The sequence below is a fragment of the Pyrus communis genome, chromosome 14 (genome assembly GCF_041283825.1).
Source record: "Pyrus communis isolate YQ-2024b chromosome 14, ASM4128382v1, whole genome shotgun sequence".
NCBI classification, from domain to species: domain Eukaryota; kingdom Viridiplantae; phylum Streptophyta; class Magnoliopsida; order Rosales; family Rosaceae; genus Pyrus; species Pyrus communis.
This window is the reverse complement of record NC_142578.1, coordinates 19,666,125-19,788,929: the sequence shown is the minus strand read 5'-3', so window position 1 is coordinate 19,788,929 and position 122,805 is coordinate 19,666,125. Positions and strand designations below refer to the sequence as shown.

General features: G+C 37.6%; 7 protein-coding genes, 1 long non-coding RNA gene and 1 pseudogene across 11 annotated transcripts; 5 read left to right on the top strand and 4 right to left on the bottom strand.

Annotated features, from left to right (window-relative positions):
- The first annotated feature begins 16,490 nt into the window (after positions 1 to 16,490).
- Positions 16,491 to 18,231, top strand: LOC137713157 (zeatin O-glucosyltransferase-like). The gene has a single exon (XM_068452421.2). It carries the CDS (start codon positions 16,650 to 16,652, stop codon positions 18,054 to 18,056), a length of 1,407 nt encoding a protein of 468 aa, XP_068308522.2. The 5' UTR covers positions 16,491 to 16,649; the 3' UTR covers positions 18,057 to 18,231.
- Positions 18,232 to 23,149: 4,918 nt separating this feature from the next.
- LOC148691354 (uncharacterized) lies at positions 23,150 to 24,163 on the bottom strand. The gene is made up of 3 exons (XM_088683994.1): positions 23,474 to 24,163; positions 23,239 to 23,328; positions 23,150 to 23,164 (listed from the first exon to the last, which is right to left on the bottom strand). The coding sequence occupies exons 1-3, from the start codon at positions 24,161 to 24,163 to the stop codon at positions 23,150 to 23,152; spliced, it is 795 nt and encodes a 264-aa protein (XP_088540120.1).
- Positions 24,164 to 26,940: 2,777 nt separating this feature from the next.
- Positions 26,941 to 29,719, bottom strand: LOC137713804 (tRNA-splicing endonuclease subunit SEN54). Of its 4 annotated transcripts, none has more exons than XM_088684505.1 (6): positions 29,467 to 29,617; positions 29,146 to 29,202; positions 28,739 to 28,852; positions 28,531 to 28,662; positions 27,566 to 27,967; positions 26,941 to 27,393 (listed from the first exon to the last, which is right to left on the bottom strand). In XM_088684505.1, exons 2-6 carry the CDS (start codon positions 29,154 to 29,156, stop codon positions 27,255 to 27,257), a joined length of 798 nt encoding a protein of 265 aa, XP_088540631.1. In that variant the 5' UTR covers positions 29,157 to 29,202; positions 29,467 to 29,617; the 3' UTR covers positions 26,941 to 27,254. The 4 variants fall into 4 exon arrangements, with proteins under 4 accessions (XP_088540631.1, XP_088540633.1, XP_068309262.2 ...); XM_088684507.1 differs by having other exon boundaries at positions 27,566 to 27,916; XM_068453161.2 differs by lacking the exon at positions 29,146 to 29,202 and having other exon boundaries at positions 29,467 to 29,719.
- Positions 29,720 to 30,830: 1,111 nt separating this feature from the next.
- On the bottom strand, positions 30,831 to 40,358 carry LOC137713547 (nuclear pore complex protein NUP93A). Its single transcript, XM_068452858.2, has 15 exons — positions 40,218 to 40,358; positions 38,774 to 38,865; positions 38,514 to 38,580; positions 37,925 to 37,984; positions 36,927 to 37,016; positions 36,287 to 36,556; positions 35,865 to 35,960; positions 35,609 to 35,743; positions 35,268 to 35,321; positions 35,076 to 35,159; positions 34,259 to 34,345; positions 33,286 to 34,188; positions 32,651 to 32,832; positions 31,528 to 31,819; positions 30,831 to 31,273 (listed from the first exon to the last, which is right to left on the bottom strand). The coding sequence occupies exons 1-15, from the start codon at positions 40,317 to 40,319 to the stop codon at positions 31,196 to 31,198; spliced, it is 2,592 nt and encodes an 863-aa protein (XP_068308959.2). The 5' UTR covers positions 40,320 to 40,358; the 3' UTR covers positions 30,831 to 31,195.
- Positions 40,359 to 40,518: 160 nt separating this feature from the next.
- On the top strand, positions 40,519 to 43,366 carry LOC137713548 (Mitochondrial glycoprotein family protein). The gene is made up of 3 exons (XM_068452859.2): positions 40,519 to 40,656; positions 40,978 to 41,324; positions 42,993 to 43,366. Exons 1-3 carry the CDS (start codon positions 40,543 to 40,545, stop codon positions 43,177 to 43,179), a joined length of 648 nt encoding a protein of 215 aa, XP_068308960.2. The 5' UTR covers positions 40,519 to 40,542; the 3' UTR covers positions 43,180 to 43,366.
- A 718-nt stretch (positions 43,367 to 44,084) lies between these two features.
- Positions 44,085 to 46,618, top strand: LOC148691353 (uncharacterized). Its single transcript, XR_015955961.1, has 4 exons — positions 44,085 to 44,781; positions 44,965 to 45,172; positions 45,251 to 45,318; positions 45,996 to 46,618. It is a non-coding gene; the product is annotated as an uncharacterized LOC148691353 (long non-coding RNA).
- Positions 46,619 to 64,543: 17,925 nt separating this feature from the next.
- Positions 64,544 to 71,975, top strand: LOC137712734 (putative calcium-transporting ATPase 11, plasma membrane-type). Its single transcript, XM_068451880.2, has 7 exons — positions 64,544 to 64,971; positions 67,693 to 67,747; positions 67,849 to 69,806; positions 69,894 to 70,052; positions 70,443 to 70,614; positions 70,710 to 71,008; positions 71,331 to 71,975. The coding sequence occupies exons 1-7, from the start codon at positions 64,801 to 64,803 to the stop codon at positions 71,634 to 71,636; spliced, it is 3,120 nt and encodes a 1,039-aa protein (XP_068307981.2). The 5' UTR covers positions 64,544 to 64,800; the 3' UTR covers positions 71,637 to 71,975.
- Positions 71,976 to 79,724: 7,749 nt separating this feature from the next.
- On the top strand, positions 79,725 to 102,569 carry LOC137712152 (putative calcium-transporting ATPase 11, plasma membrane-type; annotated as a pseudogene).
- A 12,117-nt stretch (positions 102,570 to 114,686) lies between these two features.
- On the bottom strand, positions 114,687 to 117,984 carry LOC137713678 (UDP-URONIC ACID TRANSPORTER 1). Its single transcript, XM_068453009.2, has 4 exons — positions 117,329 to 117,984; positions 116,559 to 116,662; positions 115,848 to 116,076; positions 114,687 to 115,150 (listed from the first exon to the last, which is right to left on the bottom strand). Exons 1-4 carry the CDS (start codon positions 117,770 to 117,772, stop codon positions 115,004 to 115,006), a joined length of 924 nt encoding a protein of 307 aa, XP_068309110.1. The 5' UTR covers positions 117,773 to 117,984; the 3' UTR covers positions 114,687 to 115,003.
- Between the last annotated feature and the right edge of the window lie 4,821 nt (positions 117,985 to 122,805).

Here is a 122,805-nt window from a genome sequence, read left to right as displayed (position 1 = left end):
TAAAAAACCATTTAAAAACATAATTGCACGACACATAACAATTTTTGGTCGCGTAAGCTAGGCCTAGCAATTCCTGACACAACCCAATAACCCGACATGACAAGCAAAATATTAATTTTATAATTTTATAACCCCAAAATAAATTGCTATAATAATTATATATATTAATTTAACAAGTTTATACCCCTAAAAACTATAAAAATTATATATATATATTAAATTAAATTTAAAAAATGGTCACCATTGGATCGGCTTGAATATACATAGCATTCAACTTATTAAGTGTTATACGTACAAAATAAATAAATTTAAATCTACTAAACTAATGGATACCACAAAATCTTATGTTATACTTAATGAAAGTATAAATAAACTCTAAGTGTTAGTGAATCTATATTTTTGATAGGATACGCATTGTACGAAACTAATTTCAATGATCCAACCGTCAAAACTTGTTTGTATATGGTTTGAGATCACATACGCCAAAAATCGCAGAAAACAATCATTCAGAGATCAAGTAACGGTACAAAACTTTTCGACGATTAGAAACGAAAAATCACGATTTAACGGTTATTTTAACTTCGATTTTGATGATTTTTTTATAGCTACACTCCTTGACCCTATATGAATACAATGATTGAATTCGATCTTCAATTTCAACTATTTACACTAGTGGATAACACAAAATCTTATGTTATACTTAATAAAAGTATAAATAGACGCTAAGTGTTAGTGAATCTATCTTTTTGATGGGATACACATCGTATGAAACTAATTTCAATGATCCAACCGTCAAACTTGTTTGTATATGGTTTGAGATCGCATAGCCAAAAATCGCAGAAAACAAACATTCAAAGATCAAGTAATGCTACAAAACTTTTCGACGGTTAGAAATGAAAAATCACGATTTAACAGTTATTTTAAATTTACGCGTGAATATTGCACGACAAATACATATATTTCGTCGAGCAAGTGTCTGAAATTTCAATTAAGGCTTTTTTTTTGGGGAAAATTTTAAAAAACTTGCGTGACGATTGTTGATGCGAGAATTTTACGCACACAAATTAAACCCTCTTTTCGTCAAATTGTAGTATATGTATAAGTAGGGATCGTTCTAGACCGGGGATTAGGAGGAATTGTTAATCACTTGGATTTGACTCAAAAACATAAAAACAAAGTTAAAAACGTTCACAAAGACTCAAAGGACTCAAAACAACACAAACACGCTCAAATCTGCCTAAAAACCACTTTCTGGGCAGATTTGAGCACAAACACAAATTTGGACGAATTTGTGTAACAAAATGACTCAAGAACGTAAAAACACAATATAAAACACTAAACTAACTCTAAGAATGTAAAACTAAATGCTTGAAACACTAAAACAAACCAAAAGACTCAAACATCACCCAAAACACTCAAAACTGCCTTAAAATCACTTTCTGGGCAGTTTTGAGCACTTTGGTGAATTTGGACGAAATTGGGAAATAAAATGAATCAAAACACTCATAAACACAAACTAAGATACTTTCTAACTAAATTGGACAATAAAGTAAAGGGGGAATTAGATCTGACGAAATTAAATAAAATACACATATTGTAATTAAAACAGATTGTAAAGATGAATTTGATGAAAATATGGATGGAATTGAAATGAATGAATGATAGAATGGCTAAGGGGTTCATCTCCATACATGTTATACTTGCATAATAAAATGATTTCCAATTGCATTTCAATAAACTATGATACTCAACACCCCAAGTTAACCGTGATGCACTAATTAACCTTCAAATCTTCCTAACGTTATTGAATTGGATGATGCATGCGACAATTCAAAACATTCCCCACAAGTCCTCAACATGAATGCATAGAAGAGGTACAAGCAAGAATCATTACGCTCTATGAAAATTATAAGTGTTGACGAGGCATTCGTTACTATGGATTGCATGAAACTTATGCCAAGAATTCATTTAACGCGATTGTTTATAAGCAACCTCCACTACTTGTGAATATAAGTTCATAACGATTAGGTGAAACTCACTTATATTCTAGCGTCATATTCATGCATGAAAATTAAGTGTGCACTCTCAATGAACATACATAAATAAGTTATCAATCAAACAGTTAAACGAATTGAATCCACAACTTATGAAACGCAATTAGAAGTATTCAAATCAAAATGCAAGCATAAACATATATTTGAATCACCCCCTAACCAAGGGGGGTTTAGTTCCTCATGGTACAAAACAAAGAGAATCAAAGAAACACCTAAACATTCCAACAACTCAAACTTGAATTGTATGAACGTTTAGGCCCTCTTATCATCCATTCCTCATTCGTACAAAACAAAGAGCATTGAAATTAAACATTGAAATCAAAGAAACACCTAAACATTCCAACAACTCAAACTTGAATTGTATGAACGTTTAGGCACTCTTCTCTTCCTCTTCGTTGTGGCACAAGGTCTAAGGTGAGTTTGATGGTGTGAATGGTTTGGGGAGTGGTGTTTGGATTAATAGGGAAGGCACGGCACAAGGGTGGTTTGATGTCTACATTTCTGCAATGGATGAGTTTATGGAAGAGTGTTTGGAATGGATGAATTTCTGGCACAAAGGCCTTATTTCTGTGGTGAATGGATTGTGTATGAATGAGTGTGAATGAATGAGTATTTATAGGTGAAATGGGGGGAACATGACAGCTAGGTTGCATGTGCACATGTTGGTTGAATGATTATGAGTGCATGTGGCTGAAATAGCATGTGGAATGGCTGGAAATGCAAGGAGAAGGCATGTGCACGGTTTTGGGAGAGAATGGGAGTGCAAGTGGCTGAAATGTTAGAGGAACAAGTGCATGTGGCTGCATTGTGGTGCAATGATGGAGGAACAATCTGAAAATGCAAGGTATGGCTGGAATGATTGTGTTTGTTTGAATGTGCATGTGATTAAATTAAAGGATGCAAAGTAAATAAATAATGAATGCATGTGTTGAATTATGAAGATGCATGTGCAATGAAGTGGAATGACAATCTGAAATGGGATAGGTACCCACGGCAATGATGATTTCTGGTGGTGTTTTGGGTGCATGTGGAATGAATGATTTATTGGTGAGTGGATGCATGTGTTGATTAAAGGGGGAATGCAAAGGAAAAGCTAGAAATGCATGTGGAGTGGCTGCAAGGTGAATGAATAATGAAATGGGAAAGCATGTGCAAGGTTTTGGTGTGAATGATTGAATGTGCATGTGGCTGCAATGGAGGAGGAATCCTTCAATTTCGTCCATCCTCTTGGCTCCAAGCATATGATATCCATTCCAATCTCTAATTTGCTCCAAAAGGCTCCAAAAGGCATCCTTTTGCATACTTTGCCCTTAGAACCTGAAAACACACAAAAGAAGCATAAAGGACTAAAATAACTAAAGAAACATAACGTAAATGCACGAGAACAAGCCATTTAAGTCGCATGAATATGCTCCTATCAGATACCCCCACACTTATCTTTTGCTAGTCCTCGAGCAAAACAAAACAACAAAAGAACACGAAACTAGACAAAACGAACAAAACACAACCTACACCTTCCAACAATCGTCTCACGGATTTCCAATGCACATGACAAGTTAAAAATCATTAGTCCCATAGATTTTTGTCATCTTCACACTTAAGTACATTCTTACTCATAGTCACCGCATATTATTTCACAATTAAGCATTTAAAACTATGTTTTGAATGTAGTAACATGCCTTAGAGAATTTGCTCAAATCCTTACAAGATATGCACTCGTTTTTCACACAGATTTTCTGACTACACACCCTACACTAGGTATATGTGAGAAGATTGATGTAAACATGTAGACGAACACTCACATATGTTATAACAAGGAAAGCATTTTCTGGAATTATTAACATGTATAATAACATGAATATGATCTCATGAATGGAATGCTACTACTTAGAATGAGAACCAGTGATTCCATAAGCTCATATCAATTCCAAACTCCACATATTGAACACATAACGATCAAGATAGAAGCATAAGGGTTGAAACGGGGCTAAAGGTGTTTGGCTAACAAAGAAAGGATAGGGAAAACAAACGTTCTTTAAGCAATAGTGAGCAAAGTATTGAATTAGGCACTTAGAATTCCCTTTAGAACGCAGAAGTTAACTTTGAACACCCAAGGGGAAGTCACACAAAACTTAGGGCCATATTCAAACTTTTTGGGCCCTTTCTTCAACAATCACACTTGTGAGTCCATTCTCACTTATTTTCACTCTTTTTCTTTCTTTTCTTCTTCTTTTTCTCACATTTTTTTTTTCTTTTTTTTTTCCGTGCCTCCTTTAAGACTTAGGCACATACATACACACAAAAATCTCTTCCCCCACACTTATTTTCTGCAACATATTAATCAAAAGGAATTCATTTAAGTCATGCTCACTATACTTCAAGAACAAGGGTATAGGAAAGTCCTACTCTAGGCTAGGTAAGGGGTGATGTGGTTAGCAAAGAAAATAGGCTAAACGAGGCTCAACGAGGTTAAAACTAATATATACGAAATATGGGAAGTAAGGCTATTTGGCTATGGTGGCAACTACACAACTTCATCTTGATATATGTTATGCAACTCAATGTCATGCTTTGAATGAAACGGATATAAGTTCTAGCATTTAGTTCTATCATGATACAATTGCATTCTAAGTAGCAACCAAGCAAGAAATAATGAGATCATGCAACAACTTTAGAAAACAAAGAATCACAGAAAATAACTCTCCAAAGAAAGTAATGGCTCGAGTCTCACAGGGATATAGCGTTTGTTTGAGTTCCTTCCTTCAAGCATGTTACAAAAACGAATTTTTCTTTTATGATTGCATGTGAAGTCATACATTATAACCATATCCAAGCATATACCAAGAGTAAATCAAACTTTTCTCTATGTTTATAACTCTTTTTAACCGTCATGCAATTACAAACCAAATCCTTATCATTGTGTTGGAAGGTACCCTAAGACACAAACACACAAAAACGACTCAAAAACACTCTTTTTAGGCTTTTTAAAACATGTTTTTCAAATTTTTATGTGATTTTCGGAGTTATAAAAACAAAACATACTAAAACACTCTAAAACAACTTAAAAACACCTTAAAACAGCAAGGAACAACATTTGAAGTTATGGGTGATAAAATCCCACGAATTTGCATTAACAACATTAGTTACCCCCCCCACACTTAAATCAAACATTGTCCTCAATGTTTTAAGCATAGATTCACACAAAACATAAGTAAACACACAAAAAGCACTTAAACATACTAAACATGGCAGAATGTAATTAACAAAGAGAAGAGTTTAGGGACGCAAATCTGGTTATGGAGTGTAAATTCCCTCTTCTCCTTGGTAATTGCATTGAGGCTTTGATCATAGTGACTCCACAGGCTTACTCTTGAACTGGGCTGCATGATTCTTTTGGTCTCCTCCACTTGTTGATTTTCCTTTGTGCTACTGGGCTGGAGGATTCTTTTGGTCTTCCCCGAAGGTCTGAGCTTACCCCTTTGGTCTGTTTCTTTGTTCAATCTTTCCAATTCGTATTGAAAAGGGTTGGAGGATAACTCAGCCTAAGTTTGTCTCCACATGCTTCAATGTATCATTTTCACTTGCCTTACTCGCTCCCCTTTGCAGAAGTGGTCCCTTCTCTGGAAGTGTATCAACCGTTGAAGATGACTACTCGAGAGCAACGCTAGGTAAGCAATCAGGAATAGATTCCAGGCAGTTGGCTCCAGATCGGAAGACTGACTCCAAGTGCCAGCTGATTGCTTCTTTTACTTTGCCATGCGAGTAAGAACAAGGACAAAGAAAAAGACAGGGAAAGAGCATGATATGAGATACTTTTGCTTTTGACCTTGATGATATGAGATACCTTTGCTTTTGAAGAAGCGGTGAATGAATCAGCATACTTCAATCCGCCGTTTCCTCCTGGGTCATCTGTACTCCAGGCATCTGGTATCATCTTTGGGGAAGAAGAAAGAATTGAGTATTTTGAAAGGCTTTGCTGGGAGTGCGCCCTCAGAGGTGAGAGAGAGTTGGGCATGGTTCTTCAGGTTTGCCTTGCCATAAAAGACGAAGGTCGACATATATAGAGATAATATCAAATGGTGGTACTATTCTTTTACCCTTGTCGACAAATGTCTCTTCGATATCAGAACAACGCCTCTTCGATTTCTGAGCAGGCGCCCCTTCGATTTCTGAACGACGCCCCTTTGCTTTCTGAACGACACGTGGTAGTGCGGATGCGGCTCCTTTTGACAAAGCTGCACGCGTTTTCTGAAAAGCAGAGAAAGCGTCGCCGAACTTTGCGCTTGTCGGCTAAAGACGTGTAGTTGCGATGATGGCCTCCACGTGTTTTCAGCTTTGTCAGAAATCTTTTGACAAAGTTGGACGCGTTTTCTGAAAAGCCGAGAAAGCGTCGCCTAAATTTCGCCGGAAATTCCGGCTTTTTGAATCGGAGGACGCGTCGCCTTGGCTTCTTATAGAGGTATCGATCACCGCCAACAAACACACTCTGAAGACTTCCCATTCTTGAAAATCGACTCCGGCCCTTTGAAATTTAACTCCATCCCTTCTCTTTGAACACTTTTGAAAAATGGCAAACTCATCGAACCTTAGCTTGGAATTGAGCCTTAGCAGTGATACGGGCGCGCCGCGTCAAGGTAACGTATGGCGCCCTTCTTTCTTATCTTCTAACGGTCTTCTTACAGGTGAAGACTCCGTGATGCAGGACGCCACAACAGCTACAATAGTAGCTAGGAACCTCCTCACTCCAAAAGATAGTAGGCTGCTGTCAGGACGGTCCGATGAGTTGGTCGTTCAAGAGTCCCTCGCACTTAGTGTTCAGTGTGCGAGTTCTGTGTCCAACATGGGCCAACGCCTGCTTGCCCGCTCCCGTCAGGTGGAATCATTGATGGCAGAAGTGGAAAGTCTTAAGCAAGAGATCCAGCAGCTTAAGTACGAGAATAGAAGTTTGCATGTGCTTGCAAACAACTATTCGACGGGCATGAAGAGGAAGCTTGATGAGCTGCAAGAGTCTGAAGGTCGGATTCACAGTGACCGTCAAAGGTTTTCGTCTTTCCTCCAGAGGCACCTTTTTCCTGGCTCATCCAGCGTTTGGCCAAGTATTGAGGCCTGGAATGCTCTAGCTCCGATGCCTCCCGCTCCGATGCCTTCCGCTCCAATGCCTTCCGCTCCGATGTCTTCCGCTTCGATGCCTTCCGCTTCGACACCTCGTAGTGGGGCTTCACGTAAACAACCTTTGTGAAGCTCCACCTTTCTCCATGTTTAGTATCTTTTTTTTTTTTTTTTTCTTTTTTTTTTTTTATGAACATGCTTTGTTTTATTCAACGCATTGGGTTGCCTCCCAAGTAGCGCTTTCTTTTACGTCTTGCAGCCGGACGAAGAACCCAATCACTCCAGGATATGTTCACAAATCGGATGAGAACTCCGAGTCATGAACTAGTACCTAAAACAAGAAACAAAACAAAATTAAGAATCTGGAAAAATAAAAACAAACAAAAATAAAACAATCCAAGGGATTAGCAAATTTTCTAATCCCCGGCAACGGCGCCAAAATTTGATGCGAGAATTTTACGCACACAAATTAAACCCTCTTTTCGTCAAATTGTAGTATATGTATAAGTAGGGATCGTTCAAGACCGGGGATTAGGAGGGATTGTTAATCACTTGGATTTGACTCAAAAACATAAAAACAAAGTTAAAAACGTTCACAAAGACTCAAAGGACTCAAAACAACACAAACACGCTCAAATCTGCCTAAAAACCACTTTCTGGGCAGATTTGAGCACAAACACAAATTTGGACGAATTTGTGTAACAAAATGACTCAAGAACGTAAAAACACAATATAAAACACTAAACTAACTCAAAGAATGTAAAACTAAATGCTTGAAACACTAAAACAAACCAAAAGACTCAAACATCACCCAAAACACTCAAAACTGCCTTAAAATCACTTTCTGGGCAGTTTTGAGCACTTTGGTGAATTTGGACGAAATTGGGAAATAAAATGAATCAAAACACTCATAAACACAAACTAAGATACTTTCTAACTAAATTGGACAATAAAGTAAAGGGGGAATTAGATCTGACGAAATTAAATAAAATACACATATTGTAATTAAAACAGATTGTAAAGATGAATTTGATGAAAATATGGATGGAATTGAAATGAATGAATGATAGAATGGCTAAGGGGTTCATCTCCATACATGTTATACTTGCATAATAAAATGATTTCCAATTGCATTTCAATAAACTATGATACTCAACACCCCAAGTTAACCGTGATGCACTAATTAACCTTCAAATCTTCCTAACGTTATTGAATTGGATGATGCATGCGACAATTCAAAACATTCCCCACAAGTCCTCAACATGAATGCATAGAAGAGGTACAAGCAAGAATCATTACGCTCTATGAAAATTATAAGTGTTGACGAGGCATTCGTTACTATGGATTGCATGAAACTTATGCCAAGAATTCATTTAACGCGATTGTTTATAAGCAACCTCCACTACTTGTGAATATAAGTTCATAACGATTAGGTGAAACTCACTTATATTCTAGCGTCGTATTCATGCATGAAAATTAAGTGTGCACTCTCAATGAACATACATAAATAAGTTATCAATCAAACAGTTAAACGAATTGAATCCACAACTTATGAAACGCAATTAGAAGTATTCAAATCAAAATGCAAGCATAAACATATATTTGAATCACCCCCTAACCAAGGGGGGTTTAGTTCCTCATGGTACAAAACAAAGAGAATCAAAGAAACACCTAAACATTCCAACAACTCAAACTTGAATTGTATGAACGTTTAGGCCCTCTTATCATCCATTCCTCATTCGTACAAAACAAAGAGCATTGAAATTAAACATTGAAATCAAAGAAACACCTAAACATTCCAACAACTCAAACTTGAATTGTATGAACGTTTAGGCACTCTTCTCTTCCTCTTCGTTGTGGCACAGGGTCTAAGGTGAGTTTGATGGTGTGAATGGTTTGGGGAGTGGTGTTTGGATTAATAGGGAAGGCACGGCACAAGGGTGGTTTGATGTCTACATTTCTGCAATGGATGAGTTTATGGAAGAGTGTTTGGAATGGATGAATTTCTGGCACAAAGGCCTTATTTCTGTGGTGAATGGATTGTGTATGAATGAGTGTGAATGAATGAGTATTTATAGGTGAAATGGGGGGAACATGACAGCTAGGTTGCATGTGCACATGTTGGTTGAATGATTATGAGTGCATGTGGCTGAAATAGCATGTGGAATGGCTGGAAATGCAAGGAGAAGGCATGTGCACGGTTTTGGGAGAGAATGGGAGTGCAAGTGGCTGAAATGTTAGAGGAACAAGTGCATGTGGCTGCATTGTGGTGCAATGATGGAGGAACAATCTGAAAATGCAAGGTATGGCTGGAATGATTGTGTTTGTTTGAATGTGCATATGATTAAATTAAAGGATGCAAAGTAAATAAATAATGAATGCATGTGTTGAATTATGAAGATGCATGTGCAATGAAGTGGAATGACAATCTGAAATGGGATAGGTACCCACGGCAATGATGATTTCTGGTGGTGTTTTGGGTGCATGTGGAATGAATGATTTCTTGGTGAGTGGATGCATGTGTTGATTAAAGGGGGAATGCAAAGGAAAAGCTAGAAATGCATGTGGAGTGGCTGCAAGGTGAATGAATAATGAAATGGGAAAGCATGTGCAAGGTTTTGGTGTGAATGATTGAATGTGCATGTGGCTGCAATGGAGGAGGAATCCTTCAATTTCGTCCATCCTCTTGGCTCCAAGCATATGATATCCATTCCAATCTCTAATTTGCTCCAAAAGGCTCCAAAAGGCATCCTTTTGCATACTTTGCCCTTAGAACCTGAAAACACACAAAAGAAGCATAAAGGACTAAAATAACTAAAGAAACATAACGTAAATGCACGAGAACAAGCCATTTAAGTCGCATGAATATGCTCCTATCAATTGTTTAGCCTTGCAAGACAAAGACTCTGTCGCGCAAGATTCTATATTTTAAGCCCCCTCCTTCCCCTCACTTCCCTCATCTTCCTTTTTCCCTGTACGATACCCTCTCTCTCATTCCTATGTATCTCCATCTTTCTCTCCGTCTCTTTCTCCGGCCGTCGCGACTTCGTCTCCAAGAGGTAATTTCCTCTTTAGTTTTTATTTTCAATATTCTTTATTTACATATTGGGGGTTAGAATTAGGGTTTTTTTGGTTTTTTTCTTTTTCAAATTGGACGTTGCTATCTTCATAAACTATGCAGACATGAACACATCTAGAACATGGGTAAGATTTAGGGCAGTCGTGTAAGATTTAGGGCAGTCGCGTAAGATTAGGGCAGTCGCGTAAGATTTAGGGTTTTTTTGGTTTTTTTCTTTTTCAAATTGGACGTTGCTATCTTCATAAATTATGCAGACATGAACACATCTAGAACATGGGTTCAGCGAGTTGGCATTTTTCATATTTCAAATTTTCGTTTTCTGGAGAAAGGGTTCAGCAATTTGGGATTTTTTTTCATCCAAATTTGTGTTTCCTGGAGAATGATATTGTGTTGTAAGTTCTTATATTCTAGATGGGTATTTATTTGCTCTCTTGAACAAATTTGTTTATCTTTTTTGGATACCGGGTAAGGTTTTTTGTCAACGAATACTTTCATTGCTAATAATGTCATTCTTTAATGAAAATACTTTCATATGATAAGATTGTCATTCTTGATTTTTTCAATTTTCAGGAGAAAAATCCACTAGCTTTTGGATGCTCACTTTGGTCACCTGCATTACTTTATGGTAATTTTAATTACTATTTCCATAATTTTGTTACCTTCCTTACTTTCTAGTATTGTTATTTGACTTCAAGTTCCAATGGTCTACTCGAAAGTAATCCCATGGATTTTGATATTGTTGTGGTTGACTTGCTTTTTTAAGATTCATGTCATGAGAGCTTACATATCAAAATTAGATGTTTTGGTTACTCTCTTTTCATTGGTTTTCTAATTGTATTCATTGACCAAGATTGTGCTTCGATTTTTGAAAATAGAAGGTTATCATCTCTGCTTCTAGGGAGATGCAAAGAAGGTTATCAATTATCCTTTGCTTCCCTTTATTTTAATTGTGTTATAGCACTTGTTGTGTGTATTGGCGTGATATATTGGACTTTGTAACTCCTAAGATGCCTAATGCTTTCTTTTTTTGCCTATGATGCTTGTATCCTTGGTTATTGTTGAATATGTGCCACACTTTTTTGTTTCCATCCATTAACTTGGGTGCATGTTCTTGGTTTCTGCCTACACTCGAGGAGCCAAATTGATAGCTTGTAGCTTATTTGTCACTTGAATTCCCTGACACACACAGAGCACGTACATACTAGATTTTGCCTCCAATTACTCCTTTATGCTAGTTTCTTCTTATGAGTTATAATTGATGGGTCTATATCCTATCTGAATTGATTAGTTTGTGTATAGTATATCAGTTTTAAGTTTTGTTTCTGCCAAACTTGAATTGGGTTTAGAATTAGGGTTTTAAAATTTCGTTTTAGATTTAAGTTTAAATTATTAGCATGTGTACGGTAAGTTAAATCTTTGCGTACGAAACAAATTGATTTCCAATTTTGTAGATGTCAAACCTTATTAGAACCTAGAGGGCGATGACTTCTACACCTAGTCTGACGGCTACACCTACTACTACTGCCACTGCTCCGACAGAGACGGACCATAGGCCAGTCAATCCGGTTGACCCAGTTAGTCCTCCAGTCCCACAAGCGCAGGCATCGTCAACTTCTTCGGTGGTGTTGCCTGTTAGCGCCTGACGTACTCACCGGTGCCCCTGCACTACGAACCAGATGTCGCCATCAGGATCCACAACTGATGCCTCAGGTACACAGCCAGGTATACAATCCTAATTCATTCCCCTATTCCCATGTTAACTGAATTTTGTTATTTGAGGTTCAATTTGTTAAGTTATGTCATGTAAGGATTAAAAAGTTGTCATCGTTCCGAACCTTTTATTAAACTGTTGTGATCATCATGTTGGATATGTATATTGTTTATGTTATTTTCAGGGTTTTGGGAAATGTTTTAATTATAGGGGAGGTTATGCTGAAATTTTAGTAGGATTTGTTATTAGTTTTGGGTTAATGATTTATTTTTCATCTCTTTGCAGTGAAGAAAAACACATTGGGACCTTGTTGGCAATTGAAGGCAGCGAACGTCACCTGGGTGACCAACGGTCATATCCCAATTGGATACGACGAGCGACATCGGGCAGCATTAATGGCGGAGCAGCATAGTGCATTAGCCCATGACATTGGGCATGTCATGCGGACCTTTTGCCCTATGCGGTGGAAGTCTTGGAAGGCGATGCCAGAGAAGACGAAAAGCACGATGCGCAACCAATTAGCGTTGCCTTTTTAATGCTTTTCATGTAAAATTTACATATTTATATTTATTACTATCTTTTATTACTAATACTTTCAAAATATGTGTTACATTGTAGACAAACTACAATTTGGAGGATATGGACAAGGGCATGTTTGCATACCTCAATCGGCTATTCTCTGAACGCTACAAGCAGTGGAAGAGTGACTTGCACCAATTTTTCCAACAATTTGATGATCCGCAGGTCGTTCTCGAGGAGGGTTGTTCGAAGGAGTTAGAAGGCCGACAAGATAGTTGGGTTTGGCTTTGCGGTCATTTTCAAGAGTCGGGCTATGTGGTGCGTTTTTAATTACGACTTCTTTCATTTTACTTTTTTTAATTTTTACTAATGTTTATTATTATTTTTTTTCTTTAAGTATTACAACTAATATGTTTTTTTTTTATAACAGAAGAAGACGAAGGCGAACAAGATCAATTGGGAGAAGAAGACTCTTCTCCACCATTCAGGTTCGAGACCTTTCTCTTATAAGATGGAGGTGTGATGGAATGTATATATTACATTTTTCATTTCCAATTTTAAAATGCCGTTAATAATTTTTTTTTTTCTTACTATCAGTTTCCTTATCATTTTCGATTTCAGGAGGGTTCAAAATTTCCGGAGATCGACGTCTTTGCTGACGTTTATGTTCAACCTGGGAATGAGTTGACCGAGTCATTCATGTAAGTAATTTCTTATGCATTCAACATTTATACTAATTATTTCAAATGGTTTTCGATTAATAATCCATGTTTTTTTTTTTTCACAGGCAACTATGATGGAGAAGAGTCAGTTGGTGCTTCAAGAGTCCGCCTCCCAGCTTTCCTCGGACACGCTGATTGAGTCTGTGGATCCTCATGAGGATGCAGGGTTTCACATTGTGACAGAGACATTTGACCATACTTTCAGTCGGAGGCCAGGGACTTATTATCGGGGGATGGGAAATGCCAGGCGGCGAGAGAGTAGAGCCTCGTCATCCTCGCTGTCAAAGGGCCAAGTTACGGCTTTGACGCAAGAAGTCACTGGCCTAAGGAGTGACCTGACATCGTACAAGTCTCAAATATCGATGCTTGTACAAGCCCTCAGTTCCTCCAGAATACATCTCCCTGGTTTTTCTATACCATCGCCCTCACAGCCCTTCCACACTGAGCAAGCACAGCAATCAGGCCCTTCGACCTCCGACCCCATCCCCAACCAGCAATAAGATCCTTCGAACGACATTCCTATAGATTTTTCTGCTTTTTTTTTTAAGCTTTGTTCCCGCTTTTTTTTTTAACTTTATATTTGTATGTCCATTTTTATTTATATTATAAATAAAAATTGTTTTTTATTCACTAATTTGCTTTTTTTTTTTTTTTGTCATTAGTATGAAATTTTATTTTTAATTTTCCCTTCATTCTATTTATTTTTTTTTTATATAAAAATTACAGTTGCGTGACGAAAATTAAGCACGTCTTATAACTTCGTTGCGCATTACCACGCGCCTCTAACATTTTTCGTCGTGCAAACTTTTCAAGACGAACTAGTCATAAAGTGCACTTGTACCCTTTTATATCATATGACGAAAACCTTTGTCCGCAGAACTTTTGTGCGACAAGTAGTAAAGCGTCACACCATTTTTTTTTTTGCGCAACAAGTTTGAAATTGTTCGTCGTGCAATGTCTTTTTTCACAACCATTGCGCGACAAAATATGCGCGACGATTTTTTGGTCGCCATAGTTTTTGTGCGACCTAATAATGATTTGCGTGAAAAAATATTCCTCGTCGCGCAAACTGTTTAATTTAGTAGTGACATGTGGATAATTTGACATTGAATATTGAGATATATTCCAATTTTATTGTGTTATAATTTCTATTAATTATGTGGCTGCCCACTTGGAGCTAATACTTTTTCTATGTAAATCTTAAGACTGTAATAAGAAGGAAAGAACTCTAATTTCTCCTCTCAGTCTTGTCTTTCTATTTATTGTTACCAAAATGCCAAAATGAGTCGGATTGTTAGTTCAAACACAAAGCATTCCTTCAAGTTCAATCTCTGCTGTCAGCTGTTCTTGTTAAATATTTAAAAAATAATAATAATTCAAGGGTGGACCCTGGAGCAAGGAGAAAATGAAGAGAGAAGGATGTTTTAAAAAATGAGTGAGTTGAGTTTGAATTGTCAGTAGTAAAATATTTAAAAATTTGTTTACAAAAAAAAAAGGTATTGTTGGAGATGAAAAGTTCATATGAGTAACTAAAATAATTTTTTACCACTGTTCACTTGCTAGTTTAACAAAATTTTAGAGATTCTCAAGAAAATACTCAAAGTCTAGACCTCCATCAGTTCCAGACTCGATTTCTTTTATAGAGGTATTGAGATAAATTCCAAAAAATAAAACTATAGTTACCATCTTAATGAATGTTGTATAAATATGATTTCTTATATGTGAGAGACGTATGAAGTCATTTTCTGAATGTGATCCAAACAAATAGACCGTTGCGTACGAAAAGGCTAAGGAGGACCACAATCAATCGATTGGAGAGTAGAAATGACACAAGAAGATGCACACCTTCATCGAAATTGTAAAGCGATAAAGGGCGAACGATGCACACCGTTCTGGGGGCAATCTGCAGATCAAAGGTCCAGAACAGTGCAGGACAAAGTGCATTCGCAAGAAAAGTCGAAGACAAGTTAATTAACTAGCAACTAAGGAGATGAAAACTAGCAACTTAGGAGATGACCTCGACGGTCCATAGTGCATTCGCAGTATTTTTTTTTCATAATCATAAAAGATTGCGCATTTGATGGGACTATCGAGTTCACTTGCCTTGACCTAGTTCTCAGTACGATTAATCCAAGTTAACTAGCAAGAGTGGAGATGAATTCAGCTGTCAAATCGAATTTGCAGTCATTTTCGTAATCATAAAATAGTGCAAGGTCCTGTAAATTCAATGGGGCCGTGAGTTCAACTTGCATTGGCCTAGTACGTACATTATTTTCCTAGCCTAGAGTAAAAAGTGGTGATGTTAACCCTCAAGCTCAACTTAGCCACCAAAGGAACAATGCTTATCAACATCCCCAATCACCAAGAGAACTTTTTCATTGTGATGGAAACATAAATGGTACATCACGTGTTTTTTACGTAAATGATGAGAAATTGTGTTTTTTTAAGTTATTAACTTTTTAGCACTCATATTCCACCATTAATATAATGACATATAGTATACTTCGTGTTTCAATTACACTAAAAAATCTCTCCAACCACCAATTAACTCATGCTCTGGCAACATGCAATGCAATAATTCAAGTAACTAAAAAAAACAAGAAAATCAAAGCAAACCCTACTTTTAAAGCAATCTGGGAAAAATCCAAATTTTGACTGAGATCACCCACAAGTACGTATATCAGAAAACGACAAAAGCAAAGGCGGCGAAGGCGGCAAACGGATGGGTGTGTGTATCTTTCTTGTTGCCAGTGTTGTCGAGTATTACGACTTTTCGAAGCCAGAAAAGGAGGGAACTTCTGTAGTTCCGATGGCTAAAATACAAAAAGAGAGGACAGGAAAAGGAATACTCATATATGTTTTCGGTTTAAAGTTTTGATTGTTAAACAATTACTAGAATCATGATTGATATTTTTTTCCATTAGTCTTAAATTTGATTCGCGTGGATAGCAATGATGTAAAATATTTGCATTAGGTTTGATTCTTAGTTAATAGTTATCTTATTTTGTGACCAAGCTCAATCCCTTATTCTTTTAAATAGATTGTTCTTTCCCGCTTAAATTAAAATATTATTGTATTAATAAATAAAAAAATAGAAAGAAAATAATTTATCATTCTCATTGTTATCCCCGTGATTGAGATTAGGATCACAGTGGCCCATTTTGGCTGCCCTTGCCTCCTAAGTAGTTTCGTTCTTAATATTTTTTCTTTTTTCTTTTTGAAAAGGTATAATGAACCCTACTGCTAATAACAACACCAAAACAAAAGGTAAAGAGATAAAAATTTAAAATGTTAATAGACTCAATAGCAATGTGCACGACAAATGACACAATGTTATATATATATACCTTACAAAATCCCAATTTGGTTCTATAAAAAAACCTCAAACTCGATTCATCTCAAGCTTCAATCATATAAGCAAAACACTTCTGATCCAAGTCTCATTTGATTGATATATGGCTCACGGTGACCAACACCATCAAAACCAATCCCAAGTGGTAGTGGTCATGGTACCCTTGCCAGCCCAAGGCCACCTCAACCAACTCCTACATCTCTCTCGCCTCATCTCCGCCTACAATATCCCCGTCCACTACGTTGGCGCCGCCACTCACAACCGCCAAGTCAAGCTCCGAGCCCACCGTTGGGAAGCTAAGCTCCAATTTCATGACTTTCCAACCCCTCCTTTCCTCTCCCCTCCTCCTAACCCCAATGCCACAAACAAGTTCCCCTCTCATCTCCAACCCTCCTTTAAAGCCACCGCCCACCTCCGCCAGCCCGTGGCGAAGCTCTTACGTGAGTTGTCACCCAAAGCAAGAAGAGTCATCGTCATCCACGACTCCATGATGGCTTCAGTCATTCAAGATGTTGCTTCTATACCAAATGGAGAGTCCTACACTTTTCACTCCGTCTCTGCCTTTACCATTTTTTTGTACCTGTGGGAAGTAATCGGAATGCCGAAAAAGCTCGAGGAGCTCGATGTCAAGCTCCCAAACGGCATCCCGTCTCTTGAAGGTTGTTTCACTATTGAGTTCATGAATTTCATTGGTGAACAACATGAACACCAAAAGTTGATCAACGCAGGGAACCTTCACAACACCAGTAGAACCATTGAAGGACCATACATAGATTTACTCAACAGGATTGGTCAGCAGAAGCATTGGGCCATAGGGCCATTCAACCCTACTACAGTTGCAAACCCTAATAATAATTCAAATGGTAGTAGGCACAAGTGTTTGGAATGGTTGGACAAACAAGAACAAAGTTCAGTGATCTATGTGTCTTTTGGGACAACCACAGCCATGAAAGATGAGCAAATTCAAGAGCTGGCAATTGGATTGGAGGAAAGCAAGCAACAGTTCATTTGGGTTTTGAGGGATGCTGATAAAGGTGACCTTTTCAGTGATGGGGAGGTGAGAAGGGCTGAGCTGCCACAAGGGTATGAAGAGAGAGTGAAAGGTAGGGGATTAGTGGTTCGAGACTGGGCCCCACAGCTGGAAATCCTGTCCCACAAATCAACAGGAGGGTTTCTGAGTCACTGTGGGTGGAACTCATGCATAGAGAGCATCACCATGGGGGTCCCCATAGCAGCTTGGCCAATGCACTCCGACCAACCAAGGAATACTGTTTTGATCACAAAGTTGCTTGGAGTTGGTTTTGTTATGAGGGATTGGGATAAGAGGGATGAGCTTGTCACGTCACAGAGCATTAAAAATGGTGTGCAGAAATTTATGTGGTCAGAAGAAGGGGATGAGATAAGGAAGAGGGCGGCGGAGTTGGGGGCTGACGTCCGCCAGTCGAGGGTTGAAGGTGGAGCTTCTTACATGGAGTTTTCTTCTTTTATTGCTCATATCACTAGATACTAGTATTGTTAGAGTATATAGGATATGGAGGGTGTGGATCATGACATATGTCATTGGCTAAAAAGATAAGGCAGTTAGGATTGTTGGTATTGTAAGGTCCATCTATATAGCAACAGTTTGTAATCAGAAAGTTTATCAAGAAAATACAAGTGAAAATCATTCTCTTTCTCTCTCTAAATTTTCTATGTTTCCTTCTTCGTCTTCTATAATCTCTCTGTTCTCTTCTTCCTGCATAATGCTTAACAAGTATTTGTGTACTTAATTCATCGTTTCGAGTTAAATTTAAGAATCTCAACCTCCTCCTTTCGAGTTTTTAAGTGTTTCCTTTACCAGAAGAAGAACCCTATTTCAAGGGAAAAAAAACCATATGCGTTGGCGGGCTTTACCTCTATCCGAAAAATAGTACAAATGATAGTACAAATAGATGGTAAGTGTGACATTACTTTTTTCAATAATAAAAATAAACAAGTAACGATTTTATTTTATTATAAATATATATTTTATATAGGCTTTTTAGCTAAAATGGTCCACGAGATTTGCATAATTCATCACTTTTGTCCCTAAGATTTGAAATTAATAGAATTGGTCTCTGAGTTTGTCCACAATCAATCATTTTGGTCATTTCATATAAAATCTCCATTAAATAAGGATAAAATGACAAAAATACCCTCAATTTTGTCAAATCATTTTGGCCTATTGTTTATCATATTGAGGGTAATTTTATCATTTTGATCTTTATTTAACATATTTTTTCACCGAATGAACAAAACGATTGATGGTGGACAATCTCATGGACCATTCCTATCGATTTCAAATCTAAAAACCAAAGTGAGAGATTAGGTAAATCTCAAGGACCATTTTGGCTAAAAAGCCTTTTATATATAACACAAGCTACACATTTTTTTAACACATTTTAGTCCTTTAGTTTTGGTCACATACACATTTTAGTCCTTAAATCCATGTTTACCCCCACAATTTATACGTGTCCACCAACTCCATTCACTTTGAACCAAATTTAATATGGACAATCATTTGAACAATATATTCTCTTTTTGGCAACTACACTATTCCAAAATTTGTTGCTTTCACTTTCCTGTCCTTTAATATATGAGAAGTATATACCAATCTCACATAGATGTGCAGTAAATGAGGCGAGAACTGGATTTTGTACACCTAATGGCTTAAGCCACTGTTCCCATTTTCTCGAAGTTACTGTCAAATACCCTATTACATCTCCGCTTCCTCATAAACCAACACGCAGTACTGCAAGAGTTTATCGTTCATAGTTTATACTCATGCAAGCCAAGAGGGTGCTCCAACAGAGTAATGTGTAAGGACAAATTCCGCATTCCGGCGCTACCTCATACACGGGTCAATCCCACGGCGACTGAAATGGAGTAATATTGGCACGATCCTACCTTCATCACGGCGGTTGACAATGTAATCGGCTGCCTCGTGGATGACGTTTTTTCACACGAACATAACCCTCTAGCGCATGGTAGCAACAGAACGTGCACTACTACTTGCGGTGACATCACAATTTATTAGTTTCTGCAAATTGGTGAAACATCATTCTCTTCGCAACCTACCTCAATTATCATTTTAAGTAAAAAGTATTAGATACAACATTAATTTTATGATGTGCAATAAAAAGTTGGCACCAGCCTTTATATTAATATCGACAACGACATGCAAATATACTAGTTGGTAATTTATGAAACATTTTGATTTTTTATTTCTGGATCTTAAATTATTGCGTTGAGAAATGCTAAAGAGACTCTCTCATAGGTGAGACTCTCTATAAACTCCCTGGCATCTCACAGTTTAACTTCAATTTCTATGCCAACATTATAAAACATTGTGCCAAAATGAGGAGATAGGAGAAAGTATATTTTAGTTGTGCATTTTGGGAATTTGGTGAGAGAGACAGGAGAAAGTATATTTGTTGCACTTAAACCATCTCCAAAATACCAAATAAACTGGGTTTTTTTTTTTTTCCAGCAAAGAAAGGAGTCAAATATATTTAATTTAATTTTTAATGAGTGGTTCCATTGACAATCAATAAAATAAAAACTAAAATCAATTTTAATTATTTTTAATAGTTAATATAACTATAGGGCCCAATGTAATAATAAAATAAATATTTGACACATCTATTAGAATAGAAGAAGATTTAACATTTGTATTTAATGGGCCAGATCAACCATCAAATAAAATTTTGATTTATTATATTTGACACCTCCTTGGAGACGCTCTAAGGTAGACAGAGAAAGGAAAGTGTTTTGGTGTTTTCAGCAGAGCAATTTTGGGTTGGGTGCGTGTTAGTGTTACATATAATTTTGGGCCTTTATTATTATTATTATTTTGTCGAAAGATAAAACTTAATTGAATTAAATACGAATCATTACATGCGAATCCTCTGCTAGAATATTAAACAGAAACTCAGGTCCTAACTTATCCCAGCCAAATCTCCCACCATGCTTAACAACGTATGCTGCTATCGAGTGGGCTGCACGATTACAATGACGAGGGGTAAAGCAAAACATCACTGACTGAAATAAGCTCGTCATTCTCCAAACATCTGGCAGATAAATCTCGAGAATCACATCAACCGTAATCTCTTTGTTGATCATCTGAACCAACCCTTTAGAATCCAATTCAACCACCAACCTATAACTAGTTCCCCCAGCGCTACCCACCATTGCCTCCATACCCTAGTGAACTGCCTCAGCCTCTGCCATAATTGCAGCCCCAAAAAACCCCCTCCTTCCCCTCCCGCTAGCTTTGGAATCCTAGCGAAATCCCGAAGCACCCACCCAACCCCTCCCTCATTCGTGTGTTTCATCCATGCTGCATCGCAGTTTAATTTCAACACACCAAAATCCGGTTTCTACCAGCACCCCACACCCACCTTACTCCCCGTCCCCAACTGATTCCCCTCCTCAAATCCCATTCCCTCCCCAATTCCCCTATCCTTCCCACGGCTTCCCAAATCCTCACCACGACTTTGCCCTAAGCGCATCCCCACCCCCGACAACCTAACCCTTATATCCTCCCCTCCCTCCCCCATCGTGTCCCCCATAGCATCTCTAAATTGAACAATTTGCCGCTGCCATATGTCAACAGCCACATGAGGTAAAATCTGCACCCCATTAAAGACAATCTCATTCCTACATTTCCAAATACGCCAAAAACCAAAAACCACCTTCTGCATCATTGCCTCGACGTCCACCTCCTTCTCCATCCGCTGCCATCCTTCTAAAAAATCATTGACCCTCAATCCCACCATATTAATGTGTAGGGACGTCCCAAACCAAAACGCCCGACTGAAGTCACATGCAAAGAACAAATGGGCCTCTATTTCAATCCCACCATATTAATGTGTAGGGACGTCCCAAACCAAAATGCCCGACTGAAGTCACAATCCCACCATATTAATGTGTAGGGACGTCCCAAACCAAAACGCCCGACTGAAGTCACAAGCAAAGAACAAATGGGCCTCTATTTCAATCCCACCATATTAATGTGTAGGGACGTCCCAAACCAAAACGCACGACTGAAGTCACAAGCAGAGAACAAATGAGCCTCTATTTCAATCCCACCATATTAATGTGTAGGGACGTCCCAAACCAAAACGCCCGACTGAAGTCACAAGCAAAGAACAAATGGGCCTCTATTTCATCACTCGCACCACAAAAATCACATTTATCCACTAGCCTAATCCGTCGACGCTCCAGGTTACGCTTAACTGCCAATGCCTTCCTACACGCCTTCCAAATAAAAAACGTAGCTTGTGCGGCACCGTAAGAGACCAAATCCTCTTCCAAACCCCTTCCAATGTACCTGAATTGCTCGACATCCCACTTCCCTTCCTTCCAAGCTCACCATTTTTCATCATATCCATCGCAACATGATACCCCGACCGTACAAAATACAAACCATTTTTTGTGTAATGCCAAATTCGTTGATCCGCATACCCAAGCCTACTAATCGGTATAGTCCGTATCAATGCCAAGTCATACGAAGCCACCAATGCCGCAACCTCCTCAAGCCTTCACCTTGTCCTATCCGGCCTGATCAACTCGGACACCAATATATTTGGATCCCCATTCCTCAACACAGGTTTAAACGAATGGGGTTTGGGAAGCTAAGGGTCGACCACCCTAATCAACTCCCCATTCCCCACCCTCCACCTTAACCTTTTGGTCAATATTTGCCTCCCCCACAGAATGCCTTTCCATCCCCAGGACGACTTATTTTTCCCATTTGCCTCCAAGAAAAATGTGTTAGGAAAATATTTATCCTTTAAAACCCTACTAAGCAGCGACTCCGGTGTCCGCAACACCCTCCAACTAATTTTAGCAAGCATAGCTACATTAAACCCCATAAGATCTCGAAAACCCAAATCTCCCACCTTCTTACTTGCAGTCAATTTTTTCCATGCTACCTAGTGACAGCCCCTAGTTTTCGATTGACTCCACCAAAATTGAGCAATGACTCGCTCCATTTCTTTGCATGTGGTAACCGGCAACTTAAAACACGCCATAGCATGGTTCGGCATAGCCATTGCAACCGATTTAATTAAAATCTCCTTCCCCGCCGAAGATAAAAATTGCTCTGCCCACCCATCAATACGACAGTTAATACCCCAACGTACAGATTCAAAGACCACCTTCTTCGAAGCCCTAAAGTTAGCTTGAATTCCCAAATACTTCCCAAACCCATCCCGAGCTTTGATTTGCATCCTTGATACAATCCTTTTTTTATTCTTCTTCAAACAGCCCTTCCCAAAGAAAATCGAACTTTTCTCCAAATTAATAATTTGACCCTACACCTTACCATAATCCTCCAAAATTTTTACCATGTTCCCTGCTTCAGTTACATCCACTTTACAAAAAATAACTGAGTCGTCCGTAAAAAACAAATGAGTAATTGCCGTAGCCTCCGGCGCCACCCTTACATTACTAATCATCCCCTCCCTTTCCTTTTTGCTCAATATATGCCAAAAGACCTTCGGCACATATTTGAAAAAGAAAAGGGGCAGAGGATCACCCTATCTCAACCCTCTTTCTGCCCGGAAATAACCCGATGGAATCCTATTCACTATCACACTGTACAACACCATAGAAATGCATTCACAAATCCAAGCACAAAATTTAGTATGAAAACCCAAATTATTCATCACCTCAAGCAAGAAACACCATTCCACACGATCATAAGCTTTCACCATATCCAGTTTAACCAACATTCGACCATCCTCTCCCTTCACCCCTTGCTTCAAAGAATGCAAAATCTCATGAACAACCAAGATATTGTCATGAACTTGTCTCCCCAAAACAAAAGCCGACTGATTACGGCTTATAATCTGATCCATGATCCATTACACACTTGAGTCTTTTCGTAAAAAGTTTAGCGATTACCTTATACAAGACATTACATAATGATATAGGCCTCAGCTCAGTCATCCGCCGCAGAGCCTTCACCTTTGGAATTAACACAATATGGGTATGGTTAATCTTTCGCAACAACCTTCCGAAATGATAGAAGGCATGCACCATGCGGATAATATCATCCCCCACCATCCCCCAAAGATCTTGGAAAACAGCAGCCATAAATCCATCAGGACCAGGAGATTTAGTAACAGGAAGTTGAAACACGGCCTCTCTAATTTCCTCCACCAAAAAAGGCCGGATAAGCTCGTCATTCTGCGTTCCCTCCACCTTTCCCCCCATACATGCCGCCACCTCCCCACTACTCCACGAGCCCCCAGACTGAAATAAAGTGATGAAATAATCTACCCCAATCGCCTGCATACGTGCCTGCTCCATGTGCCAAACCCCTTGATTATCTTCCAGCCCCTGCAAACTATTATTTCTCCGCCATTGAACTGTTTGAGCATGGAAAAACTTCGTGTTTTTGTCACCTTCACGAAGCCATGTATTCCGAGATTTCGTTTTCCAATATATTTCTTCCTCCTTTGGTGCCACCATCAATTCCTTTTCCTTTCCCCTGATATATTCCTGCCGTACCCTCCCATCCACCATTCCTTTCCTGATGTCATCCCGTAGTTCCTCAATACGCCGTTTAGAGTTCGGTTTGGTAGTCTTCATCCACTTATTCAAATGGTGCCGAGTCCCTTTCAATTTTTCCCAAACTTTAAAACCCCAAGACACCCCCCCCCCCCCCCCCCAACACACTAGAAGCTTCCAAGCCTCCTTAACAATCTCTCCACACTCCGGCTTCTTCCCCCACCTAGAATCGTAAATAAACCTCCTTGGGCCTTTGTGGGTGATAGGATGAGGAACCAAAATAAGCATAGAATGATCCGAACCCTCTAACACCACATGCTTAATTTTCACATTAGGAAATAATCTCATCCATCCCGTAGTTGCGACACCACGATCAAGCCTTTGTTGAATCAAACCATTATCCCGTTTATTTCTCCACGTAAAAGGGTAGCCCTCAAAACCCAAATCAAGGAGCTCATTTTCTGCTAGGAAATCCCTAAAATCTCTCGTACTTGCCATAGAACGGTAATTACCTCCCTCATTTTCTTCATCATCCACAATATCATTAAAGTCGCCAATCACCAAATAGTTCCCACTAGAATTTCTAATCTATTTACTTAGCTCATCCCATTGTCGCTTCCTTCGCTTATCATCTGTACTTGCATATACCGCTATCAACTTCCAATCCGACTGAAGCGGGTCACTTCCCACACCCAATTCAATATAAAAAGTCCACACAATACTAGAAATGTCCACCCCCTCTTTCCAAAACACACACAAACCTCCACCAATTCCTTTTGGTTCCACCAGTTGCATAAAATCCATTCGTAACAATTTAAATAATGTTTTTCAAAAAAAAAAAAATCCATTCGTAACAATTTAAGTAAATACCTGTAGCGATCACTTTCATTTTTTGTCTCAAGTAAAATCACTACGTCGGGGTTGTGGAGCCTCACCTGTTACACCAAGGCATCAACTGTCAAGGAAACCCCAATTCCTTGACAGTTCCAACATAATGTTTTCATGACGACCGGAGACCCTTCACGGCTGGTCTCCTTCGCCTCAGAAAAAACAAGAGCTCGCTTGTTTCCGATACTAGAAACTTCTCTATCCGTCCCATCAATCACCTCATCCATTTCCTCAATTCGCCTCTTCCTCCGCCTACTATCTCAACTAATGGCCTTAATGATAGGGCCCAACTGAAATGGATCCGAGTCTTAAGTCCCGTGGTACCCTTCACCATCCACCATCACCTCCTGCACTTCGTCCCCCACCTGCTGCACCTCTTCCATACCCTTAATTTGCTACACCACAACGAAACTACCTTCATCATCCATGTTCACAGGAGCGTTTAGATCCACCTGTATACCTCGTCGGTTCCCTTCCATAGCTACACCCCTTGTCATCCCCGGTTCAACAAAGTCAACTAAAAACACGTTCTCCACACCCGGTGCAACTATCCCGCCCTTGCCAATTAATCCTGCATCAAAGGCTCTCTCCCTCACTCTTCTAGCCTCCTCCTCGGAAAAACCCTGAATCCGTATCCCCCCTGACTTCCACTCCCCTTATCCTCCTTAATACCTCCACCCAGTCCACTATCGCAATCCACTGTCCCACCCTCACTCCCTGTAAGCACAACCCCCTGCATCCCCTCATGGAACATGTCTCCCTCCCCTAATCTCCCACTTCCCTCCCCCCAACTTGGGTTCCTCATCCTCCGCAAAGACATCCGCAACACATTCCCCCATAAATCCTTACTAGCCTTCAAGCCCTCATATGGAAGAGACATACAGTTCACCGATGATCCCTCCCCATTCTCCACGCCTTGCGCCCCACGCAACAGTTCCCTACAAACCCTACTCGCATGCCCCATCTTTCCACAATAAAAACATACTTCGACAGTCCTTCATATCAGAATTGAACCCAAATCCGTCCTTCATCCGGAAACGTAACCACCATCCCTCGCATCAATGGTTCCCGTAAATTCATAAGAATACGAACCCTTAAAAACCTTCCAATACATTCTCGACTCGAAGATTTGTCTACATTAATCACCATTCCAATTTTTCCCCCTATTGCCGTAGCAACCGCAACCATCATACTCAATGGTGGCACATTATGAATCTGCACCCACATTTCACCCATGGACAGCTCCTTCCACTGTTCATCCCGCCTGTTCATACAGTCCCCCACCATTACAAAGTCCCACTTAGCAACAAATCTGATCAAAAACCGCTGATCACCTAAAACCCGAATAGAGACCCCTTCCTTACCTCGCCATAACGATGTGAACCTATCAATGAAGGCCTCCGCGTTCACAGTTTTCTCAGTTAACACCTCTGCCAGAAGAACGTAATGAAACCCTAACAGCGCCCCTTCCACCTCTTTCCTTCCAATGATCACACCCGTCTTCTCCTTATTAGTAACAAGAAGTTTAGTTCCCAACGACTGCCCCAATTCCTCCACGGCCCCGTCAGTAACTAAGTCCCCCATATCTTCTATCAACCCCACAACAGCCGTTCCACAACTCCACTAGTAACAGAATTCTCAGGTTGCGCCGTTGTCCAACCCTAGTTTTCAAACACAAGCAAACCCTAGGTTTCAATTGAAAGAACGCACAGACTGCTTTGCTCCGACTTGTACAGACAAACCTCCTTGCGAGGCACCAAATCAGTAAAATAAGAGTTAGGGGCCCTCGATGAAGAGAAATTTTTAAGGGAATTGTAATTAACCTTAGTTGAAGAATCAGTTGATCTAAAAAATGATACGCCAAAATATAAAATTATTACGGACCTAAACTAAATTTCCTTTAATATAAATAAACAGTTGGAAAACCCACCAACATATCAAAAGAGCCTCTCTTGTTTTTTCAGGGGGCATATAAATAAGGCTATGTTGAAGCGAGCAAATTATTATTACTTTTTTTTTTCTTTCTAACAAACGATATTATTTACTCTAAGAGCGAGGAGTTGGGCTTCGCCTTATAATGCATTAGTAATAATGTAGTTCAAATTCGCCTTTGGCAATAATTGAACCTAAACCTCTCACTTACAAGTGAAGAGAAATACCACTAAACCGTAGTACTAAGTGGCTAAGTTGAAAAATACAAGTATGCTTTTAGTCAAGAGAGATGCTAATATGTTTTTGGTGTTGCATCGACTCATGTAGTATAAACCAGTATCAAATCCTGGTATCAAGGTAGGATAGGAAGTTCCACTTTGTCAAAGGAAAAGAAACTCACACCCCCCTCCTCCACATGACAAACTTTCATGGGAATGTTATCGCATCGTCTCTCGAGGGCTTCTAGGTCTGCTTTGGGTGGTGGATGACCTCTGAAAAACGGAAGGCAAGTGGAGATTTGAATAAATATAATTACATGGGAACGAAATACTGATCGGATCATTTAACAGTACAGAGAATGAGGAAAGAAAAAAAAAAAATCGCAGCTAATCACAAACAGAATAAACTTCATTAAATTCTTACGATTTACCAAAATATGAATACCTGGTAAAGCAGAGCACAAAACTTGGGTCACCAGGAGAAGACTTCCTGAACTTGCTGTTTGGGAGATAAACATCAAATACCAGCCTTGTTTCATTAATTTGCATATCATTGAACAATCCAATGACAGACCTAGACTCTTCTAAATCTAAGTCCACCTCCTCATTGCTATCAAGGCAACCGTGACAAGAAACAGATTCATGATTACTCTTCGCACTCTTCATAGACCAGGGGATACCATGCCGCCCAACAATGTAACCAAGAGATTTGAGTTGCCTATAAGCTTGAAATTCCTCCCAACTGCACCCATGCTTTCCATTTGAAATCTTCACATACATATCTTCCAAGGAAAGGCTGATATCACCATCATCCATGAGAAGCAAAGCCCCTATTTCAATCAAAAACCTTTAAAGGACTCTTAAAATTTGCTAACACATATTTCAATGGAACAAATGCACAAATTTCATGATCTACCAGAATTCGCACTTAAATCATGTTGACGACAGATGTTGAGTTTGGAAAACATTTACCACATCACTGGCTTGCCAATAGGCAGCAAGTCAGTGATTGCTAAACATGTAAATGGCAAATTAGATAAAGGTCAGCCTAGGTGTCTACAGTATGTTAGGAACTCTGCCAAAAGCCTTTACAAAAGCTAATTGCCGTTTACATGTTTAGAAATCACCACCTTTCTGTCTATCGGCAAGCAAGTAATGTGGTACATGTCTTACAAGCTCAACATCAATTGAATTCGTGCAGGGTTTAGGTTTCTAGGTGAAAGGAACAATTTCATAAGACAACTATTGGGCTATCAAGACTTTGAAAGGCATATATTCAACTACAAACAACGTGTTCAAAATCTAAGGCTTCTTGAAGCAGAAAGTAAGACAGAAATGAAGGAAATCAAGATTGTTATAATTGAGTTACTTCAAATCCAATTAAAATTAAAATATAGTTTTTTCACTTACAAAACTTCCTCAATGAAGAAATAGAGCTTGCCACTTCGAACAATTCCCGTGGTCCTCCAAATTGTACCCTTTTTATCTACAACCTCAGCCATGCCCATCTCATCACTCCAGTGAGCCTTCAATATCACTTTCCTGAAAATAAAGCTCAACATCAGAACTATACATAAATAAACTATTCAGTAACTTTTTCATAAAGATAATTAATTACCTGAATTGCGACTTGGAAGCAGACGCAGAAGCATAGTGATCTTCTTCTTCATCAATGTCATTGATCTTCTTCTTCTTCTCCCGGTCCACAACCTCCATTATACCAAATTTCAACCTAGAACTTTGTTTTTAAAGTGTTATTCTGAACAAATAACAGTTCTAGCACTTTAGGAATTAGCACCCTTATAGATATTGATCACAAACACTTTGATTAAAATTTTGGCAGAGCTACCACAAGGCAAAATTATTAATAGTAATATACTCAAAACACAAAAGCTATTGACACAAAAACGCTGTGCATTCTAATATTTAAGGTTTCCTCGCCCCATATGACTTAATTAATCGGATTATAAATTGTAGCATTCACCCCAACAACATCAAAACAAGAATACCAATACAAAAACCCACCAAGTACACATATGCAGCTTCTTTTTAATACTTTGCCAAGTTTAGAGCCCTTTGTTTCTGAAATGATACAGAGAAACTATATGTCAATAATTCCCTGCAAGGCAGCCCTTACCCTTAAAAAATTCAAAACGATGTGGTATGTTTGTGTAATCACAACTAAGCAATATCAATGTCAAAACAAAATCGTAGCTTATGCTAGAGAACCCAATAGTTTCTACTATATAACCCACTACACTAAACAATACAAACTAAATGCAACAGAGGCATCAATAAAACTAAGCACATCAGAGTGAAGCAGGCAAATTGAATGAAGAAATTTACCTCGTTAATGGATGGAAGACAGGGAGAGGGTTTCGGGGGGAGGGAGGAGAAAGGGGCGGTGAGGGAGGAAGAGATAAGCGCGGGTCGGAAGAGGAGATATATAGCCGGGGGGAGGGGTGGTGGGCTGGGGAAGAGACTGAAAAAGGTGGGGGCGAGGCGGAGGAAGACAGAGAGCGGGGGCGAGGCGGAGGAAGAGTAAGTAGTAAAGGGAAACAAAAAAAAGTTCTTGTTTTCTAATAATTCTTTTTCATTTGGCTAATACCTCCTTGTACATGCCCTTTAAAGGAAAGGATTTCATTTTGTTCGAAAAAATGACATTAGGTGTGAGATCAATTTCACTTCTCAGGGATTTGAATAATTTATTTTGAAAGCTTTGATTCATAGATTATATATGCAAAAATTCAATCTAATTTGAAATTGTTTGCCCATTTAATTGTCATGATAAAATTTCAAAGTTTCTTAGAATAAAGTCTTGGTCGATTTTTTTGAACTCAATTAAATGCATCAAATATTTTTGATTTGACTAATATTTTGCAAGAATGATTTATGAGATGCAACTTAAAAAAATAGACAGTTCATATCGTTGAAGTTCGATGTGCCGTTGCAATCGGGTACTCCTCTCAAACCTCTTCAAATTTATTTCGTCTTAGTAGTTCTCATTTCTATCTTTTCATTATTATTTCTTTTTACAAATGATAGGATAATTATATTATATTTTGGAAAGAGGAATTCGAACAAGGGACCTCAAATGCAAGAGCTAATACTCTTAACCAATTAAGATTTTTTTTCTTTTGTCTAATTGTGTTTTATTACACTATATTTGGTTTTTAGTGTTATTACCAAGCAATTTGCTAACCATATTCTCATTGAAAATCCATTTTGGTCGTTCAAATCCATTAAATTCCACAATCCGCAGGACCAAGAAAATGGAGGTGTGTCCACCCTTTTTCTAATTTGTGTTGAATTTATGATGCATTGTGCTTACCAAATAGGGTTGTTTGATAATTATTTCCTTTTTTAATTTTTTGTTTTTGGTTCTCAGTTTTTACTTTTTTGAAAATAAAATATTTTGTGTAATAACTATTTGAATTTTCAGGTTTCAAAACATAAAAATTTAAACAAAAAGTGAAAACTCAAAGACCAAATTTTGAAAACATGAAGTTTTCAATTTTTGGTTTTCAGTTTTCCTTTTTTTGAAAACTAAAAATCTAAAAATAATTACCAAACAAGATTTCAATTGTCAAAAGAGTGAAAACAAAAACTGAAAACAAAATGATTATCACATGACCCCTTAGAGACTCACTTAGGGAGCCAATTAGAGATGCTCCACGGGAATAATATTTAACTTGTGAGAAAAGTAATCATGAAGCGAAGTAGATTAAAATTAAAATTCGGATTAATTATTCAAATCCTTTCGATGAAGCAGAAATAGATCACTACAAATTAAGTCACTTTTTATCTAAAAACATATCAACACCTTTACCATATTACAGAAGATCTAAAATTCCACACATTCGCTATAAAAATGGGAATGAGGGTAAATTTTGGTGCTCAAATTACACACAAGAAATCCGATCGCAACTCACTTCAGCTTGCCCGGTTGAATACAAAACAGAGGAAGCCGCTAAAATCGAATTAACTCAGTCATCGAAGTAGTATTGCTACTTTAGATTGTCTTCTGCAGTTGGTAAAACAATCATGCATCTTCATCTCTCGTGGTTCATCTGCTTCACAAGCTCCGGGCAACTCTCTCATACAAATCACGAGGCCAGTTCCTATTGGAATTATTTGCAATGAAGCTAGCAATCTGCAGAAACCAAATGACGTGATTAATCATGAAACAGAATGATACATATCTAAAGATGATATCACTAAAATCAAGCTTCTAATCCATCAACTTTATGAGCATCCGAAGTTACGCCTCAACTTTAACCATTAAACGGAGAACTGAACCATCTTACCAAAACGGAAAACAGGCATGGATAAGGATATCTGAAAAAGGTCTTTTGAGAACCATATATATATAAAGCAATAAACACGAAACTATTTTTGAAAGAATACCTTAGCCCTCAAGGCACGAAGCGATCCATCAGAATCCACCATGTTGTCCAGACAAGTGAAGGCAACCTTCAAGAGGTCTGGAACACAGGCTTGGACATGCGGAGATAAATTCTGGAAGACATCGGTGGTAGCATCTGGTGTCCCAGGAACTAATGGAAGAAATTGAAGCCTGGCAACCTCCCTTAAAGCATCAGCATAACGGCCTCCTATTGCCAATTTATGGATTGACAATACGACCTCAAGTTGTCTTAAAACAATGTACTGCTCAGAAACACTTTCCCTCTCTTGAGGACTGCACAGTACACTCAAATGACTCTCAAGTCGGAAAAATTGCATAAACAGAAAGATTATCAGAAATCATATGAAAAGAGTAAGTACGGCATGAGTTGAAAATCCATCCAAAAGTACAATTTCCAAATGTATATTCTTTACAAAATAAACGCAACCCCTTGTATACACTTTGGGCTCGTTTGATAGAGAGGATTTTCTTGGGTAGGACTATTCACTATATCTTAGGCATTTTAAAGGAAGAAATGGATGTCAAATTCCTTGTTTTGTCCATGCTGAAGGTTACTCATGAAGAAATATCTCTACTAATACCCACAAAAATGGTAGGATTAAAAGGACAACTATTCTTGAAGAGTAACCTTCAACTTGGACAAAAAAAAGGAATTTTTCATTCATTTCTTCCTTTAAAATACCTTTTATATAGTGAATAGTCGTATCCAAGTCAATCCTCTCTATCAAACGAGGCCTTCATGTTCTGGAAGATGTTATACAATCTAAAGGAAAGAAACACTCCAAATTTAAACTAGTTAAATAATTAATTAATTATAACTGAAAAAAAACAAAGGGCCCAAAGTATTTTTTCCAATAATTGATGAATAACTGCATACCATATGAGTATGCCAGAGAAAACATGCTTATTTCATTCATATTTACATGGTTATTGAAATTAGGTTTACATATGTGAATAGTTTAACAGCGAAGACCAGACCAACTCCAAGTGAATAATTTTTTTTACCAGTATCCAGCAAAATTAGCACCAGTATAAACAGAAACATTATTCAACCTAGCTGAAGTTCAGGATAAAGATAAAATGTGAGCATCGAAATGACCTTACCTTATATCAGGAAAATATTTGTGCATTTCCAAGATCTCATTTCCAGAGTGAATGAGGCCAGCAGTTCGACTATCACCATCCAATCTACCACGTGAAAGGGCACAAATTGCTTCAGAGAGACACTTGTTAATAGTATCCAATGCCATCGAGAATGCTCCTATTCGTTTCTGAATTTCTATAGACTGGATGGACAGAATAGAGGGGGAGAACACAAGATCAAGAAAAGAGCAAAAGTAATAAAAGCATCAGTATATTTTTTTTGATAAGAAAGAAACAGCATATCAAAGAAGGAAAGACTAATATCCAGAAAAAAAAATTATTAACATTTGAAGATGGCAGAATTAAGATTAATATCAATTATCCAAATTTGTGGCTAAAAGAATCCACCCCCAAGTAGTACTAGCCCCTATTCTGATGGAAAAGGGTTGTACCCATCACCAAGGACAAAAAAAGGGAATTGAATAACGAGTAATAATTAATTTCCATTTGAAACTAGTAAAACAGCATCTAAACTGGAACAGGAAGAAATTTAAATAAAAACATAAATTAGTAAAACAGGAAGGAGGCTTAGTACTACTTGCAACTTCTCCGTACAAAACTTGCAAATTAAAGGCATGGAAGGAAAGAAATATCACCTTTTCATACAACCCAGCTTCTTGACATTGGTGTGCAGCTTCAAGAAGAAATTGTTGCCTTGCTTTTGCATCAGTCAAAAATCGACCCAATTCACCTTCTTCTCCGGCACCTCTTGAACCAAGTAATAAATATATCCCACCATCCCGCAACAACAGCTCTGTAAGGAGCTGCTTCAGCATCAAATTTCTCTGCCTTTGCTGATCAACGTTACCTCTTCCAGACCATGACAACTCCCCACCACCAACCGCAGCAGCAGCTTGTGCATAATATTCTAATGCCATTGATAGATTACCAAGACGTAAATACACAGATCCATACTGCCTGATTATGCTTGATGCCTCTGCGTAAGCATCCATCACACCCATTTTCTGTCCAGCACTAGCACCTTCAGAAAGGACCCCATGGTCTGCTAGCACAATTGATATGTGGGCAGCATCAATGTTATATCCCTCATCTCCAGTTTCTTTAAACAAGTATAGCACACCTGGTATCAACTGGATGCTTAAAAGCAAAACATATGGGTACACAAGGGGGTCCTTTCCATTTTTTGTATAATATGATGGGTCAAATTTATTTAAGTAAATCTGCAAATCATCCAATGTGTATGGTACCAAGCTCTCATTCATAACAATGGGTGCAGCTCCACCAGGGCAATCTCTTACAGCTGACAATTTGAACCACAAGAAATCCTCTATACTGTTGAAAAGGGTTGGTAGATCTCTTAGTAGGCGGTCGATTTGCCTACGAGAACCAGATACTAGAGCATATAATAACAACTTTTTCTTGTCATATGCAGCTCGGCCCACACGATCAACCATTCTTAACATTTTTTCACATTCTTCTGAAGCAGAAGCTGCAATGGCCGCAGGCACCATACCCCCAGTATTAATCCACTCCGTAAGCTGTAGAAAAATGAAGTATGACTAAGGCTGCATTTGCTATAAAATTATATGCATATGCAAAAATCTTTACCAGAGGAGCAAACTGGTGTGAAGCACGAGATGACAGAGCAACAGATCTTGCTTCATCGTAATACCCAGTTCTCAAGCAAAAGTAGATCTGCCACATAATAAAATTTTGTGAAAATCAGCTTCTTTGGATAAAAAGAACAATGAATATTTCACAAAAAAGAAAATTCGGGAGGGAGCAAGGAAAGCAGTAAAAGATTTTATTGCAGATTCTTTTTCTGCTTTCAAATCACTATTCCTTTTACAATCTAACAGGGAATGAAGAGACCCAAAGATACATTCAAATCTTTGCGCCTTCTCCAAATTCTTAAAACAACTATTTCAATCGAAAGGTAAAAAGATAGTAAAAGACCTTAACAGTATCAAGGACAAATAGAAGGCAAACAACAACAAACAAAGGAGACGCCGCTATAAGATATAATGAATACTCCTGTCAGTGCAAGATAGCAGGACCAAAAGGTCAAAAATTCCTATAAGATTCTTCATCCCATATACATATAGCTAACATTTTTGCTGCATTGAAGACAAGGGCAATGAGAAGACTCTGACATAAGATTTAAATCAAATGCATACTGCTAAAGTTCTGTATAAGCATTTGATTTTCAACATGCACTTATTCTTCAATGGATACTTTGTCACACAATAAAGTGATCAAATGACATAACTACAATTTGATCTAAGGGATGATTGGGATTTATGAAATGTGTACATACAACTTGTAAGCTGACTATGTCAGTTATATTGGAGTACGACTTCATAATTAAGGTCGAGGTAAAAAAAAAAGGGAATTGTAAGAAATGTAAAAGATAAAAACTGAAGACCTGCTGCCAAGTGGTATCAACAGGAGGCTGCCGACGAGCATCGCCTGCATCAAAATCTAGAACTCCATAATCTCTTAAACGAATCTGCAGAAACAAACAAATACTGAATTGCAAGATGAAGATCCTAAAGGATAACAAAGCCTGTAAAAACATGCAAGATCTCAAAGTTTAAAGAAAAATATGATTACAAACCCGAAGAAAGGCACGAATTCTTTGTAAATTTCCAACAACTCCTCCAAGGGCAGCCTGAAATGGGATCAAGAGGTGACCATGAATTATGATTGTTATGATGAAAAGTGAAATGTGTTACAAACAATGGAAAGGAAAAAAAGTTGCTGCAGAAGTATAACTGAAACGATAAAATTTATAGATTAGAAAGTCCAAGAAAGTAACCGATAGGTTGAAAGACCAAAGGGATAGCATGTAAGGATTGGGACCAAACATAGAAAAACACATGTAACAAATCTGTTTAACAATTAACATAAAGAAACCAAAAAACAAAAAAAAAAAAAAAAAAAAAAAAAAATTAGTACCTGCACCGGATGACTTTGAATTGTATCCATGATGTATTTTTCATGCCCCCATTCTAGGTGGCGCCTTGCCCCAATAACTAATGACATCCTTTTTGAAACACTACGCGGTAGGGTTATATCTTCACCCATCAACGTCTGTCAACATAATGAGAATCAGATTGTCAACCATTGATTAACTAATGTAGCTGTGGAGACCTCCAAAAAAAGCACATGCTAACATAAAGCAGTTTAAAAGAGCACATGTCTACAAGTATACCTGAAGAAGGTGCCATATCTTCTGCATGTTAACTGATTTTCCACCAGCTACATCAAGGCCTAAACTCTCATAAGCACCATTGAAAGCTGTGGCGGGCTAATGAAAAATAAATAAATTAACAGCAACCATTAATAGAAAATCTCATTATTCCCTAACATCACACTCATCAAATAAAATTTGTAAAAGGCCAAAGCCACCAAACTGAAGGGAGAATACATTCAAGTATGCATACTATGGCAGTCGGAATAATAAAAACTGTTAGGTTGACAGCATATTGAGTTGCATTATAGTTTAATAATTCAAAGCAGCCTCTTGGGCATTTATCAAACAATGGAGCATGAAATAATTCACTGGAGCTCATAATTTCAGATTCCTTGCAATATGAAACAAAAAGAATTATACCTTAAAAAATAAAAACTTACCTTAAACAGTAATCCATGCTGCCTTGCATTATTCAGACTTTTTACAACTTCAGCATAGATAGAGGCTTTCTTGTCACGGATGGGCTTGCTTTCTAAATGTACAAGCTCCATGCTAGATGGAGAAGATGAAACTTGAGGGCTAGAAGTTATGGATGCTATTTTACCAGAATGACTACCACCGCTACTAGTATAAGTCATGTTGGTCCTGGGTAATGTCGAAATCTGGCTTAAGCTTTGAAGGAGATCACGTTTTTCCTTTTGCCAATCCTCCTGACAAATATCAAATTCTGCTATTACCAACTCTGAACACAGAACGAGCATAAACGATCATCCGACTGTTTAAAACACTTTCATGCCAATTCCTTTCCTTCTCTATAAGTAACTATTTTTTGTCAAAACTAAGGCAACAGGATCTTTAAACTGAAGCAGCTTGCAATCATTCATTATTTCGTCGAACAATAACTAAAAAGTTAAAAACCAACAGAAAGAGGGAATCTAACATGCTCCTCCAAGGATATCAGAGCATAAACAGGCATGAGAGCGGCCATACATAAAAATAAATAAATAAAAACTAGTAAAATTTTAAACAAGGGAAACCCAGTAAATATGATATCGCAAAAATCCATTGGAGTACACTAACCTCCAAAACTTTTAACATGTAATCATTAAAACTTCTAAGGTTATCCTTCTGAGCTTCTTGAAGAGCCGAGACCATTGCCATTTGTTGGACCTAATGAGGAAAAAATTGTATACACTATGGTTAAGGAACCACTATCAATCTCTGGAAATCAGAACAAGTACGCCTCAGAAAAGTGAAATAAACCATATTAAGGCATGAAAAGAAAACAAACTGGTGCGACCATATTATATAGATCTTGCTCATACACCAATTAAAATTAAACACACGTCTCTAACAGCATTATACAGTACCCAAAAGAATGAAAATTATTGATCAAATTCGAGCTGCACTTGGACAGCACAATAAATAAATAGAAACTCATGTATTTAGCCATAAAAAAAGAAAATTAGCATACCCAAAGACAATGCCTTAAAGAAAGAAATTAAGAAAACGAAAAATAATAAAACATAAATTTGTCTCAATTATAGGGGGAGGGAAATATAATGTATCCCAAAGACAAATATTCAAAAACGAAACACAAGCATGTCTTCTTGGAAAGTAAATAAAACAAATGTACATACAATTTTACTTTAAAGAATGAAAACATAATTAGATAAAATATAAAACTCAGCTAAATGATCCAACATTCAGTTTATCTATAGTTCATTACTAATTTAATAACAAAACCTGAGCAAGATGTCATATCCAGTCAATATGCAAGGACGCAAAACAATAATTAACAAGCGACAAACATTATCAATAGTTCTATATGTTGCAGGTCCATCTTGTAATACTGACATTAAAAGCCAAATTTCCTTAACGAAAATCTTGCTAAATAAATGCATGTTTCCAATGTCTAATACATTAGTTCCATCATGTTATCCCCCAAAATTTAAAGCGTGTATCAAGTAAAACCATCTTTCAGAAGATCAGGGAGGAGGACCCAATGTTACATTAGCGAAAGTAACATACAGTAATCTAATCAGATCATTAGTAAAAAGTTATAGAGTTAAATCTACCTGCTGCAGATACTCTTCAACATTTGTTGCTTCAGACGGAAAAACATCTTCAAATGTTGTCTTTGAATGAGGAAAAGGAAAACCACCGAAACAAATTAGTAAACATGGTGAGGAATGAGTAAAAGTAGTTTAGAATCTAAAAAATTGTGATACAATTATTCTTTGGAGGTATAAGCCCAGAAAAAAGAAGTGAACATGTAGCAGGAGTTCTAAGCAGCCATTGACTTCACCTAAGAAAATAACTCAAAGCAAGTACAGTTACATTGGAACTAAGAACTCCTTGAATAAGTTGACCTGAGAATTAAGGGACACATGGCTTACAAAATAAGTTAAGATATTGGCCTTACACAAAATTCACATCTTTAGTGTTAGCATAAAAGGAGATCCTTCTCAATATTAATTCTACTTTTACATAAGTCTACGCATTAGCTTTCTCTTACAAACACAGAAATGCCTTGAGATCATGGAACGAAGTTTAAAATGTAGCACCAAATTGATTCATCAAATGATTTTGTATGGTTAACAATTTTTAAGCAAAATTGCAATGAGGCATATTTCTACAGAAAGTAGAATGTACAGGTCGTGTTACCTTCAATTCAAAGGACTTAAGGTCACGTGCAAGCTGCTCTGCATTTAGTCCCTCACGTGCAAGAAGCCTGTAAACAACGAATACAATATAGTTGAACACATATACTAGCTAAAAATTAAGCACAGAACAAAACTTGATAAATACCCTCAACCTTACCTGCAATAAGTAAAGTGATTTGGGAAAAAAAAAAAGAGATTTATCAACATGAATAAAGTGAATCTGAGAAATACGATATCTTTTGAGACAAATCATTCTACTACCTTGTGGCAGCAACGGATTGTTGAGGAGCCTCATTTCGTAGAGTTTTCGCCTTGAGTTTCTTTGATAATGTTTCTAACTGATCTAAATTCCTCTGAAACAGATAAATATATGAATTCAGAATCCATAAAAACTAGATACCTGGATCCATAGAAAGTATATCTCTTTTTGGTCTTATTGTTATACTATATACGGGAAAATTTAACATTTTGTGTTCAGGGTCATACCCTGATACTTTGTTTTTCTAAGATTGTGAACAAGAGTGGGGAGTGAGAGAGGGAGGGTTGAACATGGCCGCTGTTTTTGGGCATAAATGAGTGGTTCTTTGTGTCCTCTCAGACAAATGAATTCTTTTATTAATTTAACAAAACAAACAATGTGAGACTCAAAGATAAGATTCAAAAGAGTTCAAGTCCCAATTATTGCTTTCCCTAGGGTTTTCAGCTGCCTAATGACATAAACAGAAAATAGAAACGATTTACCTAAAATTTTCATTATAAATTTGTTGAATTGGCTGAATTAAAAAAGAAGTGATTTTCAAAGGATTCTAAAACCCAAATTTTCTCAGTATTTTTCAGCAATAAAACTAGATAAGAACCTCAGTATTTATATCCTGCTAGTTTTCTTCCCCTTACAAATGCTTCAGCAATGAAAAGAAAGTGAATAAAAGAACATCTCAATCAAATAGAAATTCTTACATCTTCTGTCAATGAATACCATAAGATTTTTATGCAGTATCTTGTCCTACATTTTCTCGGATACCAAACAAAGCATTGATGACATTATGAGAGGTGAAGAACAAAACCATAAGTGCACTAGGGGTGCTAATGCTATCATCTTTCACATATATTTTGATTTTCTCAGAATAAAAAGAAACTGGATGACCGAACATCTCAATTAAATAGTCGTTCTCACACCTCGAGATATCAAATACAAAAGGAAAAGAAACAGGTATAGGGTTTTGATACGAAATCTTATTAGACATTATATCGGCAACCAGCATAAGTGCATTCAGCAATAATTTGAACCTTATTAATATAGTAATAGAACTTCATTTGAGTTCTTCTTAATTAAATGGCACATAAGTGCATTCGCAGCGAACCCTTATAATCGCAACAGGCTGAAGAATAACTGTATGCTCAAATTTGAGTACTGAACCATCCAAAATATAAATTTTTCGAAACTCCCAATAACGAAAAATAAACACAATAAAATGAACTTTCTCTTTCTTTTCCCGAATTTTCTTGGAAACCAAATACTGCAATTGCAGGAATACAGCAAAAATCTGAACAGTGGATTGACAATGCCTAAGCGGGTTAACCACTTCCTCAATTGTTAGCGAAACCCTAAGAGTAGAAGTTTCCCACAGAGTCGTCAAACTCCCTTCGTTTTCTCGGTAACCAAACAAACAGATAGCAAACAGAGACGAAACGGAAGGAGCTGAACCTGTAGCGGAGGGAACTGAGCGGAAGGCGCCGCTTGTTCGAGAAGCTTGGTGGAGGAGTGGAGCAGATCGGTCCAGCTACTCATGTTTTGCTCCGTCGCCATGGCTTTCTCCAAGAGAGGGAAAGGTGTTTAAGATCTTTTTCAAAGCCCTAACGCAATTTAAGCGGCAACTGTAAAAACTGCAGACAAACGCTATCGAAATTTGTCACCGTACGGTGTCGTTTTGGGGGGGAGTGAACCCACGGTGTCGTTTTGGGGTTTAAACAAGTATATAATGTTCAACTGTCTCCCGTGGAGGAAAGAGAGGGACGGTGGGTGAAGGAGAATGTCGAAGGCGACGGCTCTGGCGCGGCAGGGTCTCAAAGCTCTCAAACAATGCAACTTGCTCAGGGCTTTGCAGTCCGAGATACAATACGAGCTTTCCTCTAATCCCTTTCAGGTTCTCTCTCTCTCTCTAGTTTTTGTTGTTTTCGTTAGCTTTTCTGCTTTTGTTTCTGAAAGAAATTAGATTCAGGGTATGAGAGAACTTGTTTTTCAACTGCAAAATTGCGATCTTAAAAGTAGTGGATTGCTCTAGTGAATAAGGCATTACTCTTTAACCCCTACTGCGTCGCGGGTTCAAACCCTTCCCCTCTCATTAGTATAACTTAGACTACGTAATATCGCTTGTAATAAAAAGAGAGGGCGTTGGGGGTGTCTGATTCGCTCGTTCGAGTAGTTTTTGTGTTAGTGGGTGACGCGGAATCAATCATTGATGCAGGAAAGAGGAAGCTCTTCGTTGGGTGATTTTGTGGTGGAGTGGGATTCACCACGGTCCCAAGATGTGGTTTTGAGGAGGAAATTTGAGAGCGGTGAGGAGGTTGCTGTTTCTGCTTTGTTGGGTCCCTTTTACTCTGAGGAAGGCGCTGTTGAAAAATACAGCGAGTATCCAGGGGAAGCTTTGATGAAGGTATGTGTGAAGAAGCCTGGTTTGAGCTCAATGCTGCAGTTCGATTGCAGTGTTTTCGAGATTATCGGTTCTGGGTCCGTATTCAACATCCATAATGCCCATATTCTTCAACCATCAGCTGGTCTTGGCCCTTCTGTCTACAGAGGCCCCGCATTCAGGTTCGTCAGCTGTTCCCTATTAATTTTACACCTGATGAACATAAAATTTCTGTTATTGTTATGATCATTAATTTTGAGACTTCGGCTGAAAAGAACATAAACAAATAAACGGAAAAAAGAAAATAAAAAAAAACAGTTGCTAGAAAGGCACCTGTATCAGCCACAAACAATAAATGTGTGCAATATTTAAACAGGAGGTTTTTTTTTTCGCTTGTGCTTTGCAACTCGATACTCAAGAAATCCTTTCTTGAAGTGTCCTTGTTGAAAATCTAATTAAACAACGATGATGAATCAACACATTGGGCCTTAGATTCTATAGTCCTTTCCCGCTTTTTTCTTCCCTGAGCAGGTTATGTTGTTCATATATTTTTTTTTCCCTTAGAAAAATAGTTTATGTACTTTAGAATGATCAAAACGGATGTAATTGAATAGCAATTTTCGCCATGCATGACGTCATTACATGAAATTCTTATTATTCTCTGAGAAAGGCTGCTGTCCAATGTAGGAGTTCTGTCTACTCGGATATCGTTTGGTGTTTGGTGATGTTATATTAGTGTAATGAAACCTTCAAGTGTGCTACAAATAAAAAATACTAACTTATGCTGTTATTGGGTATATGACTATGGAGGAACACTGAAAGTTTTTAGTGCAAAACCATATAGTTATTGGATTATGGAGCAAAAGGAAACCTGAGTGTTGTTGGAGTGAATCTTTTGGAGGAACTTTCCAAGGATAACTAGGAAATAGGGAAGTCCTCTGTTGCTAGATTCTGAGGTGGTTGGGAGCACAATGCGGAGCGCAATGAGGAGAATCCTTTGAAGCCAATTTTTTTTAAAGGAAAACAAAGTGAAAAACCTATCTTAGTTGCTCGTGGAACAAACACCTGATCTTCTCAAAAAACAAAACTAGAAAGCCAAATATAAGAAGTTAAGAGTCTAGCAGAACTATAGTCCTAATAAAATAGATCCTAGCCCTTTAAATGAGTATAATTTTAATCATCCAAAACAATCCAATAAAAAAAGCACCGTTCTTCCTCATGCTGGGTTTGCCTACAATAAATCGGTCAATATCTCTACCAAGAGGTTGCTCCTCTGCAGAAGCTGCAATATTTGGTCCCACTACTTGAAGAAACACAAGTTAGTGAACATGGAGCTCTACCTAAGCTGATCATGTATGGTGTATTCATGATCATGCTCCTAATGCGACAGTGCTACTGCCACTTCAAAGAATTCACCAAAGTTGATGAAGTTTTGGTGCATTTAAGGAAAGAAATTCCATAGTTTATTCATTAACTTTTTGTTTGTGGAGTTGCGCAGCCAGCAGCACCTCAAGGATTATCGGACGGAAAAATGGTCTAGTATAGCAGGGGTAGGGAAATCCCACAAAATTTGAAAGCATCTTAGTTGGATTTCTGTGGGTTTTCTATTTTTGTCGTATTCCGTTCTGTGGCTGTACCAAAAGACTGGCCTCTATTTTAGCTTGCTTACCCATCTTGCATTGCTCTTTTAATTTAATCTCGCTTATATTTTGCAAGCTTAATTTGTGGTAATTTTGCTACATCAGATGCTTTCTGAATATTATTATGCATCTTAATTTGTAGATGTAATGTAATATGAATTTGGTTCGTCTGTATTTATTTTCGTACTCTAATCTGAGTATCTATGGCAGTTCTTTGGATGATCAGTTACAAGATGCCCTCAAGGAATATCTACAATCCAAAGGCATTGGAGAAAGCCTGACTAACTTCCTCCTCCACCACCTGCACAAAAAAGAGCACGGTCAATACATTAACTGGCTGCACATACTTGAATCTCATGTTGCAAAACCGAAACCAGACAGTGGCGGAATCCAGTAGCGCAGGGGTTTAGTTATTCACAGTTCCAACCATGTAGCTCCTATTGATGGATTCGTACGTTCAGTAGTAATTAGTTTAGTTTTTATGTAAATCATGATGAAGGTAAAGCCTTGGAAGTTCTTCACCAAGGTGGATTAAGCAAGCAGTTTTTCCAATTTAAATCAGATTTATGGTCGAGTATTCTCAATTTCTGGCTTATTCTTTTAGCATTTAGGAATGGTATTGTACGGTATAAGGTTGATTCTTTTTCCCAACTCAATTTTGGAAATCAATCTGCCACCGTGGATTCAATCATTGGTTTCCAAATTGATGAGTCAGGATTTGGCAGCCAAAGTAGGTTTTGCTCGAGCCCTCTCGAGAAGCCTTGAACAATGCCTGAATTATCTTCGAGAGGTGTTTGGTTCGAGATCCCTTAAACTATGTCCAAATCCCCTTCAAGCTAGTGCTCGGATGCTTGTCGAGTGGTTAAAATTCTACAAGTAAATAAAGAAGGGGCTAAAAATCTTGACATGTCTAAACGTTTAACTGCTATTCAAAGTACCCCTTAAACAATGTCACAATGTGGGCAATGAGCATCACATTGTCCAGTCAGAAACATTAGTCAGGCTATTTGGTCTAAACATGTAGACCTAGGGCTTGTTTGGCAAGTGCTTTTAAAGATAATATTTTTGCGTTACAAAATCACTTGAAGTGCTTCCTTCTAAAAGCATCAGTTCAAGTGATTTTCTAGAATTAACTTGCGTTTTTACTAAGATTTGGTTCTAAAAGTCTTTCAGTCATTTAAAAACACTTGCCAAACAAGCTCTTAGTGATGGACACAAATGCAAAAACAAAACAACAGTTGAAAGCAAAGAAAAGAGGCCAAGAAATTGTAATGGAAGTTGTCTCAGAAGTACTTTAAAGGGAATTTTTGGTTGAGTTTCTCTTTTCTGACTGCCTTTTCTCCTTCTTAAATTCCAGAATGTTGGCTAACTTTACTTTAAAGGGAATCGTTGTATCAAATTGAGATCTCAGTCTTTCGCCGGTTTTTTTTTTTTTTCTTTCCTTTGGCTTCAGAAGAAGGTTCTCACACGGAAGTTGTAAGTTTCTATGTTCATGAATCCAAATAAAGATATTGGTGCATGGCAATTGTCTTAGCGCTTTGAAAACAGGTTGGATAAGTTTTTGAAACAAAACCCTAGATTTGGTGTCCTTTCCTTTTGTATTTGATATTCTTTGGTTCAAGTTGTAAGAATGACTATTTACTTGAGGTGTAAATCTATCCACTTCCTATTTATTTTCTGAGAAATCCAGATATATGAAAAATATGACAGCATTTGTAGTACCCTTACAGTTTGTTTCTTCACCTTTCATTGATGCTTTGTTTGGTTTCCAAGAAAATGGTTGGCCAGCTATTGATTCTAAATAGTACGTCTGTTCATCTTCCTTTCTTATGCGGTATTCCTTGACTTAAGAGTTAAGATATAAGAATGTCTGTTGATTGAGATGTTCTTTTGTTCACCTTCTTTTCGTTGCTGAAACGTTTTACAGGCTTCTTGCTCGCAAGGGAAGAAACGAAATGCAGAAAAACTTGCATGTGACCTTAAGTCCTTCGCATTGAAGGTAATGATCCTTTTCCTTTCTAAATCCGTAGAAATCTGCCGCATTGGGATTTTGCTAAAAATTGTTAAACCATACCAAATTACCAATCATTTCATGAGTCTCTTTGGATTCTACATTTTATAAGTTTCAGTGTTTCATGAATCTCAAGACATTTCTGTGTTCAACAATACTTGTATGAGACAGAGAGAGCGTTTAACTGCGCTCGCCTTGAGATATTCTTATGTGAAGTCAATGCTTGCTTTGTGTACCCGAATCTCAACAATACTTTGTTTTCTGCGCGTATACCTCCGAAGTACAATTGCCTTATAATTTTCTACATTCGTCATTCAAGGACAACATTTGCAGAGTTTTTCCATCTGAAGCAACAACCGCTGAAGATTATCTGCAGCAGGTAGATTTAACTCTAACCTTTTCTGCTAATGCTCCGATTTTGTTACAAAACTCAGATTTCCCCTTAACGACGTTGCAGATTTGATATTTATGGACTTAGATGATCCTCACCTTCTTTTTCAAGGCTACGAAGGTCGAGTTATGAATGTAAGTTTTGCTTTAATTAGTCATGTACATGGTCGAGTTGGATTCTAATTTAAATGAACTTATAACGGCTATATTTATTTTTCGAAGAAAGTTAGAGGAAAAAGAAGGAGAGAGATCCTCCCCCATTAATGTATATAAATGCATGGCATACATGTATAAATCCTATCATAGAGCTTACGGGCAAATTAGTGGTCTGGTAAAATTGCAGAAATGGAGGGGAAACTTGTTAAGTCTGCAGTGGTGGTTTGTTTGGTGCTGGGATTGCTCCTAGGGACTCAGGCAAACGCAGGTTTCGTCGATTGTTATAAGGCTTGTTACATATCATGTCTTTTCAGAACACACCTTCCAATCGACTGCGCAGAAGTTTGCATCAAACCCTGCTTACCTAGTCCTCCTGTAACACCCCCTCCTCCTCCTCCTGGACAAACGAAGGACATCCAAACGCCTCTTTACTTCTGCAAACTTGGTTGTGCTACATCTGTGTGCGCTAATATTTTCAGGTTTTGACTACCAGAAAAATGCTTATATTGTCATACTAAGAATGTGAACTATGCATGCGATTGTTTGGTCAATAGTTAGTCAATTGTCGTCAACTAAATCAGCGATCTCTCTCTTTCCTGAGAATTTGTATGATTACTTGTACGCATAAGACTTACTGTTTTTTTTTTTTTTTTCAGATGGAGAGAAAGTTGAAGCATGTGTTAATTCTTGCGCTGGGACTTGCTCAAGTAATTTGGCATCAACAAAGGACTAAGAGTTTGGATATAAACAAATTGTCCCCATACCACCATTGATAAAGATAAGAAAAAAAAAATTCCCTCGCAATTTGCAAACAAAGGGGTCACCTAAAAGTGGTACTGGTGGTGTCGGCCATTCACTCTCTTGGATAGAGTAACTAGCTGAGCAAGAAATGGAAGAAGGTAGATAAAGGGTTGGAGTTCCTTCCCCTTTTTCATCTAAAACGTTATGAGATTCTTAGTTCACGTTGACGTGCCAACGTGAGCTTAGCATCTAATGCTACCTAGCTCATTTTTTAATGTTAATGCTATTTGTAGGCCTTTTGCGCGATTAGCGTCTATTTTAGTCTTTCTAATCAAACGTGTAAATAGGTACCTTTAAGGTTCGCGGGCTTGAGCGTCTGCCCTTCGCTTCACATACTCTAGTATGATTTAGGGATGATCACAGTGACGATACGATGAGCTCTTGTTTGGAGATCATCCAACTCTGAGTTTTTGGTCACTCCATTGTTAGAATTTGTTTGATTCACAAGCAATCGCAACTCGGGCCTATGGCTTATGCATTTTTGGGCTTAGCAGCCTTTCGTTGACTATTGAGCCTATTTTATGGACCTCTTTGGTTGGGCTTGTTCCTCTTGCCATTGGTTTTGACTTTGAGAAGTTATTCGGACTCATTCATTCGGCCTTCGTGGTATTATCAACAAAAACCAATTAATCACTTGCAAAAATACAATATCAAACATTTTGGTTCGCTTGTAAGGTATCGTTTGGTATGCAGACGGGACGAGACAGAACGGAATGGGACGGGACAGGACGGAACGAAACGGAGCGGGAGCAAAGATGCCCTCAGATGGAAACAAGGAGGAAGAAGAAGGAGACGAAGAGGTTATAATTTTGTGTTCCACGGATGTGGAACGAGTCGTTCCAGGGGGTGAGGTGGAACGAAAATTCACCCAAAACTCGTCCCGTGGAACAGCTCGTTCCACCCGTTTTAGGCGTACCAAACGTGGGACGGAACGCTTTGTCCTACTCTGTTCCGTCCCGTCCCACGTACCAAATGGTACCTAAGAGAAATGTTTTAGGTTTGATCCTCGTTAAAAAAGAATTTAAACCATATTATCATAGCTGACCTATTGTGAGGCTTAACCACTCACTCCCCCACCCTTTTAGTATATATAACATTGTTTGTTAAAAGGAAAAACTTTTTTCTTGTTATTTAGTATTATAATTTAGTGATATTATTCTCTAGTTATTAATAGGAGATTAGATTTGAATTTCTTGAATGACAAGTTCAATACCACTTATGATTGACACATGTTGTGTGGCTTATCCCGAATCCCCTCCCTCGTGTAAATAATATCATGTATATAAGAAGAAGAAAAAAAACATTTCCCTCGCCACTGAGGAGAAAAAAAAAACATAGAGAGTTGGTGGATAACATGAATGTTAGAATTTAGAATATAGGTCCCACTTGAGAAAATAGATGGAGGAAATTAGCTCGTTATGGGTAGGGTGCGTCCCACAAGTTTAGTGTTGAACTCAAGGTCTCCTACAATCAATCATTTTAACCCACGTTTTTAATTACAAACCTGTGCTACCAGACTTAGCACGGAAAATGAAAGATAAACAGAAATAGATAAAAGATGATGAGAAAGTGCATAAGGGAAAGCACATAAAATATTTATAAAAAAAATAAAAAATAAAAAAAATAAAATTTTAAGTTGCTTTCACTTCCAAGATCTTATGTTCACTCTCTCTTCTTTCCGATCCAATCTGTAATTTGTAGAACGAATATTGAAAATCTTGTTTCTGATCCGGTATGTCAAAAAATCACCCCAAATGCAATCTTTACACGAGATCTCTAAATGAATTTCTAATTTCACTATATCTTTACAAACAATTAACAATGCATTTGCTTAAGGTATTAATATTGTCAGTCAACTGGGCATTAGTCATGCACGAAATTGACAGGGGTTGGTTACGTTGGTACCACATCTTAAACAAATAAATAGGTTCATAACTCTCCAGTCTTGAATGTTTAAATGAGAGAGTGCACTGAAGCAATACGACATAAATTGGATATGACATGGGAATAAAATAAATAATCTAGTCAAAAGTTCTGGTAAGTGCGGTATGATGGGTTGTCCTCAGTAAATTCCAATTAACTAAACGTTGTATGATTGGTTTAAAACATCATTTTCTTAACATTTTTGTTTCATGAAGCGAGTTATTTTGTATATTAGTTTTTTTATTCGGAAATGTAATTCTCCACCTTGGTTGTGTATCTTATTGTTGAAAAAAAGAGATTTGATTTTCACACATCTTTCTTTTATTTTCCGTTATTAAATTAAACGAAAATAAAATACATGTTTAAACAAATGCGTGTAAGGGGAAAAAAATATTGCGGCTTTACCAGAACTTTTGTGGATTACATATGGAGGGACAAGAATTACAAAATGTTAGCAGTAGCGCTTGCCTTCCAAATGTCACCCCTCAAGTCAAGATGGTCTAAAAAACGCTGGACTTTGTTCTATTGAATGTCTGGATTGCCAATTCTATTATAGCTTGCTGCAAATTGGACTATTTCTGTTTGGTTGATTGTTACCAAATGTTGTAAGGGGCTTGGTCTTCTCTTTTGTTCTTCCTATTATGATCTCTCATTGTACATTTACTTAAGGATAATGCTCGAAAGATCAAAATTTTAAACTAAATTTGTGAACCAAATGATATAGTGGTTGATGATTGGATTATTACTTAAATGTTGATTAACTTGCTTATTTTCTATTGATGACAAATCATTTGGTTTGCAAATTTGGTTCAAAAATTGGATCTCCCTAGCATTATTCTTTATTTGATTAACAAAATTACAACATAATGTTTTATAGTGATACTCTATTAAAGGATAACCTTTGTTTAGTGATAAAAAATTTCGTCTGCACTTGGACCAATTATATATTGGAATAAACTCCATATTGTAATAAGTTATAAGGTTTTTACATCTCGTTTTAAGAAGGGAATTGTTATTAACACTCCAAAAATCTCACTTTGCACTCCAAACTTTCTATAATTAGAAAGAAAAATATACTTGTGAGGAGTGTAGAATGCGATTTTTAATGTGCTAATAACAATTTCCTTTAAGAAAGTTGCCTCCACATATTTATAATTGTCAAAAAGTCTGGAAAATATGCAATGTCACAAATGAAAATTTAAAATAAAGTAAAATATTTCGCTTAAATTGCTTGGGAGAAAGATTTATTATAGAATTGATGCTATACAACTTGAAGATACTATTGGATTTATTCCAATATAAATCAATTTTTAAGTGGTTTACAATATAAAATAGGAATGTAATATTGGAATTATGTAAAAATTGTGATTTGATTTCCTATGTCTCAATCTTATATTAGAATTCTTTTTGTCATTGATTATATGTGATTATGATATCTAACTGATAGACTTAATGGGATTTGGGATTCTTTTATGGAAAAAACCCTAAAGTCTTAGCAAGTATAAATACTAAGGTCCCTGCTAACTCTAGAAACACACAACGAAATGCTTTCCATAAAGTAATTGTATCTGGCTAGGTATTTGTAGAGGACTTTGGTGTTGCCTTTCTTGGTCAACTTCCATGGTTGCCACAACAATCAGGTCAACAAACTCTTCCTTTTGTGTTTTAATAATATAACCATATAAAGCTAACAATTGGTACAAGAGCCATTGATAATATGACTCATACCTATACTATTTCTGAAACTGAACACATATAATATTTCTGAAACTGAACACGGATTGGCATGCGCCTTGCACGTGCCTTTTTGGTTGAGTTTTTTTTCTTTTACCTTTTTCTTTCTTTTGTGCTTATCAGTAAATAAAGTTGTTAGATGACCTTTTGTTAAAATTCAAAGTTTTGACACCTTTTTCATTAGTTTTCATAAAAATATTTCGTGTTCAATTCTAGGAATAATCAATGTTCAGTTATAAAAATAGTCAGTGTTAATATGACATGACACAAACTTTGTTGATGTACAAAATAGGATGGACTTTAGTCCTTAGAAATAGTCAGTGTTAATGAAAAGCTTCTGGTATTGTTCATTTCTATCATTGGCTATTCTAAGCAAGTCCAATTTAGTCCTTAGAGCTAATCTAGTCCGAGATAGTCCGGTGCAATATACACACCAGCTTGCTACAAGTAGGTTTGTCTTAAGTCTAAAATGTGCAACGTTACAAATAAAAATTTTAAATGAAGTAAAATATTTCTTTAAAGCTTTATGGGATAACGGTACATAGTAACTTGTTTATATCGACACCTTGTTGTTGAAGCTAAAATATTTCTAGCTTTTCATGCATGTTTTCAAGGACAGCATGTATATACGTACAGTGGCAGATTCATGATTGGAATTTTGGAAGGTCCCAATGTTAAAAGTCCAAGTTTTTTAGATAAAAATATAGCGTGAAGCTCGCAAAAAATTTCAATTTATTGTATTTCATTGACCACTTGGTGGGCTCATTGTTGTGAATCGAATTATATTGCGCACAGTCAATGGTATCGACATTTGCCGAAACAATCTGATGAGTACTATCGAAAACATTGTCGAGTGTTAATGACACAACCTGTTGAGTGCCACTGAGATATGCTAGCATGCATTACCTCAAACACTTAATGGGCACAAAGGGTATCAAACAAACATTTGGAGCATCCTGAAAACATTTACATGCTTATTTCATGGACTCCGAGTGGTCCTGGTACCATCTTGGTCCCATAATGCATTTACATGCTTATTTCATGGACTCCGAGTGGTCCTGGTACCATCTTGGTCCCATAATGCATCCGATATACGTACATGAATTAGTTAGAGACTAGATGTCTCTCTTTTTTCAATTTCCAATCAGCACTTAAAAGTGGTCCAAACCTTATGTATTTCCCTAAATTTGATGAAATGCATATGATTTTCTGCGACACCCTAAATTCATGGAAGCTCCTTTCTATTTGTTGGAAGCGCTTCGTCCATATACTTAGGATTTCACAATGATGTGGAGATGCTGTAAGTTAGGAAATAAGTTTATTGATAACGGTGATATTTATACATTTTAATATTTTTTTCAAACGGCAATATGTGATTGACTAGAAATATTAATGCACTGAATATCTAATTATAAAAATTAGGACTACAATACTTCTATTTGAGTGTGTAAATACTCTAGTAAATTATGTGTAAGATTCTACAATATATTTTAAATAGTTTCCTAGCTGTAAATGTATTACTTGGAGAACAAGGATTTCTTTCTCCCTTACACTATGTTTGGATAAGAGAAATAATCTTGGAATTTGGCTAAAAATAAGAATTTATAATTGACATGCACCAATTCCTTTGTTTCGATTCATAAACTTAGAAGTTTAGAATTTTTATATGAAAAAAAAAAACTTGGAATTTGGGACCTCTAATTCCCAAATTTAAATTCTATGTAAATATGTATCATTTCCCAATTTCTATGATTAAGGGCTTAAAAATAACAATTTTTGTATTCATTTCCATTGTTCTTTTAGATTAACTAAACAAGAAAATTCACAAATTCTAGAAAATAAATCTCATCATTTCAATTTCTGTCATTTTAAAATTTCTTTCTTAAATTTCTTCATCCAAACATAGAGTTAAGGAATTTAGTGAGAGAGATCGTCTAAAAAGAAATTGTTGTTCCGAGGGAAATTGTCCAGAGGGAAATGTATTCCTAGCTGTATTACTTGTAGTAGGAATTTGGTGACGGAAATCTTTAGAGGGGAGAGAAGGACAGGAGGAATTTTAGTAGAATAAAAAGAAACAAGACATCAAGAATATGACACACAAAATTCTTCAAGTTCTTCTCTTGTGACAATCCGTCTCTAATTTTACGTTTTTATTAATTTAAAAGCGTGAATTTATGAAAATGCCCTAGAGGTAAGGACTTTGACTTCCGTTGACCGTCGGTTTGAGAGATGTGGGACTTATTCTTTTAGCATATCCTTGTAGTACTCGTTGACATGAATGCATAGACGAAAACCGTTTGCGAGTCCAGATTATAACGGTATAGTTACAGACGTTTGAAATTTATTATTTAAAGTTAGTTAAATAATTTGAGCTCCCATTTTGTGGGAAGGAAGTCAATCGGTTTTTAAGGGAAGAAAAGGGACCAATCAAAATAAAAGAAGGGTTGACCAATCAGAAATGTGGAGAGAAGAAAAAGAAGAAGAAGAAAACAAAATAAATAAATAAAAAAAGGGAGAAATCTCCTAGCTTTCCCGTGCACGCCACCACCGCGACCACCCAACTTCCAAGGCCGATTTCGGCCAACTCCGATGGAGTTTTTCGACGCCACCACCGTCATCTTGAAGCTAGTATTCCCCTCTACAAAATACACCCAAGAACCACCTTGATTAACCTCTGTATGTGGCGGTTTGAGGCCACGAAAGTTAACGGTTCTCACGGTGCTCCAGCTACCCTTTTTTATTTTTCGGCAAATCGGCAAAACGATGGCCGATGCCACCATTTGGGCTTTGTAGCCCATCATCCCAGGAGCAAAACCCAACCAACCTTGACCCCGTTGGACCACCATAGACTACGAATCGACACCGGGAAGCTTTAGGCACCCGCCGGCTTCGTGGGCAAAATTGACCATCTTCCGTCCACTTTTGGACTTCGTGGCAGGTATAAAAGTTGTTCCTCTAATTGAGATCTTCATTTCTGTGAAATTTGAGAATTTTTGGAGATAGTTAAATTTTTCCTACGAATCGTGGCTGGTGGCGCATGTGGTAGCGCGTGGGCCGAGACCCCACATGACCATCTTAGGCTAATTTTGACGATCCGATTCCATATTTGTCATTCGCTTAGTGAAATTTTAATGTTTTAATGAAAATTCGTAGTTGATCACCTAGTTGGCCACCACGAGCTCCTTGCATGAATTGACGATCTGACCGTTGAATCGTCATCAAAATTTAATACATTATAGTATGTAATATTTGAGGATATTAGAAACTTACGGATTAGGAATCTGATGTACAGATATTTCCGAATTGGATTTGTAAATTCGTAAAATAAATGATAACCGCCACTTGGTTTGGGCAATTGGCGAGATCCGACCGTTGGATCGTAATGAAATTTTAGTATGTTATTCTAGAAGCATAATCTGGATCTTTGGAAGTTGCGGATTGGAAATCTGATATGCAGATCTTCCGGATCGAGTTATATGGTTGTAGACCCTACCGTCGATAGTGGTCAATAGGCCTCAAATTGTTTTAGAATGTCCTTGAGGGTGTGTTTTACGTGAATTACGTGTTCTATTGATAAAAGTTCTGAGATGTGATTTGATAATTGTTCTAGGCGCTTATCGTTCAGGACGCCTAAAGGTGCATACTAGAGAACCATAGCGTAGACTACAGGTGAGTGGGTTTTTTCCCTTCTATCGTGTGTTTATATGTATATACATATACACACATGATAAGCGCGTCCTGAACGATAAGCACCTAGATGACAAGTACAAACTACGAATGGCTTGATTCCTGTTTAGGGTACGTAGGTAATCTAACGAGACGTTACATACAGCCATAAAATAAATGAGACTAAATAATTGAGACAATAGCCTTATTTGGAGAATTGAGCAATGTGAGGGACATTGGTGGAAAATATGAGATTTAACTTTATGATTTGGTGGTTAAATGTTGGTCATAAATCAATGTGTGAAGAATCAAGAAAAATATGTAAGGAAACGTAAGTAATGATAGTTAATTAAACTAGTATCTAGTTGGGCTTATTACTGATAATCATTCTTGAAAATAAATAGTTTGGAAGTGGGGCATTATAGATTATGCATTTCACGCCATGTTGTGTGTGTGTGTATATATATATTTGGGAACACTATGTTATGGTTAAGTATTAGATTGCATCATGGTACATTCATATGTATATTATCTACACATAATTATTGTGAATGCTTTGAAGCGCAAAGGTGAACGCAGGACACACAGGTAAGTTCAGGTAAGTTTATGGTATTAGTTGAAATGATGGAGTTATGGCATGACTACATTTATGTTTTAGGCAACTTCGACCTTGTCGTACTGGTTACCCATGAGTTGTACATGCTATATTGAGATGCATTGAGAGCTCATAAACTTGCACCCCTTAGTTAATGTTCCCGCCCGTGGCCAGGACACAATCCTTCACGTGATGTTCATCTTCCGCACCTTACGCTTACCTTGGACTCAAGGTTGGTGCACATGCTTGTCGTACATACCACTATAGGTGGTTTCGACTCGTAAGTGACCTGTTATTATTCGCACAGTCTTCACGTGATCGTAGCACTTGAGCATATTTATTTACACCCAGTCTTGTCGTACAGACCACTAGAGGTGGTTTTGACTCATGTGCAGGGATGTTTGATGAGCTATGGATAAGTCGTACAGGTCACTATAGGTGACTCCCGACTTATGTGCTAGCAGTGATTGATGAGATATGGATAAGTGGTACATGTCACTATAGGTGACTCCCGACTTATGTACTAACATTGATTGATGTGATATGGATAAGTCGTACAACACTATAGGTGACTCCCGACTTATGTGCTAGCATTGATTGATGAGATATGGATAAGTCATATAGGTCACTATAGGTGACTCCCAACTTATATGCTAGCATTGATTGATGAGATATGGATAAGTCGTACATGTCACTATATGCGACTTCGACTTATGTGCTAGCGATGATTGATGAGATATGGATAAACTGTACAGGTCACGTAAGGTGACTTCGGCTAGTATGTTGATGAGTTATTGGCTAGCATATTATTGAGCTATTTACTAGCATGTTGATGAGCTATTGGCTAGCATGTTGATGAACTATTGTTTCTGCCGTACAGGCCACAATAGATGGATCCGACTGACATACCATTTCATTGTGATACTTTGGCATTGTTATATTTTAACTGGATTACTTATGCCATTTCATTGAGATATTTGACACGGCATAATTGTGAGACTGTTATTTTGGTTATGATTTTGAGTTATAGTCACGCATGTTATTTTCTGGGAAATTATACAGGTATTACGGTGAAGGGTTACTGCTTTTGGTAATTGAAATTGATTTGAAAAGTTCTGTTTCGCTCACTCACATTTTCTATTTTTGCACCCCTCTAGGTTCTAGGAGCAGAGTTCCGTATCGACGAGAATTGGTGGCACTTTTCAGTACAGATGTCTTCTTATAATGGTATAATCATTATCTTACCTTATTGTATTATACTTATGCTCTGTATCACACGTGAAATGGGTCCAGGTCTGCTCATAGCGCACTCGTGTACTTAAGCACTTTTAGGTTTTAATTTATTCACATTTTATACATTATCACACTTTATGGCTTCGTCACCTTCCAGGTGTCGGCCAGTACAGCTCGATTCAGGGTCCTAGTGGACATTCCGGGTCGGGGTGTGTCATCTCTCCCATCTAGACAATTTCCCTCACTAATTCATATTGCAATACGTACTCACTTAAGTTAAGAGTTTGTCCAACATCACTGAATCACTAGTAACAAATTGGCAGGACATTAAGTTAAGTTCCCATAATATTTCTAACGATGTATCATCGATTACACAGAATGGGTTACCGCCAATTGACATTCTTTGCCACTAATAAATTATTATGTATACCTCTTTTTTTTTTTTTTTTTCACATGACAATGTAATATTAAATTTAAATACCACGTGATAATAAATTTGTTCCATCTAAACTGCTCTAATTATCATAACCAAGGTTTTCTCCTTTCATTTTTGCTAAATTAAGACACTTCACTATTAAGACAAATGTGGTACCAATGGGTGTGATATCCATTCCACACACCCCATTTTACTTCTCAAACATCTTTTTAATTTTTGGTCATCGGATCGGATGAATTGAAGAAGATCAATAAACAGAAATTATCAAGGAGTGTATGAGAAGTAAAATGGGATGTGTGATAGCACACCCCTGATACAAATTGCACTTATAAAAAATATTAAACTTACAAAAGCAAAAGTGTCACTTTTTAATTTGTAAAATATTGTATCATTCGACTAGGCATGTCATGGGAAAAGTAATAATATTAAAGGAAAATTAATGAAAATGGTTTCAAATCTTTGTATTTTAATGAAAAACCTTACACTGACTTTATTTAATGATAAGGACAAAAAAAAAATTAAAAATTAAAAAAAAACATAAAAAGTAAAAATCGTGATCAGTGGCGTCTGTAAAGAATGACACACCCCGACCGAGGTCAGGGCATGCTGGCCGTCACGTGAGAGTGACGTAACCATATGCACAGTGTGAAAGCTAAGAATAATAATAAAAGTACAAATAAATAAAAACCAAGCTATACACTGAGTAAATAACATACATGTGCAAGCGTAAGTGAGAGAAACAATTTTCAGAGCACGGAAGACCTAATGCAATCCGGGAGAAACAAACACTAAATAACACACCCAAAGGTGGTCCTACACTGGTGATAATCTGTCAGATATGCCGTGAATCCCTCGAGAGCTATCAACAGAGCTATCCAAACTAGAACCTAGAGGGGCGCAAAAACAAAAAGTGTGAGTGGGCAAAAACAAAACTTTTCAAAATCATTTCAATATCAAAAGTACTAACCCCTCGCCGTAAAACCTGTATAATTTCCCAGAAAATAGAGTATGCACATATATATAAAACATGCTTAGAAATATGCCATGTCGAACGCCTCTAAACAAAATGCAAGTACTCAGGTAATGTCAAATCAATGTCATATAATCTGTCAGCCGGAGTCACCTAACGTGACCTGTACGGCTGAATCTAGAGCTCAAATCCCCAACTCACTAACTATACCTGCACATAAGTCGGAACCACCTAAAGTGGTATGTACGACAAGATTGGGTGTAAATAAATACGCTCAGGTGCTATGATCACGTGAAGACTGGGCGAATAATCGCAGGTCACCTACGAGTCGGAACCACCTATAGTGGTCTGTACGACAGGATTGTGCACCTAACTTAGATCCAAGCTGAGCGTGTGGTGCGGGAGGTGAACATCACATGAAGGACTGTGCCCTACTCAGGGTGGGAGCACTAACACCGGGGGTGCAGGTTATGAGCTCTCCATGCATCTCAAATCACTACTAAATATAAACATAAACCATAACTTACCTGGCACTTACCTGTGTGTCCGCAGCACCAAACATATGTATATATGCAACTAAAAATACATAATTAAACGGGCAAACATAATGCATGACATATAAAACATATAAACGTTTAATTTCATTTTCTGGGAAAATCACAAGTATATAGGTATATACGGAAAACCAAAAGGTCACTCACTGGTATGTAGAAGGGTCGTAATCCCCTTGCCTCGAGTGACTGTGCTCGTTCTCGGGATAGGTCTCACCTATATGCGAAACAACTATAAAAATGTTAATTTAAAGCACATAACCTAAATTAGGTAAAAACTTCTCATACAATGCTCAAATGAGGTGTGTGAATACACCAACGTGATCTACTCAACCTCACGAACATCCCCATATTTTTAAAATAATTTTCTGACACCGCACGCGCCCCCACGCGCCGCCCACGCGCAGGCACGTGCCTGGCACACTGACGGCGTTAGTTAACACCATCAGGAATATTCCGTTAAGTCTGACAGATTCCGTTAACGCCGTTAGGAATATTCCGTTGTCTTATCCGGCCAAACTCCGGCGCCGCCGTCGCTGGAAAATCGGGAAAATTTCTAAACTTAATATCTCACTCATTTTTCACCCAAATTTCACAAAATTGGTACCAAAATTAAGCTTACAACTAGAGGAACAAATCCTTACCACTTTCGAGCACTAAAACCAACGAAATCTCGCCGGGAAACTCCACCAAAACCGATCAAACCTGCAACTCACGATCCCGACATCCAAAACCTTCAAACAAACCACCCGGAGCCTCCTAAGGACCTCACCAAGCTTCCTACAAGCCTAAAAATCCCAAAAACACAAGGTTTTACATGTGCATAAACAGTACCCCGATTTGAACATCTCGGGTTCGACGTGAAAACGAAGGTTCCCTTACCTGAAATGGGTATGGTTGAACTCCTAAGGACCTCTTGAGCACAAATATGTAGTTTTCTTCCTCGATCTACCACGTTTTCGAGCACCCTGGTCTTGTCCGTACACAAGCAGAAGAAAGAGAGAGAGAGAGAGAGAGAGAAAGGCTCGGGACAGGAAGAAGATGAGGATGAAATGTGTGTGGGTGCGTGTGTGGTCCAAAACAGCCAACCAAAACCCCAAAATAACCACACAATGAAACAAAAATACTAGGGGCAAAACCGTCATTTTACCCCTACAGTACTAAAAATCCGGGACGGGTTATCACAAAGAAGCAGCTGCCATGCGCTGCTTCCCTGGCTGGACCAAGGAGGCACTCTAGTCCTCTTAGGTATGATTCTAGCTCCATTAAAGGCACTCCAGTGGCAACAGGTAACTAGTAATCAATCTAGTGAGAGAGAGAGCGTGTGTGCATGTAAATAAAATAAAAGCGAGCATGTAACTAAGGTAGATTTTGTTGAGTTAAAAAGATTGAATAAAAGATTGGCCAAGCTTTGTTAGAGGGTGGAGGAGGAAGCGAAGAGACAAGAAAAATCGATCGGTTTGTGATTTTTGTGTATGTTTCAGTTGTCGCCATAACTAATATCAACTTCTGTTTTCTTATTCTTCTCAATATCCTTTGTGTAGCATCCCTTACCTACCTACCCAAAGCTCCATCAGACCCAGATTTGATCCAAGATGCTAGAAGACATTACTAGTAATAGATTACAACAAAACCAAGCTAATTTTACCTCCTCTTTTCAAAGGTTGTAGCTCGATTCCATTAGAGCAACTCTCACCGAGAACCCCTGCTTGGATTATCCTACTTCCCATTACAGAATTTAACATGCAATGGTACCATAGAGATCCCTAGCTTGCGCAGGTTTTGTATTTGGTTGTTTGTGGTCTAAATTAAATTGGAATTTGTGGTGATCGTGCGTGGAGTTCTTTTTGGCTATGGTGGTTTAGAGGGAAGGCAGAGAGTTCGAAAAGGAGAGAGAGTTCTGGAGTGTTCACGGGGGAAAAAGAAAAGAAGAAAGAAAAGGGGAAGAAAAGAGAGTGGGCTAGGTTACAAACACATCACAGTAGTGTAGTACCGTTAAGTTTCATAAACAATGTAGTAAAATTCATAAATAATGTCGTAAGTTTTGATAAACGTGCAGTAAGTTTCATAAATAGTGTAGAAGTTTCATAAACAGTGTGAGGACAAATAAGTCTGGGCGTCAAATTTTTTTTTTTTAAATTTTTTTAATATTAAAATTATGTCATTTTCATTAAAATTTAAGTTCTTTTATCATTTTTATTAAAATATAAGGGTTTTTTTAATTAAAATTTTAAGTTTTTTTATTAAATAAAATTATAGTATGATTTTTTATTAAAATAAATTTAATCTAAGTCCTTTTCCTAAAAATTTTCTAATATTAACGCGTAAAGCAATAAAAAAAATATTAGACGTGTCCTCCACCACAGCGCAAGTCTTTTGAGAGCACATGTACGGAATTTCCCTCTTTTGGTCCCCGATCGTCAGCGTTTGGAGGGAGCAATAATTTAATGCCAAAAACAATATATTTTGTGATGAATTTGTCCAAGATCTAACTTCTAAGAGCAGTTCCACCAGAGGTGGACTTGCCCAGCACCTTGTCCAAAACACAGCCTGGCACCTTGTCCAAAACCTCCAGCCCGTAAAACAGCCTGGCACCCAGCCCAAGCTAGGCAATAGACCAGCCCATTTCGGACAGACCCAGAAGCTGGCCTATTGGGCTGACGCGTGCACAACACTCGCGACTGGGCGCGAGAAGGAGACAAGGTTGCAGGCAGCAGGGCCCGCGTCTCAGGCCCACTTGCGTTCCAACAGCTGAGGGCTACATGGCCCTCCTCAGAGTCATTGGATTTCCAACGGCTAGTTTTTGTAGGCCGTTGGATTTCCAACGGTAAAAAAAATTTAAATTTGACTTTTAAAATGTACCGTTCGATCACAGATCAACGATCTATGTTTTTTTCACCAAAAAAAAAAAAAAAAGGCCCAACAGTCAGAATTTTGATCGTTGGCCACGTGGCAGCTGGTTGGCTGTTGGATTTGATTATTTTTCAAATCCAACGGTGCAGATTAATTACAACATTAAAATTTATTAAAAATTGTGAAATTTTTTTAAAAAATACAGAAAAATTTAAAAAATTAATTTTGTTTTTCTATAAATACCTAGCCCTCATCTTCCACCTTACACCACATTTCAATATTTTCTACACTTTCTACATTTGAATATTTTGTACACTTTGAGAGAAAAAAATGACTTCGTGGAAGCTCATTGAAGATGTTACGTTGTGTGAATGTTGGATTCACACTACTCATGGTCCGATTACAGGTAATGAGATGGATAAGCGAGAAATGTGGAGTAAAATTACGAAATCGTTTTGCGATGTACATGGAAAAGATGCCAGATCTAGTCAAGGTCTTCAAGATCATTGGAAAAAACTCAACACATACTTTACTTGTTGGAAAAATGCCATCTCTCATGCTTCTGGTAATCTGCGTAGTGGGACAAGTTTAGCGGATCAAGTAACAATATTTTTATTTATTTATATGCATTCCACCCACATCAATATTTTAATTTATTTAATTTCTTATGTAATTTCTATGTAATTTCTTATGTAATTTCTATGCATTCCACGCCCATCAATATTTTAATTTATTTATTTGTGTTACACCCGTATTTTTTAATACTATCTTATCCCACATTTTTATAGACACTACAAGCACAAGCATTCTACAATGCAAAGAACCGTAACAAATCATTCAACAAATGGGAATGTTGGCAAATTGTCAAAGATTGCCCTAGATACAAAATTGTGGCAACCAGTCCAGAAGTTGTCATGCACGGTATGAGTCTACACAGTTCGCCATAAGCAGACACGGCCGAACAAGAAGCCAACACATTTGAAGACACGAAACGGATGCCTGAAGAAGTGCCGGAGACCCAACCGACTCGTCAGTCCCTCAGGCCTCAAGGTAAAAAGGCATCAAAGAGGTAGTTCTTCCAAAAATGACTACACTAAATATATGGAGGAACTTGCTCGCCAAGGTGAACTGAACATGGCATTGGAAAAGGCTAGAGATGAGGAAAAAGCTACTGCTAAGGCAGCAATAATAGCAGCTACTGAGGCTCATGATGTGGCGGCTGAAAGACAAAGAGAAATAGTTAATCGAGAGAACGAGATGATTAAAGAAGCACTTCATCGAGAAAATGAGATGCTTAGAGAAGAAAGGATGGCTCAAGTAGATCGTGACACTATGAACAAGTCTCTAGTAGGACTGTCTCCGAATTCAAAATATTTTTGGACATTAGAAAAAAGAGATGTCGTGCGAAGGAGGTGTGCAAGAGATGCCAAAACAAGTCAAGGGGGTTCCAGCTACAGAAATCCTAGCAACCAAGATCCTAGCACCACATATCCTAACTCCACAGACTTTGTATAATTTCGTATTTATTTGTACTACTTTATTTAATTTGTTATGTAATTTCTTAACATTTTTAGAACTTTATTTAATTTCTTATTTATTTTTAGAACTTTATTTAATTTCTTATGTAATTTTTGTACTTTATTTAAATATTTGAATAAGATTACATAAACTCACTAAATAAACATGTAAAAAAAAAACACCAAATAAAATTACATAACCTCACCATATAAACTTAAAAAAAAAAAAACACACTAAATAAGATTACTTAAAAAACAATACACTTTATTCTTCAACCACAAGCCTTATTTTAATTATCTTCGCCTTCGTGCAATCCCCACTGGTGGTCAATCAAGTCATTCTGGCGGGTTATGTGCCAGTATGGCTCTTGCAATGAAGTGTATCACTGAACGATCAATTCATTGTAACGTCTATCCCGTTCCAACGGCTCGTGTTGCACGGGATCTTCGGTCCGGTCATGAGCATAGTAGATTTGTGTTATTGAGTTGTTCATCGGATCCGGCTCGTATTCATCGACGACATCATAATCATACTCGTCTTCAACAATCATGTTGCGGAGAATAATACACATCATCATGATGGATCGAAGAGCCTCGACATCAAACATTCTAGCTGTAGCCCTGACAATCGCCTAACGAGCTTGCAGGATACCAAAACAATGCTCGACATCCTTCCTACACCCTTCTTGACACTTTGCGAAGTGTTTCTCTTTTTCACTCTGCGGATGTGGCACTGTTTTGACAAATGTTGACCACCTTGGGTAAATACCATTTGCAAGGTAGTATGGTCCCTCGTATTTATTACCATTAACCCAATATGTGCATCTTGGCCCATTTCCTTGTAGCAGTTCGTCAAACACTGGAGATTGGGCAAGGACATTTAGGTCATTCTGAGCTCCTGGAACACCAAAAAAAGCATGCCAAATCCATGTATCAAAAGAAGCCACCGCTTTCAAAATGATGCTTTTGGCTCATTTTCTTTCGCCATAAGCTCCTTGCCACGCACTTGGACAGTTTTTCCATGTCTAGTGCATGCAGTCGATGCTTCCAATCATGCTAGGGAAGCCTCGCATCTCACCTTTCCTTAGAAGCCTTCGCATGTCCCTTGGTGTGGGTTTCCGAAGGTACTCATTGGTGTAGAGGGCTTCAATTGCAGAGCAAAACCGCATCAGGGACTCCAGAACTGTTGTTTTTCCTATCCTTGCAATCTCATCCACTTGATTTGCAGATGCTCCATATGCAAGCATTCGCAAGGCAGCCGTAGTTTTTTGCTCAGGAAGAAGACCTAGAACATGAAAAGCATCCTCTTTTTGCACAAAATATGGATCATGGTTGCAAACAGCACTCATGATTTTATTGAACAAAATTCGTTGCATTCTAAAACGACGTCTAAAAACATGATCAGGGAAAACGCTATTGGGAATAAAATAATCTTCCAAGAGATCTTTACCTCGTCTTTCCCTTATTCTATTGATGTTTGCCGTACATCTGGGTTTGGCTATCTGACCCACAGCTTCCATGATACGGCGGGAATGTGAGGCCCTCCGCCTTCTATGGTGATCATCCTCATCCTCCTCCATTGCGAATGCCTCATCTCCACCTCCACCTTTGTCAAGATTGACCAATTCTTCCTGTTGTGCCAACAACATTTTCTGCTGCTCTTGCAACTGTTTATACATTCTCCTTGAAGAAGACATTGTAAGAACTCAAGATTTGAAAATGATAAAGAAGAACTCTGAACTAAAAAAAAGGATTGAGTTTAGTGTGAGGATGGATGTAGAGATGTAGGGATGTAGGGTTTATATGGACAAAAAAAGAGAAGATGAGGTTCTGGACAATGCCACGTGGCACTACGTGATTGATTGAAAATCTTATCGAAATCTTGGCTAAATTATTGTAAACAGGAAGTGACACGTGGCGTGTCGGGATTGGTTGAAAATCTTATCAGAAATCTATCGACAAAATAGTACGTTCGGATAATTACACGTGGCGTGACAAGATTGGTTGAAAATCTTATCGAAATCTTGCCTAAATTATTGTAAACAGGAAGTGACACGTGGGTTGTCGGGATTGGTTGAAAATCTTAGCGGAAATCTATTCACAAAATAGTACGTTCGGATAATGACACATGGCGTGACGAGATTGGTTAAAAATCCTATCCGAAATTAAAACTATTCTTTTAATTTATTATTTTATAAAAGAATTATTTAATATTTTAAATGGACTAGGTGCCATCGCATTTTGTAGAGGTGGAGATCGTTTGTGCCCGCACATTTTTAGACTTGGTGCCAGCACATTTTTTTTGGAGTGGAGATGCTTTGGCCTATTACTGTTCATTAGGGTCTATTACTGTTCACTGAAGTGGATAAATGGGTTGGGAGCTGGCGCAAAGTCTTTAGAGGTGGAGTTGCTTTAATGTACTTAATTATGAGCTCATCAAATTTTAAAAGAGTTTATAAAATTTCGTAGAAATTCAAGTGTAATCGTTCTAGATTTTAAAGTAGTTTATGAAACTCTACCTTTTTTTATTACAAAAAAAGGATACAACTTTTTTTGGGTATATTATAATACATAATGTGACAGTATTTTAAGGTATCAAATATATATGTTATCCTTGTTACTCTAGCTGCAATCATAACAGATGGTGGACCATGAGTTTGTGGAAGATGGCTGCAGATTAAGCCCGAGAGAGAGTGAATGATCTGCAGGAGCACTAGGACTAACCGGAACGATTATGTGGGAATCGAATGAGAACTTTGCAGGCTGATGATCAAAATGCCAAACAACCCTTTGGTGACTTCACTAATAAAAGAATAGCTTCAGTTGATTTTTACTAGGGAATGAACGCAAACAGGACTAAGGCTGCACTAAACGAAGAATAGAAGAGCGCTAAGTCGTGAAACATATCTACGGTTTATTGTTTGTTTAGTGTATACATAGCAGACCTAACGAAAGTTAATAACTAACCCTAATTGTGCATATTTATCTTTTACAGTCTCAGATCTTGCACTCTCTCTCTCTCTCTCTCTCTCTCTCTCTACAATTACGCTGTAAATATAAAAGGGAAGCAACTCCCACGCCTTTGACTTCCACTCTCGCTCTCTCCCTTTCTCTCTCTAAGTCGTCGCCTCCCTCTCCTTCTCTCTAAATGCTGTGAGAAATAATAGAGAGAAAGTGTGGAAATGGAGAAGTACTTGAAGAACTTCGAGGTGGAGAACAAGAATCCGTCGGAGGAGGCTATAAGGAGATGGAGAAACGCCGTCGCGCTCGTCAAAAACCCTCGCAGAAGGTTCCGATTCGTCGCCGATCTCGCCAAGCGATCTGAGGCCGAGAAGAAGAAGCTTCAAATCCAGGTCTCTCCCTCTCTAAGCAGTTTTTTACTCTTCTCTTTTACGAAACGAAAAATTGAAAACGAAGCGTTTTGAAGATCTGTTTGGTCGCCTGGTTGTTTGGTTGCCGAGAAAATATGGTCGGAAAACAAAAGAAACTGAAACGATTTTCAGCATTTTGCTTTTGCCTGATATTATTATTCCTGTTTGATTTGCTAATTTTGACCGATCGTTAGTCTTAAACACGTAGTTTCTGAATTAAATCGTCGTGGTGAACCGAACGGCTGAGATTTAGGATAGCATTTGGAGGACTCGGAGTTTCTTAATTTCTTTGATTTTCTCGGCTCCCAAACAGGTTGGGGAGCTATGGATTTCTTTGGGCCTTGTTGGCATCACATGCTTGAACAAATTTGTAACAATAGAAAGCTCCGGCTAACAATGCGCTAAGCATAGGTGGTCCCACATGCATTAGTCCATAAGTACAGCCAAAAACGAATTTGTTAAAAAACAAAAATGGAGAAACAGATCAGCCTCATTCAAAGTTTTCAAACTTCGGAAACCTACCATCGTTGAAGAAAAAATTTCTTTTGATTAAGAGAAGGGGAGGCTAACTTTATTGTTGATGCTGGTATTTTGCTTGGCCCGGCCACGTTTGGTCTCATTCGATTCCATTATCCGTTGACACATTCTTTTCATTTTGGTCCATTTGGTCGGTGTTGCTCAATGGATTTTTCTCGTTCATTAGTTTTGTTTTCCTTTTTGGTTAAATGAAAATTATTATAGAACAAAAGAGAAGACGCACTCGATTGCTGCTAGATATAATAAAGCGACTTTCTGAGTCCATCTTCCAATAACGGCAACGCAGGAAATTTCTAGGAACTTTCGTGAGGATCTAACGTACTTCAATTTAAAAGATGACTTTAGAGTAGGGGCAAACAACGACTCTGTGTCCATTTTTTATCCTCAGAAAGTGGGGTTATCATCACGGGCCCATTTTCCCACCCCTCAAGTTACGTAGTGACAGACCCACTTCCCATTTTTTAATTGATGCTATTCACCCACTTGGACACCCTATATATTAGGATAAGATTTGTTTATGTTGGATGACGTGTACTTGGTCATCTTCTAATTATTATATAATAATTGCTATTTTAAATCATTTTGTTATTAAGTGTTATCTTTTCATCACGGTATGAGTTAAATTTTATTGATTTCTTAATATAATATCTAATCGAACAAATCTATTATTATTGTTTAATAGAAAGTATAAGACATATTGCAAATATTTGTATGTTAGTTACTTGGCCAAGGTAGAATGGCCGTTGCCTTATATTCGAGTTTCAATCTTTCTCTTGATAGAGTATAATAATTTAGAATATCGCAAGATTAAAAAGCTTATTTATAACACCGGCCTCTAAAACTAAACATTGGTCTCACTCAATGTCGTAGTAACATAGAGTTTTAGTAGCAATTATATTAGTTCATCCTTTGACGTTTCGATTGATAACTAAACTAAAATATTAGTAGTCATAATTAAAAGGTATTTAATTTTAGAGCTCCCAAACATTTTCTCTTTCTGTAGTGAGTAATCACGTGCATACCATGTTTATTTCCAATTTTATGTACATTTTTTGTTTTTTTTTGGGTCAATAGAAATTTTATGTAATTGTTATGACTAATTGTGTTAATTTTGAAACATGACCCGCTCAATATCTGATACTTACGTGGCATTAATTTGATTATTATGGGCAGTTTAGCTTTTTCTTCTGATGTCACGTGCTGTCCTTCATATTAAATTCCTAAAAGTAATTGTTTTCACATTAAAGTCGTGTTTAATTATAACCGTAAACAGGTTGCAAGTGTTGGGTCATGCTCAACTATTATTTTGTTCAAATTTCAGGAAGATAACGGTTCTCACACAAACACGCTGCAGACACTGCTTTGGTAGTTTTAGTACTGAATAATAGATTGTCGGCATTTAAAAACAATACTCGAAACCAACATGAAATTAACATATTACGGTTGACTATTACTTGACACGAAACTTGTATGTAATGGGACCTGCCAACATGGATTATTTTGAAATGACATTCTTCTTACTATAATGTAGAAAGAAATGTTCAATTTTTTTTAATTTCTAATACGTATTGTATGAATCCCTGTAGAATAACAGATCATTTCTGATTGATTTGTTAGTAGCTAGGCAAACAGATTTACTTATTTACAATGTATTGCTTGGTTTGGTTTAAAATTATATTAACTTAGTTTTGTTCTAGTTCTCAACAGTTGATCTCCATTTGGTGATTTCGATTTTTTGTTCATACATCTGTCAATGTTTGTGTTCTCAGACCTGACAAGAAGTTTTATTACCCAGTATACAAAAAATTTCTCATAAGTTCCTTAAAGGAGGTCATGTTTCTCATGTACAGACAGCTGAGTTGCATTGAGAGTAGCCATATCTGATTTAACAACTGCTAGTGTGACTTCGTTGACGATTTTATTTAAGAACCATATGAGAGAAATAACTGCATATAATGTGTGTAGAACTGCAGACACACACATGTAGTTATAAGCTATGTATTTTTGGAGATTACTAATTTATATATCTATGTAGGTATACAGCCGCCAGTTACTATTATTGTCTGTTGAAGTTTTTGGTCATTTAATTGTTCCTACAAATATAGCTCTGAAAGACATGATTATAATTACTTTTTTTGACTTTGTTGTTCTAATTTGATTTACCAGGAAAAGATTCGAGTTGCTCTTTATGTTCAAAAAGCAGCACTGCAGTTCATTGATGGTATCATCTTTAAATTTAGAGGTCAAGTGAAAATTGATTGTGTGTGTGCTGATCTCTTGTATTGAATACTTTTTCTCTCTTTGTTTTGTGATGTTGTGAAGCTATTGATCGTGGAGCTGATGCAAAGCCAGGTCTGCATGAATTCAAGCTGTCAGAAGATGCCAGAATGGCAGGTTTCAGCATTCACCCAGATGAACTTGCATCTATTACACGTGCCCATGATATTAAGGCCTTGAAAAGCCATGGTGGAATTCATGGGATTTTAAGGAAAGTCTCTGCCTCGGTAGATGAAGGTGTCAAAGATGGTAATATAGCAATCAGACAAAATGTTTATGGCTTAAACCGTTACAAGGAGAAACCTCCTCGAACTTTTTTGGTGTTTGTATGGGAAGCACTACAGGACTTAACATTAATGATCCTTATGGTCTGTGCTGTGGTTTCAATTGGAGTTGGAATTGCCACTGAAGGCTGGCCCAAAGGCATGTACGATGGTCTGGGAATTGTAATTAGTATAATTTTAGTGGTTACAGTTACCGCCATTAGTGACTACAAGCAGTCTTTGCAATTCAAGGATTTGGACAGGGAGAAGAAAAAGATTTTTGTTCAGGTCACTAGGGATGGAAAAAGACAAAAAGTTTCCATTTACGACTTGGTTGTTGGAGATATTGTGCATTTGTCGGTTGGGGATGTAGTTCCAGCTGATGGACTTTTCATATCAGGGTACAGTTTGCTGATTGATGAGTCAAGCTTGTCAGGTGAGAGTGAGCCGGTGAATATATATGAAGAGAAGCCTTTTCTTCTTTCTGGAACTACAGTGCAGGATGGATCAGGTAAAATGCTGGTGACTGCAGTTGGTATGAGGACTGAATGGGGAAAATTGATGGAAACGCTGAGTGAAGGAGGAGAAGATGAGACCCCACTGCAGGTGAAGCTTAATGGTGTTGCTACAATTATTGGTAAAATTGGTTTGACTTTTGCAGTGTTGACATTTTTGGTATTGGCGGTAAGATTTTTGGTGACAAAAGGACTTAACAACGAGATCACTGATTGGTCTTCAACTGACGCTGTAACACTTTTGAACTACTTTGCTATTGCGGTAACTATAATTGTTGTTGCAGTTCCCGAAGGATTACCATTGGCAGTGACGCTGAGTCTTGCTTTTGCAATGAAAAAATTGATGAATGATAGGGCACTTGTAAGGCATCTCTCAGCATGTGAGACAATGGGTTCTGCTGGTTGTATTTGCACAGATAAAACAGGAACATTAACTACAAATCATATGGTAGTTACCAAAGTATGGATATGTGAAAAATCTGTAGATGTTAAAGAAAATGACAGTAAAGAAACATTGACATCAGAAATATCTGGAGCATCAAGCATCCTTTTGCAGGTTATATTTCAAAATACAAGTTCTGAGGTTATTAAGGATGATGGAAAGACCTCCATTTTGGGAACACCAACGGAGTCAGCATTGCTAGAGTTCGGTTTACTTTTAGGTGGCGATTTTGATGCCCTGCGCAGAGAGGTAAAGATTCTTAAGATTGAACCTTTTAATTCTGTCAGGAAGAAAATGTCTGTTCTTGTAGCTCATCCTCATGGTGGAAAACGAGCGTTTTGCAAAGGTGCATCAGAAATAGTACTGGGAATATGTAACAAGTACATTGACTCTAATGGAGAATCTGTTTATCTCTCCGAAGAAATGGTAAAGAATATCACGAATGTCATAAATACTTTTGCCTGTGAAGCTTTGAGAACTCTCTGCTTAGCTTTCAAGGATATAGATGACTCTTCCATCGAAAGTGGCATCCCAGATGATGGCTATACATTGGTAGCAGTTGTTGGTATTAAGGATCCTGTGCGCCCGGGGGTCAAGGAGGCAGTTGAGACTTGTTTAGCTGCTGGAATCACTGTACGTATGGTAACTGGTGATAATATAAATACAGCTAAAGCCATTGCTAAAGAATGTGGCATACTCACAGAGGGTGGTATAGCCATAGAAGGACCTGAGTTTCGTATCATGTCTCTTGAGCAGATGAAAACTGTGATACCGAGGATTCAGGTTAGTAAACAATTACATTGAAAAATTTCACCCTCAATATATATCCAAGGATGCTTCAAATTTTCTAAATGTTCCGTGTGGATACAGGTAATGGCCCGGTCTTTACCTTTGGATAAGCACACATTGGTAAAAACTTTGAGGGATGAATTTGGTGAGGTAGTTGCAGTGACTGGTGATGGGAGTAATGACGCTCCTGCTTTGAAAGAGTCAGACATTGGACTTGCTATGGGCATAGGAGGAACAGAGGTTTGTATTCTGCCGCATGGGATTTTTTTCCTTCAATTCTGTGATGCTTTGCTTCTAGTTATTTCTTTTTATGTTACCTCTTCTCATTTCCACATCCATTTACATATAGTTCAGAGAGCTTAGTCTGGACTAAATATACTAATAGTTATTTTGGGTGCGTGAGCTACTAATAATTAAAAATCTCCCATCTTTTGAAAAATGCTCTTATTTTGCCTGTTACTGTATCGTTTTCACTAAATATTAATGGGGTTTTACTGAATACTAGAAGTGCATAATGTTAACTGCTATTTTGTGTCATTTTGCATCTTTTGTGCTTTAGAATTTATATTCTGTCCCATTGCTTGATAATTGAATGTTTTCAATTCTAAATTATTCATGGATATGTTGCAGGTTGCCAAAGAAAGTGCCGATGTCATCATATTGGATGACAATTTTAAAACTATAGTAAACGTGGCCAGATGGGGACGTTCGGTATACATAAACATTCAGAAGTTTGTGCAGTTCCAGTTAACTGTTAACGTTGTTGCTCTAATAATCAATTTTGTTTCTGCATGTATCTCAGGTTTGTTGTGCAGCAGATTTTTCTTATATGAAATTCTGTTATATTTGTTTGGAGGTGAACTGACGAAATAATGACAAATTCTACATCTCTTTCAGGATCTGCTCCCCTTACAGCGGTGCAACTGCTTTGGGTGAACATGATTATGGACACTCTTGGTGCTTTGGCACTGGCAACAGAGCCTCCAAATGATGGACTTATGAAAAGGCCCCCAGTTGGGAGGGGTACAAGCTTCATCACCAAGGCTATGTGGAGGAATATCATTGGTCAGAGTATCTATCAACTGGCTGTCCTTGGAGTTCTCAATTTCTCGGGGAAGAAGCTACTAGGACTTACTGGTTCAGATGCAACTGAGGTTCTTAACACTGTGATATTCAACGCATTCGTGTTTTGCCAGGTACGTTTTACTGGTTTGATCAGTACCCTAGTTTCTCCGTGCATCTTCCTCTTGGTAACGTTTAATACTTACCGGCATATAACTTCTAGTTTTGATTTTATTATTCCTAATTAATACACACACACACACACACACACACACAATTTTGGTGTCAATGTCAGTTATATTGTGGTTAGAAAATTAAGCAGATGGTATTGGGCTCGTGTTTGTTATTTCCCCTTGTGTTTGTTTTCTGAGATCAAACTAATGCTTCTCAAAAGCTTGTAGCAGAAATACTCAAATGCCACATGTGTATGATCTTGCTTTTCTTTTGCTCTAACAGGTGTTTAATCAGATAAACAGTCGTGACATAGAGAAGATAAACATATTCCGCGGAATGTTTGATAGCTGGATATTCCTAGGCGTCATGGTTTGCACAGCAGTCTTCCAGGCTATCATAGTAGAGTTCTTGGGAGATTTTGCTAGCACTGTACCACTAAGCTGGCAACTATGGTTGCTTTGCATTTTACTTGGATCTGTTAGCATGCCTGTTGCAGTTGTGCTCAAATTAATACCTGTCGAAAGAACAATTAAGCACCATGACGGATATGAAGCACTTCCTTCTGGTCCTCCGGAGGGCATAGTTTGAATAGTGCCGTGTCAAATGCCCTTTTTACCTTGGAACTTCCTGAGGTGGATGACTTGTGCTGCTCAACGTCTTGGGTTTGGTCAAAAGACCAATTTTTGGAGGTGAAGAACTTAAGACGGTTCAGTGAAACACTCAACAGATCTGCTCGGTATTTTGTTTTTGTTTTCCAAAAGCGAGAAAGGTTGATTGAACCTCGGTAGTTGGTTGGAAAGAGAAATTTATGCTGTTCTTATACATACATCAGCAGTATCTGCATATCATTTGCCTCGTGATTTGGCATTTCAGTGACGGTTATAAATTGAAATTGTTGATCTAAGAGAATTGATTGTGTTGGTATAATTTTGTGAATCTGTTCTATTTCACTGCGTTAGCTGCTGATTGTCTACTTTTACATTGGCAACAGTTGTTTCACGTGCAGTAGAGTATCAAGTTTCACTAGAAAAAACAGAAATTATGTGTTATGTTCTCTACAAAAACAACTTGTTGATTTCTAGCATTTAAATTGGATAACTTAGAGATACGTGTGAGACATAAATAAACAATGGTATGTAGAATTATTTCCCAAATTATTATTTAAAAATGCTTTTGCTGATGTAATAATGGAATATCCTTGGACTCTAGTCTAATTGGAAATTTTTTGAAATGTCATATAAAGTTACACATTTTTTTTATTTGTCATGTGAATTAAAATTTTTGGCTAGTACGAACCCAAACTTTTGGCTAGTAAAAAGAGCATGCATGGTTATTTTCAAAAACTTGTTGTCAACTACTAAAAATGACATTAGGCTTGGCTCACAAACATAAATTTTAACTAATTTAAAAATTCAATGCAGTCATTCAAATCCATAAAAAGAGGGAATTGAAATGTTCGAAATAACTTTGAAATTTCCAATAGGAAAATTTTAATCGTACTCAACATTTCTCTTTCTAAACTCAACTTATGATTTTATTTTGAAATTCCTGTTTTACCCCATATACTAAATGAGTTTAGAAAGAAAAAGTCAAAAAAAAAAAAAAAAAAAAAAATCCCATTAGTAAAAGTACCTCCGATCACCCCATCCCAACCCCTCCACGAAAACATCCTCGACTGCCTAAACCTTTTGTCATTCCTATTGAATTCTGCACACATATTCATTGAACTAGTTTTAATGGTTCAGATTAAACAAATTGGCTTAATTAGATGATATCTCTTAATTGATTTATAGTGGATGAGATTTGGGTCTTTGATTGTGGGTGGTAGGGGAGGTGCAAGTGGTGTGGTTGGGTGGTTGGTAAGGGGGTGAAGAACATTAAGGTCTCGTTTGGCCCGTATAAGGGATTAGATAGGATAAGTAATACAATCCTGGGTGTTTGGTGTGATTATGTACTAAATAGTACTAGTATAATTTATCCGGTCTCATCTTTTTATTCCAATTCACACCTGCTTATTTATCCATTCAAAAGGCTCGGTATAATTAGTCAGGCAACGTTACGCTCTGTCGAGTTTCCTCCGTGTCTCTCGTTCTCTCTATTTCCTTCTCCAGTTTGTCTCCTGCGCATTAGAAACGCGAATAATCAGCTACCCACCCTACCTCGCAAGTGACGGCTAGAGCAATCCTCTCTCTCTCTCTCTCTCTCTCTCTCTCTCTCCATCAACCTAACCCTAACTTCTCCCATCCTGAGATCTACTCTCTCAAACTCCTCACACATCAAAGTCGGCTATGAATCGAACCCATTCCTCCTCATCTCTCTAACTGTGTTCTTTATCATCCACAATCCATGGTGTTCTTGTGAACCCAGTAGCAACAATCCGACAAGAGATGTGGCTAGAAGGATTTCCTCTTTTCAGATCTGCTTTGAGTTTTGAGTTTCAATTCTTGGTAAAGATTGAGCAATTGTAATTTTTGGTTGTATTTGAGTGGAGATTGATGAGTTGGGTTTGGATTTGGCTGGGTGAAAAGCAAAGGTGTTGCGAGGAGGATGGAGAATTTTTGGCTTTTCTATGCGAGAAGTGAAGGTCTGGGCAAATCTAGAAGTATAATGACAGTTTTTGTTTTGGGTGAAATTAATGAAAGTTGAGTCACCTAAATTTCTATGTAAAATTAGTTTTATAATTACAGTATGATGATCGGTACAATATCAAACATAGTACTAAATAGTCTATGTTTTAATCCGGTAGACTACCAAACATTTGACTAATTAGTACTATTTGATGACTAATTATCTTATTCAATGGAAATAGTCACTACAGTTCGAGTTGCCAAACGAGCTATAAGTTTGGTCTAGAAAGAAAAATTTTGGGTCTGAATCAAATTTCACTTTCCGAAATAATCTTGAAGAGGAGGGGAATTGAAATGTTCAAAACAACCTTGAAAATAAGTAATGTGCAAGCCACATAACTTATTTTGGATGGAAAACTTAATGAAGTAACATTGAGATGACAAATTAATGATTTTAAAAAATTAATATGACATTATTTAAAATTGTAATTTAGATGACAAATTGAAAAGAAATATGACATTTCAAAAAAATTTCCGAGTCTAATCAGTAGTTTGGGCAATGAATCAAGTTGGCAAGACTAGTGCTACATTCCTTCAAGCCTAATCACAGCATGGCAATGCAGCTATGCAAATTCGACAACGCCCACTGAAGGACATGCCCAAATGAAATTGGACACAAAAAGCCCCTATGGTGACATTATTTAAACATGACTCAAATTTTAAATAGCTTATTTAGTAGTATTCTTCTTCATTTATAAGTGAGATATTTGAGATTTGAATTTCGTTAATGACGAGTTCAATATCGACTTATTCCCCACTTTTAATGTAAATGTATTTTTATTAAAAAAATTAAAAAATAAAAACAATTTTTTCACAAGGGCGTTGTGTGAAGTGAACGAGGATCCTCTCCAGATCCTCTATGTAAGGATCTCAGGGATCCTCCAATTATATCCGTTCATCGTATATCATGTGGCTAAAAATCATTGTGAAATTTTTATTTAAAATTAAATATGAACAATACCTGATGAAAACTAGCCACACGATGAATGATGAATGAATGTGATTGAAGGATCCCCGAGACCCTCGTTCGTGTGAAGTGGATTTAACTAATTGATGGTTAGGACCATAAAGCCATTTCCAACCGAAAGGTTTAGAGGGCCAGAGGGCCGAAAATAGCCTGAAAACCATTTCCAACAGAGGGTTGGGCCAGATGGCTCATGGGCCCCACAAAATTTGAAAAGGCCAAAGGGCTGGCCGCATGTAGCCAACCTGGGGCTGGCCAGAAATTCCAGCAATCCTATCGGATATAACAAACATGAATTCTTAAACAAAAATTTGAATCCAATGGCTAGCTGACGCCAATTACTGTTGGATTCAAAATTTTGGGCCAATTTTTTTTATATTTTATTTTTTGGTTTTTTGGGACAAATATATATATATATATATATATATATATATATTTTTTTTTAAGTCTTAAAAATTCTAATTTTTTTTCTATAAATACCTAAAAATTCTAATTTGTAGTTTTAAATTTAATTTGTAATTTTTAAATTTAATTTGTCGTTTTGAAATTTAAGCTGTAGTTTTTAAATATAAGTTGTGGTTTTTAAATTTAAGTTGTTGTAGTTTTTAAATTTAAATAATAAATTATGTTTGGCCCTTTGGTCACCAGTTGGAGACAATTTTTTGTGATAGGGCTAAAACGAGCCATATGGCCCTCGGTTGGAGATGGAGGCAAATATGACGCTGTACTGTTCATTAAAATATTAATATTTTGGAGGGTCAGAGAGCTAAAACGAACCCTCTGGCCAGCTCTCGATTGGAGATGGCCTAAGACTTTTGCAGGTGAGGTTCATAAAAACAGTTTTATCACTAACATTATTTATTGCCACTTAGTACTACGGTCTGGTGGTATTTCTTTTCACTTGTAAGTGAAGGGTCTTAAGCTTGAATCTCGTGGATGACGAAGTTGATTCCAAATTAGGTTGCCTATTGTGTGGCTTAGCACAACTCCCCTTTCATTTAATGTAAAAGATATCACTATACTAAAAAAAAAAAAAAATCAAATCTTTAGCATATCCTAATTCCACATCAATTTTTATCTTCTTTTAAATTGATCTTGAGCATAAAACATAAGAACTATTACTTATAGGTGGAGAAAAATACACTGTAATGCTAGGGACAGACTTATAAATTATGCTTTAGATAAAAATCAAATACATTATGCATCACCATCGTTTACCACCCTACATACAATTCAATTGGACAGGCGGCCTTCTTATTAGGTACCTATTTATGGATCACTCCCACAAAATATTAATTGGCACTATTTAATTAGGATAGTGTTATTCACACTCATTTGAATTTTTAACTTCTCACACTTTCTTGTTAAACTTTGTCCATTGATCTTCTTCAATTCATTCTTTCCGACGGTCGAAAATTGAGAGTGTGTATAAGAGGTAAAATTGGGTATGTGGATAACACCACCCTTTAGTTATTTAACTATGACCAAATAAATTGACAAATAAAGTATTATGTGTGTGTACTATAGGACATCCCTAGTGGAGAAATACAAATTGAGATTATAAAACCACATTTACATCTCATTTTGCATTTCCGAGAGATTTGATGTGGATACTACTATAATGGAGGAAATATAAATTTGATATTTCATTTACTTCTCTCTATAATTCACAGGCCACACCTTCGAAAGATGTAGATGTATATTTACATTTCTAACGAAAATAAATACTTCTTTAAATCTTTCCATTGGACAGCTTCCGGCCAACTAAAACTATAAATTGTCCATTTCAAAGCATTTTGCATTGAAGAAGATATTATGATAACCAAATGCTCTTAATGATCTTAAATAGGGATTTAAACCCTTATTTTTTGTCAATGAGATTTATAACTTAGGCAGTCCTAAGCATGAACCCCAACACTACCACACTTCGGAGTGGCCCCAACATGCGATCCTTCCACTCTCAAAAGGGGATCCCTCTCAGCAAGGGAATACATTAATACCATCATGCAAGTTTTAGGCACAAAATAATATCCCCAACAATCATATTTGCAACTGTAATACGGGGCTTTTGGATCTAGGTCCAAAAACTTAGGTAGTTTTTGGGATCAAGTCCAGTTATCCAATTACATATTTTGATATCAATTTTGCCCCTTCATATAAAAATATTTAAATTCTTTAATTTTTTTATCATTTATTCAGTTTTTAAATTTTGAATATTTAAATACTCAAACTAAAATATTATCTAGTAACTACCTACTATTTATGAAGAAAACAAGACCGATATAATCTAGTAACTACCTACCTATTGTATAGGAAGAAAATGTTTTATACCTACAAAGCAGATATAATCTACCCGCAAAACAAAAATAAACTACCTATTATATTGGAAGAAAAATGCTGGGAACCTACATGGCGGAACATAAAAATAAAAATAAAAATATGATATAATATACCTCCATTAAAGGAACGAATTTGGAGGGAAGAACGCAAAAATATCACCCATGAAAAGAAGAGACAAAAAAGATGAGGATTCATAGAGGGAATTGTTTGGAAGAAGGAAAAAAGGAGGGATGAAACTGACTGGGGGTTGAGGTGATTATATGGCTATAACTAATCCTACAATTAAGGGATTAGTTAAACCACAAATTATCTCATAATTAAGAAATTTTGTGTATTTACTACAATTCGTAAGCCTAAGGGGTAAATATGGTACAAATCATAAATAAACATACATGTAATCTCAATTATTGGGCCTATTTCAATGAAGTAGACTAATTCTACTAATGGCTCACAAAATTGGATCAATATCAAGTTATCCCCTGTAATACAATCACCTGGTATTATCAGTTGACTAAAAAAAAGATCATTTTTAATAATACTGCATGTGAGATGAAAAACTAAAAATAATCAGTTGACTCGTATCCACGTCAGCTTATACATCCCATGTTAGATTTAATTATTTTTTATGAATTTATTATATTGGTTTGCCGATATTACCCTTAGGTACAATTGTTTTAACGTTTTGGTATTATTTACTACTCACTTCTCAAGTTTATCTGTTACAATACAAGTTTCTCCATTCCGGCATTAATGAAGTTTTTTCATTAACTAGTGATTAGCTCATACTAATCTTTTTGTCGTTCGGGTTTTAAATCCCAATTCCAACCAATCCATCCATTCTGAGGTAAGTTATGCAAAATTGTAAAAATGTCAGTTCTTTATTAGGGATGGAGGAACGCCTTAATCTCGTTTTGGCCAATTCCAAACATTAGCAACCCCGACATTGATGGAGTTGAAGAAATTGGTCAAAAAACAATCTAGGAGGCCAAAAGTTAAGAGGATGAAACCGCTTGGTGAAAAGAGGTGTGATGACTTGGATGGCATAATTCCCGCACACTTGTAGCCCAAATTTGAGAGATCATATTTTTAATTCATCTCTTTTTGTGATCTTAGTTTTGTTACTATGTTTCGCTTTGGTTATTACAAAAGAGTTTTGAATAAAGATTTAGTTTTCAATGAAATGGTGTCTTGTTGTGGTCATCTAAACCTATTCAACTGTATCTACAAAAGTATTCAACTATATAACGTACCTAATAGAAATCACAGCCTAATTGACCATACCGAACTAACATACCTAATTGAAATTACAGCCTAATTGACTGTACTAAAACTATCGGACGTAAAATAATACAGCATACCTAATTGTTATTTACAACACATAACTGAATGTACCGAATCAACCGAACCTAAAAGACAAAGGTGCTTCATCAACATATATAACGTACCTAATAGAAATTACTCAAGAATAACTATTATTATTTAATAAGATAATTAGTCAGGGAACGAAAATATGAAAATAATTTTTGAGAATTAATCAACTGGAAAAAAATTTGAAAAAAAAAAAAAAAGTTGATTACAGGTACAATCACAAGAGAGTTTGCCTGTTTGAAAATTTGAAAATTTTCATTCATTACAGGTATAATTGAATTCCTGCTTTTACGTCTGCGTGTTTTCAATTTTGGTTGATAATGAATTTACCTTACGTTTTGAAACTTTGATGATGTAGGTTACATTGTAGACAATAAAGATGACTTTTTTTTTTAAGTAGTAATAAAATATGTGGTATTGTTACAAGTGACATGTCATAGTGCATTAAAATAAGGGAGTTTTAACGAAAAGTCTGCGGTATTGTTCACTTTAACGAAAAACCACATTTTTACATTAAAAAATCAAATATAGTACTAGTGACTTTACCCTTTATTTTGTTCTTATCGTTAAAACTCAAAGTTTTCAAGTCATTTTCATTAGTTTTTCTTTAAAATAAAGAATCTTTTTTAGATACAAAAAAACTTTCAAATTATATTTTAAGAATGATCTTATTTAAGCCCTTATACCTAAAAAGCCCTTATTAATATTACATCTAAAAGCATAAACTCGACGCCTACTAATAACAAACACGTGGATTAGCAACGTGATTCCATAATTTGTATCAACCTCTGAAAGCTATCTTCCATGATCCATCATGCAAAATATTAAATGTGAAACTAAAAGTCGTTTAGTAGGCATTTTTCGTTTATCAAATTTCACATGCTATGTCACTGAGAAGTTTGTATAAAAATGCAAATCTTGCAAAGCACTTTCCACGGTGCGGTAAACCTGATATCATCAAACCTCAAAATAAACTTCACTTGCAAGCCACAATATCTGGAGTAAATACATTGGTTTGTATAAGAATTTTACTTGACCGGAAATACATTGGTTTTATGAATCATTAGGTTAGAATCTTGTATGCAAATAATACACCACCACAATGGATTCTCTTTCTTTCTCTAATACAACACCGCAATGTATTCTCTCTCTCTCTCTCTCTCCCTCCCTCCCTCCCTCCCTCCCTCCCTCTGCGCGCCCCCCCCCCCCCCCCCAACACCACAATGTATTCTCTCTCCCTCTCCCCACCTCTCTTTCAGTAACGATTTTTTTTAAGGACCAGATAAGAGAAATAACTTCATATAATGTGTGTAGAACTGCAGACGCACACATGTAGCTATAAGCTATGTATTTTTGAAGATATGAATTTACATATCTATGTCGGTATACAGCCGCCGGTTACTAATATTGTCCGATGAAGTTTTTGGCCTTTTAATTGTTTCTACAACTATAGCTCTGAATGACATGATTATCATTACTTTTTTCTTAACTTTGTTATTCTTATTTGATTTACCAGGAAAGATTCGAGTTGCTCTTTATGTTCAAAAAGCAGCGCCGCCGTTCATTGATGGTATCGTCTTTAAATTTATAGTTCAAGTGAAATTTCATTATGTGTGTGCTGATCTCATGTACTGAATCTTTTTTCTCTCTTTGTTTTGTGATGTTATGAAGCTGGTGATCGTGAATCTAGTGAAAAGCCAGGTCTGGATGAATTCAAGCTGTCAGAAGATACCAGAATGGCAGGTTTCAGCATTCATCCCGATGAACTTGCATCTCTTACACGTGCCCATGATACTAAGGCCTTGAAAAGCCGTGGTGGAATTTATGGGATTTTAAGGAAAGTCTCTGTCTCGGTAGATGAAGGTGTCAAAGATAGTAATATAGCAATCAGACAAAATGTTTATGCCTAAACCGTTACAAGGAGAAACCTCCTCGAACTTTTTTGGTGTTTATATGGGAAGCACTACAGGACTTAACATTAATGATCCTTATGGTCTGTGCTGTGGTTTCAATTGGAGTTGGAATTGCCACTGAAGGCTGGCCCAAAGGCACGTACGATGGTCTGCGAATTTTAATTAGTATAATTTTAGTGGTAACAGTTACCGCCATTAGTAACTACAAGCAGCCTTCGCAATTCAAGAATTTGGACAGGGAGAAGAAAAAGATTTTTGTTCAGGTCACTAGGGATGGAAAAAGAAAAAAAGTTTCCATTTACGACTTGGTTGTTGGAGATATTGTGCATTTGTTGGTTGGGGATGTAGTTCCAGCTGATGGACTTTTCATATCAGGGTACAGTTTGCTGATTGATGAGTCAAGCTTGTCAGGTGAGAGTGAGCCGGTGAATATATGTGAAGAGAAGCCATTTTTTCTTTCCGGAACTACAGTGCAGGATGGATCAGGTAAAATGCTCGTGACTGCAGTTGGTATGAGGACTGAATGGGGATAATTGATGGAAACGCTTAGTGAAGGAGGAGAAGATGAGACCCCACAGCAGGTGAAGCTTAATGGTGTTGCTACAATTATTGGTAAAATTGGTATGGCTTTTGCAGTGTTGACATTTTTGGTATTGACAGTAAGATTTTTGGTGACAAAAGGACTTAACAACGAGATCACTGATTGGTCTTCAAATAATGCCGTAACGCTTTTGAACTACTTTGCTATTGCGGTAACTATAATTGTTGTTGCAGTTCCCGAAGGATTACCAATGGCAGTGACGCTGAGTCTTGCTTTTGCAACGAAAAAAATTGATGAATGATAGGGCACTTGCAAGGAATCTCTCAGCATGTGAGACAATGAGTTCTGCTGGTTGTATTTGCACAGATAAAACCGAACCCGGAACATTAACTACAAATCATATGGTAGTTACCAAAGTATGGATATGTGAAAAATCTGTAGATGCAGAAGAAAATGACAGTAAAGAAACATTGACATCGGAAATATATGGAGCATCAAGCATCCTTTTGCAGGTTATATTTCAAAGTACCAGCTCTGAGGTTACTAAGGATGATGGAAAGACCTCCATTTTGGGAACACCAGCGGAGTCAGCATTGCTAGAGTTCGGTTTACTTTTAGGTGGCGATTTTGATGCCCTGCGCAGAGAGGTAAAGATTCCTAAGATAGAACCTTTTAATTCTGTCAGGAAGAAAATGTCTGTTCTTGTAGCTCATCCTCATGGTGGAAAACGAGCGTTTTGCAAAGGTGCATCAGAAATAGTACTGAGAATATGTAACAAGCACATCGACTCTAATGGAGAATCTGTTCATCTCCCCGAAGAAATGGTAAAGAATATCACGAATGTCATAAATAATTTCGCCTGTGAAGCTTTGAGAACTCTCTGCTTAGCTTTCGAGGATATAGGTGACTCTTCCATTGAAAGTGGCATCCCAGATGATGGCTATACACTGGTAGCAGTTGTCGGTATTAAGGATACTGTGCTCCCGGGGGTCAAGGAGGCAGTTGAGACTTGTTTGGCTGCTGGAATCACTATACGTATGGTCACTGGTGACAATATAAATACAGCTAAAGCCATTGCTAAAGAATGTGGCATACTCACAGAGGGTGGTATAGCCATAGAAGGACCTGAGTTTCGTAGCATGTCTCTTGAGCAGATGAAAATTATGATACCAAAGATTCAGGTTAGTAAACAATTGCATTGAAAATCTTCACCCTCAATATATATCCAAAGATGCTTCAAATTTTCTAAAGGGACACTTTGATTTTGGTTCTTGGTTGAAAACTTTTTTACACTAAACCCTTAATAATGTAAATTTTTTTATTCAAGTACCTCAGAATCCTATTCCATATATATCCACATATCACGCAGCCAAACACATAAAATGAAGCTTGATTTTCAAATTTGAACTTCTAACCTAATTAATTTACCATGTTGTGTACAAACCTTTGAATTCATATCTAATTTTCTTTATATTACTAATTAAAACAGCTACAATAAAAAAATTTCATTTTTTTATTGAATATATGGATAGATACCAGTATGAAATAATAAATGGTAAAAGAATGTATCCATAGTCTTAAAAAAATTGTAAATAAGCTATATAATAATGTACCCAAAAATGCATAAGGGCATTATTTTGATTGAATTTTTATTAGACCAAAATTTTAGACTAGAATTTTATTAATTTGAATACTTTGATTGAAAGACAAAATATTAATTTTAGTATTAATTTATCACTATATTCTTGTAACGAAAAAAAATTTAGTCTTACACTTACCAGATTTTTTTAGTTTTTCAAAAAATAAAATGTTTTATTTTATATTTTTAAATCAGGGTACATTTGAAATTGGAAAAGGAAACATTTATAGATTTTATATTACAAAATGGATTCATTTTACATATAAATGGTACATTTAGACAAAAATTGGCACATTTTACATATAACAAAGTGTTACATTTATAAAGAAGAATGGGTACATTATAAACAAATTATGGGTACAAAACAAAAATTAAAAATTTTAGAGTACAAACAAATTTTTAAAAAATATAGTCACAAAAAGAAATTAATATAAGGGTGCAAATTAAAACTAAAAAGAAAATTAGTACAAATTTTAAAAAATGGTTGCAAATTAAAATTGGGTACAAATTACAAAATAAAAATATATGTGTTGACCCCTAAACACTACCAAGCCTATGTGGCGCGTAGGCCGAGTAACTAGTGAGCTAACTACGTCCTTTAGTTATGTGCGGGGCATGCTAACTCGACGGCCGAGCTCGACCAGGGAGTAAAATGTGTTGATGTTGGGTTGAGCGAGTTGCTGATTTCTTGATCTTGAGACTGCGGCCGAGGAAGGAACACGTCTCGGCCTTTGGGTCCTAGAGCCTAAAGACAAGGCTGCTAGTTTTGTGAAGTTCACGAATTGTTTGCGCTGAGTTCGGTCATGATGAGTATAAGCACGCCAAACTGGCACCAGACTATATGGACACAAGTACTCGAAAAAGATGTATGTCTTGATAGTAAATGTGGTTCAACCGTCGGAATGCTGAACTCTGAAACTCACTTGTGAATATCCAATCATAAAACAACTAGGCGTTCAAAGTGCCGAGCCTAGTAACCTATAGCACCTCACTTCGTCGAGAAGGCTAATGAGATGACCTTTACCAACAAGAACTCGAAAGTCCTTGTCGACCTAGACTTGGATAAATAACCAGTCGGTCACGAAGTAGTGCTGTTTATCCAAATTGAAGGTGCTCATTGATCAGCTAATTCTAATGCTCCAATGATGTTTATCCAAACTGAAGATGTCGCCGGTTGCCTTCACAATGCTGTTTATCCAAGCTGAAAATGTGTTGGCAGAAGAAAGGGGGAAAGGATAAAATCTCAAAGGTTGTTGAGAAGCTTTGCGTAGGGCAATTTGTGTGTTGAATTGAAGGGGCCTTGAATTGTGCACTCCCCTCTCCATTTATAGTAGGAACCCCCTTCATGACTGAGCCAGAATTGTACCCGGATCAGAACTCCTGATCTTAATTTGATTAGGTCTTTGGTTGATCCTAATTCCAATAAGACTTTGAACCAAGCTCTTTAACAAACTAGATTCGTCTCCTAAGCCTTTTAAGACTCTTTTGTTGCATTAGGTTTTGACTACTCCACTCTTATCTAAACCAATCCGCCTTGCAATAGGATTCAGTCGATCCTGACTGGACGACCCATGATGACTGGATGACCCATAATAATTCGAGAAAAAGATTACTGGTTTAAGAGCGGCTTTAACCTCAGCCCAAACTATTATTTTGGGCCCAAACATTGCCCCCTCGTTTCTGAGGTCTTCGGCCTACAATCTCTGGCCAAGCCTTGACCTTGAATAAGTGATCCTCTGTTGAAAAATAAACCCTTAACATATTCCCTCCAAAAATCAAAGGATCATTGCAAGACTCGAGCACTCAAAACATCCAGAAACATTTATTTAAGCATGGTATTTCACCTATCAACTTTTCTGATAGCACTGCACCACTCGACATGTGGCAGTTCCCACGTTTTCTCACTTCTATCTCTTTTAACACAACCTGACATGTGGCAGCCTTTCATCATAACCTTCCATCTTCAATCATGCGTGCCCCCACGTTCGAGGCATGTGGACGCCAAAACGTCTCCTCATCATAAATTTCGCCGTTACATGCAATTGTGTAACCTAAATCCATGAGCTTTTCGGCCTCTTCACCTGGATTCTTTAAATATTCGTTATGATTGCAAAACTTTCCAGTCGAATATACCCCTCATGCTTTTAAAATTAAAATATTGGTCTTTTTCCTAAATGCTTATGAATACCCAGCTTAAATTCGCTTGACCTTTCTCGATGCTTGGCCGAGGCTACTGTCGGGAAAATAGATCCGCACTAGAATGACCTGCTTTGGGTCTTTCACCTATGGCTGCAGGTCTATTTCTGCACATTGAGGCCGGAAATCCCAAGCTTCAATTCTTCTGAAGCTAAGGGTCTTCAACTGACCTCGCACCCTGTTCCTACTCATTTGGCTGAAGATGTCTTCAAATATTTCGTCGGTCTTGAAAACTTGTTGGATGACGAGTTTCTGGTCTGCCGCCGCCAGAAATAACCATATTCTATTAGGCTCCCAACATTGGCATGGGAAAAAGCAGAATACGCCGATCTTCGACAATCTTTGGGATTATTTGTCTTGGCTTGCGACCTTCCCTTCGGTTGTGATGCTCGACAAGCCAGTTGAGAGGTTTACCATCCTCACTTCACGGCTCGTCAACTAGGCTATCTCCAGGTCTGCCCTATGCCGCTCCTTACTTCTCACTCACTCCTTAGTTGAGAATGCCTCTCCGGCTCTTCAGAGAGAGAATGCCAAGAGGTTGAGAAGGCATTCTAAGAACGGTGAACCAAATTTTGCCTTCGACCGTATATCCTAGAAACTAATAGTACCAGCACCTTCACCGACTGGTGGGATGCGTGTGTCAAGGATTTCTTCGGTATCTCAGTTGAGGAAGTCTCGAAGAAACTCTTCGGCGACCGACTGAGGAAAACTTTTGCCCTAAAGTCCAAAGAAATGACCCAAGGTATATATATATTTTCTCTCTCTCGTTTGTCTATTTAACCCAAACTTCGTTCTGACTCAAACTCAGTTTTTCCAGGTGGTCGTGCCATCAAACAGGTCGGCAAGGTTGCGATGGTCACGACCAAGAAGAAACTCGCCTCTTCTTTCAAGAAAGCTGCGATCGTTGCACCTCCCTTAACCGAACCAACTTTAACAGTAGCCTCTGCTGCGTCGACTGCATCAAACAAACGGCCTCACCCAGAGGTCGAGATGGCTGGTAACGTTGCTCAGCCCCAAAAACACCTCAAGAAAAAGGCAATGAAGGGAGAGCGGGAGATACACATTATTTCAAGTCAAACCACAGGGGCAACTACTCCCAGTGTCTCCCTCTCTTCTCTTATCATCTAGGCCTCGACGAACGTACTGCAAAATCCTCCGATGGATCGGGTGACTGAGGTTTGACCGACCACGTGAGCCGTTGTCGAACCAGTCATTGCCCCATCGGTCGAGGGACTTGCAACTTCACGACCGGCTGCTACTCCTGATGTTAGCCTAGCAACTATTACTTTGGAGAAGATGGCCACTATGGCTGAGGGAAACCTCTCCCTAAATCCAAAAAATAATCTAGTGATTGTCATGGAAGAAGAGGTATGACCATTTTCCTTGACAATGTTCTCCATTTCTTATAACTAGATCCCCCAACTAACAAATAATCCTCCTTTATTTTTAGGAGGATGAGAGTGAATGAACCTCACTGGTGAGGCACCCTTGATCGGTCGAACTGCTAACTACCAATCCTCAGCTGGCGATCGAGATTGCTGGCCAAGTCGAGCCTCATTCTGCCGAAGTAAGTCTCGGGCTTGAAACGACGCTTTTAGTTGAGCCGAAGACGACAACAGAGACGTCGGTTCACCCTTAGGACCAAAATCTCGACATTCCTCCTCAGTAGGTTACTTCGACTTTTGTAAGGTTCAATTATTTCACCGAAAATTCTATGTGTCGAAGGGCATTATTTATATTTCCTAGCCACCCCAATGGTTATCAAATGTAGATAACCTTCATCGGCCGTGTGAATTAAAAGGCTTCCTTAAACACTGGGCTCGGCCATTAAACTCTCTGGGTTCAAGCAACGAACCAACAGACATGGCCAAAGTCTCCCCTCGGCAGATCTAACACCACTTCCTTTGCAGCCATCCCTTTTGAATTCTCATTTTCTTAACAATTCTTCTATGTGCAGCCTTCATGGGAAGTCGAGCTCGATGCCCTCCTTTTCAGCACTTCTAGGATGCTTGGGTCATTAGCAACTGCGGTCGAGCCTTCTGCAACTACAGCTGAATTCGGTGCCTTCGCCAAGCTACATTAACTTTTATCCCTTTCGGCCTTGCAAATCCTCCAACACAAAGGCCACGATTCTATAGGAGAATGTCTGAACGACCTTGCAACTGACGACCTTCAGAGCAACGAGAGTGTTGTTCACCTGTCCAATATCCTAGAGCGAACCCGACAATACTTCACTATTTTTTAGAGGGTTTTTCAGGTGGATAATGACTTCAAGGCTGCCATGGTCACTCATGAAGCTATCCAACCAGAGCTCGAGGCAATAAAGGCAAATAAGAAACAGCTGGCCAACTTCGACCGTCAAATCGTTGAACTTCAACTTCAGAGGTCAACTGTTGCTTCAGAGCTTGAAAAGGATTTCGATTCGAATAAACCTCGATTGGCGAAATATGCAGTTGGCACGAAGCGGATACAGTAACTACAACTTAATAAAAAAATAAGGTAGGCCGAAGTCACGATGGGCCAAGTAAAGATGGCTAGAGCTGAGAGCTGCTCTTAAAGCTTTTCTTCCTTCGACCCCTTAGGATTTTGTCAATAGTTGTAAGCCGTTTGACTTTTTGTAATCTTGCTTGTACTCCTTTTGAGAATTAATGAGATAAACTTTTACTCTTGCATTTCCCAAGTAATCGGATAACACTTCTTTAAAAATTTCCCATTGATTGGTAATTTATGGACTAAGCTAGTTCGATCTCTAAGGTGCTATGCCCCTTTGCCGAGAACTTTGTGGATGACGAATGATCCTTCCCAATTTGGCGACCATTTCCCAAATCTAGGGTCTTTGATCTTTATTGGCAACACAGTTTGCCGTACTAATTCACATTCGCCGAACGCTTTTTGCTTAACTCGTCTATTGTTAGCTCATTCAGCAATCTTTTTGTATGCCACTTGTAAGTTATAGGCATTGAGCCGAGCTTCCTCGAAGTCTTCCAATTCTTGCCTCATGGCCTGATTGTATTCGGCATTGAATGAACTGCTTTGTTCGATAACTCGTAACGAATTTATACTTAACTCAACCAGCAGCATCACATCGTAAAGCTGAATTTTCAAACTCGCTACGTATTTTTTGAACTTTTTGGATGTAAAAATCGTGCCGTTGTCCGTGATGATTATTTTTGGTACGTCGAATCTGGTTACAATGTTTTCTTCCACAAAATTTTCTTTAGACGTTAATTCGGCGTATGATTTTGCTTCGACCCATTTGGTGAAGTAGTCCATCGCAACAAGTATCCATGCATGTTTTGCTGACCCAGAAGATGGCGTTATTTTGCCGATCATATCCATGGCCCATCCTTTGAACGACCATGGTTTAGTGACCGAGTGAAGTAATTCGGCCGAGACTCTCTGTACGGGCTCATGGATTTGACATTGTACACAACCCTGCATGTATTCGATGCAATCTTTCAACATACTCGACCAAAAATAGCCGTGTCGACAAAGCAACCACCGGGTTTTGCATCCGGATTAATGAGCCCCGCATATCCCTTTGTGTACATTTGTAATAGCTTAGGTGGCATCTTCTGAGCCGAGACACAACAACAACTGACCGTCTTCACCCTTTCGGTACAGCTCATTCGAGTACATTATGTAATTTGTGGCATGTACCCTTGTCTTGTGGTCGTGATTGCCATTGGGATTATTAAGATACTGCATAATTAGCCTTCTCCAGCCGTCAGGTAATGTCTCGATCGCACAAACATCTACATGATCATCTCATTCCAACAATGAAGGTAGGGGCATAACTCGTGGACGGATTACATGGTCGTGTTGGAAAACTTGTTGATTAACCGAGGCGGGGTGTGGACATCGCACTACTGGTATAACCCGGCCTAGCTCGCCCATAAGGAGTTGTGCTCCGAAAGCTATTTGAGCCAATTCATCTGCGTCAGTATTTCGAACTCATGAGATGTGCTTAAATGTAACGCCTTCAAACAATTCGGCCAAATAACTGGCAACCATGTGATAGAGCGCCAGAGTACAACTCGTGCAACAAAAAGTTCTATTGAGTTGGTTAATCACAAGTTCTGAATCACCAAGACAAAGACGCGGGCTGCCCTCAAGTCGTGAAAGACGTTAAGGTTGATGATAAGGGCCTCGTATTCGACCTGATTATTCGTGCAATTGAAATCCAGCTTGAGAGAAAAATACCATCGGTAGTGATTTGGGGACTAGATGATGATTCCAACACCAGCTGAGGTCGAGGTACTAGAGCCATCAAAATACATCACCCAATAATTATCACGTGTTTCCACCATGCCAATTTCAACATCTTGCCCCCAAAACATATAGAGAAGGATGTTAAGCTAAGAAATCGGCCAACGCTTGTCCATTTATAGCTTTTTAAGGCACGTATTGCAAACTAAATTCGGATAGCACCATTGTCCATTTTCCAATTCAACCTTTCATTATCGGTCGGGTAAGCATATAGCGAATAATGTATGTTTGGGTGATGACTTGCGTAACAAAATGGAGCATGTAATGTCGGAGCTTGGTCGTAGCAAAAAGCAAAACCAAACAAAGTTTCTCGATGGATGAATAATTCATCTCCACCGAGTTGAGATTCCGGCTAAGATAAAAAATGGCATGTTCCCACCCCGTGTCTTTGTCTTGTGCAAGAAGACAGCCAACGGATTCCTCGGCGGCCGAGATATACAACTTAAGGGGTTTACCGCGCTGAGGTGGCACAAGGGCAGGTAGGGTAGTAAGGGAGACTTTAATTTGTGCGAAAGCATCTTAGTGCCCCTCACTCCACTTGAATATGTCAGAATCCTTAAGTTTCAATAGCGTGGAGAAAGCTTTCATCTTCCCTGCCGAATTAGAAATGAAACGGCGAAGGAAATTGATTTTACCTAGTAGTGATTGTAATTGTTTCTTGGTTGTCGGAGGTGGGGCATCAATGATTGCTCAAGCTTTATTTGCATCTAGCTTGATACCACGATGATGTACAAGGAAACCTAAGAAGTTACCAGCCAATACACCAAATGCGCATTTGGCAGGGTTCATTTTAAGGTTATGTTGGCTCATGGGAAGGAAAGCATGCCGAAGATCATCTAAATGTGTTCGGCAACATTTCAATTTGACTACAACATCATCGATATAGACCTCGATGACGGTGCGAATTAAATCATGAAAAATAGTATTCATAGTGCGTTGGTATGTGACACCGGCGTTTTTGAGGCCGAACGACATGACGACCCATTCGTAAGTCTCGAGTGCCCTTGGGCAACGAAGAATAGTTTTGTGGACGTCGGCCTCAGCGTTGAAAATCTGGTTGTAACCGGTATGGCCATCCATGAAGGATAATATCTCGTGGTTTGCTGTTGCATTGATTAGCAAGTCTGAAATTGGCATTATGTATTCATTTTTAGGGGTTGCCAATTTCAAATTTCGAAAATCGATGCAAATTCGTAGGGCACCACTTTTCTTTAAAACTGGCACAATGTTCGTCAACCATTCAACGTATCGAGCTGTCCAAATAAACTCGGGTTTTAAAAGTCAAACGAGTTCATCTTTTACGCTGAGTTGTACTTCAGCCGAGAATCATTAGGGGGGTTGGCGAAATGGTTTACAACCAACCTTGATGCGTAATTCATGCTTGACGAGTGTTCGATCTAAACCAGGCATCTTGTGGTAACTCCAAGCAAAACAATCTTTAAATTCTTTGAGTAATTTACAAAGCTCGGTTTTCATGGGTTGGGGTAACAAAGCACTAATAAATAAAGGTTGAGGGTCTTCCGCCGTTCTAACATTTATCTCTTTTAACGGGTCCTTGACTTGGGACCGACTATCTTCAAGTTCGGTTGGTGCAGCTTGGACTTTGTCAAGTGATAGTACTGGACTGTTATCTTATTCGACGATGAACTCTACTAAGTTCACGCCAGAATTCAGCTGCTGAGAAATAATATACCAATGGGCCAGCAGTCATTCTATGGTAGATGAAACTGCGGCCCAACATCTATCCTGTTTCGTATCAGACATCAGGATCGGCAATTAGATTAGTTAATCCGAGTCTCGCTGAATCTTGGTGAACAATCTCAGTGCCAACCTCAATGGTTTTCTGAACTGAGATTCGAGTCAACCGTCCTTCATCGTTAAAACCTTGTAGAGTGATGTAGCTGACGTGATCATTGTAATAGGGAGCCTAAATCATATTAACTTTGAGCGGCTGATTGTCGGCCGGATGAACTACAACCAACTTGCCATCCTAGAAGATGAGGACTTGATACAAGGACAAGGGGATACAGCCAATTTGGTGGATCAAATCTCGACCAAAAAAGGCATTATATTCAGTCTTCGAGTCTACTATAAAGAACACAGTCATGTGATTTGGACATGCGATTGTCACCTCTAAAGGTAACACTTCTCCCTTGGTCTGAGATTTGTCGCCAACAAAGCTATTAATGGTTACCCCCAATGGAATGAGTTCATCGTTGGAGTGGCGTAGTGTTTTCATGATAGAAACAGGCATGATGTTAATCATTTCTCCACAATGGACAAAAATCTTGGAAATCGGGTATCTTTCAATGTGAGTCATGACATATAACGACTTTAAGTGATGAAGGTTAACGAATGAAAAACAAGGTAACAACTCGGCGATGGCTGCCTTGAGTTTGTCCTCTTTGCTCATCGGCTTAACTTCTTCAGTGGCCACAAACTCAACTTGTGTCGCCCTCCTCGGCAACCACGTCGCCGTCTAGAAAATTTGGTTAAGATATGGTCGGCTGGAATTCTGCCTGTAAAATATGGACCATGCTGATCTTTACGTTGTCGAGGACTAAAGAGCCCATCATATTGTGATCTACACCCTATGGATTTTCTGGCGAGGTATCTTTCTCATGAGCATTACTTGTTAGACTATCTTTGGTTGTAGTGACAGCGTGGTCATGTGGCATGTCTGTCAGAGCTGTTTCATTCTGAACTCCAACTTCTGGCTCTCTTGGCATTGGAATTTGGTCTTGTAAAGCCTTACGAGTCCATTTCTGATATGCGATACAGGCGTTTCTTATGTCAAGGTAAACGTCTAACCGTGCCACGCACTCCTTTTCATTGGTCGTGAGGCCGAATAGGAAAATGGTTGAAAAAACTTCAAAATGGTATCGCAAATACGTGAGATCTTCGAGAAAGAAAGGGAGGTGAGCGGTATCAATATTAGTATATGAGTCTACTTCAAAGCCAAGAACTCGAGCTTCGCATATGTTCTGGAACCTAGCCTTCATCCCGGGATCCATGGTTTTTTGGATGATTTGTTCGGCATCGAGGCAAGTTAATGCCACATCAAGAGCTTGGCTTAGATGGTTTGAATGTGCGCTGATTGGCTGGTGAACTTAAACTGCCAGAGTTGCGCGCATAATACTTCTCGTTGTAAAACGGTGCATCGAAGTCAAGGCGTCGTCTGACCAAAGATGGCTTGTTTTCTTATACCTAGGGGCCAAGCTGATCGAAAACTTTCTGGCATTGGCTTGCACCAAGTACCTTTTGGGATGTAGCCGCAGCTGTGGGCACCCGTTGTGGTATTTCAGCCCAAAGTGATTTTTCTTTCGGCTTAGTTAAGATGACGTTCACTTTGCTCTGACTACATAAAATTATCGACCCGTTAGTTTCCTCTGCACTGGAGTCCGACATTGACTCGATAATAGCTGGTCCTGAAAAATCTTTAGGTGGCTCATTTGAAAATAAATCAATCTTCAATCGTGGTCGAGAGTTCTGCTTCGGGACGAGTTGCATTGGAATGAACTTGGCTTTCCCTTTTCCTTTATCCCTAGGTATTTGAACATCTACCATACTTACTGTCGTCGAAGGAAAAGGATCGGCGTTGACGATCATCTGTTTCTCAAGGAACTTAAGCTTACCATTGTCGATCTAGCTTTGGATGGCGTGACGAAATACGACACAATTGTTTGTCGTATGCTTGTTCGAGTTGTGGTACTTACAATACGTTTTTCCTTTCAAATCTTCGGCCATGGGAATATTATGCCCTGGCTGAAGTTTGACAATTTTCACAAGTAATAGCTGGTCAAATATGGCATCGGCCTTGGTAATGTCCAAAGTATAGACTTTTGACGTTTTGATGGTAACTTCCTCAGAGGTTGAGCGAGCTTTGGCATATTTGGGATTAGCATAAGCCAATGCTTTGCATATATATGGTTTATCAATTACTATCTCGGCCGCGTCTATACTGGCATACTAGGACTCTTCGCCTTCAGGCGATGCGTAACTGACTGTAGGGTTTTTGTAGATCGTTCATTTGGATGGGGGTTTTGAGATCTTCTCCTCTCAAAGTAAATAGTCATATTACTCGACATGTTGAGCCAATTTGTACATATTCTAGAAATTTGCCAATAGGAATTTCTTTTTATACTCCACATCCAGGCCATTTAGGGCGAGCCTAAAGAACTCGACTTCAAGGAGAGGTACTCGGCACCAGTTTCTGGCCGACTTAAACCTCGTAAGGTATTCCATTGGTGACTTGTCAGCGCCTTGAGCCATCTTGGCCAAAGAATATACTGACACGCCCATCCTTAGTGGATAGAATTGCTTGTGAAACTTTTCGACTAGGTTCTCCCAACTTTGGATGGAGTTGGGTGGGAGGTTGATATACTACGCAAAGGCTGAGCTGGTTAGCGAAAAGTTGAATAATCGTAGCTTATGGAAATCGTTATTAATGTCCTCACACTGAGCCGTGAATCGAGCCACGTGCTCTAACCACGATCAGGATGATTCTCCAGCGAAAAGGCTGAAGTCCAGGATCTTGAACCTTTTGGGGTACTCGAACTTTTTTTATAAAGGCATGATATGGGTGAATGAATTTTGGAAACTTCGGCCCATTTTTCAAGGTCAAATAAATCATTCTCTAAACTTCAACCATACCAACAGATGCCATTTCTGCTCTCTGGTCGAATGTGTCTGATCTGTTAGTTGACCCACTGCTTTTTTCTAAGTCAATCATTTTGGGCCGAGTAGATCATGTCTCAACTTGTATCAATGGCAGCGGATTATTCCTAAGTGGAGGCTGTTGGGAATGATTGGCGGATCTGCCCTCATGGGCTTTATTAACCAGTACTTCGAGTAACCTGTTATGTATAGCACTATTATCGTGCATCTCTTCGAGTATGCTTTTTGCCTCTCGGCTGAACATTTGTGCAAATTGACAAGATTACTTTTCAAGTCTTCATCGAAGAAACAACCTAGTTGGTGGATCAGAGGCTTCACCACCATCCTCGTCAGAATCCTCCACTATTCCTTCAATGAAAATGCCCTTTGTCGTTTTAGTGGGGATTTTTAGTGGGGATTTCTGTATCATGAGGCTCTCCGCCTAGGTTAACTTCATTTTCTCAGCATGTCACGCTTGTGGCTTTAGGTGTTACGGCAACATGAGGATTCTATGCCTATAACAAGCCATTTTGCCTTGGGTTCTAGACTGGATGATTAGTCGTTGATTTTCCCATAACTGTTCTCTTTTTTACTAATCGTGTCTCAATGGTCATGAACTTCGTAGCTTTAGCACTGTGTCCCACTAGGCGTGCCAAAATGTTGACCCTAAAAACTACCAAGCCTACGTGGTGCGCATGCCAAGTAACTAATGAGCTAACTACATCATTCAGTCATGTGCGGGTGTGCCAACTCGACGGCCGAGCTTGACCGGGGAGTAAAATGTGTTGATGTTACGTTGAGCGCATTGCTGACTTCTTAATCTTGCGACTGCGGCCGAGGAAGGAACACGTCTCGGTCTTTGGGTCTCTGAGCCTGAAGACAAGGCTGCTAGTTCTGTGAAGTTCACGAATTGTCGGCGCCGGGTTCGGTCGTGGTGATTATATTCATAAGAGTGTAAGCACGCCGAACTAGCACCAGACTACATGGAAACAAGTACTCGAAAGAGATGTATGTCTTGATAGTAAATGCGGTTCGGCTGTCGGAATGCCGAACTCTGAAACTCACTTGCGAATATCCAATCATAAAACAACTCGGCGTTCAAAGTGTCGAGCCTAGTAACCTGTAACACCTCACTTCGCCGAGAAGGCTGATGAGATGATCTCTACCAATAAGAACTCAAAAGTCCCCGTTGACCGAGACTTGGATAAATAACCAGTCGGTCTCAAAGCAGTAATGTTTATCCAAACTGAAGATGCTCCTTAATCGGTTGATTCTACAACTCCATTGTTGTTTATCCAAACTAAAGATGTCGCAGGTTGCCTTCACAATGCTGTTTATCCAAACTGAAGATGTCTAGGAGGAAGAAAGGGGGAGAGGATAAAATCTCAAAGGTTGTTGAGAAGCTTTGCACATGGCAATTTGTGTGTTGAACTGGAGGGGCCTTGAATTGTGCACTTCCCTCTCTATTTATAATAGCAACCCCCTTCATGACCGAGCCAGAATTGTACTCAATTAGAACTCCTCATCCTAATCTGATTAGGTCTTCAGCCAATCCTAATTCCAATAGGACTTTGAACCAAGCTCTTTAACAAACCAGATTCGTCTCCTAAGCCTTTTAAGACTCCTTGTTGCATTAGGTTTCGACTACTCCACTCTTATCTAAACCAATCCATCTTGCATTAAGATTCGGCTGATCCTGACTGGATGACCCATGACGACTGGACGACCCATAATAATTCTAGAAGAAGATTACTGGTCCGAGAGTGGCTCTAACCTCGGCCCAAACTATTATTTTGGGCCCAAACAATATGATACAAAGTATAGCCATAAATATAAATATGTCCCATGTAATGTTTCGAACACTAAATGAACATATTTTATAAATAAAAATTAATTATGTTGATATGTAAATATTTTATTATTGAAATAATGACATTTATTAAAACCTATGGCCCTTGATAAAAAATTGTAAAAAAATAAAGTTTTAATCAATAAAATAACAGAGAGAGGGATGGAAGCCTATTTTCTCTTTTTCTAAATGTTTCGTGTGGATACAGGTAATCGCCCGATCTTTACCTTTGGATAAGCACACATTGGTAAAAACTTTGAGGGATGAATTTGGTGAGGTAGTTGCAATGACTGGTGATGGGACTAACGACGCTCCTGCGTTGAAAGAGTCAGACATTGGACTTGCTGTGGGCATAGCAGGAACGGAGGTTTGTATTCTGCCACATGGGATCTTTTTTCTTCAATTCTGTGATGTTTTGCTTCTAATTAATTCTTTTTATTTTACCTCTTATCATTTCCACATCCATTTACATGTAGATCAGAGAGCTTAGTCTGGACTAAATATACTGATAGTTATTGTGGGTGTGTGAGCTACTAATAATTAAAAATTTCCTATCTTTCGGAAAATGCTCTTATTTTATCTCTTACTATATCGTTTTCACTAAATATTAAAGGGATTTTACTGAATACTAAAAGTGCATAATATTAACTGCCATTTTGTGTCATTTTGCATCTTTTGAGCTTTAGAATGTATATTCTGCCCCATTGCTTGATAATTGAATGTTTCCAATTCTAAATTATTCATGGATATGTTACAGGTTGCCAAAGAGAGTGCCGATGTCATCATATTGGATGACAATTTTAAAACTATAGTAAATGTGGCCAGATGGGGACGTTCAGTATACATAAACATTCAGAAGTTTGTGCACTGTTAACCTTGTTGCTCTAATAATCAATTTTGTTTCTGGATGTGTCTCGGGTATGTTGTGCAGCAGATTTTTCTTATATGAAATTCCGTTATATTTGTTTGGAGGTGAACTGACACGAAACAACAAATTCCTCATTTATTTCAGGATCTTCTCCCCTCACAGCGGTGCAACTGCTTTGGGTGAACATGATTGTGGACGCTCTTGGTGCTTCGGCACTGGCAACAGAGCCTCCAAATGATGGACTTATGAAAAGGCTCCCAGTTGGGAGGGGTACAAGCTTCATCACCAAGGCTATGTGGAGGAATATCATGGGTCAGAGTATCTATCAACTGGCTGTCCTTGGAGTTCTCAATTTCTCTGGGAAGAAGCTAATAGGACTTGTTGGTTCAGATGCAACTGAGGTTCTTAACACTGTCATATTCAACGCATTCGTGTTTTGCCAGGTACACTTTACTGGTCTGACCAGTACCCTAGTTTTCTCCGTGCATCTTCCACATGGTTAAGTTTAATACTTACCAGCATATAACTTCTAGTTTTGATTTTATTATTCTGAAGCAATACAGATACACACACAACTTTGGTGTCAATGTCAGTTATATGCGGTTTAGATTGTGGTTAGAAAATTAAGCAGTTGGTATTAGGCCCATGTTTCTTATTTGCCCTCGTGTCTTTTTTCTGAGATCGAGCTTGTTGGTATTTGACAGTTTACTAACTCAATACCAAAATATGTGGGTGATAAGTTTACAAACTCTATCACACCTCTTTCACTTTGCACTCTCAAATAAAATTGGACAAAGAAAGAAATAGAGAAAGGAGGGAAGCAACAAGCTTTGGCAAAACACTTGGACTTTGATATATGAAAAAGGTTTACAAACTATTGGAATAAGAAAGCTTACAAGCTTCTTCACAATTGGAAGTGGGATTTGGATGGGATGATTTACAATGCTTGAGAGCTTGGGTATTTATAGCAAACCAAATGATTAAACTAAGATTATTTATTACCACACAAAACACATTAATTGCACCTAATAATTTTTATTCAACCATACCTAACATTGCCTAACTTTCTATGCCTAACTTTGACATTGATTTTCAACAATAGCAACCTGTTTTGATTTGAATTTCCAACACACCTCCTCAAATCAAAACGCCTTCATTCCTAGCATTTCACGCAGTAGCCGGAATGTTTCAATTGGCAATGGCTTTGTGAAGATGTCTGCCACTTGTTCCTTGGTGTGACAGTAGACAAGTTCAATTGTCTTTTGCTTCACATGGTCCCTTAGAAAATGGAACCTGGTATCAATGTGCTTGCTCCTTCCATGTTGAACAGGATTCTTTGCAAGTTTGATTGCAGACACGTTATCTACGTGAATCACAGTCGATTCCACTTGTGGATGACACACTGACTTCAATAGATTTCTTAACCAAATTGCCTCACACACGGTTGAGGCTACAGCAACATACTCGGCTTCACATGATGACAAAGCAACAATTGATTGCTTCTTTGAAGTCCATGAGAAAGCTGTTGATCCTAGAAAAAACACATAGCCAGTTGTGTTTTTCCTTTCATCTTGGTCACCTCCCCAATCACTATCTGAATAACCAAATAATTTTGCATCTTCACCAAAATTATAAAATAGACCATAGTTTAGAGTACCTCTTATGTACCTCAAAATTCTCTTGGCGGCCAGCCAATGAGACTCCCTTGGTGTTTCCATGTATCGACTCACGAGTCCAACACCATAAACTATATCAGGTCTTGTGATTGTAAGGTACCTTAGGCTTCCAACGAGGCTTTTGTACACTGTTGAGTTTACAAACTCACCCTCTCCTCCTTTGGACAGCTTCAATCCAGTTGCGACTGGGGTATTGACAGTGTTGCACTTGTCCATATTGAACTTCTTCAATATGTCTCTCATGTACCTTTGTTGAGAGATGTAGATACCATCACTTTCTTGCTTCACTTCTATGCCAAGAAAGTATGACATTAATCCATTGTCAGTCATCTCAAATTCACTGAACATGGATTGCTTGAACTCATGGAACATTGCCTCATTGTTTCCTGTAAACAATAAATCATCTACATAGAGACAAATAATTAAGAACTCCCATTTTTCACCATTCTTCATGTAAACTGAATGCTCGTATGGACATTTCTGAAATCCATTTTGGTGAAGGTAGTTGTCGATCCTTGAGTTCCAAGCTCGTGGTGCTTGCTTGAGGCCGTACAAAGCCTTCTTCAAACGATACACCTTATCTTTTTCTCCTTGTACTTGGAAGCCTTCCGGTTGTTCCACGTACACTTCTTCCTCAAGTACTCCATTAAGGAAGGCTGACTTGACATCTAGTTGATAAATTTTCCATTTATGATGTGCGGCAAGAGAGATTAGCAATCTTACCGTGTCAAGTCTCGCAACTGGAGCATAGACTTCATCATAGTCCACTCCATACTTCTGTTTGTAGCCCTTTGCTACAAGCCTTGATTTGTATCGATCCACACTCCCATCTGCAGTGCGTTTGATCTTGTAAACCCACTTGACACCAATAGCCTTCTGATTTGGTGGGAGCTTTGTCAGCTCCCAAGTGTCATTCTTCTCGATGGCATGGATCTCTTCTTCCATGGCTTTCTTCCAACAATCTTCTTCCACAGCTTCATTGAATGAGAAAGGCTCGTGGTCTGCATATAAGCAGAAAATGTTGGTTTCTTCTTCTTCTTCTTGTCCATAAATCTCTGTGAGACTCCTTAACCTCACTGGAGTTGAGGAGCTGCTTTCCTCACTAGATGTAGGACCACTCCTTGCAATTCTGTGCACTGGAGTTGTTGTGATTGTTTGAGCAGGCTGTTGCTCAATCGGTGGTACAACTTCTGGTTCTTCAAAATCAGTGGAGACTATCTTCTCTTTACTGACTTCTTTGTTGTTCCGCGTCCATGTCTCTTCCTCACTGAAGATGACATCTCTACTAACCACTAGTTTGCCAGTTAGTGGGTTGTAGAGCTTGTATGCCTTGGACTCTTCACTATAGCCCACAAACACACACTTCTCACCTCTATCATCAAGTTTCCTCCTCTTGGCTTCTGGAACTTGAGCATATGCAACACACCCAAAAATTCTTAGGTGTGTAACATTCGGCTTGTATCCACTCCAAGCCTCTTGTGGTGTCATCCTCTTGACACTCTTTGTTGGACATCGATTCAACAAATAAATCGAACAAGCTACAGCTTCTGCCCATAACTCTTTTGGCAAATTCTTCTCCTTAAGCATGGACCTTGTCATGTTAAGGATGGTTCGATTCTTTCTTTCGGCTATCCCATTTTGCTGTGGGGTATAGGCAGCAGTAAGTTGATGCCTAATTCCTTGCTCCTTGCAGTATGCTTGGAAAGCATTGGAGGTGTACTCTCCACCTCTATCTGATCTCACAGCCACAAGCTTGTGGTTACTTTCTGCCTCTGTGAGTGCCTTGAACTCCTTGAAAATTTTTAGGGCAGCTGACTTCTCCTTGAGAAAATAGACCCAAGTCTTTCTACTGAAATCATCAATGAAGGTAATAAAATACCTATTACCTCCATAAGACATGGGATCCAATGGACCACATATATCTGTGTGCACCAACTGCAGTGGTGCCTTTGCTCTCCATGTATCACCAACAGGGAACGATAATCGTGCTTGCTTGCCAAGCACACAACCTTCACATACTTGGCGTGTGGCTTCAATCTGGGGTAGACCACGAACCATTCCTCCACTTGACAGCAACTTCAGGCCATTGAAATTAAGATGGCCAAATCGAAGATGCCATTTCCATGACTCATCTTCCATTACACCAATGTTGCAGCTTCCAATCTTTGTGTTCAAATTCAACGGAAACATCCGGTTCTTTGACATTCGAACACGTGCAATAAGCTTTCTCCTTGCATTCCTGAGAGTGAGAAGCATGTTCTCCATATGTATAATGTACCCTTTCTGGAGCAGTTGACCAATGCTCAGAATGTTGCTCTTCATACCTAGTATGTAGTAGGTATCGGAGATGTATTCTTCTCTTCCATCCTTCTGGATGATCTTGATCTTCCCTTTGCCTTCAACTGGCAACTTTGAGGAGTCACCAAGACTTACAGATCCATAGGCCCCTTTTTTGAGTTCGGCAAAAAACTCCTTCTTTCCACACATGTGATTGCTTGCACCAGAGTCCAAATACCAAACATCTTGTTGGCTACTGGAATCATGGTGTGCTAGTAAGACTGTAAGTTCTTCATCAGTATTTCCACTTGATTCTGCCATGTTGACATGCTCACCATTTTTATGTGAACATTCATTGGCATAATGTCCATATTGCTTACAGTTGTGACACTGGATATGCGCCTTTCCTCGAGTAGATCTCCACTCCTGAGACTGACCTTGATTTTGTGCATAGCCTCGACCTCTTCCTCGGGCTCGTCCTCGGCTACGGTTGGATGAGCTCCCACGACGTGAGTTCCACTGCCCACGACCTTTATTTGGTTTGTCAATATTCAACTTTGACTCCAAAGCTTGCTCTAGCGTTGTGGGGCTTGCATTCTTCTGAATGCGTTGCTCGTGAACTAGGAGGGATCCTAGTAGCTCTTCTGCGCTCATCACCTCCAAATCCTTGGATTCCTCAATGGCAATCACCACATGCTCAAACTTAGATGTGAGTGACCGGAGTATCTTCTCCACAACTCGTACTTCATCGAGTCTCTCGCCATTTCTCCTCATCTGATTTACTATCACAATGAGCCTTGAGTGATAGTCGGAGATGCTCTCCCCTTCATTCATATGAGCAGTTTCAAAATCTGCTCGAAGTGATTGTAACCTCACTTTCTTGACTCGATCTACTCCTTTGTAGATTGTACTGAGTGTATCCCATACTTGCTTGCTCGTTGTTGCTTCTGCAACCTTCTCGAACGTTGAATCTTCCAAACCCTGGTATAGAAGATACAGCGCCTTTTGGTCCTTCTTTCGTAAGTCCTTGAGAGTGTTCCTTTGATCCGCAGTATATACGGCTTCTTGCTCGGCAGTGGGTACAACATACTCACTACTGACAACTTCCCATAGCTCCTGTGATCCAAACAATGCTTTGAATTGGATGCACCATCTTTCATAATTTTCTTTCTTCAATTTGGGAACTTGGAGTTGCACTAAGTTGGACGCCATAACTGCTGCACCTGCCAGAATGGTATTCTGGCTCTGATACCAATTGTTGGTATTTGACAGTTTACTAACTCAATACCAAAATATGTGGGTGATAAGTTTACAAACTCTATCACACCTCTTTCACTTTGCACTCTCAAATAAAATTGGACAAAGAAAGAAATAGAGAAAGGAGGGAAGCAACAAGCTTTGGCAAAACACTTGGACTTTGATATATGAAAAAGGTTTACAAACTATTGGAATAAGAAAGCTTACAAGCTTCTTCACAATTGGAAGTGGGATTTGGATGGGATGATTTACAATGCTTGAGAGCTTGGGTATTTATAGCAAACCAAATGATTAAACTAAGATTATTTATTACCACACAAAACACATTAATTGCACCTAATAATTTTTATTCAACCATACCTAACATTGCCTAACTTTCTATGCCTAACTTTGACATTGATTTTCAACAATAGCAACCTGTTTTGATTTGAATTTCCAACAGAGCTAATGCTTCTCAAACGTTTGTAGTAGAACTACTCAACTCCCACATATGTATGATCTTGCTTTTCTTTTGTTCTAACAGGTGTTTAATCAGATAAACAGTCGTGACATAGAGAAGATAAACATATTCCGCGGAATGTTTGACAGCTGGATATTCCTAGGCGTCATGGTTTGCACAGGCTTTCCAGGTTATCATAGTCGAGTTTTTGGGAGCTTTTGCTTGTACTGTTCCACTAAGCTGGCAACTATGGCTACTCACCATTTTACTTGGATCAGTTAGCATGCTTGTTGCAGTTGTGGGAGCTTTTGCTTGTACTGTTCCACTAAGCTGGCAACTATGGCTACTCACCATTTTACTTGGATCAGTTAGCATGCTTGTTGCAGTTGTGCTCAAATTAATACCTGTCGAAAGGACAATTAAGCACCATGACGGATATGAAGCACTTCCTTCTGGTCCTCCAGAGGGCATAGTTTGAATAGGACCGTGTCAAACGCCCTTTTTTCCTTGGAACTTCCTGAGGTGGACGACTGGTACTGCTGAATCTAGTGCAACGTCTTGAGGTTGCATCTTCGGTTATCTGATTGAACCTCGGTGTGGTTGGTTAGAAAGAGAAATTTATGCTGTTCTTAAACATACATCAGTAATATTTGCATATCATTTGCCTTGTGATTTTGTATTTCAGTGAAGATTATACATTGAAATTGTGTTCATCTGAGAGAATTGATAGTGTTGGTATAATTTTGTGAATCTGTTCGATTTCACTGCGTTAGCTGCTGATTGTCTACTTTTTGATTGGCAAAATTTGTTTCAGATGCTTATGAAGTTTCACTAGAAAAAACTGAAATTGTGTGTATTTTCTCTACAAAACTTAAATTATTGGTTTGTGTATTGAAAAGGTTAGGGAATTAATTCTCCCACTCTCATTTTTCTTCCCTTCACGCTTTGTTGATTTCTAGCATTTAAATTGGATAACTTAGAGAAAAGTGTGAGATACAAATAAACGAGGGTGTGCAGAATCATTTCCTAAATTATTATTCAAAAATGTTTTTGCTGTTGTAATAACGGAATATCCTTTTTGAAAAAGAAAAAAAAAAGTATAACGGAATCTCTTTGGACTTTATACATATGAAATGTCATATGAACTATTCGTTTTTTATATTTGTCATGTGAATTAAACATTTTGGCCGAAAAAATGAGTTCAGTAAGAAAAGGCCGAAAACATTTTGTCATGTGAATTAAACGTTTTTTAGCCCATATACTAAATGAGTTCAGTAAGAAAAGGCCGAAAAAATTCCATTAGTGAAAGTATCTCTAATTACCGCATCCCCACCCCTCCACGAAAACACCCTCGACCGCCTAAACCTTTTGTCATTCCAATTGAATGATTTAAACTCATTGAGTTTCAACCTCAAATTGGTTTATCAAAAAATAGTTGAATTTTGTGAAAGGGAAGAATGAAGAATTAGGATTCTGCACACATACTCATTGAACTAGTTTTAATGGTTCAGATCAAACAAATTGGCTTAATTAGATTATCTCTTAATTGATTTATCATTATGGTGGTGAAGTATTGCCTCTATCTTATAGTGGATGAGATTTGGGTTTGTGAGTGGTGGGGAGGTGCAAGTGGCGTGGCTGGGTTGTTGGTAAGGGGGTGAAGAACATTGGACGTCTTTGGGTTTGGAGAGGTAGGGGTGGATGTGGGACGTGACTTTGACTGAGTTTCTTTTTCGTTTTCTTCTTTTTCTTTCTAAACCCAATTTCTATGGAAGTAAAACAAAGATTTCAAAGTAAATATGTTCCAAGTTTGGTTTAGAAAGAAAATTTTGGGTCCAAATTAAATTTCACCTTCCAAAATAATCTTGAAGCGGATAGGAATTAAAATGTTCAAAATAACCTTGAAAATAAGTCATGTGCAAAGCAATGTCATATGATTTATTTTGGATGAAAAACTTAATGGAGTTAGAGTGAGATGACAAATTAATGATTTAAAAAAACTGATATGACAAATCACGTGAATTGTAGTTCATATGACAAATTGAAGAAAAATATATAAGTTCATATGACATTTCTAAAATTTTCCCTAGTATTTTGGGCCTTAATCAAGTTGGGAAGGATACCCCTAAATGAAATTGGACACATAAGCTCCTATGGTGACAGTTATTTAACATGACTTGAATTTTAAATAACTTATTTAACAATATTCTTCTTCACTTATAAGTAAGAGAAGGATAAAGACATTTAGACAACATTTTCGGGTAGTATTTTTTTACTGTGTGAATGTGAAATGTAAAAAACTATATTTACATCTCATTTTGAGTTTCTGAGAGAAGTGAATATGGATTCTACTCTAATGGAGGAAATGTAAATTTGATATCTCATTATTTTTCTCTGTATAACTTAAGGAGCACACCTTCTAAGAGCAACTCCAACCCCACTAAGGTAATTATTGCCCGGGCTATTAAGCAAAGACAATTACTAATTTAGTGAACAGTAAATGCTCTAGTGCATCTCCACCCTTAAAAAGTAGTAGGATTTTTTCCCCTCACATTCTCTCCCCTTCTCTCTTACTTTCCTCTTTGACTCTCTTTGTGTGTAAAGAAGTCAACACAAGATGTTGACATGGTTTAATTATGATCATCCAAATAGAAGAAGAGGAAAGAGGAGGGGAATTTAGATTGCCTAAGTTAAAGATGAGAGAATCATACTCCTGTTAAAAAAACGAGAAAAAAAGAGAGTATATTTTACATTTTTATTTACATTTCCAGGAGAATGAATATTTTACATCTTTTCATTTGAATGGCTTCCGGCCAACCAAAACTATAAAATGTCCATGTCAAAGCATTTTGCGTTGAAGATGCTCTTAATGATAACCAAATGATCTTAATGATCTTAAATAGAGATGTAAACCTTTATCGTTTGTCAATGATCTTAAGTAGGCAGTCCTAGGCATGGACCCCCACACTACGACATTTTGGAGTGGCCCCAACAACGTGATCCTCCACACTACGACATTTCGGAGTGGGCCCAACAATGTGGTCCTGCCACTCTTTTTAAAAGGGATCCCTCTCAACAAGGGAATACATTAATACCATCATTCAAATTTTTTTTTTTTTCAAAGCAAACGATTTTATCTACACTAAGGAGAGGGGGTGAGCTTAGCTTCATAATATGTTAACAATAATATGATATCAAGCCGAAAACTCTCACCTACAAGTGAAAAAGAATATCATTAGACTGTAGTACTAAGTGATATCATCATCCAAGTTTTAAGCACAAACTAATATTCCCAACATTTATCTGTGCAAGCACAACAAGTGCCCTGGTGGTAAGGGTCCAGACTGAAAATGTAGGAGGTATCGGGTTTGATGTTCCTAGTTAGTGAGTCTGCTTAATTGTGGTCACGAGCAGGGTGAAATTCCCATAGCCTCTCCGAGCATGGAAGGGATGGATAACTGTGGCTTGCCACCAGTTGTCCCTTTTTAAAATTTAAAAAAAACAAAAAACAAAAAACATTCATTTGTGCAACTGTAACATAGTCACGTAGTATTATCAGTTGACTTTGTATTATAACACGTGTATACAAACTCTATTTTAATCCCTAAAAAATCACTTTTTTAATAATATTGTATGTAAGATGAAAAACTAAAAATAGTCATTTGACTCGTATCCACGTCAACTTATATATTCCAAGTCAAATTTATTTATTTATTTTTATGAATTTATTATATGTTTTGTTTGCCTATATGCCCTTAGGTACAATTATTTTAATGTTTCGGCATTATTTACTATTCACTTCTCAAATTTATCGGTTACAATACAAGTTTCTCCATTCCGGCATTAATGAAGTTTTTTCATTAACTGGCGATTAGTTCATACAATCTTTTTGTCCTTCGGGTCTTCAGTAAACCAATCCATCCATTCTGAGGTAAGTTATGCAAAATTGTAAAAATGTTAATTCGTTATTAGGGATGGATGAACACCTTAATATCGTTTTGGCCAATTCCAAATATTGGCAGGCCTGATATTGATGGAGCTAAAGAAATTGGAGTTGAAGAGACTCTTGTGGAATCGCTATTGGCCAAAAAACAATCTAGGAGGCCAAAGCCTAAGAGGATGAAATCACTTGGCCAACAATCAAGGCTGATAACATTTGGAAGGTGTCATCGACTTGGGTGGGATAATTCTGTCACGTGTGAAATCCAAATTTGAGAGTTTATCTTTTTAATTCATCTTGACGCTAGCAATTTTTTTTTTCTTTTTATTTTTTGTAATCTTAGGATTGGTTTGAGATTGCTTAAATTTTTTTAAAAGCAACTTTTTAAAAAGTTGGACCATAAATTGTGTTCAATAAATAAAATAAAAAGTTTTTTTTTTCAAAATTATGGGTCAAAATAGCAAAAAGCAAAAGCAAGTTTACCCCTGCTTTCTAAAAGAGTGCTTAGTTTTATTACTCCTAGAACTATGTTTTCCTTTGGTTATATAAAAGAGTTTTGAATAAAGATTTAGTTTTCAATTAAATGGTGTTTCGTTTTGGTCATCTAAACCTATTGAATTGTTCCTACAAAAGTATATTACCAACTCATACCGAATTTATAGACCTAAACCAAATAACGTATCTAATAGAAATCACAGTCTAATTGATCGTACGAAACTAACATACCTAATTGAATACATACTTAATTGAAATTAGAGCCTAATTGAACGTACAAAACTAACATACTTAATTGAAATTAGAGCCTAATTGAACATACAAAAATAACATACTTAATTGAAGCCTAATTTACCGTATTAAAATTGGCGGACATAAACTAATACAGGATACCTAATTGTTATTTACAACATATAACCAAACGTATTGAATCAACCGAGCCTAACCGACCGTACCTAAAAGTCAAAAGTGGTTCACCAGCATATATTATGATGCAGAAAGTGAAAGGTGCCTAGAGATTTCAAGAATGATTATTATTATTTAGATGTGTGCTATTTACACATTTTTTTTTATTTTAGACACACCTTCTTAATTTGTGATCGTCAGATCAACTGAATTAAAGAAGATCAAAAGATAAAATTAACAAAGGACAAGTGAAGTATGAGGATGCTAAACAAGATGAGTCTTGTTTAAAAGCTATGGAGGATGAGTTGTTTATGATTGAAAAAAATGGCACCTGGAAGTTTGTTGACAGACCAACTGAAAAACCTGTTATAGGGGTTAAATAGGTCTACAAAACTAAATTAAATCTTGATGGCTCAGTGTTGAAGAATAAAGCAAGGCTGGTTGCAAAAGGCTATGAACAAAAGCCTAGTTTGGACTACAATGAGACTTATGCACCGGTTGCTAGGTTGGATATCATTAGAACTTTAATAGCTTTGGCTGCACAAAAGAGCTGGAAACTGTATCAGTTAGATGTGAAATCGGCTTTCTTGAATGAAGTTCTACAAGAAGAGGTCTATGTTGAGCAGCCTGAAGGTTTTGTAGTAAAAGGCAACGAAGAAAAGGTGTACAAACTTCATAAGGCCCTCTATGGTTTAAAACAAGCTCCGAGAGCTTGGTATGGTGAGATTGACAGCTATTTCTCACAGTGTGGTTTCAAGAAAAGCTTGAGTGAACCAACTCTGTATATAAAAGCAAGGGGAGAAGATATTCTGATTGTCTCTATCTATATAAATGATATAGTCTACACTGGTAGTTGCAAACCAATGCTAGAAGAGTTCAAAGAAGATATGAAAATGAAGTATGAGATGACAGATTTAGGTCTCCTTCACCACTTCCTTGGGATAGGAGTGATACAAACAGAGTCCAGCATCTTCATTAATCAGAAGAAGTATGCAAGCTCTTTACTGAGTAAATTTGGTTTAAATGAAGCAAAGACTGTCTCAACTCCTCTGGTAGCTACTGAGAAGCTATCTAAAGATAATGGAAGTGGATCTGCAAGTGATGAATTGTATAGGAGCATTGTGGGAAGTCTTCTATATCTCACTGCTACAAGGCAGGATATAATGTATGCAGCTAGTTTATTGGCCAGATACATGCATTGTCCTACCAATAGAGACTATGGAACTGCAAAGAGAGTACTCAGATACATCAAGGGAACTCTGGATTATGGCTTAGAGTATGTGAAAGGAAGAAAAGCTTGCTTAATTGGTTTCTGTGATAGTGACTGGGGTGGTTCATTGGAAGACAGCAAAAGCACATCAGGATATGCATTCTCATTTGGCAGTGGTGTGTTTTCCTGGGCTTCAGTCAAGCAAAACTGTGTTGCACTCTCAATTGCAGAGGCTGAATATATAAGTGCATCAGAAGCCACAACACAAGCAATATGGCTGAGGTTTGTTTTGGGAGATTTTGGAGAATTACAAACTGTAGCTACTCCTCTTCACTGTGACAACACATCTGCCATTGCTATCACAAAGAATTCTGTGTTTCATCAAAAGACAAAGCACATTGATAGAAGGTATCACTTTATTAAGGATGCACTGCAAGAAGGAATCATTGATTTGGTGTACTGTCCCACTGAAAAACAGATAACAGATATCTTCACAAAACCTTTGGCTAAGGATCGGTTCAACTATCTTCGAGATATGCTTGGTGTGAAATCAGCTCAAAACTTAAAGGGGAGTGTTGAATTATAAGTATTTGAGCTGAAAAGTTTTAGAATAAGTTTGTTTAAATTGGTGTATCCACTTGTGCAAAATGAGGCAAAGTGTAAATGTCTAGTTTTGTAAAAAGGCCATGAGTGCCATGTGTTGAGTGATCCATGAAATTAGATAGATGTGTGTCTAAGATGAAATGTAGTGTTTTATGTGGTCCCAAGTTAAGGCCTTCAGTTAATGAAAAGCAAGTTAGTGCTCTTTTTCGAATAGAGAAGAAATATTCCTCTACAAAGTTTCTGCAAGAGAGAAAACAAGAAACCATTCTTTTTCTCCAGTTTTGTTCATCTTTTGTTTTCTGTCCAGCTCCCTCTAGATCAAAACTCATTGATTCAAGTAACACTAACAGGAACTTCCTAAGTTGGACGACTGGTACTGCTGAATCTAACGCAACGTCTTGAGGTTGCATCTTCAGTTATATGATTGAACCTCGGTGTAGTTGGTTAGAAAGAGAAATTTATGTTGTTCTTAAACATACATCAGTAATATCTGCATATCATTTGCCTTGTGATTTTGTATTTCAGTGAAGATTATAAATTGAAATTGTGTTCATCTGAGAGAATTGATTGTGTTGGTATAATTTTGTGAATCTGTTCGATTTCACTGCGTTAGCTGCTGATTGTCTACTTTTTGATTGGCAAAATTTGCTTCAGATGCTTATGAAGTTTCACTAGAAAAAACTGAAATTGTGTGTATTTTCTCTACAAAACTTAAATTATTGGTTTGTGTATTGAAAAGGTTAGGGAATTAATTCTCCCACTCTCATTTTTCTTCCCTTCACGCTTTGTTGATTTCTAGCATTTAAATTGGATAACTTAGGGAAAAGTGTGAGATACAAATAAACGAGAGTGTGCAGAATCATTTCCTAAATTATTATTCAAAAATGTTTTTGCTGATGTAATAACGGAATATCCTTTTTGAAAAAGAAACAAAAAGTATAACGGAATCTCTTTGGACTTTATACATATGAAATGTCATATGAACTATTCGTTTTTTATATTTGTCATGTGAATTAAACATTTTGGCTAGTACAAAACCAAACTTCTGGCTGGTAAAAAGAACATTTGTAGTTCTTTTCAAAAAACTTATTGTCAACTACTAAAAATGGCATTAGGCTCACAAACATGAATTTTAACCAATCTCAAGATTTGAGAATTCAACGGTGTCATTCATGTCCCTAAAAAGAGGGAGTTGAGATGTCTAAAATAACTTTGAACTTTCCAAAAAAAAAAAAAATTATTTGAACCCAACATTTCTCTTTCTAAACCCAAATTATAATTGTTTATTTTGAAATCCCTGTTTTAGCCCATACACTAAATGAGTATAGTAAGAAAAGGCCGAAAAAATTCCATTAGTGAAAGTATCTCTACTTACCTCATCCCCACCCCTCCACGAAAACACCCTCGACCGCCTAAACCTTTTGTCATTCCAATTGAATGATTTAAACTCATTGAGTTTCAACCTCAAATTGGTTTATCACAAAATAGTTGAATTTTGTGAAAGGGAAGAATGAAGAATTAGGATTCTGCACACATACTCATTGAACTAGTTTTAATGGTTCAGATCAAACAAATTGGCTTAATTAGATTATCTCTTAATTGATTTATCATTATGGTGGTGAAGTATTGTCTCTATCTTATAGTGGATGAGATTTGGGTTTGTGAGTGGTGGGGAGGTGCAAGTGGCGTGGCTGGGTTGCTGGTAAGGGGGTGAAGAACATTGGACGTCTTTGGGTTTGGAGAGGTGGGGGTGGATGTGGGACGTGACTTTGACTGAGTTTCTTTTTCGTTTTCTTCTTTTTCTTTCTAAACCCAATTTCTATGGAAGTAAAACAAAGATTTCAAAGTAAATATGTTCCAAGTTTGGTTTAGAAAGAAAATTTTGGGTCCAAATTAAATTTCACCTTCCAAAATAATCTTGAAGCGGATAGGAATTAAAATGTCCAAAATAACCTTGAAAATAAGTCATGCGCAAAGCAATGTCATATGATTTATTTTGGATGGAAAACTTAATGACGTTAGAGTGAGATGACAAATTAATGATTTAAAAAAACTGATATGACAAATCACGTGAATTGTAGTTCATATGACAAATTGAAGAAAAATATATAAGTTCATATGACATTTCTAAAATTTTCCCTAGTCTAATTAGTAGTTTGGGCTTTTAATCAAGTTGGGAAGGATACCCCTAAATGAAATTGGACACATAAGCTCCTATGGTGACATTTATTTAACATGACTTGAATTTTAAATAACTTATTTAACAATATTCTTCTTCATTTATAAGTAAGAGAAGGATAAAGACACTTAGACAACATTTTCAGGTCGTATTTTTTTACTGTGTGAATGTGAAATGTAAAAAACTATATTTACATCTCATTTTGCGTTTCTGAGAGAAGTGAATATGGATTCTACTCTAATGGAGGAAATGTAAATTTGATATCTCTTTATTTTTCTCTGTATAACTTAAGGAGCACACCTTCTAAGAGCAACTCCAACCCCACTAAGGTAATTATTGCCCGGGCTATTAAGCAAAGACAATTACTGATTTAGTGAACAGTAACTGCTCTAGTGCATCTCCACCCTTAAAAAGTAGTAGGATTATTTCCCCTCACATTCTCTCCCCTTCTCTCTTACTTTCCTCTTTGACTCTCTTTGTGTGTAAAGAAGTCAACACAAGATATTAACATGGTTTAATTATGATCATCCAAATAGGAGAAGAGGAAGGAGGAGAGGAATTTAGATTGCCTAAGTTAGAGATGAGAGAATCATACTCCTGTTAAAAAAACGAAAAAAAAAAAAAAAAAAGAGTATATTTTACATTTTTATTTACATTTCCAGGAGAATGAATATTTTACATCTTTTCATTTGAATGGCTTCCGGCCAACCAAAACTATAAAATGTCCATGTCAAAGCATTTTGCGTTGAAGATGCTCTTAATGATAACCAAATGATCTTAATGATCTTAAATAGAGATGTAAACCTTTATTGTTTGTCAATGATCTTAAGTAGGCAGTCCTAGGCATGGACCCCCACACTACGACATTTTGGAGTGGCCCCAACAACGTGATCCTCCACACTACGACATTTCGGAGTGGGCCCAACAATGTGATCCTGCCACTCTTTTTAAAAGGGGTCCCTCTCAACAAGGGAATACATTAATACCATCATTCAAATTTTTTTTCTTCAAAGCAAACGATATTATCTACATTAAGGAGAGGGGGTGAGCTTAGCTTCATAATGTGTTAGCAATAATGTGATTCAAATTTGTTTTTGGCGAGAATCAAGCCGAAAACTCTAACCTACAAGTGAAAAAGAATATCATTAGACTGCAGTACTAAGTGATACCATCATCCAAGTTTTAAGCACAAACTAATATTCCCAACATTCATCTGTGCAACCACAACAAGTGGCCTGGTGGTAAGGGTCCAGACTGAAAATGTAGGAGGTATCAGGTTTGATGTTCCTAGCTGGTGAGTCTGCTTAATTGTGGTCACGAGCAGGGTGAAATTCCCATAGCCTCTCCGAGCATGGAAGGGATGAATAACTATGACTTGCCACCAGTTGTCCCTTTTTAAAAAAAAAATTTAAAAAAAAAAAACAAAAAAATTCATTTGTGCAACTGTAACATAGTCACGCAGTATTATCATTTGACTTTATATTATAACACGTGTATACAAACTCTATTTTAATCCCTAAAAAATCACTTTTTTAATAATATTGTATGTAAGATGAAAAACTAAAAATAGTCATTTGACTCGTATCCACGTCAACTTATATATTCCAAGTCAAATTTATTTATTTATTTATTTTTATGAATTTATTATATGTTTTGTTTGCCTATATACCCTTAGGTACAATTATTTTAATGTTTCGGCATTATTTACTATTCACTTCTCAAATTTATCGGTTACAATACAAGTTTCTCCATTCCGGTATTAATGAAGTTTTTTCATTAACTGGTGATTAGTTCATACAATCTTTTTGTCCTTCGGGTCTTCAGTAAACCAATCCATCCATTCTGAGGTAAGTTATGCAAATTGTAAAAATGTTAATTCTTTATTAGGGATGGACGAACACCTTAATATCGTTTTGGCCAATTCCAAATATTGGCAGGCCTGATATTGATGGAGCTAAAGAAATTGGAGTTGAAGAGATTCTTGTGGAATCGCTATTGGCCAAAAAACAATCTAGGAGGCCAAAGCCTAAGAGGATGAAATCACTTGGCCAACAATCAAGGCTGATAACATTTGGAAGGTGTCATCGACTTGGTCGGCATAATTCCGTCACGTGTGAAATCCAAATTTGAGAGTTTATCTTTTTAATTCATCTTGATGCTAGCAATTTTTCTTTTCTTTTTATTTTTTGTAATCTTATGACTGATTTGAGATTGCTTAAATTTTTTTAAAAGTAGCTTTTTAAAAAGTTAGACCATAAATTGTGTTCAATAAATAAAATAAAAAGCTTTTTTTTTTTCTTTTCAAAATTATGGGTCAAAATAGCAAAAAGCAAAAGCAAGTTTACTCCTGCTTTCTAAAAGAGTGCTTAGTTTTGTTACTCCTATAACTATGTTTTCCTTTGGTTATATAAAAGAGTTTTGAATAAAGATTTAGTTTTCAATGAAATGGTGTTTCGTTTTGGTCATCTAAACCTATTGAATTGTTCCTACAAAAGTATATTACCAACTCATACCGAATTTATCGACCTAAACTATATAACATATCTAATAGAAATCACAGTCTAATTGATCGTACGAAACTAACATACCTAATTGAATACATACTTAATTGAAATTAGAGCCTAATTGAACGTACAAAACTAACATACTTAATTGAAGCCTAATTTACCGTATTAAAATTGGCGGACATAAACTAATACAGGATACCAAATTGTTATTTACAACATATAACCAAACGTATTGAATCAACCGAGCCTAACCGACCGTACCTAAAAGTCAAAAGTGGTTCACCAGCATATATTATGATGCAGAAAGTGAAAGGTGCCTAGAGATCTCAAGAATGATTATTATTATTTAGAAGTGTGCTATTTACACATCTTTTTTATTTTAGACACACCTTCTTAAATTGTGGTCGTCGGATCAACTGAATTAAAGAAGATCAAAAGATAAAATTAACAAATGACGAGTGAGAAGTAAAAATAAATGTATAAAAAGCACACCCTATTATTTAATAAGAGGATTACTCAAGGAACGAAAATATGAAAATTATTTTTAGGAATTAATCAACTGAAAAGAAAAAAAAAGAGAATTTTCCAGAAACTGCGAAAATTTGAAAAAGAAAAAAGGGAAAGTTGATTAAGGTACAACCACATAATTGAATTCCCACTTTTACGTTCGCATGTTTTGAATTATGGGTGATAATAAATTTATCTTTACGTTTTTTAAATTTTGATGATAGAGGTTACATTGTAGAAAATAAAGATGACGTTTCTTATAAATAGTGATAAAATATGAGTTATTGTTACAAATGACATGTCATAGTATATGAAAATAAAGAATTTTTCTAGATATGGAAAATCTTTCAGGTTATATTCTAAACATATTCTTATTTACATCATGATATCTAAAAGCCCCTTATTAATATTACATCAAGGGGTGTGCTATTCACACACCCCTTGATAATTTATGTTCATTAATTTTCTTCAATTCATCCGATCTGACGGCCGAACATTAAAAAAGTGTGTGAAAAGTAAAATGGGGTGTATAGATATCACACCCCTACACCTAAAAGCATAAATTCGGCGCCAACTGATATTATAACGCATGAATTAGTAACACTAAAATAAACACGTGAATTAGCAACGTCGTACCATAATTTGTATCAACCTTTTAAAGCTCTCGTCCATGATCCTTCAAGCAAAATATAAACGTGAAAATAAAAATCGTTTAATCATCTAATTATAACAAAAACGTAAGGTAAAAAAATAAGTAAAGGGGGAAGGTAGACATTTCTCATTTATCAAATTTCACATTGGCTGTCACGGAGAAGTTTGTATAAAAATGCAAATCTTGCAAAGCACTTTCCACAGTACGGTTAACCTGATTTCATCAAACCTCAAATAAACTTCACTTTCAATCGACAATATCTGGACTAAACCGGTAATAGCCACCGCGGTTCGAAGAGTTTTACTTCGAACGAACCGGATAGACCGGAAATACATTGGTTCTATGAATAATTAGGATAGATTCTGGTACAAAGAAGTTGCTTGTATACATAATAATACACCACCACAATGGATTCTCTTTCTTTCTCTAATACAACACCACAATGAATTCTCTTTCTCTCTCCCTCTCTCTCTCCCCCCTAAAACAATAACAATATTCACTAAGAATCTATGCGCACATAATCTCACTAACTACTTGAGCCTTCAAAGACAAAGAATTTGGTAAATGCCAAGGATCACTTATCGGAACCTCCGTTTTGCTTCTCCATAAGCGACGACCCCCATAACAGTTACCATGTAACCGGCAATGCCGACAACAGTCACAGGGTTCTTGAACAAAAGAATTGAGATAACAACAGCCACAGCGCCTTTTGCATTGCCTAATACCTGGTTGTAACATAATTTCCATCAAAGAAATTATATGAAAGTCCAAGACCAAGAGCTAAAAGTAAATAAACATGTTCACCTACAAAAAATTGATTCAACAGCATTTGGAGTGTGTTTGGACTGCATTTAAGGCTTGAATAGTTCAATGATTATGTGCAGACACAATTGCCATTCGACTGGCCCTTTATACTTTAGGCTTAAGAGTCATAACTAGCTTCGACCGACAGCAGTTTAATCAATGTTTTGATACTATTCCCAATAGAGTTGATACTTTAGCGGTGTACAATCACACTACGAGTTGGATTTGGGGTTCTGATTACTGGGGTTTGGGGTAGACAGTGTTTTCCTATAAGATGAAATATATAATTTCTAAATTAGCGGATTTTTGTGAAGATGTCCCTTGAAGGACCTATGATATAGACCGTTCTGGATTGTGGAGTAGCTTCTAGGGTGAATGTTTGCATTCTTTTCTAAAACGAGTAATCTGGTCACAATTCATATATCAAGCAATGTTCTTATGCTGCAAGATTGTCAATCTGGACCACACATTCAAAAGAAATGAAAAACCAACCTGATCAATGGGGTGTGTGTGTTTTGGGTTTTTATCCACTAAATGAGAACAATCAACACAGTAATTCGAGAAAGAATTAGCTAAGGCAATATGAATTAGGAAAATCAAGGTGAAAGAAGTCCAAACCTGAAGCGTTAACGCACTTGTATGTTTGGTAACCAAAAAATTTGACAAATTAGCAGAATATGCCATTACTGAATTAACCAAAAGAAGTAACCACATGAATTTATGCTCCCGTCCAAGTGACAGAGTGACATCTACGACATTGGGTTCCATTATAAGTGCAGCAGGCAACAACACTAGAATAGCAATCGGAGACATGTACAGCAGCAAATTCATTGAGTTCAACTTCTCCCTGTTAAGCAGCAGACAGAGAAACAGAAGTAGTAAGAAAACGCCAGAGCCAGAACAGAGTAATTTAATTTGGCTTGAGATAAAGATGGCATTGAGATGGAGAGACATACAAATTGAACATATATCACAACTATTTCAAAAATTATAGGCTTGACTGCAGAATGTCCATTGTTTGCCAATCAAATAAAGCAAGGGGAGCATATCTAAATGCATATCAAAGAAAAAGTTAAGAAATAAGAACTAGAAGAGCTGCCTTCAAACTTAAAGAGAATGTATGTAACACGTGTGTGTAGGCTCTAGTAACTAGTAAGTAACGAAACTAAATAAGCAATTAGGAATACAACACTTAACGGTTGATATTCAAACACCCACTGCTTTCTCTACCTAAGAAGAAAAAATCATGCTTGAAGTGGTTAGTCCCCAGTCCTAATTTTAAAAGGGTTCAGATGACAGACTATACAGTGAAAAGCTTTAAAGTTTTACCCTTCGGAAGAAAGTAGAATGCCCTGAAGAACAGACTTAAAGGCCCTTGCAGCAGTTGCACTAATGCACATAACAAATCCAAAGAAGTGAAAACTTGGCTCGCCCTGCCACCAACCGAGAAATTTCCGTCATTCCACTAAGATTGGAATGAAAGCAAATTGCTTATGATAAAAATGAAAACACAGAATACAATGTAGGCCATAGCAGTAAACTAGAAAAACAGGCTGTTGCATTCTTAAAATTCTTCAGAAACATATATCATATGCCAACACGAACTCAAACACTAGCTTCGCACAGAACTACATTATATATCCATACGTGGTATTGATTTGTTGTTTCTCAAACTGTTTACTTCAGCCATGAAAGAGGTAGCATTATCCATTACCAATTACAAGTTACACTGTTTTAACAGAACGATGCTTCTCCGGTAATTGTAATCGTCTATATCAAATCTCGAGCCAAATGCATTTCTGATTTCAAGTATAAGCCATCACTGGTTAACCCTTGTAGCTGATTAAAGATCTGGATCAGTGAGTACCATATCTTAAATATATTTTCGACCGAAAACTATTGAAACCAGGTAAATCAATAAATCTCATACCAAATTCAGCAAATTCACAGCAATATAAACCCGGAAATTAACAGCATTGTACAGATACCAAATCAAAATTATCCGAAAAACTAAACTCCTCAGAAGCAGATAAAAAACAATTTTAAACAATTAAATTGCGATTAAAATCCATGATCCAATGAACAAAAACAAGCATTACCCCACTAGCAATCACCACCCCAGCAACAACAGGCACAAGAGCAGCATAGGTAACCCAGGCCTCCCTCTTCAAGGTCGCCAGATACGCAAACAGGGCGGTGAAAAACGGCGTCGTCGCACCCACAGCCTGATTGAAAGACACAGCAAGGTACCTGAGAGAAATGTTGCCCCCCACAACCGACCCACAAAAGACAACGCTCAAAGTGGCAATCTTGACGAACTGGGACTTAGATTTGATGGTCTGGAGAGGCACAATCTTGAGGAAGACGATGGAGAAGTAGCTGAGAATTGCGCAGGCGGCCATGTGGCACATTGTGAGGAAGATTGGGAAACGGAAGCCATAGTTGGAGAGTAAGAACTTGTTGAGTAGGAGGACCCCGATGTTGGATGAGTACCAGAGGATTATGAGGGATGATATGAAAATGGCTTGCTTCTTTGACGACATTGTTCAAATGGGTTGGAGGAGGAGGACTGATTTTTGGTGGAACAGGTGCTTGGATTTGTTTGGAGAAGCTCTCGTCTGAGCTTCAATGGAAAATTATTATTATTTCTGCAACTCTTGCTCCTTGGGTTTTTGTTTATTTTTTTATTTTTTTATTTCTTTATAATTTGTGTACGTGGGTTTGTGTAGGGAACAATTATTGTGTCGACGCGTAGCTGGAAGGAACATGCAATCGTGGCAAGAAACAAAATCCACACCCAGTGTTTTGTTTTTCTTTTTTGTTTGTTTTTTGGTATTTTGTTTGAGAACAATTTTGATCTCCACCTTAGTGAAGCTTATCATTTTATTAAATATAGTTGAAATATTTAAATTTCAAGATTTTTATAGTGAATAGACATAAATTTTCAAATTAAGCGTATTCAATGATAATAAGTAAGGTGGTAGGCATTACCACCACTTGAGACTAGTGAGCAAAAATATAACCACTTAGTTGAAACAACCACAAGGTTGGGCTGACAATTTCTGATCCACAAAAGAAATCATTTTATTTAAATAATTATCTGTTGATTTAAGAAGTATGATTTTCTTTCCTTTTTTTTCTCCCTCCCTTTTCCTCTTCTATTTAAACGATTACGATTAAATCATGTCAATATTTTATATTAATTTTTTTATAGAAAGAAAAAGACAAAATCGAAAGTATGAGAGGAGGGGAAAAAAAGAGAGAGAATCTTACTCCTTGATTTAAGGATTTAGATCCTCTCCGGATCCCTTCACGAGGAATTCCGGAAATCAATGCATAATAACCTCATCAAAGATTGTGCGGTGATAATTTTTTATATATATATTTTACGCAAAACGAGATTACTTTATTTTTAAAAATATAAAAAGTATTTAATTGTGGCCACATGAGTTTTAATGAACGGTTATGATGCATTGATCTCCGGAATCCCCAATATGGGGATCCGGAGACCATTGTAAACAAGTGTCAGACGCCTGGGCGATCAAATAATATTATTCAGGACATTTGTTGCCTTTTAGCATGTATATATTTGATCTCCTGGAGTCTTGTTCTTTATAGAGGCAAATTTTCTTGATTACGATGTTAGCGTGACATTGTAGTTTAATAATGTAATAAACAATAATACAAATGTCATATCTTTATTACAAAGTCGCACGTCATATTAGTGACTTCATTTACGTGACTTCATTTACTTCAGTACGTACACTCAAGAATAATTTTTGAAGTTTGAACTACAGGTTCATTTATTTGCCCATTAATGAAGGGAAGTATTATTGGCACTCCAAAAATCTCATTCTACACTCCTCACAAGTGTATTTTTCTTTTCAAATATAGAAATTTTGGAGTATAGAATGAGATTTTTGAAGTGCCAATAATAATTCTCTTAATGAATTGTTTGTAATTTCAATATTGGGAATGATGAAATTCATTTGGGTTGCGCATGGAAATAACGTGGCAAGAATGTAGACACGTGAAAGGGTATTTGTCATGTCATTTACTCTTGGGCCTACACATGGTGACATTATCTATTCTAAAATTGAGGAGGAATTGACTGTTCATTCAGCTACAGTCAATTGTTTGCCCCTTGATTTCATCTCATTTACAATAAAACCATGAGATTTGGGCTGGGTTTGAAGGGTATTTATCTGAACTCAGAAGGGTAATTTTGTCCGAAGGGTTTAGGACGGATTAGCCCTTGATTTCACCTTATTTGCAAGAAACCCATCAGATTTGGGTTGGGTTGGAAGGGCAATTTTGTCTTCTCGGTTTTGAGCGAATTTGGGGGTTGCCGTGTAGGTTTTCATTTGTTGTCCTTCAATGAGGGTTTCGGGGGGATGGAAGCTCTGACAGAGAGAGGGAGAGGGAGAGAGAGAGAGAGAGATAGATGGCGATGGAAAAAGAGCGAGGGGGAGGGGTATGGGTGATGGATTTCAGAAGTGGGAGAGTGGGGATTGATGCGAAAATAATTAAACACACAAATTAAACCCTCTTTTTGACGATTTGTAGTATAAGTGCAAGTAGGGATCGTTCTGGACCGGGGATTAGGAGGGATTGCAAATCTCTTGGAAACTGACTCAAAAACGTAAAATAAAGTTTAAAACACTAAACTAGACTCAAAGAATGCAAAATTAAAATTTAAAATACTAAGACAAACCAAAAACTCAAAATGCTTTAAAAACACAAACTAAATTGAATTCTAACTAAAATGAACATTAAAGCAAAAGGGGGATTGAGGTTTTTACGAAAATTGAAATAACGAAACAAGTTAATAAACTAGACAGAATGTAAATATGAAGTTTATGGATGAATGCTAGCTAAGGGGTTCATCTCCATACATGTTACACTTGCATACAAGATTGATTCTCAGTTGGTCTTTCGATAAATTATGAAACTCAATGCTCCAAGTTAATTAGGTTCGCTTAAATTAACTTTCAGATTTCCCTAGATTCGTTGGATTGAATGGAATACGCATTACAACCAAATTATTCTTAATCAAAGTCCCTAACTATGGAATACGCATGATAGAGACATTCAACAAAGATCATTAAGTTCAACGGAAATCATAAACATCGACGAGGCATTCGTTACTATGGAATACGCATGAAACTTATGCCAAGAATTCGTTTAACGCGATTGTTTATGAGCAACCTCCACTACTTGTGAATATAAGTTCGTAACGTTTAGGTGAAACTCACTTATATTCTAGCGTCATATTCATGCATGAAAATTAAGCTTGCAATCTCAATGAACATACATAAATAAGTTATCAATCAAACAGTTAAACGAATTGAATCCACAACTTATGAAATTCCAACGAAAGTTAATCAATTCATATTGCAAATATAAACATAGTTTCAAATCACCCCCTAGCTAAAGGGGGGTTTATTTCCTCATAACTTTGAAATTAAAGAAACACCTAAACATTCCAACAACTCAAACTTGAATTGTATGAACGTTTAGGCACTCTTCTCTTCCATTCCTCATACGTACAAAACAAAGAGAATTGAATTTAAACTTTGAAATCAAAGAAACACCTAAACATTCCAACAACTCAAACTTGAATTGTATGAACGTTTAGGCCCTCTTATCTTCCTCGTTGTTGTAGCACAAGGTCTAAGGTGAGGTTTGGGGGATTATGGAAATGGTAGAGGAGTGGTTTGGAGGGTTGGGAAGTGGTGGAAATGGAAAGATGGTTTTGGATTCTAAGGGGACTCACGGCAAAGAGAAGGAATGGAAGTGTTTGTGGTGTGTTGTGTATGAAATGAGATGTTTTGAATGATGGGAATGCAAGGGTATTTATAGGAGGAGTGGAGATGTATATGGCTATTTGTTTAAGGTGTTTGTGTGGAGGAATGATGGAGAATTGCATGTGGAATGGCTGCAATGATGAAGAATGAAAGCTGGAAAATAAAAGGGAAAGCTGGAAATCTGAAAATGCAAATGGGAATCCTGAAATGCAAAGGTGGCCACGGTTTTGAGTGTGTTTTGTGTTGGAAATGCATGTGAATGCATGTGAATGTTGTTTGTGTGAAGTGTGTGTGGGTTAAAGAGTGAATGGTGGTGTAATGATGAAGTGTGATGGCTGAAAATGTCAAGGGAAATGCATGTGATTGCATGACAAAGAATTTCAGGATGCATGTGTGTGTTGAATGGTTTCTTGGTGAAGGATGTGGAGTGGTTGAATGTGGTGAAATGATAATGTTTTGTGGCTGAATTGGTGGTGGAATTATGATGGGAGTGCATATGATTAAAGAGTGGGAGTGCATGTGGGTGAATGTGAAGGGAATGCATGTGTTGATGACTAGGTTAGTGGGTGGAAATCTGAAAATGGCATAAGGGAATGGGAGCTCACGGTTTTGAGTTGTTTGTTTGTGTGAAGTGTGTGTGAATGCATGTGAAGATGCTAATAAATAATGCATGTAGGGTTAGGAAATAAAATCATAACTTAAAGGGAGATGATTAAAGGGTGTTGAAAGGTTTGAAATGCATGTGTTGAATTGGTGGTTGAATGATGAAAGAATAAGTGAATGATTATGATAAGTGTATAAGTGAATGATTATGATAAGTGTATGATATGTTAAGTGATAAATGAATGATATGTTAAGTGATAAATGAATGATATGTGGTGAGTGATAAGTGAATGGAAGTGATAAGTGATAAGTGAATGGAAGTGATAAGTGAATGGTTTGATAAGTGAATGATATGATAAGTGAATGCTTATAATAAGTGAATGATATGATAAATGAATGCTTTAAGTGTTTAAAATAGGGAACAAAGCCCTTCCTTGCATGGCAAGGAAGGGAGACACAAGGAAACACACGACAATGTCCTAAGGTTGCAAGGAATGTTGTTTTTGTGTTCTAAAATGCGTAGGAGTCTTCAATGATGCTTAAACATGAGGTCTTTTAGGATTTAACTTTCCTACTTCAAGTCTTTAATTTCGTCCATCCTCTTGGCTCCAAGCATATGATATCCATTCCAATCTCTAATTTGCTCCAAAAGGCTCCAAAAGGCATCCTTTTGCATACCTTGCCCTTAGAACCTGAAAACACACAAAAGAAGCATAAAGGACTAAAATAACTAGAGAAACATAACGTAAATGCACGAGAACAAGCCATTTAAGTCGCATGAATATGCTCCTATCAAATACCCCCACACTTATCTTTTGCTAGTCCTCGAGCAAAACAGAAAGAAAAACAAAACAAAACCAAACGAAACAAAACAAGTAAAACACAACCTAAACCTTCCAACAACCGTCTTAGGGATTTCCAATGCACATGACACGTTAAAAATCATCATTCCCACAGATTTTAGCCATCATTACACTTAAGTACATTCTTAATCATAGCCACCACATACTAGTTCACAATTAAACATTTAAAACACATTTCGAATGCAGTAACATGCCTTTAGAGAAATTGCTCAAATCCTTACAAGATATGCACTCGTTTTTCTCACAGATTTTCTGACTACACACCCTACACTAGTTATATGTGAGAAGATTGATGTAAACATG

Coding starts and splice junctions, on each gene's coding strand:
- LOC137713678 (XM_068453009.2), bottom strand. CDS start 117,772: ATGTCGTCAAAGAAGCAAGCCATTTTCATATCATCCCTCATAATCCTC. Junction 116,663..117,328: donor GGGTGGTGATTGCTAGTGGG/GTAATGCTTGTT, acceptor GGTTGGTGGCAG/GGCGAGCCAAGTTTTCACTT. Junction 116,077..116,558: donor ATTCTACTTTCTTCCGAAGG/GTAAAACTTTAA, acceptor GCTGCTTAACAG/GGAGAAGTTGAACTCAATGA.
- LOC137712734 (XM_068451880.2), top strand. CDS start 64,801: ATGGAGAAGTACTTGAAGAACTTCGAGGTGGAGAACAAGAATCCGTCG. Junction 64,972..67,692: donor AGAAGAAGCTTCAAATCCAG/GTCTCTCCCTCT, acceptor TTGATTTACCAG/GAAAAGATTCGAGTTGCTCT. Junction 67,748..67,848: donor AGCACTGCAGTTCATTGATG/GTATCATCTTTA, acceptor GATGTTGTGAAG/CTATTGATCGTGGAGCTGAT.
- LOC148691354 (XM_088683994.1), bottom strand. CDS start 24,163: ATGAAGACTACCAAACCGAACTCTAAACGGCGTATTGAGGAACTACGG. Junction 23,329..23,473: donor TATGTAATGTCTTGTATAAG/GTAATCGCTAAA, acceptor CATTCTTTGAAG/CAAGGGGTGAAGGGAGAGGA.
- LOC137713804 (XM_088684505.1), bottom strand. Junction 27,968..28,530: donor TTCTTCATTGAGGAAGTTTT/GTAAGTGAAAAA, acceptor AGTCCTTTAAAG/GTTTTTGATTGAAATAGGGG. Junction 27,394..27,565: donor TTTGTGCTCTGCTTTACCAG/GTATTCATATTT, acceptor TCCGTTTTTCAG/AGGTCATCCACCACCCAAAG.
- LOC137713548 (XM_068452859.2), top strand. CDS start 40,543: ATGTCGAAGGCGACGGCTCTGGCGCGGCAGGGTCTCAAAGCTCTCAAA. Junction 40,657..40,977: donor TTTCCTCTAATCCCTTTCAG/GTTCTCTCTCTC, acceptor TCATTGATGCAG/GAAAGAGGAAGCTCTTCGTT. Junction 41,325..42,992: donor TACAGAGGCCCCGCATTCAG/GTTCGTCAGCTG, acceptor TATCTATGGCAG/TTCTTTGGATGATCAGTTAC.
- LOC137713547 (XM_068452858.2), bottom strand. CDS start 40,319: ATGGCGACGGAGCAAAACATGAGTAGCTGGACCGATCTGCTCCACTCC. Junction 36,557..36,926: donor ACATGTTAAAAGTTTTGGAG/GTTAGTGTACTC, acceptor GATATTTGTCAG/GAGGATTGGCAAAAGGAAAA. Junction 31,274..31,527: donor TTCGTGCCTTGAGGGCTAAG/GTATTCTTTCAA, acceptor TGGTTTCTGCAG/ATTGCTAGCTTCATTGCAAA.
- LOC137713157 (XM_068452421.2), top strand. CDS start 16,650: ATGGCTCACGGTGACCAACACCATCAAAACCAATCCCAAGTGGTAGTG.